A 144,179-nucleotide genomic window follows, 5' to 3' on the forward strand; every position below is an offset into this window, starting at 1 on the left:
ATCGGTTTAATGAGAACTATACGTCACTTGATGACGTACGACCAAGATCCTGCATATGGCGCTTGGAACACTAGCAAAAAATTCAGAAAAGTGGCCTAGCATGTATGGAGATTGGAACAATCAAGGCTCAGAGGTATTCTCAGAAGGTGACAAAACTGACGTGTGCTACTCGCAGGAACCGGCCTGGCCACCTGAAATATAGCGTATTCTTTCTAGACGACAATGCGAGACCACACTCAGTGGCAGCACCGTAAAATTATCTTGCTGCCCTCAGTTGAGAGCAACTTGTCAATCCGCAATACAGTTCTCGACCAATCAGGGACCGCTTCCTGGAGAACAGGTCTTTAAAATCTGGATCCAGATAAAAAAACGGTTAGTTGTGAGAAATGTGTGGTGTGGTGAGGACCCGTAGCACGTGTGGATAGGTAGAGTCCCGTATCGCATCAAGTGACTTAAATCTGACCTCGATATTCAAGAAGGCACTTCGAAACAAATAATGAAGTGGAGACAACGGTGAACAATTCTCTTCATATGCAGAAATTGTACTTTTATTTTATGCAAGAAATGTTTTTAAACCTTGTAATGCGGTATAACAAATGCATCATCGTTCTTAGTTCTTGTGCAGAAAAGTACAGTAAATATTGTTGTTTGTTTTAGAAGTATCTTATTTGTCTTGTATGAACACCTCTGTCCATGCCCTCGAAGGGAAACTTATTTTCCGAATTACTCTCGTACTTTATTGTTGGTATATTTTATATCAATTATTATTTATTTTAGCATCAATCATTTTCATAGTATTAGATGAATTATTTTAACAACAATGTAATGACACCAAACCTTTAATGATTCCTTGTAATTTAACTTAAAGAATAAATATACGATCGATCTTAAACAGTTTTCAAATGATTGAAGAGTAATATAAGAAATTACTTCATAGAAATTTAGAGCTTAGTAACTGCTGTGACCCAAACTTCTTAGTGTATCTGTGATAGTGTTTATCACTTCGTACTTCGATCGCCAGTGAATTATTATGCCAGATAATGGGCAACCACATTTATATATATATATATATATATATATATATATATATATATATATATATATATATATATATATATATATATATACGTGCGAGGTGTGAGGAAAGAGTGCGCTGAATCATTTTATTAGAAACAGAGTAATAAGCATACACAAAATATGAATCAATTCCCTTTAAAGTACTCCCCTTGTTTGCTTGCACGTATGTCAATTTTGATTGTACGATTGGGAGCACTTCTGGAAGACTTCTTTCTTTAGGGTCTTAAACTCAGCCATCTTCCTTCTAGAACAGTTTTTTTTTTTTTTTTTTTTTTTTGAACAATCACGGTGTTGTACACGAAACCACTGTTTGGGTTGTACAGTCACCAGCAAAAGTATCTCGACCGCTTAAGTCCTCTAATTCCATTACTTGGGATCAGATAATTTTCAGTTGGGAGAACTCCTGGACAGATGCAACCCAACTTAAACGTAACTTTTCTCCTATTAACAGCAGTTGGTAGCACTGAGTCAGGTCTTTATCCAAGGAAAAGTATGAGTATATGACGCAAGAAACAGTTCTCCATTCTAAGGTGAATATCTATGGTTCAGAGTGTGTTGACCAATTAAGGCCACAACAGGTTTGGAGCTGAATAATGATGACAAGCAGGGAACTGGAATATCCATCAATATCAGAATCTACCCGGTGTGTGTCAGAGAAAGCTGTTTATGTTAGGTTTTTCCCAGTGCATAAGACAATTCACCAAATTCAGCGCATAAGACAATTCACCAATACACTCTAAATTAAATTATATTGAAACTTTATATGTTTGATTTATGAGATTTCACTCTTATATCTCTCGCTAATACCCCAACTTAGATCATAGACTTAGGATCAGTCTCATGTTCAGGATAAATCTCATGAAGAAATCTAACGTATGCATACTTTTTGTGAATCAATATCTTTGAGAAACTTAAGTGACTGCCGTACTATTTGCTTCTAAAAAGTGAACTCCGGAGCTATAATTTAACAAGGAAAAGTGTAAGTATATGACACACGAAACAGTTTTCCATTCTAAGATGAATCTATATGGTTCAGAGCGTGTTGACCAACAAACACCATATATTATTCTCAATATTGTTGTGTTTGTACTGTATTATTTCGTTATATACCGTATGTTCAGTTAAATAAAAGTACTGACCACGCCTGAATCAGAAAATTCTTGAAAGTAGATGAAAATATCAAATCTAGAACCACTGTTGGAAATAAGTTTGTAAATCATTCTCTCCATTGATAGAACTTCTCCAATTTTCATAATTCCAACATCTATTCTCTTTCTAATCTAATTTTTTGCTATATTTAATTCCCTGCTTTTCCTTGATTTTAAGCACTTTTACTACCTTTTTCTTATTTTCTTTTCCTTTTTCCTCCCGGATTTTGCGTTTCCTTGCTTCGGCGCCCGGGGCACTGTGTATGTCAAGTTTTCGAAGTTTGGAATCGTAAAGGTGTGTAATTTACTGAGTTCATTGCACATCCAGTTTTCCTTCTCCAAGAACAGAGATGTTTTAGAGTAGTTGCTTACGCGTTAGTTTTACAAGAGTAGTGTTATGTAGAAAGAATAGTCCAGAGAATTCAACTTTAAATTGAAAATTAAAAAGACATACAAACACACAAGAACATGAAAGAGAAACTGGCTATTAGAGGGCTTCGAAAACTTGACATACACAGTGCCCCGGGCGCCGAAGCAAGGAAACGCAAAATCCGGGAGGAAAAAGGAAAAGAAAATAAGAAAAAGGTAATAAAAGTGCTTAAAATCAAGGAAAAGCAGGGAATTAAATATAGCAAAAAATTAGATCAGAAAGAGAATAGATGTTGGAATTATGAAAATTGGAGAAGTTCTATCAATGGAGAGAATGATTTACAAACTTATTTCCAACAGTGGTTCTAGATTTGATATTTTCATCTACTTTCAAGAATTTTCTGATTCAGGCGTGGTCAGTACTTTTATTTAACTGAACATACGGTATATAACGAAATAATACAGTACAAACACAACAATATTGAGAATAATATATGGTGTTTGTTGGTCAACACGCTCTGAACCATATAGATTCATCTTAGAATGGAAAACTGTTTCGTGTGTCATATACTTACACTTTTCCTTGTTAAATTATAGCTCCGGAGTTCACTTTTTAGAAGCAAATAGTACGGCAGTCACTTAAGTTTCTCAAAGATATTGATTCACAAAAAGTATGCATACGTTAGATTTCTTCATGAGATTTATCCTGAAACATGAGACTGATCCTAAGTCTATGATCTAAGTTGGGATATTAGCGAGAGATATAAGAGTGAAATCTCATAAATCAAACTTATAAAGTTTCAATATAATTTAATTTAGAGTGTATTGGTGAATTTGTCTTATGCGCTGAATTTGGTGAATTGTCTTATGCACTGGGAAAAACCTAACATAAACAGCTTTCTCTGACACACCGGGTAGATTCTGATATTGATGGATATTCCAGTTCCCTGCTTATCATCATTATTCAGCTCCAAACCTGTTGTGGCCTGAATTGGTGGCCGATTATCTTAGAAACGAATTAATGATGGCTAGTAATCTTTTGCTGGTCCGGCAACGATTATGCCGAATACCGTATGCTTTGGCGGTGTTAAACTTAAAAGCAATACTGTTTAAATTGAAGTCTGATAAACGAAGCGTACAGAACTTTATTTATGTCCATTATGACAACGAACATAGATCTTTCTTTTGTCGTTTATTTTCTCAGTACCACTTGACTAAACTCTCTTCAAAATTACCTAATATTTTATATCAGGATCTTGGCTGAAGTTGATAATATAAAAGCTCGTGGACGTGAAGTAAAGTCCATACAGTAATGAAACTATTCCGAGTCCTGGTTTCAGAAACTCCAGAACAAATTTCGAAATTTAGGAAATAAGAAATATGTCTGTGCCAGCTTTCTCTAATGAATTGTAATTATAAAAGTGAAGCTGTCATAAGACGAATTTCCAGACGTGATTGTATAACGGAGTTTATATCATGATTAAATTATTCGCATACAGTTGTTTATGAGTAAACTTGGTCCGTATTTTCAGGTGTTTCGTAAACTTGTACCACTAAAATGAAAATTATATTTGACTCGAAATAAAATCTAGGATTAGGACTACCACAATTCTAACGTTCATAATTTGTGAGATTATTCTCCCCAAAACTATAACGCTGATTTAAACATGGAGCAAAAATGATGGTTCATTACGTTTTAAATTTCACCTTCAAAAAACGACCTTTACAAGCACTGTTCCAAATAGATATACAAAAAATCTGGACTTTTCTCATGACATATGATGTGCAGTTGCCAAGATAAAATTATATTAATTGTTGATGTCTAGAGTCTATCAGGGTGATTAAAAAACTCATGGATTTCATTTGGCTCTGGAATTTCTAACCGAAGCCCGATTTTTATGCCGTTTGTGGCAAATGATGAAGCAAAATTGTAAAATTTATGGGACTATATTTGCTGGTTTAAATTCATCCCGGAAAATATCGGTCACGCCTCAAGAAAACAGTAAATATTCGCCAGTGTACCTTACAGTTGGAATGAGTTTTGGATTTTTTGAAAGGGAATTGCAGAATACAAATTAAATGTTACTGAAAACGTCCATAAATACCCATAAATCAGATGTTGAATAGCAATAGCCGGTTTGTTTCGACAAACGACGAAGAGATTTCTTGGATGACCTAAGGTGTCAATAACTGACATCTTCCACAACACCAACCTGCAGGGTCCGATGCTTCCCTTTCTCAGTCAAAAGCGATCCTGTTTCTCCCAATTTATTCACTATTCCTGTCTGCAGCACAGCGTGAGACAAATTTGTTTCTAAATGCCCTGTGTGTAGCAACAACAGATTCCGTTCTCCGAAAGCTTTTAACGATAAACACACGTTGCTCCAAAAGTTTACCATTCTCACTGTGTCCTGATCAAAATCACACAATAGCACACAACTGTACAGCACTACAATTCCCAATACAATGGTCCAGTTTCGCGTTGACCTTGGCGAGCTTGCCATCTAGCGGACAAAATTCAAACCTCTGCACCGCACCAGACTTCATTCCACTAGTAGGGTACACTGGCGAATATTTGCTGTTTTTCTTGAGGGGTAGCCAATATTACCCGGATGAATTTAAACAAGTAAACATAGTCTCATAAATCTGCCATCCTTCCTTGATCATTTGCCTCAAACCGCATGAAAATCGGACTTCAGTTAGAAATTCTAGATCCATATCAAATCCATGAGCTTAAAAAAAGAATCACGCTGCGTGTATATATAATAATAGATTTTTCTTCTACGTTTGTCATTTTCAACTTAATCAGATTCTTGTTCGAGCAAGTTCTTCTACTGGTGACGTTCTACCCTTTTGGTATAGCCCTAGGCCTATCTTATTCTCAGTAATGTAAAGAAATGGACATTATACTTCACAACCAACTTCAAACTAACAAGTAATTGAACAAAAAAACAAAATAGATATGTTCTTCACACGTAAACATTCGAATACAATTTGCTTATTTAATTACAAACTTTCATCCCAAATAAAAGAAAGATATCTCACACAGAAAGAACTAGATTTTTTTCTTTGTAAATACATTATTGAATACAAAGTTGTATAAACAAAAAACAAAAAATGTCGGTATCAAATGTTTGGTTGTGTCTTTGCGTGCATTCAAGAGTGGATATAAACTTGTAAATTGCTACTTGGAAACGAGGAATACAAAGACCATGATTTAAGTTGTAAACTGATTTATCGCTTGAGATACGGCGAAATTGTATCAACAGTAACTGCAATGGAACGTAAGATAACACATTTTTCAATCTTCTTAGCTATACATTCATGACAATGTCATTCTTCTTAATCTTTTCGGTTTGTTCTTTAAAATAGTTCAGATATATGTGAAAAGAATTAGTTACTGAATGCATAATGCGGGTAAGTTTCAACAGCCAATACAGTGTGCTACCTAAAAGCACTTAGTATTTCACAATATATATGTTTAAACATATCATACAAGTAATGAATTACAAAAATTATTTTTCATTAGCTACTGTTGACATTATAGTGTTAATTATGTTTCTAAAGAGTGCAGGAGGCATTAGTTTTGATGCCAAGAAATGGCTTATTGTAGCCGATAATTCACAAAGAGTTACCAAGTTATTTTCAATAGATCTTCAAGTAAGTACACTAAAATTAATCAAGTGCTAAAGAAGTACAGAAGTAATCGCATGTAGATAATATAAAATTCTTGACTAAATGAGTATTAAATAATCTCAAAGTAAGAATGAGTTTAGGGTTGTTTAAAACAGCGGTGGATCTATCCGAGGGTCGGGTGGGTCCAGGCCCCACAGTTTCTGAGTGAAAAAAATAATTTAAGATATTATTTATATGCTTTTTAAAGTGTATAGTAAACTCGTGATGTATTTATCATAGTCTGGAGTCTGGCTGTCCCCCAGTTTTTACTTTCTAGATCCGCCTCTAGTTTAGAGGCTTTTGTATGAAAATGACTCAAGTCTGCATAATACTTAGAATTTTTTTACAAAGTCTTTGGTTTTCAGATTATTTAGAGAGTTTTGTCTGTGTGTGAATATGATTCTAATGTGAAATTTTGAATTTTCTTCATAGCAGCTGTATTTAATGAGACGCGTAAAATATAGTTAACGCATAGTTTTATTACATTAACGATTTTAATAATTAATGTCAAATCATGACAAAAAATTCCGATAATGTCGGAAAGAAAAGTTGTGGTGAAGAACACAAGAGGAAAAGAGAAAGAATAAAAATAAACTCTAGCGAAGATAGTAAAACATAATGCGAAGTATTTCTACGTATGGGATCCCCATGCCGTAAGAGTCAGTGGACTGCCGATGGGAAACTAGCGACATCTCGCCAAAACTTGGTGGTCCTGCAGCGACAATCCCCCCCAGGTGGTCCCACTTCCCTTTTGAAAATTATACCACCAGCGGCAGAGACGCGACGAAACGTCAACGAACCACAAAATTACTCTCCCAAAATATATTAAATTGCTTATATGCATTGTTTGTTTACATTAAGGTGAATCTGAAAAAACAACTACGCCAGGATAAACGCGAAACACCGACCTTATGATTACTAGGCGCGTGTTCTTCCAACTTCACCACCGAAATGACGAAGAAAATCCCACTTCTCGAAAGATAAATCGTTGAGATCCTTTTAATTTGGACAATCAGAGTGTTCCTTTAATCGTGTATATTCGACGATAGCCGTTTGGAATCAGATAAAATGCATTAACCATGTAATTTTATAACAAAATGATGCACGTCTATTTATTTTCTTTCATAGTTCTCCCATATTCACTGGGCCGTTGTATTGGGAATTGTTATGCTGTACAGTTGTGTGCAATTGTGTGATTGCGATCAGGACACAGCGAAAATAATGTACCCTTTGGAGCAACGTTCCTTTATCAGGTCTCCCATATTCGGTGGCAGTTTCCATCTAAATTCATACAATTATCTCAATTTTTTTCATTTCATAATGTAGAAGCAGGGGTTACTTTTGACCCCCAGATCTAACTTTAGGAACAATTCGTCAAGAAAAAAATAATATAATAATAATAATCGTATGCACATGACTGGTGATAGTTCGTGCTGGTCCCTTCACGATTCTCCGCCACGAATCGAATGACCGTGGACCAAAATGAAGTTCTCGCTGCTACGCGGTAGTAACGTCAACACCCCGTCTCTAGATATCTGTTTCGAGTCGACAAAACCCTGCCACCAGTGGCACACTAGCGGCAATCTTTCGACGCGTCGCTATATCGATGATCGAGATTTAGTGCAAATTGTGTGATCCTAACAAATAAGTTAATTGTGTAAATTCGAACTATTAAGGAAAGGTGTTAATAGCACATAATATGCGAGGCCAATCAAGATAACAATGAATCATCAGAATTATCCACTCGTTGCAAATGACAGAAGAAAATGCAACGAATTATCAGAATTGTCAATTCAATGTAAGCGAGGAAAGAAAATGTAACTAATCGTCAGAATTACTGAATCGATGTAGATAAGAAGAAAGAAAATGTAACTAATCGTCAGAATTATTGACTCGGTGTAAGCGAGAAAAGATAACGTAACGGGTCGTCAGAATTTTAGACTCGATATAAGTGTTGAAACTTAATGTAAAAGTCAACAAGAATTTTATGAATGGTCCAGAAAATGGATAAAAAAGACTCCAATCTTGGCCAATAATTAGTTTTTAGATCAGGGGCTGCTAAATTTTTGAACGGTCCCTAAATTGAGTTTTCGTATTTTCTATGGAATAAGCACATCATACTAAGTTAAATGATAGTTTGGGTTCGGCTACACTATATGTAGTTCTCCAGATATAAGATCTACAAAAAATTTTAATTGATATTGTATCTTTTGATCCAAAAAAAAAGTGTCGATATAATTCTATATTTGAGTTTAGATAACGTTGTCATGAGAAATGACAATAATAGAAATAAATCAACACATATTTAGGGCGAAAAGTAAGCTGGATTTAACTTAAAATAATTTATTGATGAAAGTCATTAACATACTAAAACTAAGTAGCTATATGATTCAATTCTATGTCGTGTTGTATTCCTAAATCCAGTTCCTACTAAGAAGAGTCAAACTCGCACATTAACAATCACATTCACATTCTTGAGTTATTTCGATACAAAATAAAATATGTAAATAACAAACTAACGTTCAAGCAAAAGTACTTATCGTATGCAATTCTTAATGAAATGTGAGCGATTCAGTAATTTCCATTTAAATTTTCTAAATAATTTAAAGCAACAATTTCAATACAAAAATCTACAAGTACAATAGGCTCGCGATATAAATTACAGATTACATTTGTTGTAAGAGATGCTGCGCTTATCTGGACAAAACCCAAGGGACCACTCCAATTAAAGTTCTCAACCTACCGCATTGGCACAACATCGTAGCATCAAAAAGGGAGCAAAACATCTCCCAAAAAACAAACGCTGGCTTTTAAGAAAAATAGGTTTTTGCATTGTACTGTATGTATGTAAAAGTATTGTTTTCTTCTTCATAAGTTTTAGTATATTGTAGTAAATAGTTCCTGTATATAAGATGTTTTGTCATTTACAGCGCGTACTACTGTACCTAGCAACAACTAATCTCTGTATTATCGGAGTGTTTGGTTTCCGAGATAGGCTTTGTCCCAATTATTCAAATAATAGCAAGTTTGCTATATTGTTCAATAAGACTACTTTTCTTACAAAAATCTTGCAGATTTGAGCAATTTTCATAATAATAATAATAATAATAATAATAATAATAATAATAATAATAATAATAATAATAATAATAATAATAATAATAATAATAATAATCTCTAAGTAATTTTCCAACGTGAGGATTTTATTGTAGAAATTCTTGAGTAAAGTTCAAATTTCAGTTACAAAGTTTCTAACACAGTTTTTTAACTTCCACGTTTTCTCTATCAACGATTTGTTGCCTTTTCAACAAAAGTAACCTTTTTGCTTCATTAATATTTCTTTTTAAAATCAACACGTGGCTAATGATATATACTTATCTTTTAAACATATCGTTTTTGCAATAGTTGAATTACACAAAAATTGTTGAATTCTTCTTGAATGAATATTCTATAACATTTTGAAAAATATCTTTCGTAACAATAAAAATCTTTGTCATAATATCAGAGTATTTTGAATATGAAAGAAAGTATTGATCATATACAATTATAGAAAAGACTCTAAAATGTTCAATATCCTTCAGTTTTCCTACTCATTATCCAGTAAATATAGTACTCAAATCAATCCAAGTGAAATTATTCAAACAAGCAAGAAACATTCAGAGAATCTTCTTGAATAAATTTTGATTAGTATAACAAAAATATGACGAGACTCGTCAGGATTTACAAAACAGTCCATTATTTTTGTTCAAATCGATATACAGGATGTTTCAAAACAACACCGACAATGGTTGGGAGGTGATTCCTGACATCAAGATAAGACAAAAAGTATAGACCAACTTGGGTGCATAAAGGCTTCCTTTCAGAGTTATAGGCTGCCGAAAACATGAAAAATTGAACTTTGAAGGTGTATAGCTCCAACACTATGGGACCTACCGTAGTCGGGTCAAGATTTCACTTAGGAACTACTATGTGCCCTATCCAAAATCCATGCTTCAGAATCCTATGATACTTCCGCCACAATTTTTATTGAGGTAGTTTGTAAGTACTTCAAGTTGTATGCTCTTAGTCAAACTCCCTCTGCAAAAATTGCTGCGTGAGTACCTTAGGATTGTGAAACAAGTATTTTTGTATAGTGTACATATTGGTTCCTAAGTGAAATCTTGACCCGACTACGGTAGGTCCCATAGTTTTGGAGCTATGGACCTTTAAAGTTATTTTTTTCGGCAGCCTATAACTCCGAAAGGAAGCATTTGTGCACCCAGATTGTTCTATACTTTTTGTCTTATCTTGGTGTCAGGAATCAACTCCCAACCGTTGTCGGTGAAACACCCAGTATAAATATTTCAACGATATTTTCATTACTCTAAAGAAATGTATACACAAGAAATATGTACGCATATATGGATATTCTGTTCCAAACGTTTAATCTGTAAGTACTCGCGCCCTTTTTGTGACAGCACTACTCCCGTGGGGGTCCAATAGACCCCCAAAATTCATTAGTTTTTTTTACAATAAAAACTTTTTTTAAAAAAATAATTAAGACAATGTAGCAAAACTCTAGATATGTTTTTAAGAGTATTTGCTGCAATTAGATTTTCTGTACTCGTTTCGAGACATTTTGTTATATATATATATTATCAGAACGTCTGGCTAGCAACACAAAATTTACCTGTTTGAGGGTCTCTGAACAACCAGCGGGAGTACTTAAAGGTTAACAATTTTAATGACAACATTTTTGGAGCTTACATAAACATACTTGTAATAGTAGGCCTAATGTATGTTGCAAATTCCAAATTCCTGCAAATTCCAAATGGACTCTATAGTGAACAAACGAGGTGTGTAAGAGCTTCCCCGGAATCCTTCGTTTCTCTCACTTCCTTCTTTCCATCCTTTCGTTTATTACCAACGTTACTGTCTCCTTTCGTCTCGAAGTACAATCATGGGACGTTAAACTAACAAAACTGTTGAAAAACGTTGAAAGTGTAATACAAATTTTATTACGTAACCAGGGTTGCCAACCGTAACGATTCTGTGGGGACTGTACCAATTTCTGATTTATTTGTCCCGCGTCCCGACTGCACACTTATCGGGACACATATGTCCCGATTTATCGATTTTCAAAATTAATAAATATTTTACTGGGCCATTTTTACAAAGGAATAACTTATTCTCTTACACGCACAGTTTTTTGTATAGAATCAATTTAACCAATTCTATATAATTTCCCCCAAACTTTGTTTATATTAAATAAATTGCAGTTGTTTTGGCTTGAATTTCTTGCATATATGTATTGCTTATACCTAGTAATGAGCACTGACAAGGAAGGGTCTCGCAGTGGCTCCGCTGAGATCCGAACGAGACAATTGTGTTTGCATTTGAAATGTTATAACTAGATGAATCCCAAAGTTATACGTGCCACCGGGAGGAATATCGTGAGTTACAACATATTTTGTAATGTAAGAACTACAAAAAAATTACATGGCAGAATAGTTTGAACCGAGTCATTTGTTCGGAAACGGTTGGGTAAGTGGAAAACTCGGTCAACACGTATCCCATCATTTTCAACGACAAACTTTTTGGGGTAAAAAACTTTGTCCCAGGGTCCCCCGCAGGGTCCCAGGTGGGGTGCAACTAAAAGGTTTCAAATGGCAAGAGAGGTTAAGAAGCTCATCGTTTGCAAGATCTTGTTAAATGAAAGTAGATGAAGCAAGTCTTGACTTTCTACGACAACCCTGTCCAAAATTGTGGCGGGTCAAAATGTAAATAAAAGCTTAATTGAAAAATATGGCCACCTTGAATCCAAGGTGCTTAAAACCTGTCATTCATAACAGTACAAATCTAAATCTCTATTTTTCTCTATTATGTATTTAGAAATACTAGGAAGACTAAACAACAATTGAATTTCGATTCACTTCAACTATTATTTCATTCGGTAACAACATATAAATGTTTTCTTCTTAATGCACGTTCGTCACGGTTCTCTCGGCATTATTTACTTGAATATAACGAATATGCGATGAACACACAACTATGACTTCCTACTCATAATAAAAAAAAAATATTGAATACCTTCGGGTATTTTTCTAATTTTGTTCTACGTAGTTCATACAGAAAGAAGGGGAGCCACTGCACCAGTAAGTTGGGGGCTCTATTGTAACGTATTCGTGATGGTTACATTTGTATGTCATTCGTTGGTTGGATCTCAATACTTCAAACAATACCAAATAAAAAAAATCATTTGCAAGATTGGCAAGTAGTACCAAACATATGTAAGTCATTTCAGTACATCGAACTGCGTCAAACTTTATTGGCTTGGTCACAGGATTCCAAATTCCAAGGAATAACATGTTTATATACAAACTCATTTTTCACGCTGGTAGCCATATTGGATTACAGATTATACTCTTTGATATTTTGTGGACTATTAACCATAAACGTTCACTTCTCCAACACCAGTGGTGTGAGCTGGATATGCGTTCGATACATAGTGCGGCATTTTGAACTCAAGATGTCGCGTTTTTGAACATTTTGCATATTTTAGTCACTTACTAATCAACATTAATGCCAAATTTGTTTTCCTAGCTTCAGCAATTTGGTATGCTTATCCTTTCGATATAGGTTTTAAGCGGCCATCTTGGATTGTTTTCCAATTTGTTTACATTTTGACCCACCGCAATTTTGGACAGGGTTGTCGTAGAAAGTCGAGACGTGCTCCATCTTCTTTCACTTAACAAGAGCTTTCAAACGATGTCCTACCTTGCCATTTGAAATTTTTTAGTTGGACCCCACCTGGGACCATGTGGGGACCCTGGGACAAGACATTTTCACTTAAATCGTTATACTTTGAAAATAATACCACACATCCTTTTCTGTTTTCACATTTGTCTCACCATTTCCGATTTATAGGGGTGACCATGGACTTTTCAATTAAGTTTTTGTTTACACTTTGACCTGTCGCCATTTTGCACAGGGTTGTTGTAGAGAGTCGAGACCTGCTGCATTTTCTTTCATTTTACAACAGCTTTCAAATGATGTGCCACTTAACCCCCCTTGCCATTTGAAAATTTTGATAGATAGATAGATAGAATAGGAGGGATAATGGGGACGTCAGCAACGAGGCTATATGTCCCCGTCACGATAAATAGGATTGCTCAAAATTGTAAAAAAAAGAACAGGTTAAAAATAAAAGTGTTCAAGGAACCAAAGCGCTGCTAAATAAGAAAAGGAAAAGCAAAACAAAAAACGAGAATAAAAGAATAAATAAGATAAAATAGATAACAATAACAATATATAGAAAACAATAAAACGTGACAGAAATATAAAAATTTAGCAGCAATAAAATAGTAGCAACACACTAAAAGATCTCAGAGAACGTGAGCAACCCCACAAGCTTTAACAAAATCAAGTACCCGGCTAACCATATCATTGTCATCCCCCAAGGCACGGGTAAGAATACAAGGTAGTCGATAACGTTCTCTGAGATCTGAGTATTCAGGACATTCAACGAGAATATGCTGAATACTCAGAGGGACAATACACTCTTCACAGTACGGACGGTCCATACCACGCAGAAGATAACCATGCGTTAGATGAGAGTGTCCGATACGCAAGCGCGCCAGGAGCACTTCATCTCTGCGATTCAAGCGTGAAGACGTTCGCCAATTACCTAGAAGGGGCTTAACGGCGTGAAGTTTATTTTCATTTGCCTGGTCCCAAACTACTTGCCAGTGATTGAAAATTTTGAGTTGGACCCCGTCTGGGACCCTGCGGGGGGCCCCTGGGACAAAGTTTTTTACCCCAAAAAGTTTGTCGTTGAAAATTATGGGATACGTGTTGACCGAGTTTTCCACTTACCCAACCGTTTCCGAACAAATGACTCGGTTCAAACTATTCTGCCATGTAATTTTTTTGTAGTTCTTACATTACAAAATATGTTGTAACTCACGATATTCCTCTCGGTGGCACGTATAACTTTGGGATTCATCTAGTTATAGCATTTCAAATGCAAACACAATTGTCTCGTTCGGATCTCAGCGGAGCCACTGCGAGACCCTTCCTTGTGAGTGGAAAAATTAAAAAAAAAAGGAAGAAAATAAGGTACTGCATTCATTCAGGTTCGTGTTATTCCACTGATTATTTACATTGTTTTCAACGAGTCGCCGTACTTGTAGTCGTCTCCGGTGGGAGGCCCCCAACACTGATTGTCCCGTCCCGATTTTTTCTTAAGAAAAGTTGGCAACCCTGTACGTAACATCAATAGTGTTAAAAAATAAAGATGTTATCAAAATAATAGAAATGTTCATGGAGTTGGAAACACTCCAGACGTCTGAGTTGGAATCACTGGTTGGGACGACGATTGCAGTACCAGGTGTTGGAGGCAGTTTGTTTGGACGAACTCCGTACTACGTACAGTTACGAAAGAAATTAAGTCAGCCGGGCAAGAGAAGAAAATATTTCCAACCCTGTTCACGTAAGTTAACTTCTCCTAGAGATTTGCTCCTTTCTCGTGAGGTCCAGTGATGCTCATTTAGCCTGTTTTGAGCTAAGTCTAGCCTATTTGGAGAGGCATTTAGCCATACAAATTTACGAAATGCTTATAGCCTTAAATATAGCTTATTTTATGGAACTCTTTTACCATTTATGACCTTTTAATGGTCGTTAAATTAATTCTATAATTACTTTTTTCTTTCAAAATAAAGTGTATTTTTTTAATAAACCTACTTGTCATTATTATTTATCATCATTATACAATCGTATTAATTGATCTTTCTTGATGGAAGGTGTTTTATTACGCAACAAACCATTGCTTCTTCTTCTTCTTCTCTCTTACTAGCCCAATACTTGTCGACTCAGAAAGAATTTAAATGTCGCTCCCGTAACGGTCCCGTTTTCTATTTTTTAATTATTTTAATTTTCGGATTTCGTTGCAAGAATGAGAGTTTCAAAATACAAATATAGAAACTCTGAGGTTATTCAAGCTACACAGATTTTTTTAGTTTATCAAAGAAAACAAATAGGATATCTAATTACCTTGAACACACTCAATGCAATCATGACGATTCGTGTGGATGTACCGTGTACGGAGAAATAAGAAGCGTTGTAAGAATTATGACCCGCCGAAAGAAGTAGTACTGAAAATTGGGATAATGACAATCTACTCAACCATTCTACAACCAAACGATGGCGCATCCAGTTCCAGCGACTCGGCTAGTTGCGGCGTAATCAATGATATATTATTTGAATGCAGCCGATAATTATGCCTGTTGAGTTTCATAAATCAGATGAGTTGTTGATGGATTTTATTGTAATTTAAAGTCATGTATGCTGATTGTTAGTACATGTTGTTACAGTGATTAAAATTTAACATTTCAAATTGTACTATAACTCACTTATAATTCTACACACAAAAAAGGGTTTAAAATCTACAATGTGGGTTATAGATTAGCAGTTCAAAATCTAGCCATATTTGGCGTAAAATGCTTATTTCTGAAGGTCATCTAGCCTTTTTTCTTCAGAGGTTGTTGGCAACACTGGTGAGATCTGTAAGCACCTCTCCCAAACAAATCCAATGTCTCCTGTAAAGCAACGTTCTTTTCGATACTAAGCTTAGTTCTTTTAGACAGAGCATTACTAGAATTTGTTTTCGAGGAAAACAAATAATTGATACATAATAGTTTACAAGTGCCAGGTTACCTACTATAATTAATTTAGGTATCTAAATACTCGTGATCAACTCACAGGTAATTCAGGAGTGAACAATGAAAAGTGATTTCGGAAATTCAAGACAGCATTATTGGTCTAATATTATGAAATGAAATGAAATGGGAATTTTAACATCGCAGGATTATGTCCTGGAGGCTAAAGGAAACACATGATGAGTGAACAAAATGAATAATGAAAGGAAATGAGGAATGAAGTAGAAGGCAATAAAAAAACTCTTAGAGACAAGTGGACACAATCTATTCAACACAAGCTTACATAGCATAGCCTGGAATCGAGCCTATGACCTTGAAACTAAAAGTGAGCGCTCGATCGTTGAGCCACCATACTCTAATTGTGACGGAAAGGCGCTCCCGATTCCGACGTCGATTGGTTGGGTGGTGGATTGATTTGGAGTTTAGTATTCTGTTCAGCGCCGAGACAATTTAACACGTGGACCTATATCTTAATGTGGAATCTTAACCACATAAGCTCCCACAAGGAATCGATCCCGGGTCTCCAGTGATGAAGATGAGAACCCTAACTATTACCAGGGAATTCCCCACGGTCCAGTGGTGCCATTCAGCGGCTTCGCGCCGGTTCGCTAGAACCGGTTGTTGAAATATTTTCAGTTCGCAGAACCGTTTCTTAAATCCAGACAGCAGTAAATGTTACCCAGTTATACCCAAAAACAGTAAATGTTTGTTTAACTATCTTTGTTTTTCGAACCTCTTACAGTTACAGGGTTAAATATATTATCTCTCAGAACAAGGTACAACCGTTTATTTCTTAATCTCAAATATCAAGAATGAGAACTGCGATTACATCAGTATAGTTGTGAGGGTTATTTATATTCAAAACGCATACATACCATTATCAACAATTTTTGATTGATTGCTGATTCTTTCCAATATTTTTACAACCATCCTATCTAGGATAATTCGTTTCCAAGATATATATATATATATATATATATACAGAACCGTTTGTTAAGAAAATTAGAATAATACCACTGCCATGGTCACGACGTAAACTTCGTGATATTTGCTAGTGTTGTTCACGAAGAGGGTCTCTCCCGTCTCGTGAAATATGATGAGACTTCAATTTCGTTTTCAAAAAGGTTTAGCTATTTATATTAGACGGTGTCGTCTTGTGTCGTTTCCTCAGCAAGACTACTTTCTGCACACAATAACACACAATAACATTGCACAGCAAACAAGCTGATTCGACACGTGCGAATGTACCTTCTGAACAGTGTTGGGTGTTCATTTTTTCTCTTTCCTGCTGTCATTAAAAAATACATCTCCTCTGTACAATGACAGTGTATAGTGAGCTAAGCAGATAGTAGAAGGTAAAATGGACGACATCTCTTATTTCCAAATAGTGTGAATTGTTGTTGCACAGTTACATGGTGCGTAACGAGTCCTTCGTTCCACCTAGCGTTTGCATCATTGCATAAGAAACTTTTCAAATTTGTTTTTCATGATATCAATGTTATTTTGCAACTATGTCCAATTTTGGAATCAGTATCAGGGAGCATGATTTATTGTTATCCCGATGTTACTCCTACGTCTATAGCTGTTGTTACATATACCCAAGAGAAATTGTATTTCAGTGAAGAAGTTTTCCAAGTTTACCTATATTTATAACGGAATTCATGGCCGCTGCTTTTGCTACCATATGGTACTTTCCTGCTAAGACACATATACATTCGGATAACACAGCGTGTCTTCAAACTGACATTCTTTAATATATTTGCAGCGAAAACAATCAGCGAAGAAAGTGGAAATTCTATGTTGGAATGTTAAGTCAAACATTTCTTTCCGTTATGCTAAAACAGTGGTCAGTAGCATGTTAAGGAATCCCACATTCAGAGCTCATCAGATTTCCTTTGACTTGGTACTTCCTCAGAAGGCGTTTATATCTGCATTCAGCATGTAAGTATCAATTTTTGATTCTTAAGATTTAACCCTAGAACGCATGACATGAATTGTACCTTAGTTTCCATAACATGGGTCTTTCTTGACCCATACTCAATTTCGATTGTATAAGTGTATTTGGTATATTTAAGACATTCCTATTCATATTTTCTCATTAATTTAATGTTTCTTTAGTTGAGTTCTTTATTTATAATCTATTTTATTTTTTTATTTCAAGGCGTTATTACTATAACATATACTACAACATGAAAATGTGTTTTGACTATCACTAGCAAGTATTGTGTCAAGTTACAGAGAAAAAATAAATATTTTTGGCTAATGTAGTTATCAAGACGAAGTTCTTATGTCCAGCAACTTACAATTCCTAAAATATTTTTTAAACAGTTTCAAAGTACTTACATTGATGGCAATTCTTTTTAATATGTGTAATGTTTACAAACAACTAATACTACTGAATATTCACTACACACAAATTTTTCACACTTTATGCAAACTTTGGAAGACTTTGTCTTTGTTTGTTTGACATTTCTGACACCTCTTCCTCTTCTTACTTGCCGTTGTTAGTTGAGGTCCATTTTGCCATCGAAGATGACTCCAATCCTTTCCATTGCAACCAAAACATGTTTTCCAAGTGTAGGTGTATTCTATCTGATCATGACGAATAGTTTGACAAGTTCGTCACAAAAGTCTGTAAGAAATCTTCTCTGATACGTCAAGTTCTTGTAGTAGTTTGGGTGTAGTGCAGCAAATAAAATGTAGGCGTTCAGAGCTCCAAAATCTAACATATTGACCCAAATACCATAGGCCGTCTACTAGTTTATCGTTTGACAGTGTAGGTATTGACGATTTTGTCCATATTATCGACCCCTTATTTTGTCTTATTATAGTAGAGAATTATTTCGGGTTTATAGTAGAGAATTATCATTGGAAGAGTCAATCAGAGAATCATGGGGCATTGTGCTTAGTACAGTGACGCACTTGTTCTTCTTAGGTACGTAACCTGTGAGTGTAATGTTATTGTTGAATGTGAAGACAGATGACAGTACTTTTCGATCCTTGTTAGGTTTCAAAATTGGTGGTATATTTGGTTTGTTTTGGCGAAATATTCCAACAACTTAAATCCCTTATTCAACAATTCCTGTGCTAATTCAATATCTGTAAACAAATTGTCCGTTATGTTTAATCCAGAATTGGCAAACTGATTACACAAGTTGTTCACTACTTATGTTCCCACTTTCTTTTTTCTCCAGGGTTCGTGCTGTGCAGATCTATAACATAAGACGTCGCGGAATCACAAGCCCAGAATATCTCGATACTATATTTCCCTGGTTAGTTTGGCATGTATTGTAAGAACTTACAGCGGCCACGAAAAGAGACTAATTTAACTGTTCGTCCACAGTAACGCACTCATTAGAAATGAAAAGTTATCGGCAGTTCGGAATGAACTTTTCCAACACAAATCTGATAGCAGCTACTTTGTCACTCTACTCACGAGTAACTCGTGTTTGTCATCAAACCTTAACATTCTTCCAATGTCTTCAAGTTTTTTGACACCCATTGGAGCTCAATACATAGGATTTGACAGAGAATCCAGAAACAGCTCAAGAACTGCCACATCACAGCTCTGTTCCTTACCTGATAAAAGTAACTTTCCAAAAAATGCAAACAATTCTTTCGTTACTCCTTTCCATTGCCGCTTCTTTTCTTTTGCAACGCGGCGACTCTCAATGTTGGTACTTGGACGGTTTCTTGGACGATTTCGGGCGAAAAAGCAATTCGAAAGCTTCTCTTTGTGTGTTGATTTTGGCACGCGATATTGGACCCGGCTTTTTTTTCTTTCTAAAAATATTATGGGGTCTTGTTTATGACGGACTGGGTAGCACATTGCTCCGTGCAGTTTCTGTGTTGTCTGCAATCTTTACGGTTGTGAACAATATCAGAATCTTCATCTCCTGAGGTTTCTTTAGATATTACACTACTATCACAGATTCCAACACTTTCATCACTGTGGTATTCCATACCTTCTCCCGCATCATCTAACACATAACTCTCCACTGTCTAACGCACAGTAACTTTCATCAAGAATAGCTTGAATATCTTTCTCCTCTAAATAAGCCATTGCCTTACACTACAATTTGATTCGGCGACCTTGTTATTTTCACCGTTACGTCACAAGTTACAGATTTATCCACTAGATGCCGGCAAAAACAACTACACAATATATCAGTACAAATTATTCTACGTTGAGAGATGCTTATAGTTGCCAAGGGAAGAGTAAAACAAAAGGAAATACTTCATAGAACATATTTAGAATGTATTGTAGATTGTAAATATTGCGTAAAATAGCTGAAAGTTTATATTGCAATTGTAGCGAACATGCGAATAAAATGGAGTGAATTACGTTTATTTTAACAATCATGAGTATCAAGAGATTCACATTTCTTGTGTGAAGCTGTAGACATCAAGTACGATTTCAGTACAAACTGTTATTCTGGAAATAGAAACGAAGATGTCACAGTAACACACTTTCCCCAGATTAAAATTAAAAACCTATATGAGTAAACCAGGATGCTTATTCATATACAAGCCCAGAATTAGAAAGTTTACTCTTCCAGTCTTATCAATTTCACACGAGTGAATAGTGTGTCAACGCCGTCGCTCTGCGCGAGGACCCATAGGACCCGGCGCCAGTCTTCAGGGATGTAACTTCAAGAATCAGAGGTCCAGGTAGCTGATCCGGCCAGTCCGAGTGTCCAGAACCGTCTATACCCAGGACGACCTACAGGAAGGACTCCAAGGTTTCAGTCCAGATCCGCTGAAGGTAGACGCCAAAGGACAGCCGCCAGCCGAGTCGAACCCAGGACTACAAGGTTCCAAGCCGAGCAGCGAGATCAGTGAGTCTGCGAGGCTACGCCATTGAGGAAAGAAGAAGAGGATCCAATTTCCCCGGCGGGTTTGAACCAAGGACCTCGTCAACCGAAGACAAGTGTTAGTGCGTAGCTTAAACGTTCCAAAAGCAATAACAGATTCGCAATCAGCAGCCAGTTCCTTGGACAGCATCAGGAAGTGATATACGTGAGTAGACAAAACCATATTTGAATTGTTTTCTCAAAGAGGTTCATTTCAGGAAAAAGGAAGTCATCACTCTATGACTACGCATAGCCTTGTATTGGCATGTTTTAACTTTCCCGTCTCGATCTAGCCTTCAGCTAACGAGACACCCGGTCATAAACCGAGACCCTTCTGGTCAATGTGTAGACCGGTGTAATCAGAAATTTAAATTCTTCCCCTTTGTTTAAAGAACTCCGGATCTTTCAGTTTAATCATCCATCTTACCATCATCATCATCTGTTTTATAATCAAATATAAAAACCAACCTTTTAATCTTTTATTTACGTGACAGGCATCCCACTGATACATAATTAACTTTTCATAACGGCAGTCATAGCACCTAAGTACCGTTATACAATGAACAAAGGGTAATGAAACCTTTAAAATACAAACAAAATCCTTGTACTTTAGTACACAAGATTTTTGTAGACAGTTGAGAAAACTCACAAGAAGCAATTTTAACTAAGATCTATCATAAAGATTAGTCTGTTCATATATTTCTAAAAAATCCAATTCAAAGTACAAGACTAGTAGTAGTAATAATACTACAAATATAATAACATTTTAGTAAAACAAATACTAATTTGTTATAGTAAAGAACTAATCTAATACTACTATAAAGATTAGTATTAATATTATATACTAATACTAATATATAATAGTAATCTAATACAAAATATACCGCGGGTCAGAAATGACCCATGTTATGTATACTACGAATATAAATATATATAATGAAATGTAAAAAATAAATACAAAACCAAAAACTTAAATACATTATTTTTATGTAGTAAACAAACCAATAGAAGATGTCACGGAGAAAAACGACTGTGCAACAAATATTGCACACAAAAATCTATAAATAAATTACTGCTGGGTCATTTTTTACCCATGTTTTGCGTTCTAGGGTTAATTAATTCTAATAATTAGTAAGTTATAAAGTGTATGAGGGTGATGATAAATTAAGATATCTGTATTTAGGGGAAACTTGCAAATAGACCATCATAAAAATTAAATTTCAGAACAGTGTTGAAAAGCAGAAGATAATTTTTAAAAAGCGCTAATAACCAAAAATAATTTTTAAAAACCTTTAATAAGCAGAAAATAATAAAAGTTAAGCAGAAAATAATACAAAAACAAGCTTTAATAAGCAGAAAATAATAAAAAATCTCTAATAAGCAGAAAATATTTTAAAATCTCTAATAAGTACAATATAAAACTCAAATAAGCATAAAATAATACAAAAAAGCATTAAGAAGCAGAAAATAATGATACAATTCTCTAATAAACATAAAATAATTTAAAATCTCCAATACGCAGAAAATAATAACATTTAAATAAGCAGAAAATAGTACGCAAAAGATCAAACAAGCAGAAAATAATAAAACAAAGACCTCCAATAAGTAGAAAAATTAAAATCTATAATAAGCAGAAAATAATAAAACTCAGATAAGCCTAAAATAATTCAAAAAGTTTTAATAAGCAGAAAATAAAAAACCTCCAATAAGCAGAAAATAATTTAAAATCTCCAATAAGCAGAAAGTAATAAAACTCAAATAAGCAGGAAATAATACCAAAAAGTTCTGACAAACAGAAAATAATATAATAAACCTCCAATAAGCAGAAAATAATTTAAAATCTCTAATGAGCAGAAAATAATAAAGCTCAAATAAACAGAAAATAGTAAAAAAAAAAAAAAAAAAAAAGCTTTAATAAGCAGAGAATAATTAAACAAATCTCTAATAAGGTGAAAATGGTAAAAAGCTCAGAGAAACAGCAACCAATTTTGAAACAATTTAATTGTTAATATTATCAACAGAAAATTCACTTCTGTAGAAACCTGGTGAATTTAGTGGAATATATACTAATAAATGGGAAAACTACTCTGTTTCTGATAAGATAGCGGCCAAACTTAATTTGAACTTCTTTCGTAACTAACGTTCAAACAAAAGTAACTGTATGACATGAATTTTTTAATCAGCGGTAGAGCGTTCACCTCCGCTGCTTCGGGTCCCTGGTTCGATCCCAGCTCGCGTCGTGTTGACTTTTAGGTGGACAAACACCGTGCTCGTGAGTTTTCTCGGGGTTCTCCCGTTTCCTCCCACTTTCTTCATGCCACCATTTCATTGATTTCTCATAATCACCGTCTCTTTTAGCCTAACCGGCATAATCGTGGGACGTAAAACTGAAAGATTTCATTTCATTTCATGAAGTTTTAAACATGATTAGTACCTAACTCCAACCTAATTTCTATTAAGTGCATTATTAAAATCCATCAGGGCCAGTAAGAATTCAAAATTTGAAAGACCAACAGTTCATTGATTAATTAGTTATTACACTTTAATATTGTTTGTGTTTTTATTATTACAAAAAAATCTATTGTTGCACATCAAAAAATACTTTCCATTTTCTTTAACATGCAATTACTTTTCCACTTATATCACAGAATCCCAGCTAGAAAAGGAACGAACTTCAGAACGAAAACCAGACTTGCTACGTTTAACCAAAATTTCGTTTCTCTCCAGAATGTTTCGTTGGTTGTAGTGAGTTTAAGGTTCACTGTAGGTATACAATACATATGTACGGTCCAGGAATTTTTGTTGAGAGTGGTCCAAGCCTTGGGGGACTCCAAACTACAAACCTCTACGTCTATGTAGTATTGAATGGGTATTATTTTGCACTCCAAAAGACGATAAATAATTGTAAAATACTTCCACCTATACTTTCAGAAGAACAATTAAGAACTACACAGAGAAAAAATATGTCGCGTACGTAAAACGTAGGTTATATGCGTAAATCCTGTAGTTTTAGATTTAAAGTAGACTATATATGACATGCTGTATCAAACGTGTAACTGAAAACGAGTGTTTTATAATACTGTCCGTGTAAGTGTTCCTTCTATACGTACTTTCTCTATGACTGTAAATCCGTAGGTGGTAAGGATCTAATATACAGATGGACGTATATAACATATAGCTGACGTTTGTAACATACATTTCCTGTTTGATCATCTGACCCAATCGATGTGTTCTTCATAACGTTCAATAAAAGGAAGTGACAGTTTATAATTTTTTGTAACTAAATATCAATGTATCTTGTTTTCGAAGGTATGTAGAAAGTCATCGGGTAAGTTCTTTATTTCTGAAATTTGTTTCCATTCTTTGAATTTTCGACTACTAAGTGTATCTATAACTATATTTCTACAAAGCGGATTTTCAAAGTAGTTTACAATATACTCACGATTTAATTTTTGAATCATGTCTTTTATAAGCTCATCTTTATTCATAATTGTTTTATCTTGTTTACTTGGTTGTTATGAATTTGCAGCAGTTGTTGCTAAAGACTTATTTCTGTGTCCGTTCATTAAGGCTATTATTTCTGCTTTCCTAAGCTTTGAATAACCATGTATTCCGTTCTCTCTACAGTATTGTTTAAGTTGGGGGATAGTTTTCCTTTCCATAACCTCGTTTTTTATAATAAGAAGAAAATAATTATTCATTTTTGTTAAATTTTCTATATAATAAATATGGATAAGCAATATAATTTGATTCAGAATAAACTTTGGGTACTTAAACAATGAACTGAAGCTCATTGGAGCTAGGAAATTCATCTTAATGGTTTTTTTGCGCATCCAGAGAATTTACTAGTATCTATGCTCGCCGGTGATCGAAAGCATATTCGAAAACTAGCTATGCTTAAAATCCTTGACACAAGGTCGAGAATCTCAAACCAAACACCTCCTGTACGTGAGTCCTGTATTCCAGCAATACACTTTAGTGCTCAGGATTACACTGGCCTAATCAACTGGAAAGGAAAGCGATGTAACCGAGCCACCCCTGACGTGACATTTGTTGGAGAATGATCTACAGAAATGTGTAACGAAAGGTTCATCTCTCCTTCCGTCTGTTTTACATTTGCTATGTCATACCCAAGAAATCGAGAAGTGCGCTTAAAACTGTTACGGAAGCTTCTTCTGAAGTGTTTAACCTTTGTGTGAAGGGCGTTTTAGCTCGAGATGGATTTATCAGAGTAATACTTTTGGATAGGTCAATTATGCCCACATTCGAAACAAAATCTGAATATAAACCAAAAAGTTAAAGAGATAATTTCCAAAGGTAGGGTGGATGGGCGGAACTCGACATGCAGCCACCTTCTCGTGGTGAGTTCTGGGAACCAGCAAAGAGCTGCATATCAAAAATAAATTCAATGCAAAATTGTGAAATTTATATAATGTATCTTAATATTATGCTCAATGTATTTTTAGGTATTAGTGTAAAACCTCATTTTAAAACTTGTTGGAGGTAACGAAGACAAAGAAAAAATATTTTTATAATCGTCGGAATTATACTAGTCACGCACAAGGCTTGACGTCTAGCAGATATTATCTGACAGTTCTTGAAAATTGTCAGTCTTCAATGAATTTTGAGATTTACCTTATACATTCCAAAATTTTAAGGTTCTTGCAGGCAATAAGATAAAGCACGAAAATTGTTTTAATACCATGCGTGTTATAATAGCGAACACAATTCTTCCTTAAACTAGTGTGAAGTAATTTGGCGGATTCTAAAACTTTTATAATATTTTAAGTGAAATTTCGAAATTTACCATAAAAGCTGCAAAATTTTAGGCTCTTGCGGGGAATGAAGATGCAAATTATTTTAAAAATCATGAGCAATGTAGTTAATCTAGTCATTATGCAACTTTTGTCATCTAGTTCGATTTCTTGGGCAGCTTTAAAAAATTAATATTTTCAAAAATATCAAATTTTGATAAAAATTGCAAAATTTTAAGGCCTTTGCGGGGAATAAAGATGAAGCTAAAAATTATGAAAAAATCACCAATGTTATACTAGTACATACACAACTTTTGACGCCTAGTGCTATTTTGTTGGACAACTTTTCATAATCGATCCCCCATTTCGGTCCACCCTACTCTGGAGCCAGCGCTGTGGAGCCAAATGGGTCTTTCTGTTACAAGACAACGCTAAGCCCCACATGGCTAGGGTGATCCATGACACCATTCTACTCCTTGGATAGGAAACACTATTTCATCCACGATACTCCCCATACATTGCACCGTCCGATTCTCACATGTTCCATTCCTTGTACAATCACCTTAGAGGACGCCAGTTCATATCCCTAGCAGAGGTGCAAAATGTACTTCATACCTTCTTCGCTTCACGGCCCACCAAGTTCTACCGCGATGAAATCCATGGCATTTCAGAACGTTGTCAGAAGGTTGTCGATGCTGATGGGGACTGTTTTTGACCTTCCAGGTACGTCTTAAGTCACATATTGATGTTCGAAATTGATGGGTGAAAAAGCGACAGAACTTTCTTGGTTACCTTTATAGTTTCAGTAAATGAAAATTATGTTAGCCAAGATCCCTGAAAATTTCAGACGATTAATTGTATTACTGATCACGAAATGTGGTTGTTTAATTACATATTAACTGTGAGTTGTGCAACTAATACCAATCCATTCTTGAACCGAGACGAGAATGGCCAATGAAAAAGGCTTAAACAGAAGATTAGCCAATCAAGATGTGTTGCACAATTCACAGATACTCTTAAAATAGCTATTATAGCATTTTCCTATAACTAATTTACTTTCAATCTAATTTTCCTTGTAACATCAAGTTTTATTTTTCGATAAGAGATGATGCTAAAGAGTAGGCAATGTTTATTTTAGTGAATTCGTACATATTTATTTTGTTTGACCAACATTGGATTCCTGTTTTCTCCATTAAATTATTGTCTTGAACTTCTAAAAGTATGCTCCGTAGAGGTTCCTGGCTTGAATAAAACAATCGAGTCAAGATCCGGGTCCCATATTAGAGAGTAGACCTTGAAACGTATTACTGAAAATATCTATAACGTTCATAAGTTGTTGTCTGTGGTGTGTTTATAAAGAATTTTATAAGTTCAAAACTGGTGAAAGGATTCACAACACTCTCCGTAACAACATACTCGAAGTTCCCAAACTTAAAGTATTGGAGCTACTCAACTTTAGACGAGCACTCAGGCCCTTGAATCTATCTATATATATATATATACACGCCAGTATGTATATGATGTAACTTCACTAATGTAGTAAACGTCGGAAGGTGATTTTCCCCCAAGGTAAAACAAAAAGTATTTACCAACCTGGGTGTAAAAATGCCTCTGACTGTGAACTATGACCGCCCAAAACTTTTAGAGAAATGCATAAACATACTCGAGAAAAAAATGTCAGATCGAAATTTGGCAAAAGGGAATATCCATTACTTTTAGCCGTAGATTCCATTAGTGTACAAACGGATGTAGTGCAGTGGTGGTGCAAGGGTGCATCCCAAATAAACTGGAGTATTCCAAGGATGTTATAAAATAGAGGATCGACATGCCCATATGCACCTTCATCCTATTAAATCAAAGAAAGAAAAAACAACCGAACATCGGCATGTCTGATTGATTACTTTCGTTTCCGCCATCGTCGGATTGATTGCTTTCGTTTCCAGCATGATTGTTGGCTCAAAACATTCCTATCTTATTGAGCGAAATGTCAGAGTAGGGGTGACTAATGGCTGTGACGTATGGCTTCAAGATTTTGTTGCAAGGACAGATCCTCTATTTTATAACATCCTTGGAGTATTTTATCAAACGTTGAATGAGTAAAAAGAATAATAATAAAGTACAAGATTTAAACAATCAAAAGTAATAGTACTTCATTCAAGTTGAAGAACACTTCAATTTGGGAAGAGAGATACATATGTATGATTGAAGTATTTTGTCTCAATACCAAATACACTCTGGGAAGGAGAATGTAAATGAAAAGAAGTCTTTAACGTATCACTGTTATATCTTCTAGGCTAATGGTAACGGATGATAAATAAACGGCTTTCTGTCCAAGTTAAGAGTGTGTAAAACTGGAAAAAATAACTTTCATCCAGATTAGGTTAATAACAACTGTGCTTAAGACAGTCAGACGGCAAAGATCATGTATGATGAACGAGAGTACAAGGGATTCTTCACATGACAACATTGATTCCCACAAATTATATGAATACAATTTGCGCAAAAGTAAGTAGCATTTAAAGATTTCCTCCTCGTAATACGAAATTCCGTGGAATTAATTCCGAACACAGAAGTAATGAAACTCGACGAAATACAAGCTGATGGAAATACGAAATACAAAGAAATACATTTTCAAACTACCGATTTATTCTGTTTCGTACAAAGTAGAATAACTATGAAGTATTCAGAGGTGCCTTGTAGGTACAGTATTTGTGCAATGCAGTAATTGTGCATGAGACAGTTGTGAAGAATAACAGTTCACAGTCTGATAGAAAAAATATTGTCGACCGTTGACCGCATTGCAAAGATGAAATCGGCGAAGCAATGTTTTCAGCGTGCGGTCAAATACACCCGAAATTTTGGAGGTTATTGCCGCAGCTATATTAACAGAGCAACAAGTTCTTCGGCTTTCGTGACTGGTGTTGCATACAAAAGGCGTTTCATACCCACCCCAAAAAAGAAATCAAGGGACGTGAGGTAGGGTGAACAAGGTAGTCATAACAGAGGTACTTCGCTCCCAATGCAACGATCTGGTAGGCCTGCATATCCCTGTAAAAATGTGCAGGTACCTGTCATGCTGGAATCATATCTGCTGTCTTATGTTCAAGTGCACATGTTTTAACAATTTTGGGAGAAACATTACGTAAAAATTAAAGATATGTACCCCATACAGGGGAGCCGGTAATAAATAAGGTCTTACCATAAAATTGTCCACCATACCGCACTCACACACTCACACTAAATCTCTGCTGCTGATAGTTCACTAGAGTTGCATGTGGATTTTTACGCCCTATCCATGGTTACTGTTAGTTTCAGGATGGTCTCTGATCATTCAAAGTACACTGTTTTCAAATTGAACTGTCCACATGGTGCGATTTCTACCGATTTAATATCGGGGAAATTGAAGAGACCCTATCTCTCGAAGGCGAATATGGAGGCGTGGAAAAAAATACAGGGAAAGTTACTCTCCATTGAGTGCGACGGTCATGATATAAACGCCTCACCTCTGGGCTATTTCCCTTGTCTCTCCATAAATGAGGTGTATATCTGCCATTGCGTAGGTACCTGCAGATTAGATATAACACAATCAATTTTACTTAAACACCAATGTCTACACTTTTACACGACCATGATTACGTGGACACAACCCTATACCGTTGAACGCAACACTTCTCACCCTGTTATACAGCAATTCCGTACGTAACACCACAGCAGACTATGTGTATCACTCACAAGTTGCGTAGATAACTACTACAATACAGCCACTCTAATTGACGACATTCCACAACAAAACTGCAAGACAGCCTCCTACGAGCCTCTTGCAATTGGCACACAAGGGACGATAGTTCCGTAGTGTGCGACCAAAGCATCATGTCCTTAGGGAAAATACCATGAGCTGCGTACGTGCTGGTACGTGTACACAAAAGTGCATTAACTCTTTCGTCCGTGTAGGTATTCCATCCAGCTCCAAGGTACATTAGAACGTCAAAAAAAGATTTCTCCCATTTTTGGCTGAACTTTCAATTAGCATCCTTCTAAACAATTTCTCCAGCAGTAGCAAAATCAAAATGTGGGTTGGGTAGGCTATACTAGGACGCTATTTTGGTATATTCACAAGAGCAATGTAATTTGTCATAGCTCAGAGGTAAGGGGTGATTTGTAAATCCCAAGGGAGGAGAAAAGCCCCTCGAAAGTATCCCTGGAAGAAGATTCACTTAACGGATAAATCAAGTATACTATGCCAGCACATTTCTTTGTATTGTTATGCAACGTGTACAACAATTCGTGTTTCGTCCATTTTTGTTGTTTCTGTGCACAGAAGTATAATTTTCCACGGAATTACATATTACGAGAAGGTAACTCTTTGATCCAGCTTACTTTTGTCCAATATGTATTCTCAGGGGGAGAATCCATTGTACATTTGTTCATTACATATGATCTTTGCCCTTTTGGATACTACATCTTATGTTTCTTCACATGCAACCTGACTGTCCTATGCACAGTCGTTTTAAACCTAATCTGAATGAAGCTTATTTTTTCCCGTTTCACACTCTCTTAACTTGGACAGAAAGCCGCTCATTTATCATCCGTTACCATTAGCCTAGAAGATATAACAGTAATGCGTTAAAGACTTCTTTTCATTTACATTCTCCTTCCCAGAGTTTATTTTGTATTGAGACAAAATACTTCAATCACACATATGTATCTCTCTTCCCAAATTGAAGTGTTCTTCTAACTTGAATGAAGTACTATTACTTTTGATTGTTGAAATCTTGTACCTAATTGTTGTTCATTTTACTCATTCAACGTTTGATAAAATACTCGAAGGAATACTCCAGTTTCTTTGGGAGTCATCCTTGCAGCGCCACAGCTCTATATCCGATTGTACACTAACGGAATCTACGATTAAAAATAATGGATATTCCCTTTAACCCGATTTCGTTCCGACGTTGTGTTCTTGAGTTATGACTGTTCTCATATTTTTCCGACAAATTTTCGGATGACCAAGGCGCAGAAAGGAGACATTTTTACACCCAGGTTGGTGTATACTTTTCGTTTTATCTCAGTGTCAGAAATCACCTCCCGACGTTTGTTATATTAGTTAAGGTCAATCTGTTTATATATTTTATGTATTAAAACCATCATTTTTTTAGTAACGTGAATAGCTGAACTGTGAAAACGTCTATGGACAATATTGCGATTCATGAAAAATTGTTTCACTTGTTTCTACATAGTACTGAAAATTGTCTGAGACATGAAAAGTTTCAAATTCTTTAAACAATTTTTCACTTTTTAACATTTCTATACATGATTTCAATCAATTTTATGAATACTGAGGAACTGTTACTTGATCACGGACATTTGTTAAGAACGGAACATTTTCCGGAAAAATATAGAAGAAAATTTTCCACCTCACACCACTGCTAAGCAACGATGTAGGAATAAGTGGAGTATGTTTTTATGAATCAGAAAATGTTCCCCTTCAAAATTTTCCAGGAAATTTTCTTCACTGTACAGGACAGACAATTTTTCGATTCATGAAAAATTGTTTCGCTTGTTCCTACATAGTACTGAAAATTGTCTGAGCCATGAAAATTTTTAGATTGTTTAAACGATTTTTCACTTTTTACATTTCTATACATGAATTCAATCAATTTTACGGATCCTGAGGAATTGTTACTTGATCACTGATATTTGTTAAGAACGGAAATTTTTCCGGAAAAATATTGAAGAAAATTTTCCACCTCACACCATAGCTAAACAACGATGTAGGAATAAGTGGAGTATGTTTTTATGAATCGGAAAGTTTTCTGGAAAATTTTCCCATTCATAAAAACATACTCCACTTATTCCTATTTTTAGTTAAAACAAATTATTTATTTATTTATTTAGAAACTGTAGTAGCTGAAATGTAAATTCTTCGCACAGGAGAAATATATTTACGAAAATACGGTACCTGAACCCTACTTGGAATGTGCTTCTTCATGATAGCGAGAGAGAAAATAACTCAGCTTTAAGTAGCTATTATGTTGCAAAACTCATTTCAAATGGTTCAGCCATGGATCAAATGATTCAAATTGTCCTCCTGTGATGTTACCACTAACAACAGACAAATGTTTTCAATGTGAGGGAACTAATAATACAACTGCTGCCTCCCGTCTTAAAGTCAAAATGTTTGAAATCGCCGAAGTAACATTTCCTTTATTTGTAGCGAGGAGTTTATATAATTAGTTAAATCTTGGCTCCTGAGATGCAGTGTTTGATGCTTAAATTTTGAACACCTGCTACCGCCTTGACCTTACGCAATTTAATCCAAGTAATATTATAAAAACATAACTCAAAATAAGTATTAACTATGGTGCGAAATTAATTTAAAACTGCTTAGTTTTTTTCTCTGTAATGCGATCCCAATCTAGAGGCAACATCACTCGCAAAAGAAACTATACAATATGTCTCTCTGTCTCTCTCTATTTTATAATGAAAAAATTCGGAAGATCTAGAATACATTTTGACTTTTTTTTTAAATTAGGACATTATGTACCGAGTTTCAATTTCTTAACTTGACGGGCTCGTAATATAATGATTTTTTGGGTAAATTTATATGCTCCCAATCCTCCCGTAGGATACGCTTTCTGAATTGCATGAAAAAAAGCCGTTGGAGACAGAGTCACCTATTTTCCAAAATTTATTTCAAAACGAATTATATATATAATTTTGTCTGCAAATTCATTTTATATGCTGAAAACAGCTTTAAGTACATAATGAACTTCTCATCATGTATACACGACTCCAAAAGTGCATTACCACCTGCAATTCTCCTTTTCCTACAATAACAGGCAACCCACAAAGCTCGACGGTTGGATTGGTTGCCAATACGAAAGACGTTGTACCAAACCTCACTTTTGTGACAAAAGTACCAGAGTGGAAAACTGCAAATAATAGAATAAAACAAATTGTTAAGAATGACAATTTTATTGTCGTGACGGAGGTGGATGACATCAAAAGTTACAAAATGACCTTACTTAAGTACTTCAAACAAGACAAATGGGAAGCAACAGATATCAGAGGATACCATTTCTCTCCTTCATCCCCATCTCATATCTCATAAATAAGAAAAAGAGTTGACACCGGAAGGCAAAAAGAAGTGAAACGAAGTGAATAAAATTTTGCACAGTTATTTCAAACTTAAAATGAGGGAATACGGGTTTCGAATTTTCCTGGAAAAACTGTTAGGTGGGGCATGAACCCCTCCAATCTTTTGATCACGAAATATCAAAAGGATTAGTAACAGTATGTCAGATGTATGTAAAGGACCTGAAGAATTGCAACAAAGCTCTGTGTATGGGTACGGGTTTTTATTTTCTGTTTAGAAAAAGTCTCAGCGGACCAGGCCCATATCAAGGGGGGTCTCGGGGGCCGTCCCCCCTAAATGTTTGCTGGTCCCCTAAAAATTTCACGGTAGGCTTGCAAATGAACCATAATATGATGATGAACTATAATATAGTTGGACCGAGCCCCACTAACCTCTTCTGGGCCCCCCTACATTTTGGGGATGGCTACAGGCCTGCAGCGGACAAAATCTCCCACCCAAAAGTTTGAGTGACACTCAAAAGGCAAAATGAAGTGAACCGAAGTGAATGAAACTGTGCACAGATGTTGTAGATATAAAATGAGGGAATACGAGTTTCGTATTTTCCTGAAAAAAGGGTTTGGCGGGGAACGGACCCCTCGAAACCTTAGATCACGAGATATCAACAGTGCTAGTAACAGAATGTCAGATGTGTGTAAAGGACATGAAGAATTGCAACATAAGTTTGTGTATGGACAATACGCCAAAAATAAACGAATACGGTTTTTTATGTTCTGCGGTAAAACTGTTTCAGGGGGCAAAAGCCCCCATCAAATATTTTGTAAGTTGACCCCCGAAAGCCAAGAAGAACTGGACCGAAGTGAATGAAATTGTGTACAGATATTGTAGATATAATGTGAGGGAATACGGTTTTCGTATTTTCCTGGAAAAAATTGTTAGGGGGGCACGAACCTCTCCAAACGTTTGATCACGAAATATCAAAATTGCTAGCAAGAGTATGTCAGATTGTAAAGGACCTCAAAAATTGCAACGAAACTTTGTGTAAGGCAATACGCAAAATATAAACGAATACGTTTTTTTATTTTCTTCAGAAAAACGGCTTTATGAGTCAAAGCTTCACTTCGTTTTGCGTTTCGGGCGTCAGCTTCACAAAATTTTGGGTGGGAGCTTATGCCCCCTAAAACGGTTTTTCTTCGGAAATTAAAAAAACGTACTCTATTTTTTGCGTATTGACCATACAAAATGTTTCGTTACAATTTTTCGTGTCCTTTACACACATCTGACGTACTATTACTAGCACTTTTGATATTTCGTGATCAAAACTTTGGAGCGGTCCGTGCCCGAACCAACCGTTTTCTGAAGGAAAATACGTAACCCATGTTTCCTCATTTTATGTCTATATTATCTGTGGACTTTTTCATTCACTTCGGTTCACTTCTTTTTGCCTTCCGGGCGTTACACTTTCAAAATTTGGGGTGGAGGCTTTTGCTCCCTAAAACGGTATTTCTTCAGAAAATAAAAAACGTACTCCTTTATTTTTTGAGTATTGTAAATACAAAAATTTTGTTTGAATTCTTCATGTCATTTAAACACATCTGACATACTGTTACTAGCACTTTTAATTTTTCGTGATCAAAGGTTTGGAGGAGTCGGTGCCCCAACCAATCGTTTTCTGCAGGAAAATACGAAACCTCTATCCTCATTTTACGTCTGCAACATCTGTGCACAATTTTATTCACTTGAGTTCACTTCTTCTTACCTTTCGGGTGTCAACTTTCAGAATTTTTGGTGGAATCTTTTGCCCCCTAAAACTGTTTTTTCCGCAGAACGTAAATAACCCATATTCGTTTTTTTGCGTGTTGCCCATATAAAAAATTTCGTTGCAATTCTCCATGTCCTTTACACACATCTGACATACTGTAAGAAGCACTTTTGATATTTCGTGATTAAAGGTTTGGAAGGGTGTGTGCCCCACCCAACCCTTTTTTCCAAGAAAATACGAAACTCGTATCCTCATTTTACGTCTGCAATATGTTTACACAATTTCATTCAATTCGATTAACTTCTTGCCATTCGAGCGTCGACTTTCAAACTTTTGGCGTAGGTTCTTTTTCCCCCTACAACCGTTTTTTTGCAGAGCATAAAAAACCCGTAATCGTTTATTTTTTGCGCATTGTCCATACGCAAAATTATTTTGCAATTCTTCGTGTACTTTACACACATCTGTTATACTGTTAGTAGCATTTTTATTATTTCGTGATCAAAGGTTTGAAGGGGTGCGTGCCCCACCAACTGTTTTTTCCTGGAAAATACGAAACCCGTGTTCTTTCATTTTACGTTTGTTCACCTTGTTTGAACTGCTTAACTAAGATCGTTTTGTAACTTTTGATATCATCCAACTCCGTAACAATAATATAATTGTCATTCTTAAGAATTTGTTTTATTTTCTTATTTGCCACAATGATATATTTGTTACAAAATTGAGGTTTTGTCCAACACCTTTCGAATTCGCAACCAACCCAACCGCCGAACTTTTTTGGGTTGTCTGCTATTCCAGGAAAAGGAAAATTGCAGGTGGTAATGCTCTTTTGGAGTCGTGTATACAATAAACTGCTGTCCGGATAACGGATTTTCTCAATATAGATTGTTTTTATGAGAGAAAGATTACCAATGAAGTTTAAGATCAAATTTTCCTGCTGCATCAATCATTTCCCTGTTAAACAAGTATAAATTGAGAAAGTGTACAAAAGTATGTTGAGTTACTAAGTTTGGGTAGGTCCGGACCTGATGGAACTCCCTCCAGTGAGAGAGAACTTGTGCAGAAGTATAATGTAAAGAATTATGGCACATATGTAGCTAGTATAGAAGATTGCATTAACACTTTTGCACTCCGTTTTAATGGCACGGAAATGGTATAAAACTTTATTTTATTTTTATATTTTATTTTTTAAGAAACAAAACTTGACTCTTGCCACCTGTTGTGAAAAGCAAAACAACCAAGATAACAAAGCAAAGAACCAAGATAACGACCAAAGGTGCCCACTTTCAACTAACGTCACTCAAACTTATGCTCACATGTTTTCCACCCCACACTCACTCGACCCCACACTCACATCATTTCAACATCACGCTCATTCGACGTCACGCTCACAATATCTTTCAACATCACGCTCACTTCGTGTGAGAGTGAGGTCGGGTCGGGTGAGCGTTAGTTCCAAACTCATGAGCACCGATCTCATGAGTTCGAGTACGTTTGGTCACGACAGCCAACTGTCGTATTGGGTTGATGATACAGAAGTTAACCGGTAAATTTACAGGATCAACTTAGAGCTGACATAAATGCGCAAGTCAAAATATTTCCCTGAGACATGCCACGAGGTTAAGGTCACAATACGATAATATGCCTCAAGCTTGCGCAAATACGATAGTATGTACTGTACCTTTGACGTTTCAAACTTTTCCTTCTGAACTTTTTTTTATTTTTTTTATTTATTTAGGATAGCATTTGCAAACTAAAATATAAATATATATATTCGTGAGAAGTCAAGATACGAGATAAATTGTGTCTCTTGAAATGATTCTTATTCTTAGAGTTTCTCTCTCATTCTATTTTACTTGTTTTCAGATCCATAAATTCAGATGTTTATCATGCATATGTTGAAGAACAAGAGAAAGCTAAAGAAGAATATTCCCGGGCCATACGAGGAGATAAAACAGCAGCTTTTATAAAAATGAAGTAAGTAGGAAAACTCATTTTAACACATTCCGAATTAGCGACGAGCTGTGCTCCTAATGGAACTAATATCCACTAATATCCAAAACTTGTATAAAATGTTCTGTCTCTTCCTGATTTCTTGCTGTTGTTAGTTGGCCTATCTGTTAACATTGGGTACATAATCAAAGAAGGAAGGTTGGTTCTGCCTAGACATTAGTGGTACGTTCATTCTTCTTTGCCATACAATATCTCCCTTTTTTCATGCATTGACTTTGTCCGCTTCTGTCTATATTAGTCCATCAACTAGGTCAAATAGTATGTTGTTTGATCCCATCATCTGCTTCAATCAACCGAATCCATTGACTCAACCTGTCAACTTTATTGAGTGAATCCAACTATTTGTTCCACTAAGAAGGGAACATTTTATATTTATAGTAGCATTGCCCAATCAAACAATGTGCAATCGATAGAGGAGTGAAGAAAAGTGAAAACTCCAAAATTTTACCGGCCGACACCCAGAAACACAGGAGATACAGAGGAAAGAAGGATCTAGAATCATGTGAAGATTGCAATGCAAAAGTGGCACTAACACAGAAAGAACTTCAAAATGATTTAAGTAATCAAAATGACATTTACACAACAGTATAGTAAGCAAACATTGTACCCACAGACATGCTCGATAACATCATATGTAATGCAGTGCTACCAACTGAGCAAAAATGAAGTTTTGTTCAATTTCACGGAACACAAATTATATTATCTAGAAACTTCAACTATGAGTAGAGTCATATCTTGTGAAGTCTTGATATACAGTGTTGTCAACGTGGATAGGCCTTGTAAATTCCTTTGTAAATCTTGGATATAGAAGAGTACATACAGTACACGATTCTAACTAGTTAAAATCAAAATATGAGATCACAAACAAGAATTTAATCACTGAACTACGAAAATAAGGGACAAGCACAGTGTTGAAGTAGTTTTTCCTAAGTGGAAAATCAGAATAGTGTTAAACACAGCGCATAACACTGAAATGATGCATGCGCTTGGATTGACAATTGATTAGCAGGCTCACTTTTCTGATGCACGTAATATTGTATCACTGTATGTACTCTTCTACATCCGAGATTCATATAGGAATTCATATAGGCCTGTCTTAAACGTTGGCAACACTGTACATAGGACTTTACAAATATGGTTCTACTCATAATTAGATTTTCTAGATGTTATAATTTGTGTTCCATGCCATTTAACAAATCTTCATTTTGTGCTCAGTTCGCAAGACTGCACTGCATATGATGTTATTGAGCATGTCTGTGAATAGAATGTTTGCTTACTATACTGTTGTGTAAATTCCATTTCAATTACTTTAATCATTTTTAAGTTCTTTCTGTGTCAGTGTATCTTTTGCATTGCTATCTTCACATGATTCTAGATCCTTCTTTCCTCTGTATCCCCTGTGTTTTTTGGTGTCGGCCCGTAAAACTTTGAATTTCTCACTTTTCTTCTCTCCTCTATCGATTGCACATTGTTTGATTGAGCAAAGATGTTTCCTTATGAGCGAATTCGTCTTTTGATTCCTCCAAAGTTAGTCCGGTTCCTTTTAGAAGCTCGAATCTTTCATTCCACTGGAGGATTCGTACTTTTGGAAGAAATTGTTCTACAAATACGCATTGTTCTACCTGTACATTGTATGTCTTTCAGGACCGTAACTTGTGGAGGGGAAGGGGGCAACTGTCCCCGTAGAGGAGCTCCTCGACATTCGAAGGGGGCCCATTTTAAGACAAAATTTTATTACTCCATATACGATACGAACGTGAAATTATAAATGAAGCATCAAACAGGTTCACTACATTACATAAACAAAACAGCACACAAAAGGTAAAACGAGTCGTGGGCGCATTTCAGTAAAAAAAAAAAAAAAAAAAGTCTACTCATAGGGGCCCTAGAAATAATATTGATTCATATGGCTTTGAGATTTGTCAATCTTGTCCCCCTAATTAATTTGCCATTTATGGAACGGGCCCAGGAGTGTAACTAATTTCCCCGCAGACCTTGAAATGTGGAAGGACCCACAGATTCCGGGCGTCCATAAAGAGTAAGAGAAAGAAGAAAAGAGGGGGCCCAAGAATTAGAAAAACAATTTTCTCTAGGGGCCAAAAATACGCGTATTAATGATTTCACCCCCCCTCCCAGAAGAAAACTTAACAAGTTATGGCGCTGATGCCTTTCAAGACTTTTATACAAGTCCGTGTATGAGTATATACACGTAAATGTCAATGTACGCTACCGATTAGTTTTAGTCATGACCTTTCCAAGGAAATTAATGTTCAATAGTTTCTTGTTAAACATATTACTATGAAGTAATTATGTTTCCTTTCTCTGTCGTTTCAGCGCTCGAGATACAAATGACTTTAATGTTTCCATAAACATCGAACCAATGACCAACGTAAGTTTTGAATTAACTTACGAGGAACTACTGGAGCGTCGACTAGGTTATTATGAACACGTCATTACGATTACTCCTGGTCAGGTAAGTATGCATGAATTATTACTTTATTACTACAAGTGATATCCTCACATTGTATTTCAAAGTGTGAAAAATTAAAAGAATAGTTCTTTTTTTTTTTTTGCTACTTACTTCATAAATAGATTAAAGTCTGTAATTAAAATAATGTTGCTGCTAAAAGACTGGATTCATTGGATTTGCGTGATTTTTTTTATAATGATTGGGAGAAAGGAAACTAAACACCGACGTAATTAATTTTAAAAAGAAAACATGCAAATTGCCACCGCTCTTAAACTCTCCAATGTCTATAAGGTTATTGTATACGCGCAGGAGATTCGAGTTCAAAATAAGAACTCCTGTGCTTTGGATTCCATGTTAAGCTGTAGGTACACATTTTATACAGTCTTGGTCCAAAACGGGACGCTGAATTTCAACCAATTTCTCTTCATCCTTCTGTTACATTCTTCTTCATTAGATCTAGCTATTACCATAAATACTGTACATCTGACGCGAGGGGATACAGGTTCAATCCCAGGTCAAGTAAATCTATGGGACGAAAACATCGTGTCCCTTGAGTTTCTTTGAAATTTTCAGTTTCCTTTCGCCTTCTCATTCCACCGCTAAATTCATTTCTCAATTCTTGCAGAATCACTCACTCTGCTTAATTATCTGTCATTTTTGTGACACATTTGTAATCCTGGGACGTTAAACATTTATTTCATTATCAGAAATACCATTCAAGAGAGAATAAGTATTTTTTTAATTACCTAGGTATTTATATTTTAGACAGGATTTTGCTCTTCTGTTCACACATGTTTCTTTTCTATTTACAGTGTTGATAGATATGCTTATTTATATTTTTTTGCATCTATCATTATTCTTAAAATCCATTTACTAAATCATCGTCTCAAAATCATGAAATAGTCTATTTCAGATTATCACTCTGCTCTTTGCTAAAACTTCAAGGATTATACTTGTAGTATTTTTCATATCCAATCAACTCCTACACTTTTCTTAAGTTCTACCTTTTCTCTTCTTAATTTTGCTTCCGCCACTTATTTATTGTTTTAATTTATGTCTGTGGAAGACTTCACTTGGAACGAAGAACAATGTGGTACCAGTTACATTTATAGGATGAGGATATATCTCCTTTAGTTGCTTTGTAAGAAGTTTCTTTGCATTCACTTTCTGTCTTTTCCTCATTTCGCATCGTTTCGTGATATGCCTTCAACAATTTTACTGTTTTTTTCTTCATTTAGTTCCAAAAATCTCTTCTACGCATTACACAGCACTACTCTACAAGGAAAAATAAAGCGATATATATATATATATATATATATATATATATATATATATATATATATATATATATATATATATATATATATATATATATATATATACCGGTATATAATTTATAATTTTCGGGTCCTCATCCGTAGATGAGAATGGACTCTTTCCAGATGGCAGTTAAAGTCAATAAATGTTGACATTAGCAACACCTATTAGTGTAATATTCGATGTAACGCTTTGATGGATTTGTGGAACAATGAAAATGATTCCAAGTTAATCTACGACGTTGCCACATAGTGAAAGTTTTGATTACCCAAGAGGCTAAAGGAGACCCCGGAAGATATACCGTTATATAACAGTTTCGTTTATTATTATTATTATTATTATTATTATTATTATTATTATTATTATTATTGATCTGTAGCAGTGGTCGAAGTGAAACAATATGCGGTGGTATGCCATATCGTCTCTGGCTTTTCAGTGTTGAAGGCATACCATCTCTGGTTTTTCAATGATTAAAACATACCGTCACTGTAAAGCAGATGCTAAACACCTTTAATAAATCCATTTTTATACACAGTAATTGACGAATAGTTTTCCGCGTAAAAGGTTTTATTTCTTATATAGAAATAATTTCTAAGTTGACAACACAGCATTTTTTTCTCTTTTTCCTACCATTTGTTTTTAAAATGTTAAAACTGTGGTCTTCGTCGTGGTTAGAATTTTGTGAATATAACCATAACATTTACGTTTGTTTTATGCCTTGCTACAGAGTTTACGCCTTTCTCTCTCTCTCTCTCTCTCTCTCTCTCTCTCTCTCTCTCTCTCTCTCTCTCGCTCTCTCTCTCTGTCGCTCCTTCTCGCGTATCTATCCCAGCTCTGCCACGGCAAAGAACGATTTCTTCCAATACCTACATTTTTGTCGTATCCGAAGTAGAGATGCAAGGGCTCGGAAAAAAACCGGCTTTTTTGGAAAAAAACTCGGTTTTTTCTGCTTTGCTTTTTTGCTTGGGAAATTTTGGGCTTTTTTCAAAATACTGCTTTAAATTGATAAAACAGACTTTGTATCGCTTCTCTATAACACAAAAAATCATTTAATTAGTGGTTGATGCTGATAATAATATAAAACATCGAAAATAAACTATGAATTTCGAAAAAATATTTCAAACAATTTTTCTTCAACATATTTATATTATGAATTCCACAGGATTAACCAATGTATATAATAAGAATTTTTTAACCTCCTATATACAAAAGTAAGCAGAGTTGGCAAGAACCGTGGTTGTTTTTGAAAATGCCAAAAACCCGTTTTTTGGGGGATGTTTAAACCAGGCTTTTTTGATTTAGATTTTTTGCTTTATGTATTTATATTACATATTCACAGAAATAAGTTTGTTTCGCCTTGATGTTATTATGCAACAGCGGGGTTATGCCGGAAGAACTCCCATAAGCTTAAAGAACTGCGGTCAATAAATTTCTTAAGTTGAGAATCTCCCGCCCTAGCCATTGGGAAAATCCCGTCATTACTTGAAATGTAAGACAATAACGGGAAAATCCTGTTATTGCTTTGCATGTAAAATTTAAAGGTCAACGTACCATAATCAGTACGCTAAAACTGAGGTATTAAATTACAAATTTAGTACGTAGATATCATTGAAAATCCAATCCAAGCTAATGTTGGAAGCTACGTAGGCAATCGATAAATTTTGCCAATTTCTATCAATATATTTAAGCAATATTGGCTTCTTTATAAAACAACACGCATTTAGGAATGCAGAAATATACAATTTGGTTTGTTTCGTATATTTAGACTTAACATCCTTACGAAATACCGAGGTTATCAAGAAGAAGACTTTCGCTTAAACTGACATCCGAACCGCTACTTGGGTTACGCATGAAAGAAGGTTTGTGGTTCGACCGAGAATTGAACATGGGACACCTTGATTAAAAGGTGAAAGGGAAATAAAACTATTGCAGGTGGTTTGATATCTGGAAACGTCAACATGAAGTTCACAGGATTCGCATTTTTCATTCTTTTTATTTTTGTGGTTTAAACCAGTTATTAAAAAAAAAGTTGGTGTAAACCAGCCAACCCTAAAAGTAACACTTCTTTTTAAAGAATACACAAATAACTAGCAAAATAGTATGTAGTATTTTTACTTCAAAATATTCCATACCCTCTTTTTGAAACAAAATAAAATTAAAATAAAACATAAGAGAAATACTTAGATTTATATGATACACTTAAAGGCTGCACATCTAGAGCTTTTGGTTCTGTATATTCTTGAAATTCTACAGTTAAGTTTTATAGAACCACCATCACAGTTTACCCAATCCTCAAGTTTTCTGAATTTTTAACAAGAGGGATTCAACATATCATTACGGAACTCCCCCTCCCCCCCCCCCAAAAAAAAAGAAAGGATAACGGAATATATTTAAGTTAAGCTAAATACAACTGCACAACAAACATAACTGAGTGATTAGCTTTTGCGCTTCTATCGGGAAGTCCGGGATTCAACCAGCATTCGACCATTCTGACAAAGCTTTTCTTCATTCCATCTGTGAATGTAGAAATAATGCGTGTACTGTGAGTTGGGCGACTTCCTTTTTTATTGTTTTTAAATCGTTATTATTACTAATTACCAGCAGTTTTGCTAAGGTTAGAGGGGCGGTCTTTCGGACTGAAGCCCGTTCCCCAAAGTTACGAAATGTCTGCAACAAACGAAATATCTATTATTTATGCCTTTACTCATAAACTTTAAGCTCCCGTCAAATAAAAATTACGAATGTTTAAAAAAACTAAACATTAGTAAGAAACCCTTCCCAAAATACTTTTCTAAATCCGCCACTGATTCTCAGTATAAAATGATTTTTAAAGTTGTATCCGGAAGATTATTGCTAAACATATAAATCAAACGAAATATTAGTTATGCCTGTACTCATAAACTTCAAGCACTTCCCAAATAAAATTAGGACTTTTTAGGAAACGACACAATCAGAAAAACCCCTCCTAAAGTACTTTTCTAAATCCGCTACTGATTATTTGTATAAATTGGTATTCAAGGTTGTGTCCGGAAAATTATTGGTAAATCACTTCACAGCTACAGTATAACAGAAATGTGGAAGTACGGTTTGACGGATATATTGAAGAACGTACGCTTTGACGGATAAATAAAAAACGGACAAGTTTAACTTTTGCGCTAGAAGCTAGAGTACTAAAAGCTCTTAGAAATGAAACACGGATGACAAACTAGAGAAGAAAAAAGATGTCGATAACTCAAAAGTTAAAATAAAGTTAAATAGCCTCTAAAATTACCCTCAAATACTACATTCTTCATGTTAGCTTTAATTCGTAAAACATGTGCTCCATCCATCTTGATGGTGAATTTCAGAGCGAAATATCACATTCAGGTCATGGAATTCTTATCTAACTATAGAATATATTATAAGAAAGCTATTTAGATAGAAAAATCATGAAGTTGAAAAAAGCCAAAATTTCCAAAATTCTCGTTTTTTTCCCAAAAAAGCCGGCTTTTTATGTGAAAAAAACCATCGATTCAAAAAAGCCGGCTTTTTTGCATCTCTAATCCGAAGCTGTGATGACGGCAGACAAAAATGTAAGTACCGTAAAATAAAAATATGTGCAAATGACTAGACTAGGCACAAATAACGATAAATTAAAATTAACTTGAGGGTCAAATCACAAAGCCTAACTAAAGTTGTAAAGAATGTAATCAAACTTAGTTTAATTTATACTACATTGAAAATAGCATCAAAAAATTGCAAACAGACAAGTAAAACGCTTACTTCATCTCGTATTTACGGTAGCTTTTACGTAATCAAGGTGGCAACACGGTTAATAAATTTTCATTTACTCACAATAATTTTCGACCGGTCAACTCCTTCGGGAATGTCGTGGTTCTGGTGTCGAGTCTCAATTGGACACACAAGTCCACAATAGGCTTCATAAATAGGAATTTGAACTGGTCCGCGTTGATACAGTCACAGCTGCACAATAGTTACCCCAGAATTTCAGTCCTGAGGGGTCCAACTGGCGCACAGTTTCTTAACACACACGAGTGCAAGCTAGTATCCTGGTATACGAGAAATAGTATGCACAACACGACGTGTAATACTTCAGTAATCACAGCATTATCAACAAATAAAACGTTCACTCTCATGAACACTGAGTTCCCTTTTATACTTGGGAACTAATCACTTGATTCTTGATCACTAGTCTAGTTTTTGATGCTCGACCCGTTCAGGGGAGCGCATATAAAGCAACGGCGCGAATTAACTTAGAATGGCGTACCCAGCTCACATTCAAGGGTGGCCGATAGAGCGGCGACCGCAACGGGTCGTGCGTCAACAGGAGTAATAGAACCACTCGAGATTCCCTTTGCTAACTTTGGCTTTTTAGATACAATTTGCGTGGGTGGATGGTGAGAGTCCCGAAAATCAAATATAGAGAGGATCATTGTCCAATCAACTCTCAGCTACAACAGTGCGTGGGTGACGAGTGAGAGTCCCGAAAATCAGACACGAAGAAACAGTCACCAGAAATGCTGCGATCACGTGTTCAGTTCCTTTGTCGTATAACCATATAAGGCCGTAGAATCGAAGCTAGGTTTACTACCACAGACGCATAACATACCTAACTGATGAGAGAAACTTCGAGATTGTTCCTTCATATACGAGGCTTGGTTAATAAAATTCAAACTTAACACTGTCTTTTCCAATCTCTTTTAAATTCAGAAAAATGAGCTTAGAGTCGGTGACAATGTGTCTGCAAAGTGCACCTACTTTATATTTAGATGTGCAATATTGAATTGTTTCTTTGTTATGTATGTGTGTGTATGTGTGTCTTCTTGCCTTAATGCATATAAATGCCGTGTTTTGAGCATGGGCGGGTTTAGTTTTCTGCTGTGGGAGCGGACCTTCCGGGTGTTTGGAATACCCCACAATCGAGTGGGAAACCGGGAGTTTTCCCGCAGGAAATTATTAATATCCTCACTCGGTGTTTGAGCATTTTTGTGTATAATTCTCTATAATACAACATAAGGGGATTTTTTTTCAGAAAGTTGGAGGGGATCAAAGTCTCTTCATGCCCCCCTATCGCGTTACTACAGGAAAGCTCTCCAATGTTTCTCAGACATTGTGTAAATAGAATGCAATCTTAGGAAATAGCTTAGAGATGTAAATATCCTTTAGGAAACATACCCTAACTGCATTTCAACATTTAGGTAGCCGGTATGTTAAATCAAAATCATAATAAAAAAATACCGCCTCTGGTTCTTTCCCACTTCGAACACTGATCTGTAGAATAGAGCTCAACTGTCCCTGAGTGTCATTATAGAGCATATATATATATATATATATATATATATATATATATATATATATATATATAGCGCGGAAACCCATGTATAATCATTTTTATGAGAAGTGCAAACACCAAATTTCAAATCTGTGACTTTAAGCAATTTTAACTTCCATTTCTTAACTCTTTCCATGTTGTATTTCCCAAAATCCTTTTTTAACTGTACTTTATGTCACAAATTGAGGCAAAAATACCTCCCGTATTTGGAGAGGGCGTTGTGTGAGTTGTGGTGAGAATATGACGACAGAGGGGGTATCGATCGATAGAGGTATACGTACAATTTTCAGAAGTCGCAATGTTATGGAACGGTGAGCATCGTGTGCAAGGATGTTATAAAATAGAGGATCTGCCCGTATGTATCTTCATCCTATTAAATCAATGAAGCCAAAAAGACAACCGAGCATCGGCACGTCTGATTGGCTACTCTCGATTCCGCCATCGTCTGATTGTCTGCTTTCGTTTCCGGCATGATTGTTGGCTCAAAACATTGCGATCTTATTGGGCGGAGTGGGCGGAGTGGGCAGAGTAGGGGTGGCGAAACTGTGACGTATGGTTTCAAGATTTTGTTGTAAGGGCAGATCCTCTATTTATAACAACCTTGATCGTATGTTTGTTGTGGAAGAGTATATCCGTAATGGTGGTTCTGTTATTAGTACTCAGCGGGTATTCCGCATTCGGCTCGGACTTGTCCGACATGATTCTGTTCCGGACAGAAAAACTGTTCAGGCTTGGGTATCAAATTTTAGAGCAATAAGTTCTACATTAAGGAAAAAGTTACCTGGACAACCAGTTTAAGTGCTGAACGCTTTGGAACTTGCTGGATGGGAGTTCTCACACGCGCCTGAACATTTCCTGTTGGTGTTACGGTGCTCGGTCTCGATGAACCACATCATTTATCCTGTTTCCTTCGAGGTCGACACAATAAGTGGCGACAACTATCTGGACATGCTACAGATATTCCTTGTACCAGAACTTGAGAAGTTAAATATCATCAATGCAATCAATGCCACAACTTGCCTTTGTGGTTCGGCTGTTTGTTAACGGTCAATTTCGGAAGAGATGAATTAGCCCAACAAAACCCACACTTTGTCTGCAACATCACCTGATTTGATACCTTGTGATTACTGGCTTGGGGAGTATGTACAGGCAAAAGCCATCTAAGGTGGTCGACCTGAGAAACAAGATAAATGATGTGATTCTGAAAATTCCTGAAAAGTAATATTAGTACGCAACTGGCAGTTTCAGAAAATTTCAACAATATTTTGGCGTGAGTATTACACAATTCGAGGCTTGGCGATGTTGTTTTCTTTTATAAAATAAATATAGGACGTTAAAAAGAAAAAAACAATAACTTCTTTGCTGCTGCTGGCCTCTTTCCTCATATACAGTGTAAAAGATATTACCAAGTAAAGTGGTCAAATAATTACACTAGTTGTTACAGGGGAAAATTTGTTTATCTTGTTAATAGTAATACTGTTTAGAAACTTCACTATTTTTTTTCTTAACGTTAACATCTTGAAACTTGTTCTTCAGGTCGTTCCAGTTCTTAATGTCACAGTAAACATCAAAGAATCCAGAAACATAAGAAATTTTCGTATTCTTGGCTTGAAAACTGAAAAGGAAGATACAGATGAGTCTGAAGGTAAAACTTTTTTCATCTATCTTTTTCTCAAATAAAATAGTTGAATGTGTTGTAAATATTACCAATACTTGTTTGTAGTAATAATTTTAATATTGGGCTACATTTAACTTTCTGCTTACTAAACTGAAATTTCTGACGTTCTTATTGGTAGTAGTTTTGAATGTAAACGTTGATGCACAAACAATGAATGATAGTGATTCAAGATGGCGGATGAATCTCGGTATCCTTAACCATTTTCACATTTACTTTATACAGTAACATATTTTTTCACAATTCTCTTCTTTTGTCTGAGTTCGATTCCCGGCTAGGGTACGTGTGTTTTGGATCTCAGCTAAAGCTTTATATTCATGTCTTATATAGCCTCATTGCTGGAAGGTTCGCTAAACCCACAACCAAATCAAATCAAAATTTTCACCTGATTCATGCTCCTATATACGTGCTGGTAACACGTTCCAAGGCAATCACTTCTCTACACCCGCCATCGATTTGTTTTTAAGTTTGCTTGTCATCACTGAAAAACTTATCAACGCACAGGATTTTTGTCTGCTCCCTGCTTACTGATGTAATAGTAACGATATTGTCATTGGTTTTGATAAGTTGAATTTGCTTTGCAGTACTGGAACCATGTCTCACCTTTTGTGTGAATGCTCAATTTTGACTGCGCCAATTATTGCATTCTAAAAAATACGTATTTAAATTATTTAATACCTTTATTATTCAGCTGAACCCAACTACAACACAATTACTTATTTTCCATGTATTCAACAAATACACTAACAGAATTGTACATCATAATCTTGTCTTGTCTTGTCTTCTTCACTATTAAAAGTGTTTTTGGAAAAAAGGGCACCGGGAAATAACCAGCTTGTGCCATAAATGCTCAAAGAATATTGTTGTGAGTTGAATAATTTGTTTGTAAAGTTTGTATTATTTGTAAGTAATCGTGCAAATGGCGGAATCCGCCATTTGCATTTTTTGGGCCGACTAACTAGTCGTATTGCCTGTAATATGTATTATTAAGTGTATATAAGTATAAATTGTTCATAAGTTAAATTATTCGTTAGTGGAGATAAAGTATGTGTTAAAAGAACAATTAGTCAAATCCGAGTAAAAACAGAAATGTCATAATCAGGTGAGAGATCGTCAAATTCGGGAAGGAGTTCCAACGGGAAGAAGAGGGCCAGTTACCCAGATGACCGGGGTGAAAATATTGAATAAAGTGAAAAATTAATGATATGAAGACGTGTAAGTAAAATGTGATTGTGTGTAAATGTTTTCATGATCTAATGTGTTGAATGGAAATGGTATAAGATGAAAATTTTTCACTTTAAACACTTCCTCTTCGGTAGCTCACTATTCAAGATGTTTACACTATCACGATCACCGCGGAACTCCCCTACATCATAATCCGTCGAATCTTGTAGTCTCATATTCTATCTATATTTGCACACGTTAATGCTATTTGCAACGTTCATAATAGTATGTGTTCAATTCGAAAGCACTTTGTGCCAACTTCGTGCCACTGCCAGCAGTTTACTTTATCTAGGCGCGCACATTCCCACCTATGCCACTTTTGAACCTTGGTCAGAGCGTGGGGTACCCATCTTCGCGCAATGTTCTGCATGCCAAGATCTTGAGGTTAGCATGCGGAACACTGATCCGGAAGAAATGTTCAGCTCCTGCGCCAATTCACTACAAATCCAGCGTCAATCACCATCAAGCAGTGTCCGTAGTCTTGCAAAATGAATTTCGTCCGTAGTCGTTCGCATGTGCCCTCCACCGTCCATTTTGTCTGTTGACTGTCGTTCTGCCTGAATTGCTGCAACCCACCTCGCCATTGTCCGATACGATACTACAGGCCTCTACTGATCCTCTACAAATCGTCCTAGCATTTCACCCTTGTGCCACCTGGAATTTGATAAACTCTGTTCTGCACGCGTTAACATTGCGTAAGGGCGGTATTTTACACAACAATCACTTTAACAATATCTACTCACCACACCGAAATATGGGACCACATCAGCGTTGAACTGACTCGTACACATCCAAGGAAAACACTACGTTCGTCACTTGTCTCCTGCCCACGCGACACTCCATTCGTAGTAGTTGCCAGTTCGAGTTAAATGACCCTCGTAATTTCACTTTGACGATGCAGCTGCCGGCGGTGGAGGGGCAGATATTTTTTTTAAAAAAATGATCTAAAATAAACGATATTAGTGTCGAATCCATAGTTTTCGGGGTCGTTGAGATGAATAGTGACACTTCCAATGCTGTTTAAATTCAAATTCAGCACCGCAACTTGGGGGAGAAGGAAAAATGAAATGAAATCTTTTAGTTTTACATCCTACGCTTATACCGGTTAGGCTAAAGGAGACGGTGATGATGAGTAATGAATGAAATGGTGGAATGAAGAAAGTGGGAGGAAACGGGAGAACCCCGAGGAAACCCACACACACGGTGTTTGTCCACCACAAAGTTCACTTGTCGGGGGCTTGGGGGAGAAGGGGGGTAGATATATAAAAAATGATCGAAAATGGATATTAGTGTCGACTCCATAGTTTTCGGGTCGCTGACACCAACAGTGACACTTCAGATACCGTTTAAATACAAATTCAGTCTCCTCTTTCCCTTTTATGTCCAAGTTAAACGTAATCAACGTATTCTCCCCGTGAAAAGAACGGGCAACTTGCTAGTTGGTTATAAAGGAGAAATTCATGTAGTTTTACAAGTCATATAGAATTATATATATATATATATATATATATATATGTGTGTGTGTGTGTGTGTGTGTGTGTGTGTGTGTGTGTGTGTGTGTGTGTGTGTGTGTGTGTGCGTTGGTGAACCCGCCAATCTTTGTAGGTCGATCGGCTACAGAGCAGCACTCTGAGCAATTTTTGCAAAGCGAGAATTTTTTAGTGGTTGCTCGAAAAGTTTTTTACTTTTAACGCGTGCAGGACCATTATAGGGGTCCCCCCGCGAGTTCTTTTGACTCCGCTCGTTTATACGGATACAGCCGGTTTGTGTGTGAAAAGTGTGTATCCAGACTGAAAAATTTCGTTTCTCGATCGGTGTGTATTCCGACGCAGTGCCATCTACGTGTGTATTGCAAGCAGGAACTAGAGCAATTCAAACTCCCTGCAGCAACGTTCACCATTGTTGCCAATGAAGTATTTGTTGAAGTGTTAAAGAAAATTAGCAGCTATAGCAGAGGAATTATTCACAGTACGAACTAGGATATGAATATTACGTAAAAATAACCCTATGCCTAATTTTTTTCGTTTGAACTGAGGGGAGGGAGAGGTGTATATATATAAAAAATCTATATTATAAAATTGAAAGTGACTATGTTTGTGACTTAATCTCTTGAACTGCCCGACCAATTTCGATCAACTTTGCAACATAGATGCGGTTCTGGCCTGGGAGTCTTTTTAGCTGTTTACTTTGACAGTAGAACTTAGGGTTTGGGGGAGGAGGGGGGACGTATAAAAAATAAATAAAACTTAATAACTCTTGAACCAAATGACCGATCAGGATCAAATTTTCAATGTAGATGAGGTTTGGGACTGGGATGACTTTCATCATTTCATTTTGACGGAGAACGTAGGGGAGGGGGTGGAGGGGGAAATTTATGAAATCAATAAATATAAAAATAAAAGTGACCATGTTTGTGAACTAATAACTTTTGAACAACCCGATCGATCTCAATCAGATTTTCAACATATATGAAATTAAAACCGGAAAAGTTTTTTATCATTTCATTTTGACAGTAGATTGTAGGGGAGGGACAGGGGGAAGGGGAAATATATGAAAATGAATAAAACTTAACTCTTTAACCACCCTACCGATCTCGATCTAATTTTCAACAAAGATAAGGTTTGGGTGGGGATGGTTTCTTCATTTCACTTTTACAGTACAAAGAAGGGGAGGGGGAGGGGAGGGGACAGATATATAAAAATAAATAAAACTTAATAAGTCTTGAACCACTCAACCGACCTTGATCAAACTTTCAACATAGATAGGGTTCGGGCATGGGATGTTTTTATCATTTAACTTTTACGGTGCAACCTAGGGGAGGGGGAGGGAGGAGATATATAAAAAACAATTCATATAAGACTAAAAGTGACTATTTTTGTAATTTAATAACTCTTGAACTATCCGATCGATCTCAATCAAATTTTCAAGATACATGAGGTCCGGATCTGAAAACATATTTGCAATTTCACTTTAGCGCTAGATCCAAGGGGAGGGGACGTATAAATAAAAACTAATAAAACCTAATAACTTTTGAACCACCCAACCAATCTTGATCAAATTTTCAACATATATGAGGGTCGGGCCTTGAGAGTTTTTTTTATTGTTTCACTTTGATGAGCCGACGTAGCGGAGGGGAGGGGGAGATATATATGTAAAAATAATACAATAAAAACTGCATTAGTGACTTCATCAGTTTTCAACCACCCGACCGATCTCAATCAAATTTTCAACATACATGAGTTTTGGGGCAGGGATTGCTTTAGGTTATTCAGTTTCACAATGGAACGTATGAAAGGGGGGGGGGAGAAATTTCTAAATGATCCAAAATGACCGAAATTAGTGTTGAATCCATAGTTTTCGGGGTCGATGAGAGAAACAGTGAAACTTCTGATGCTGTTTCAATCCAAATTCAGCCCTGATAGTTGGGGAGGGGGAGGGTACAACGTAGTGGAGAGGAATAAACATTTATAATGATCGAAAATGACTAATATTAGTGTCGAATTCATAGTTTTAGGAGTAGCTGAGATTAACAGTGACAATTCTGATGCCGTATGTCGCAGGAAGGAGGAGGGGGGGGGGGAGCTGTATAAAATAATGATCGAAAATCACCGATATTATTAGTGTCTAATTCATAGTTTTCGAGATCATTCAGATGATTAGTAACATTTGCGATCCGGTTTAGGTCTAAAATTAGCCCCGCCACTTGGGGGAGGGGAAGAAAGAGATATATAAATGTGATAGAAAATGGCCACTATCAGTATCGAATTTATAGTTTTCTGGATCCCTTCTATGAACATTGGTACTTTCGATTCCGTTTAAATCCAAATTCAAACTCACAACTTGGGGGAGGGGGAGAATATATAAAAATCATCGAAAATAACCGATGTTAGTGCTAAATCCACATTTTTTGAGGTCGCTGAGATGAACGGTAACACTTCCGATGTCATGGCCCGCAACATGGGACTGGGGGAAATGTATATATATAAATGGTCAAAAATGACAGATACTACTAATAAATCTATAGTTCCTGCGGTAGCCGAAACGAACAGTGACACTTCTGATGCTGTTTAAGTCAATGTTCAGCCCTGACACTTGGGGGATGAGGAGGGATTACATACATTAAAATGATCCAAAATGAGCAATATCAGTGTGCATTTAAATTATTTATTTCAACGCAGCGAAACGGGTAATATATGCTAATAAATCTATATAGATAGATAGATAGATGGATAAAATTGAAGATAACTGTTTGTGACTCTAAATCTGCTGAACCGTCTGACCGATCTGGATCAAATTTGTAACATGGATGAGGTTTGAGGCTGGAGGCTGGGCTGGCTTTAGGCTATTCAGTTTAATGGTAGAACTGAGGGTTGGGGGAGGAGGAGTGGCTATAAAAATAAATAAATCTTAATAACTCTTGAACAACTCAACCGATCTTGACCAAATTTTCAACATAGATGAGGTTCAGGCCTGGAATCGTTTCTATGATTTAAATTTGACGGAGCAATGTATGGGATGAGAAGGAAGGGAGATATATAAAAAGCATTTTATATAAGAATGAAAGTGACTATTTTTGTAACTTAATAAATCTTGAACTATCCGACCGATCTCAATCAAATTTTCGAGTTACACGAGGTTCGGATGTGGAAACTTTTTTGTAATTGCACTTCAACGGTATATTCTAGAGGAGCGGGAGGGGAAGGGGACGCATGAATAAAAATTAATAAAACTAATAACTTTTGAACCACACAACCAATCTCGATCAAATTTTCAACATGTATGAAGGTCGGCCGTTGGGTGTTTTTTATCGTTTCACATTGACGAGCCAGCATAGGGGAGGGTGAGGGAGGAGAAGTATATGAAAATTAAAATAAAAAAGACTGCTTTGTGACTTCATCACTCCTGAATAGTGCTCTTAACGGGTCGGGTCGGGTCGGGTTGAAGACCAACCCGACCCGACCCGTGACCCGAATTGACTCACCCGACCCGATGACCCGACCCGACCCGACTGACCCGAACCGTGATCCGATCTGATTGACCTGACCCGATAACCCGACCCGAGCTGACCCGGTTGACCCGACCCGACAACCCGACCCGAATAACCCGACCCGACAACCCGACCCGAGCTGACCCGATTGACCCGACCCGACAACCCGACCCGAATAACCCGACCCGACAACCCGACCCGAGCTGACCCGATTGACCCGACCCGACAACCCGACCCGAATAACCCGACCCGACAACCCGACCCGATCTGACCCGACTGACCCGACCCGACAACCCGACCCGAGTAGCCTGACCCGACAACCCGACCCGACTGACCCGACCCGACAACCCGACCCGAGTTGACCCGACCCGAACTGACCCGATCCGAGTCGGGTCGGGTCGGGTCACGGGTCGGGTCGGGTCAACCCGACCCGTTTGAGAGCACTATGGTCACGACACTGGGTGAACGCCAAAATGCACTCACATTGGGAAACTAGTTTTAAAAGCATAATTTTAGAAAATAAAGCATAAAGCATAATTTAAAATATATAGCACAATTCTTGGAAAATTCTCTTTAACTGAAAGTTTAACATACTGTGTTAATATTTTTTAAAGCCAATATTTACAATGCAAAATCATTGAGAACATAACAATGCAACAATGAAAAGCTTATTTTCATTTCTGTAAATTTATCGGTAAAATCCTTTGATGTGGAGAAAAGAAAAAAGTAAAAGAAGATTTTTTTCTGCCAACAATGAATAGTATGCAAGAACTCCATACTATATTGTTACAGTGACGACGCCAGCTTTAAGTTCTTAGGGGGGCAAAGGAGGGGCAGATACATTTTCGGGGGGGGGGGGGCTATTTGCCATACCAAAAATGACATAGGCTATATGATTATAAATTAAACTTATTTCAAATAAAATTTGTAACTAACAAATAAGTAACGTCTGCACATGAAATATTTTTCAATGAAACTTTTGAAGCCTAAACATAAATTGAATTACTTTCGCGTAAGCTACAAGTAACACATTCGTCTATATGCTACGTCTCTCTCTCTCTCTCTCTCTCTATATATATATATATATATATATATATATATATATAGCCAGAGAGAGAATTTACGAGGAGCTGCTGAAAATGTCGTAGTCCAATCCAGAAGGAGTGTAGGTACTAGGTAGAAAAATGAAACCGTAGTTTAGAAAAACATATCTATGTATGTACAAATATAAATTTTCATATTAATAATGAAATTCTTATTGTTTCTCAGGCCTCTGAAGTGATTATGTGTGCCCAAACAGATAATTTCACGAACATCCAGATCCTTACTGTTATAACATTTTTGTTCCAGCAAGGAAAGTCACCGAAGTAAATTAATGAGGAAATCAGTGAAACACCACGGGACTCTCCTCCGTTATATATGGTGGTGAAGAAGTAAGTGGCTTAGTATAAACGTAGCAATTTCTCAACAAATTATTCTTTACATCCAGGATGATTAAAAGCAATGACTCTTCCTGGAATCATGGATGCAATTTGTGACATTATTCTTGAAAATTGCAGCATTTCACCCAGTGGTGGATATAGCCCGGGGCCGGAGGACATAGGCCACCCCAGTTTTTGTATGACAAAAATAATTTAAGCAAAATATATGTCAGGAGAATAAAAGGGTAACGGCATTAAGAGAAGTCTTCTTCCAATTTGACCGTAATGCTGATCAATTTCGCTGACGAATAGTAACCATAGATGAAATATGATTGTACCACTATGATCCTGAATCGGAACAACAGACAATGGAGTAGTAGCACTCATTTCTCCATCGCCCCAAGAAGTTCAAGACACAGAAGTAGGTTGAGAAACTGTTTGGAACATTCTTCTGGTATAAGTATCGAGTGGTAGACTACCTCCTCAATGGTCAGATATTTAATCCAGAATCTCTACATTACTTACAAAACTGAAAGAAAAATTCAAAGTTCAACGCTGCGGAAAATGAAAAGAAAGGAATTCTGTTCCTTCAGGAGAATACACCTGTCCATCAAGCCCCTGCGAACATAACTTACATTGCATAATCTAGGATTTCAATGTCTAGATCATCATTCTTATTCCGCAGATTTAGCTCCGTCTAACTATTACGTGTACTTATTTCCCAAACTTAAGTAACACTTGAAAGACGCCATTTTAGATCTGATAGGGGTAGTGCTACGAACAGTGGTGCGAGGAAATCTAGATTTTTTTAACTTTTCTGCAAAAGCTGGAACACTGTACAAGGTAGTATATTGACTCTCGGGGGAAAAGAAGAAGAAGTAAAACTTCACCAATCCACGTGCACTCCTTCTGGGTTGGGCTACGAATTTTTCAGCAGTTCCTAGTCAATATGGTAGACGTCACGTCAGTACTTTGAAACAAAATAAGTAAAGGAGCACTAGTATAAACCAATTACTAACTAAAGATCAGCACTCTGACAATACATTTTATTGGGAATCAATTTCTTCCATAATTTTATTATTATCATTTGCAGGAAGGGAAAACACAACTCTTTTTATCTCCTTCAAAAAATTAAGCCCTGGTAGTTGCAAACTAAGCTGTTATAAGCACATCCTCTGAATATTGGAAGCCGAGAATAATGTTTCAGAAAAAATAAGTTTTAAATAAAACAAAATATGAAACTGAAAACTTCAAACCTGGATAAATACAAACAAGTTACGTAACTGGTTTTACCTTTCTTTTGTTTCCAATCGAAGTTGATCCAATGAGAAGAAAACAAGTCGACCAAATCTACTATTGTTCGCTAGGCACAATTATTAAAAATCATAAGAAAGAAGTATAACTAAAATTTACCTCAAAAGGGGCTAAATTAGAAAACAGAAATATGCGTGTATACCCAGACGCTCAAAGAAGAAAGCTTGAGGATTAATCTGCCACATAGTAAATTCATGGAAAGTAGACTACAATTTGTCAATGAGATTGGTTATGATACTGATATAAAATACTACGTGAAGAATGTTTAAAGATTGTACGAGTCTGGAGGGGCAGTCTAGGTGGCAGTCAGGGGGGCAGAAGTAGCTACTAGGGGGGCGCTCTCCCCCCTTCTCCCCTCTGGCGTCGTCACTGTATTGTTATGTTTACTTTTTGAACTTAAGCACTTTCTGTACTTTTTGGTGGCATCTTTTACTTTCCCTTTCTGTATATATGTACCTGTAAGGCGCACACAAATGATAGAAAAAAATTATTCGAGCAAAGCACATCTCTTTACAATGAATTAAGTAGAAAGTTCATTAAATATGAGAGAAACTAGTTGCAAAAAAATATCAATAAATAGATCAAGATATTTAGAATATTTAATGTATAATAAATATACATTATACACGATTAATGTAAAATAATCATTGAAATTAACAATAAAGCATAATTTAAAAAAAAGCATAATTAAACAAGAAATAAAGCATAATGTGGGTTGCTCTAACAATTAAGTTGTATGAAGACGAGAAGAAAACGAAAGCTGATTCCTTAACGAATTTCGTTGATCTTCTTTGTGTCTACAAAAACGCATTCCTAGAAACCTACAAGCTAGGTATCATCTCTGTGATTATATCAGTTTCTAGTGCTACATGTGAAAGGTCATTCTCTTCTTTGAAAAGATTAAAGACTTGTATACGCAATTCAATGACTCATGATAGGTTGAAAAACTTACTGTTACTTTATTTTGAGAAGAAAATTGATAAATCGTTAGATCTTTAACAAGTTGTGGATATGTTTGCTGCTGCCCACACGAATAGAAAGATCCTCTTCAAGTAGAGGCATGAACCTATAAGTTATTTTCTTTACCTGTAAAAGTGTATTTGCTTCCACTTAAGTCAACCAGCTACACATATTTTAAACGCCATGATTAAATAACTATTTACTTATATTAGAAATCAATTGCATTAATGAATCCTAGTTGTTTGAGGTACTAAATTCTTATATTTTCACTGTTTTACAAAGAGTAAAATCATGAACAATAAAGATGGAAACATTCACCTTGAATACACACACACACACACACACATATATATATATATATATATATATATATATATTGGAGATGTCCCCCTCAAAATCCTCTTGGGCCCTTCATTTCCCCCCCCCCCTGAAAAAAACTCTAGCTACGCTACTGGACACCATGCACCAGAGATGAATTCTCTACCACTGAGCCACCGCGGCCCTGCTTGGGCTTGGTCGTCCATATCCAATATCTCTTTTGGCGTTGCTTAAACAACTTCTAGTTTTCTTCTAAATCCAGACTCCATATTGGCGTAGATATTAATATTACAGTCGATTGGTAAAATCAATCTTCCACATTTAAAAATTAAAGTACACACAAGTAGAAAAATAAGCATTTATCATAAAAACACTAGCTGCAAGTGTTCAAAATAGATTTATGGTTTCTATAAAATCAATTGAAAATTGCTATTTTTAATTAGGCAGCTAGTGAAAAACAGCAGCTTTCGACTCCAGCCGAGTTTAAACTCAACCTAAACTCAGTTGACCAAAGTGAACTGACCCGACTAACCCGACCCGACAACCCGACCCGATAACCCGACCCGACAACCCGACCCGATAACCCGACCCGACAACCCGACCCGATAACCCGACCCGACAACCCGACCCGAGCTGACCCGATTGACCCGACCCGACAACCCGACCCGAATAACCCGACCCGACAACCCGACCCGAGATGACCCGATTGACCCGACCCGACAACCCGACCCGAATAACCCGACCCGACAACCCGACCCGAGCTGACCCGACTGACCCGACCCGATAACCCGACCCGAGTAGCCTGACCCGGCAACCCGACCCGAGCTGACCCGACTGACCCGACCCGATAACCCGACCCGAGTTGACCTGACCCGACCCGACCCGTAACCCGACCCGTTTGAGAGCACTACTCCTGAACCACCCGACCGATCTCAATCAAATTTTCAACATACATGAGTTTTCGGGCAGGGATTGTTTTAGGCTATTGAGTTTCACGATGCAACGTAGGGGAGGGGGAGGGGGAGAAATTTAAAATGATCAAAATGACCGATATTAGTGTTGAATCCATAAATTTCGGGGTCGATGAAAGAAACAGTGACACTTCTGAGGCTTTTTCAATCCAAGTTCAACCTTGATAGTTGGGGAGGGAAAGAAAACAACGTAGGGGAGGGGAATAAACATTAAAAATGATTGGAAATGCCTAATATTAGTGTCGAATCCATAGTTTTAGGATTAGTTTAGATTTACGGTGACAATTTTGATGGCGTGTGCCGCAGCACTGTTGAGGGGGAGGGGAGCTATATATGATAATGATCGAAAATGAACAATATTTGTGTCTATTCCGTAGTTCTCGCGATCATTCAGATGAGCAGTGACATTTCCATCCAGTTTAAATCCAAAATCATCCCTCAAGTCGTAGGAGGGGGAGAAAGTTTTATATAAAAATGATCGAAAACGACCACTATCAGTATCAAATGTAAAGTTTCCTGGGTCGCTTAGATGAACAATGATACTTTTGATCCTGTTTAAATTCAAATTCGAACCTTCAACTTGGAAGAGGAAGAGATTTAAAATGATCGAAAATGACCGATATTAGTGCTGAATCCACATTTTTGGGGGTCACTGAGATGAACGGTGACACTTCCAATGACATGGGCTGCAACATGGCGGAGGGGGATATAATGGTCGAAAATGACCGATATTAGTCTTGAATTTATAGTTTTTGAGATCGCCGAGATGAACAGTGACACTTCTGATGCTGTTAAAATCCAAATTCAACCCCACATCTTGAGAGAGGGGAAGAGAAATAAATCAAAAGGATAAAAAATAAGCCATATTAGTGTCGAATTCATAGTTTCCGAGGTCGCTGAGATGACCTGTGACACATCCGATTTCCTGCCGCGCAACATAGAAGAGGGGGAGATATATAAAAATGGTCAAAATTTTTCGATATAAGTGTTTGATCCGTAGTTTTTAGGGCCGCTGAGATGAAGAATGACACTTCAGATCCCGTTTAAAACCAAATTCAGTCCGCAACTTGGGAGAGGGAGAGATAATAAAATGATCGAAAACGATTAATATTAGTGTCGAATTCATGATTTCCGGGGTAGCCGAGATGATCAGTGATCTTTCCGATGCCGTTTAATTCGATGCCATTAAAAACGAAACAGCATATTTCGTGGTGACTGAACACATGAGAGACGGGATTGTGCATTTAAATTTTCATTTTACCCAACGAAGCGGGTAAATATATGCTGGTAAAACTTCATAACTTTGGAACCACTGAATCGATCTCATTCTAATTTTCAACGTGGATATAGTTCGGAGCTTCAATGACTTTTATCATTTTAGTTTTACGGTATATATATATATATATATATATATATATATATATATATATATATATATATATATATATATATATATATATATATATAGAGAGAGAGAGAGAGAGAGAGAGAGAGAGAGAGAGAGACCACCCGGTAAAGGCATTTTTCTGTTCGAAGTGCACGTAGAAACTTCAAACAAAAAATGAATCACTGCTGACGACAAACAGGAAGTATCCCCCTTTTCCTCAACCCCAACCGAAGTTGCGCATTGTGGGTCTTCAAAGGTAGGCCTAGTATATCATCTTGGAACACGAATCAAATTTGCGGACAGATAGCCGGGTCTGTAAATGTCAGAGGGTTCAGTGAATATATATTCCGGTGCACGCTAATCTATTGAGAACAATATCCATGCGACACACGTTTCAATATGCCTCTGAAACAAGTTAAGAGCCGTAAATTAGTTAGAAATAAATAATTGCTAGCTTATTCTCAGATCGGTGTTGTGGTTGCAACGACAGTAGCAACACCATGCGGCTTAGCTGTAATGCTTTTGCCTCTACCAAAGTCGATGGTGATAAGTAACTTAAGATTAAAAGGTAAAATCTATCCCACAGCGGTCTAGGTTGGTGATTGAAAGGATATCTTTCTTACTCATCGTAGTTTCAGGAGACAGTATAGTTGTATCTCTTTGCCTTTTGCAACCTCCGCGGCAGGTAGTTATAGAAATACGGAGTTTACAAAACCTCCGTAACACAAAACGATCTCAGAAATAGTTTAGGAAGGTCACTGGATCACCACTGGGACTTATTCTTCTGTCCACTTGAGGTCCTCTTTTATGACTGTCTTCTGAAGAGGAAGTTGGTGAAGAGAGGGTTGACCATCTTCAATTTCCTTCGGAACCAACTGCGCGTCTTTATGGTATCCTTCTTCCACCGTCTGTTGGTGATTATCTTTTGAATAGAAAACACGTGCTCCTGAATGAAGCATGCTTTATGGTAGTTGCTTACACCTGAGATACTGAACCTTCCATCCCCCACATCAGGAACATAATTCACAAGATTATTTGAAAAACACAAACATTGCTTTGGAAACATCTGTTAAAAACGTTCTATCTTCATGGCAAAATCCTTGATATGTGCCAGTAAGTAGGAACATAAGCCCGTAAAACTGCAAAATTCTCTTTTGGTGGAATCTTGAACTCTATATTTTTAGCTTTCTTGCAGAGGTTTTAAAAGAATTACCTGATACTAAATATACGAGAACATTCACTCTGAGTAAAATAAATTTGTCTTAGGTGAAGCACAAAAATTTCTTAATTTTTAAAATAAAATTCCCTTAGGTATTATTGAAAAGTGTAGCCTCTCAGCACGATGTCATCGGCAAAAGATCTTATTCGTTAATCAATGTAAAATCATCCTAGTTGCAATTAAGAGAGCTTGTGTGCTAATTTATTAGGTGGTTATGTATTTTTTGCCTTTTAAAGTGTTTAACACATAATCAATTGACTGGAATGGCACCCACAGGTATTTAATGTAAGTTTCACACTGCTGTAAATTCAAAACAATTCTAAATGCGTTCGTATTTGGTTTCTTGACAATAATTTGTGGCGAGGCGAAGCTATTATCGTCTGTGGGTTGTATAATTCTAGCATTAATAAGGTCTTGAATTTGTTTGTTTTCCTGATCTCGAACATGCATTGGAACAGGGAGATTTGTTCTGGAACACTGCCGATTTATTTTATGACTGTAGCCCTATAATGTCCAATGCCGTCCGGAGTGTATAAAAACATTTTTGTATTTGTATAATAACTCGTGAATGGCATGTTTCTGCGACTGGTCTAAATTAGGATTAATATCAAAAACATCAATTTTGAAAATTTTTATCTATACTTCAAAGAATTGCCAATCTCCTATTTTATTGTACAATTTTTATTTTCTTCTATTGAGTTTGCTTTCATTATTGCAAAAGATTAATCTTGACATGCCACAAGTTCCACCACTGGCGTATTTTCCTAAAAGTTACAGGATAACTGGACTGGACATTACCAGTCATGTTGTTTACGTGTAACCTTTGCTCGATAGCTTGTATATGTCAAGGAAGTCTTGGAGAAACGATACGAAGAAAGATGTAGAATCATCAATCTGTGTTTTTGCTATCACCGGAATAAATGCGTGGAAAAGTGGAACAAATATATGTATTGTTACGGGAGAGAACACTCCCTTTTACAGTCGCCTTTCATATATGAACAAATAGTCATGTCCCATTGATGTCCGTTATTAAGAGGTTTAACTGAACTTATTATGAGATAAAAGGTTAAACAGTTTATTGGTTATAGTGAATTCTTAGCCATTATCGTTTCTGAATTGTTGCAACTGTATTGTTGAGTTGATTTGATTATTATTCATCGTATCTTTTCAGTAACAAGGCTATATGAGACATGGATCTACAATTTAAGCTGAAATCCGACCCACTGTAGTTCAACGCTCTGCCACCGGGAATCGAACCCGGGACTATCTGCACCAAATGGACGCGCGCTAGCCACTAGACCAGTTGAGAGGACTGCAACTGCATTGTGACGAGTTGTCAGTAGTCCATTATTGACGCACAGAAACGGGGAACGTAAATAGTGAGAAAGTGAATGAAAACTGTTAACCAAACGAAGCGGGGGGAGGGAGAACTTAGGCTACAAGCAGGGACGTAAGCAGGGGTGGCCCTGGGGGTCCGGATCCCGCCCCCGAAATCCGGACTTTTTTGTAAATTTAGTCTAATTTTAGGGGCAATTTTACAATTTTTAATATAATTTAGCCTGAAATTGTGTTTGGACCCCCCGAAAAGCTTTGGACCCCTCCCGAAATTAATTCCTGCTACGTCCCTGGCTACAAGGTGTCTAAATCCACTCTGATTAAAACCAGTTGCTTTTCAACCAACTAACCCTAAATCATTGTTTCTATTTAGAGTAGTTGAGCCCCCCCCCCCCCCAATGTTTTCTTCGTGTCGGCGCCTATGGGTAAAAGCACAGCGCCTACGCTTTCTGCATCTTGCGAAGTCCAGTATTTCATCTTCTGTTGTGGATTTTGTTGGAGGTTTTGTGGTGACCCCTGATTCCTGTATACTTCTCCCCGTTCTAATAGTTTTTTTTTTTTTTTTTTTTTTTTTGCTTCATCGATTATTCCCTTAATTCCCATTTCTGTTTTGGTTATGCAAACTGGTTTGTGCAACTATTAAATACGGCTCTACTATTTTATTGGCCAGGGAAGAAAAATCGTTTTAAACAAGTTTTCTCCTGCTGTGGAGATTCTACGACGTCGAGGTTAGACTTATGATCTTTCTCTAGTTGTGGTGGTGATATTGGAGTATGTAATAGCAGAGAGGATTATATTGAAAAATAGGATTTTGTATAGGTACTGCTAAATTGACATTAACTTTATCCTGTAATGATTCAAGAGACTGAGGTAGTACATTTATGTATATACAAGTATAGTGCGACAATAATATATCGATTTTTTTTTTTTTTTTTTTTTTTTTTGCAATAGAGAAATGAAAACTGCGCCGAAAGCAAATATGCTTCTTCGTTGCTAAGCGGTTATCGTGCGCGCCTTTGGAGTGGGAGACCCGGGTTCAATTCCCGGCGGGAGCTCATGTGTTTCGGATTCCACGTTAATCAGTAGTTCCCTTCTCATATAGCCTCGCTGCTAAAAGGGATGTTAAACTCAAAATCAACTCAACTGAAAGTATATGTCTATCAAGTGGCTAGCACAAATGTTAGTAGTCGAACAATAACAGTTACACATTATTATTATTATTATTATTATTATTATTATTATTATTATTATTATTATTATTATTATTATTATTATTATTGAATAGAATCTTGCAATTAGGTTTTATTCCCTGAAGATGGGAAATTCAACTACGAAATCTCATAGGTAGTTATATAATGCTCATATATTAAGCATTGTGTAGCATTTGAGCTGCGCAATATTTCGTAGGGCAGTGAGTGAGTCTTTGAAGCATGTCGGTAAGACAGAAAACCAAGAGAACAATTGTGCACATGTAGAAGCCACGGATCAAGTTTTGTTGGTGACTAATTTTGGTTTCCAATGGTCTCGCTATTCTTTCATTAAATTAACAGTTGAATCCTTTAAGAGCATATGTATGAATTTCATGAAGAGATCGAAGTAGAAAAAATTCTGTAAGAGTACTGTAAATATGTGAGACAAATGGATAAAAAAAAGTTATCAGAAAAGTGAAGGCACAGATTATTGCTAACCATTCGCATTAAAATTGACAACATTGCATATTAGCATAAGCTATGGTTTGTTTCATAGTTAGTACGGCTAAAACAGTAATTTAGATAAATTGATTCGATTAGACAAATATATTATAATATTCCAGAGAAACAAACATTTTAAGTGATACAAGATTACGACGTTCAATAGTATATTTGTGTTTTGTTGCTAAATGTTAATTGAAGTAACGTGATAATGTCTTAACCTCTTAAAATCCACCCTTTGTCACTTTTAAACTTACTGCCTTTTTCGTCTTCTTTTGCAGTATTCTTACCGTTTAGTACTTCATTTTCGACGTTATAACAAAAATATTAAATTCGGTGGTACGAATATTTCAGTTAAGTTGATTTTGAGTTTAACATCCTTTTCAGCAGCGAGGCTATATGAGACGGGAACCATAGATGTTCATTTTACTTCGACCTCACTCACCCTCGCCCTCGCAGTAGCAGTTGGCCCTCGCCCTCGTTCACCCTCGCCTTTGCGAATGATATTGTCCGTCGCCCTCGCGCGCCCTCACCCTCGCTGTTGAAACTTGTCCTCGCCCTCGCGCACCCTCGCCCTCGGGATAGGAGTTGTCCATTATCCTCGCTCGACCTCGCCTTCGTGCTCAAAACTTTTCCTCGCCCTCGCGCACCCTCACTCTCATATCATTGAGGGCGAGGGTAATTGAGGGTGAGGAGGCCTCGAGAGGGCCTCCTTCGTGAGGATCAGAGCATCAATTATTCAACCTATTTGTTGAATTATTTCCTTATCGTCAGTGGCAGATCCGGGGGGTGATCGGGGCGATCGCTTCCCCCCAGAAGAGGAAACTTCTTTATTTTATGTATACAAATAAAACGCATCCCAGAGTTTGGAGCTCTTAAAAGTAGCTCTAAGTAGCAGTATTACAACCCACCACCCCCACCAGAAGTTCGTCCTGGATCCGACCTTGCTTAACATACGTCCTAAAGAAAAGAAACTAAACATATCATCGTATAACTTACTGTGGAACACCTAAAATGGAACAACTGTTACAATAGAGATCTCGGTCGATAGTGACGTTTACATCATTTATCAACAGTATCCAATGCCTTTACTTCAAAATGTTCCTTGAACTACAATGCAAGCATAAGTATTCAGCCACACAAGGGCGGCTCTCATGAGGGTGAGGGTAAAATCAAGGTTTGATGAGTGGCGGCATAGTGACTGCCGCGGAATATCTGTTAGAATTTGACAGTCAACACGTTGGCCATCCCTGATGTATGTAGCGTAACTGTGGAATTTGAACAAATTCAAAGGGAAAGATCTAAAGAGCTTAATTTTGAAACTCCGTCAACAAACAAATAAAATACTTCAGAACACTATTGTTGAATTATCACTCGGAAATATATACCCACTCTAACCTATAACATGAATGACTTCATTGATTTGAATGTGAATCTAAGTTAATTGGTATTTTAAAATATAAACTGAAATGTGTCAATGTGCTTGTAAGGTTAATTTCGATGCTCAAATATTGTTAATATTCACCACTAATAGAGATACATTTGTCCTACCTTAACAATGTTAACATTTTTAATTATTTTCAATAATTGCCATAAATATGAAACTTTGTCTCAAGAAACTACCCTAGGGGCTAATTTGTGCACTTTATCACTTTGGTTTTGGTTCATTTTTGGCAGCTATCATTGCTGGAAAGTTTATTTTCAGTAATTCCCACAATTATGAAATGATACTTTCAAACGTTGTCTCAAGGATTCCTTACACTACAAATACGTAAAGGCAAATAAAAAATGAAATCTTTAGTTTAAGATCCCACTATTATGCAAGCTAAATGCTAAAGGAGACAGAAGTGAATGATGAAAGAAATAGTTGAATGAAAATGTGGTAGGAAACTGGAGAATCCCCAGAAAACCCACGAACACGATGTCCTCCACCACGAACTTACTTGGACGGGAATCGAACATGCGACCCTTCGAACAAAGGTAATTTCTCTATCGCTGAGCCACCGTTCCTCCCTAAATGGCACGCTCAGAGCTTTGCACCTCCAGGGGCCTTGGAAAGATTATCGAGCCTAAAATGATTTAGCACTGACTTTTATATATCCACCAATTTAACAATTAATAATGTCGTGCAAACTTTAATACGTGCAAACTTTATGATTGTAGTAATGAAAGAAAAGATGAAATATTTAGTTTAGCGCCCCAGAGTTATGTAACTGCTAAAGGAGATGGATGAAATTGCAAGTGAATGATGATGAAAGAAGTGGTGGAACGGGAAAGTAAGAGAACAAACTTTATTTTCTTTAGCACAAATAATTAAATGTGTAGATTAATTGATTTCCAGAAATTTTATTATAATTAGCAATTAAAAACTGAAAGGGCGATCACAAACTTTTCTTGCCCAGGACCTCGCAACAATTTGTTACACGCTGCCATACATCATTAAAACAGGAGTAGAGTGACTGAATTATTTTGCTCTGTGGTTGAAAAGTAATAACGCAAAACAGACAATTATTGACTTGAAGAGATAGGATAGTTTAAAAATTCTGACTGGGGAATAAAATTGTGAAGACATGTGTATTTGGACATATGGAAAAGTTTCTTATTTTGAACAAAGGGACATTTTATTTTAAAAGAGCATTTCAGTCAAAAGAATCATCATTCGTTTCAAATTAAATCACCTATCGACTTTTTTTTCTAAGTTCATTTGCCTTTGCTGTCTGTCATTCATTTCTTACGTTGTAATTTTTCAATTAATAAAATAACAGATTGCTTCCCCATCCGCATTCCTATCATCACCTCACCTTGGTTAATCTACGAGCATGCACTTTTCTCATCGAGACGCAAATCAGAGTGAATAACCGAGTATATGAACCCGGAAGGAACGCCAGACAAAAACGATTGAGAGACTATTGGAAGGGACAGTCGACATGGAGCGAGAGAAGAGTTAGAATGTAGACCGCGAGCTTAATTTTGAAATTTACGATTGATAGCTTTGCTCTGTCTTATAGAGCACCTTTATTTCGGCTAGCGCCAGATAGCCATCTACGATAATGTATTGCTTTTTGAAAAGAAGTTTCAAGTTTGACTTAAATTGCGGTCTTCGCTAAGTTGGTTTCTTTTTGGTTTCTTCATTTTTACGTCCTACGATTATCGCAGTCTTGTAGCCAACCTGGAACGAAAGAGATTCAGCCCAGTGAAGATTCTTTGTGAATATCATTTCAATGTGAATTTCGAACAAAGATCTAAGCTTACCTTCATGCTTACGTTACGTCAAACAACTAACATATAAGGTGGAAATTATTCAACTTTTTTCATAAGATGTAATCCAGCTGACTAATTAAAATTTTATAAGCTTTATATGTTATATGTTGATTGATTAAATGTTGCACCTGATAATATGTAGTCGTTACTGCTTGTTACCTAGTATTAGCGTGTGTAATAGTTGTATGGGGGAGCGGAGTATTTAAACGCTAATATTCTAAAGTGAAATATTTACATAAAAATTAGGATAATTAAACATTTTCAATAACTCCCTCTTAGACTTCGACTCTGGTTATAGGTCGATTACCGGTGATTACTGAAAGTTAATGATATTGAAATATACAAAGGAAGTTAGTATAGTGTCTAGCAAGCATGTCTGCTTTGCAGCAAGTCTCAGGTTCGATTCCCTTGAGTGAAGTTTGAACGCATTATGGTGGTTCGGATCCTACCATAAACTATAGATTCACGTACTATTTTGCATCGGCATCGGTGATGAATTATAAAGGGACATTAACTCTAATACGTCAGAATACAGACAGATCGACTGATTCCCAGATATTCATAAGTAAAACTTATATTTTCCAAAACAGCAAATTACGTTAGTAGAGTGCTTTTTTTTTCTAAATATAGATCATGAACGGTTTGAAATTATGTTTATTCTGTTGTGTGAGAACGTTTCTCTATAGTTAGAATTGAGGACATCTTCGAAAGTTCCCCTTCGGGAGGATGAACACTAAGAATCATGAAATTATAGGTGTAAACCTGAATGCAGTTTTACCCACTTATCTCAATAGTAATCTATGTAAATGTAAGGTCACTTGACAGGTCCAAATGTAAGGTCACTTGACCAAAGGCTTAGATAATGTCCCCACAACCACCACGATGCGGGGCCACCAACTCCAGGGATGTAAAATATCTAGAAAATGTTTAGAAAGTAGAGGCGAATAACTAGGGGCTGCAGCGGGCAGGGGCTGTGTTGCAATAATAGACTATCAAAAACTTCCTACTCAAGTCCTAAAATTTCACACGGCGTACACCATAGTCTTAAAATTTTCACAGAGTATACGCTAGTCTTAAAAATTTCACAGGTTATATATGCTAGTTTTGAATATAGTACTACACGCCTTGAAGCAGAAAATATGCGCAAATGACTAAGATTGAGCAATACACCTTCGTATACTCTCGACTACATCCCTGAATATATGCTTTTATTTTCTTAATTTGCTTACATACGTGTGACGAAAATCTGGGAGGAACGCGACCACCCAAGCCCCTCGTTACGACGCCCATGATTAGATGAACCATAGCCGAATACTTCAGGTAGTTTTGTTTCTTTATTTCTAAGTTTTCCTATGATTTGCTGACTAAATATCAGTTGTCAGGGAGCTTTAAAACTTGCGATATAGAACCAAATCATTCTATTTTAATATCCTATTTAGCGAAAAAAAAATAATAATAAAAACGTCGATAATGAAGGGTAACAGATCACAGAAAGAAGCCTACTGGACGCCCTAAATAGTCTCCCTTTTCAAGACTGTGCGCTGCATATTCTTACACTATATTAAAAACGCTTTCAAAGATACCAATCTTTAAAATAAATAAATAAATAAATAAAAATTAAAAAAATAAATCTTTAGTTTAACATCCAACGGTTATGCCATCGATGGCTAAAGGAGACTTATGGAATTGCAAGTGAATTATGATGAAAGAATAGGTGGAATGAGAAAACTGGAGGAAACGGGAAAATCCCAAGAAAACCCAAGTATACGCTATCGTCCTCCACGAACTCACTTGGCCTGGGATCGAACGAGTGACCCCTGAAACCAGAGATTGGCTGTAGCACTGAGCCAACGTACTCACGTCCAATAATACCAATCGTGTTAATCGTTTAATTGCAATAAATATTTTCGTTTTTAGTTTTCTATGGCCATCTATGAACCAAAGTCATTCCATCAAGTCTTTTTCCATCTGATCTACTGCATTCTGATGGTTCTCTCATTGATTGTGTTTGTTCAGATATCGGCGCTCTTGTGATTTACTGCTGAATGACGTGAGTGACTGTCTGTCTGTCTACCAACACTCTTTAAACATGACAGTGTAGTGGACACTTCTTATCTAAAACGTCTCCAGCACAGGGAGGGCCACAATGAGGCACACTTACTTCTTAATGTGGCGCTATTTCTACCTGGAAACTTTCATGGGAAAAATCAAATATTATTCTTATTTGCATTATTATTTTTAATAATTATGTATGTACACACGAGAAATTGTCTACTGCAATTAATTGAAAGAAAAAATACGATTAATGTATAACCTTGCTATGACACTAACTTTTCATCTAGGGGACATGGCAGATAATATTTTAAATTTTGCCTCTCTCCAAAAGAGGTCAAACAGCAAGCTCCAAAACAGTTTCTTTTAAGGAAGCTTGTCCTCCTCCCTCGCGTGCCCTCGTTCTCCTGAAGGAAGTTGTCTCTAGCCATCGTGCACCCTCGCTCCCGCAGTAACACTTGGCCCTCACCCTCGTTCACCCTCGCCCTCTTCGTCGAAGCTTTTCCTCGCCCTCGCGCACCCTCACCTCCGCCATCGAAGCTTATCCTCGCCCTCGCGCATCCTCACCCTCGCTGCCGAAACTTGTCCTCGCCCTCGCGCACTCTCGCCCTCTTCGTCGAAGCTTTTCCTCGCCCTCGCGCACCCTCACCCTCGCCATCGAAGCTTGCCCTCACCCTCGCGCACCCTCACCCTCTTCGTCGAAGCTTTTCCTCGCTTTCGCGCACCCTCACCCTCGCCATCGAAGCTTGTCCTCGCGCTCGCGCACCCTCGCCCTCGCGGCCAAAACTTGTCCTCGCCCTCGCGTCACTGTGGGCGAGGGAAATTTAGGGTGAGGATGCCCTCGAGAGGGCCACCCTCGCGAGGGTGAACATCTCTGACGGGAACTACTGATTAACATGGAATCCGAACCACATGAGATCCCACCGGGAATCGAACCCGGGTCTCCTACCTGGTATGAATAATGTATCTTGTCTCATGTTTCTTTAGGCATATAGTATTGTTCTCTCGCTGGCCTTATAGCTAGCACGTGCCTCTTTGGTCACATGGTCTCACGGAAGCATTAATAAAATCTGAACTATTATACTGGTTCGGATTCCACCTTAACTTATAAGTCTCTCTTACAGCCTCGGTGCTGAAAAGAAACCCTAACCTTCATCGAAAAACAAACAGATATAACCCTACTTTAGTCTCGCCATTCCATTTCAAAATGAAATTAAATCTTACAGTTTAACGTCCCACAAATATCCTTGTTAGGTTAAGGGAGGCGATGATTAAGGCAAGGGAATGATGATGGAATAATTAGTAGAATGAGAATGTGGAAGGAAATGGGAGAGTTTCGAGAAAACCCATGGAAACGATGTTGTCTACCACAAACTAACTTTTTCGGGGATTGAATCAATGCAGTATTCCATTTGAAATCAAATGAAATTTCTAGTTTTATACCCCTTGGTTATCCTCTATAGCTTATAATAGACGTGTGATTAATGAGAGTGAATGATTATGAAATAATTGGTGGAAAGGAAAATGTGGAAAGAAATTGGAGGGCCCAAAAAAGTCAACAGCATATATCCATGTGATTCATTTGCTACAAAGTTAACTAGTGTTTAAAGGAATTGCTCTAATTGCATTACTCACATTCACTCACTGAACTCGCATTTTACACATTTTACACACAATATCTTTGTTTGTTTGTTAGTGTCTTCGTTTGTTACATTTACTCGTTTTGCAAATGCCCAGTTGGTTTGGGTGCTCACTTGTACGTACCCAGTCAGGTTCGAGATACTGCATTCTGGTGCCTCTGGAAATGTAGCTTTATCGCTGGCGCAACTTTTGAGAGCGTATCAGGAAAATAGCTCCATTGGTAAAGCAGATATGAGTGCATACTCGGTTTTCCTATGGCCCAGCTTGCAGACACCTTTTGTAGGGTAGACAAACAGGGGTGTGTGTGTGTGTGTGTGTGTGTGTGTGTGTGTGTGTGTGTGTGTGTGTGTGTGTGTGTGTGTGTATGTACGAGGTGTTAATGAACTATACCGACAAACATAAGAGGCGATTCCTCACATCAAAATAAGTCAAAAAGTTCCTATGAACCTGTGAGGAAAAGTGCATATTTTCAAAGCTGGAGCTGTCCAAAATCGCGAGAAAGCCCAATTTAAAGAGGCCCTATTTCGAATTCGAGAAATCGTGGAGTGGTGGTCCTTATCAGCGTAAAGGAAGTCTAGCATACCCAATCAAAAAATGTGTATTTATTTCATTATTATTCAATGGGTGTGCAGAGTATTCCCTGCGTTGTGAAATTCCCCGACATGCCATCAATCGAATTTTGAGATATGCTCTGACTTTATGATTGCTCCAAAGTATGCAAACGATAATCCTTGGCAGCAGTGAACACGGAATCCTTTGGCGCGATGTCGGAAGTGTTAAGGATCGTCAGCAGCACGGTCTCTCGTACTCGGGAAAAGCCATGCTGCGATGTTTTCTTTCCCACTTATAAGTGGAGAAAACATGAAATATACCGTGACGAAATACATCACATCACATGTTATTCCGAACATAAAAAAACATGAGCTGCCGGTTTTTAACACTCCGAAGCACTGGATGGCGATTTTTGTCTACTTTGGATCCTCCTTGAATTCAGGATGTATCTGAAAACTCTATTTAGAGCATCTTTGAGAATTACCGGTATACACTATAGAGAATACCCTGCACACCCATTGAAAATTGATGTAATATGCATTTTGGAGTGTGTCTGCGTGACTTTCTTTACGCTGATTAGGACCACTATCCATAATTACTGGAATTCGAAATAGGGCATGTTGAAATTTAGCTTTTTTTTGCGATTTTGGACAGCCCTAGCTCTAAAACTATGCACTTTTCGCAATAGATCCATATGAACTTTTTCTCTTATTTTCATGTGAGGAATCACCTCTTAGAGTTTGTCGGTATAGTTCATTAACACTTGATATATATATATATATATATATATATATATATATATATATATATATATATATATATATATATATATATATATATATATATATATATCGTAGCATTACTTAACCATATACAGTCACTTTTTCTTAATAAAGAGTGTAAAAAATTTGAATAATAAATGTAATTAGGAATGTGTCCAAGCATGGGTAATTTCTACTAATGTAGTAATCGGAAGTTCTTTACTGCTTCAGTATGAATAAGGTCATTTGAAAGCATGTTCCTAATTCTTTTTGTGTAATTTCAGCTTCAAATCTTGTTGCAATTGTATATCGCCAATCGCCAAAGGAAATTCAGGTAGTGTTTAACCCGACCCAAAGTGAACAAATCAATCTCGCACGGGTTTATAGTTTACCATTAGGATCACTGGGTCAATTTATAATTCAGTACGATGTTGCCAGGAGCTCAGACGGAGGAGAAGCTTTAGTAAGTAGCTGGATAGCGACAGTTTTATCTTATGTTCCTTTCATGTAAAAATACAGATATATGTATATAGGGTTATTACAAATGATTGACCGATTTCATAAATTCACTGCAGATTTATTATTGTCAAAAATTTTGCAGATATATTTAAAAACTCAAAAAGCTTTTAGTGACATATCACAAATTCAATATAAGTTCTCCCTTGCAATTCTGCAAATATCAAGTCAATAATCAAGTTCTTCCACATTCGGTGCAGCATGTCCCTATCAATCCGTTGGAGAGCACTGTTGAAAAGAGCTCTCAATTGTGTTAGGTTTGTTGGTAGAGGACGAGTAAACACTGTATTTTTCACCTAACTTCATACCAAAAGGTCGCATGGGGTGAGATCCGGAGAGCGCGGAGGCCATGATACGAATTACTGATACGAATTACTGATCCCCACCATGACAGTCTGTTCAGTCACTCTTGGCTGACTACCTAATTTTTCCTTACAGAGATGTCCTGAATTGCTCATAAAACTCCAAATGACCAAAGCAGTATATTATCTTAAAATATACATACTGCTTTGGTCAGTTGAAGTTTTATCAGAAAATCTTGAATTTTCCAAAGCTGTAATGAATAATTAACAGGTATCCTGAAGCTGCAAACTCTGCATATCTTTGCCAATTGAACTTGGCACTTGGTGGATCTTTGTTTAACTTCGTTCGGAAGTGTCGTTACACTGTTAGGACAGACTGATGTAAATGAAACTTGAAGACAACATTAAGCTTTCTATGTGCCTGTAGCCATCTTGAATAAATGCTCACTGCTGCGCTCTCGTCGCATAAATCAGAAGTAAAACTATAATAAAAATAAACTTTTTGAGTTTGTCAATATGTGTGCAAAGTTTTGTGACAATAGGTTCAATATTAAAGCTCCAGTAAATTTATGAAATTGTGTTAATCATTTGTAATAATCCGAAATATATCAGTAACAATCACGTTTCGTTTTTAAAAAAAGTTGTTTCAATATGTGCAGATGAGGAGTGTATTTCCAAAATATGCTAAATCCAAAAGTGTCCGATTTTGAATTTAATATGGAAGAGTATACTTTGTATCCTCTTACGTTAAATTTTGTAATTATTTTTTTGTCAAAACACGTTATTTTCTGTGGTAAATTCTGTTTGAAATATCACTTTAGCGCCAAAACATGCTAACTACGAAAAGAATGTATTCCCTAAATATGCTATATCCAATTTCATGGCATAAAATATATGCTAGTGAGGATGACAGAAAGCAACTTATAGTTGTGTGTATGGTGCATAGAGCTAGAGCAAAGCGTTGTTTTCAAGAATTGAATCGTAGGCCAGATAACACAAGTGCCGTAAATTTCAACTTTATCCAAAATCAACCTCTTGCGTAGATCTCAATCGGACAGGTTTATTACTCACAACTGTGGTATTACATCTTCGGTGTGGTTTTGCATGATAAGGATGGCTAGCTTAAGAAAGAAAATGTGGACGTGGCTGCAATAAAATTATATTATATTTGTCACATTTTCTTAACAGAGTGTTCACTCCAATTAGTTTGGAAGGAATTACAGGTCTGCGTTTCTTCTTCAATTCGTGCACAGGTCAAAACAAGAATTACGCAATGTTACTGATTTTGATGCGCTTCTGTCATAAGAAAACCTTACAGTTTGAAAAGTACTTTCCGATGCGGAGTTATTCTTATATGTCCGTTGATAGGATATTCAGGCAAGTTGAAAAACGTTTAAGAAGTATTGAAACAATGGTGCAGCCTGCAGAATATGATTTAAAAAAATGAAATCTTTAAGTTTTACGTCCCACGGTTATGCCGGTTAGGCTAAAGGAGACGGTGATGATGAGAGATGAGTGAAACGGTGGAATGAAGAAAGTGGGAGTAAACGGGAGAACCCCGAGAAAACCCACGAGCACGGTGTTTGTCCACCACAAAGTTCACTTGGTGGGGTCTGGGATCGAACCCGGGACCCCAAGCACCAGAGGTGAACGCTCTACCACTGAGCCACCGCGCCCCCTAGAATATGATAAAGTTTTATCAGAAATTGGTACCCTTCATATTGTTGGGAAAACCGTAATGGTACAACAATGGAAAGATTGTACACATGAAGTTCTGAAGAGTAACAAGGTTTCAGCATCACAAATGCAAGAGTACTGTCGTTGGATGATCCATCACACAATGTAATAAGCTTCAAACCCTTGTATTCTATCGCAAGTACTGAACAAGTTAGGGATGTAAAAAATTTGTTACAAGAAATGGGTCTTGTGTGGGACACAATGGGTTACTACAAGGACTGTCTTAAATTTTGTAACGAGAATGCAGATGACAATGTTGATTCTATATTGAAGAGGAGTAACGCAGGGAAGTGCGGAGAATGATATCTATTCAACATCTGAAAGAAATTATTATATTACAAAACCTGTTTTAGAGTATTGTGTTACGGAGCGTTCATGTAAAGGATTTTTTTTTTAAAAATAATTCTCATTTAAATGATATGTATACCCTACATTAATATGCCACACGGGAAATAAGAATGCATACCACATTAAACAACAACAAGTTTTTGTTTCGGTATGCATTCCATACATTTTATAACTTTGTTTAAAGAATTACAGTCTTTGTGAAGTCATAGTTCAATATTTCGCCTCTTTAGTGTTAAAATATACTAAATCCTCAAATATTGTCTTCAAAACATGCTAAACGCTAAGTTTGTTACAAAAACATGCTATGCACCAACTAAACCGTTTCATTGCCCTAAATTCTAAATCTTTGACAGGTTTAAAATTTTGCCAGCATAAATCTCTTTCTAGAGTCTATAAGTGTGTTTTTTTTTTTTTTTTTCGAATCATTGAGATACTGTTTCAATGTAAAAGAATATATTTTTTGCCCTTTCTGAAAAATTCTACCAAACGGACTTAGCATGTTTTGGAAATACATTCCTAAGTTGTTTAAGCATTACAGTTTATTTTTTTCTAATATAAAAGAGTGTCAGCATAAGCAGATGATATACCGGGATAGTATGAAGATTAGGATGAATCGTGAACAAACTGAGGAATATATAAATAAGTAAGTATTGTTTTATTTTAAACAATTAAATGTTTTAATTAAACAAGATTTTGACCTATATTGAATATAAAATGAGTTATTTCAGTTTAATGTTACACGATTATGCCCTTTAGGCTAAGGGAGGAAACAGGAGAATCCCCAAGAAAACCCACGGACACGGTGTTGTCCACAACGAACTTACTTGGGTGGAGATCGAAGCAGGGTTCCCAGAGGTAAGCGTTCTGCCACTGAGACACCGCGCCACCCTTAACCTATAGTGTATATTGGGCCAAAGCCTTAAGTGCAATGACTCGTAGAGGAAGTTCGGGTATTATGGAATAATCGGCTAATATGGAATACCTCATTATCTAGCCTGTGAAGTGTTGCTTCCAAGCGGAGAGGAAAGAAACTACTACATCGCTTTCCTATGATGCTCTCCAGTCAGTCTCCTTGTGATTGTGACATTTGTTTTGTGGGTAGACTAGAAAATCTGATTTCTTATTCGTGAAAACTTTTACAGGTAAGTGTTTTACAACCTGTAGTTTCATATTGAAATGTAATAGAACAACAATTCTTTGTTTACTATGACGTTGGATATAGAGAGTGGTAGTTTGATAAGCGCCTTTATTCTATACGCTTTCAAATGCGTTTAATAGATATTTCGTGTCCAATGTGGCGTGGAGGGCAATATGGAATACCCGCAAGAAAAGCATGGTATTCCGTATTCCGTATGGTATTCCGATTACAAACATATCTATCGGCATTTTACAATTAAACATATATTTATGATGACAACAATGCTAAGTGTATTTTGTATTACAGCAAACTTTCTGATGATACTTTCTGAGGACACAATGACTGTGCCGATCCTGAAGCGGAGTATTATGTTTATAACTTTTGCAAGTCATCACATTCAGTTGTGGCTTGGCATTCAGAATTTTCATACATTGTCACTGTATTCATTGTATGTTGAACAGAAAACTCATTTCTTTTCTATATAGCATTTGTATTCCATATTATCCGGCGATTTCATATTACCCTCCAAAATGTTTTCTTTACAAATTATAAATTTTGCCCACCCCTGCAACGAAACTTCTTTATCAAGATACGCATAAATAAAGTCAAATATGTAACGCGTATACTTGTTTTACTTTTTGTTTCAATATGCAATTATTAACTGAGTTAGAAGCAAAACAAAAATGGCATTCCATAATACCCGAACTTCCTCTAATACAAATATTTTACTACGAGCCTAGTCAAGTAAGGATGTTTGGTAAAACAAACAATCGAAATAACTGGTTGCGGATTAAAGTGTAGCGCCATTAAAAATGAAACAGTGTTGAGAAACGTTTGATTAGAGGAAGGCGTTGTACCTTTGAAACAATGTACCTTTGAACACCTGTGCTTTTCTCGAATTCAGAGCTATCTAGCTGCAGTGATTAAAATTCATTTGAAAGATTAAATGAAAAAAAAACACTACAAACGCGTTGTTGCTGTTGTTTGCTGAATGTTGTGTCGAGTAATGTTCCTTTTAATTTTTTCACCCCCAAAACGAAGATTTTTTGTAGTTACCTTTTGAGTTTTGTGCTCTTCGGTTTTCGCAACTTGTAATATTTATTTGTCCAAACTTGGGGTAGAATCATTGATGAATATAGTAATATTTTTAGTTTTAACTTCTGTTCAATATTTAAGCTAGTGGAGAACATTTTTTCATAATGGTGACCCTCTTGTACCTATGAACATTAATGCATCGTGTACCTTTGAACGATAAATAATACTGTTTAAAGCTACACAATGTAAGTAGTTAAAACAATTGATATATTTTATATAGGTTAGGTTAGGATATAAAGTTTATTAATTATAATTTTAAGTAGTTTCTATATATTCGCTTATTATATAACATAATGTTGAGTTGTATATGCTCAACTTTATTGGTTACAAGTTTTTGTTAGAATTTCTCTTCAATTTTTAATTTAATTAATAAAATGTTAATTCTGGGGAGCTTTTTGTAGCTAAACCTTTTATTGCAACTTATAACTGTTAATATTTGTGGCTCCTTTTTATATTATTGCTGCAGAAACATTGTAATTATCACTGTTCAAAGGTACAAGAGGGTCTGTTCAATGGTACACGACCATAATGTACCTGTGAACAAAACGGATTTGTTCTTATTTTATCTTATAAAAGCTATTGTAATTATGTAACACGTTTAAAAGCAGCGTTACCAATGTGTGTGTAATTGCACAAAATGTGTGCAATTTTGCCCTGTTTGTGCATTTTGTGTGTAATGCCAATCTGTGTGCATTTTGTGTGTAATTTGGCACAATTAAAAATTTTGATCATTGATGATTTTTACGAAGTTCCTTTCATTCAAATATTCATTATTTCCACCATTTTTTTTTCTGAAAATTGCTGCCTTCTAAAAACTACGAGCTCCAACGCCTGACTACAGGCCAGCGCAATAAAACCACAGAGAAAACAACAAGTTATTTGTTATTATTGTTAATCTCTTATTATTTTCTCTATAGTATGATAAAACCTATCTTACTTCCTTGGTACCTCACTTATTGTTTTTCAGAGGCGGGTGTCATGACATCCCCAAGCAAAGACGCTTTGTTCAAGCAAGCAATGTGAATGAATGTTGACCCTCGATATTGGCCAAAACATGAGGCGGAGGTGGTAAGAAGTCTTGTCTCTTCTCACCACTTGTGAAGAAAATGCCATTTTGCAAACAGATGAACGGCAGAGTGGCCGATGTCCAATTAAAAACATTAAGTACGTTGAAAGCAATGGCGCAGACTTTCCAAGATTTATGTGGGTGCATATCAATGGCGGGTCATATTAGCTTATATGTTTTCAGGGAAGTCTCGATGTTTGATTGATTTACTTTTAGTTAAAATATTTTATGAACATTGTCATAAAGGCCTGAGCTGTGAAAAAGTAAAATATAGCGGTACTATAAGAATAAATTGGGGCTGCCTTAGCTCAGTCGGTAACACGACTGATTTAAACGCAAGAGAAACTGGTTCAAACCCGGGTTCAAGCTAAAAATCGTGTGGGGATCAGGTGACGGTTTTACAATAATAATAATAATAATAATAATAATAATAATAATAATAGTAAATCAAACGCTGAATCCTTGAACAATGGCTGGTCAATGTACACTCATGTTCAAAATAATTGTCGCATATCTATAACGGTCGTGTTGTGCGAATATAATTGGATAATAAACTCGCAAGGTACAGTACTTCTAGTACTGTTACTATGTGTATAATCGGGAAATGTATATTTGTGCTAAATTTCATAGAAAAAAATATAAATACGAAAATTAGAATGAGTACATCAAAATGTTGCTAATTGGACAAGAAAAGTTTTTTCGTTATATTGTTCTTATTTACAGATCTTTTGACATGAAATTTACCACATACATGTCTCTGCCGATTACGTCAAAAGACATAATATACATATACATAGTGAACAAACTCCATGGCTCTGGATAAGTAGAGTAACAAATAAAACACAGTTCTGTCCAGAGCAGAATGAAATATATTAAAAACTATACTTACAATGTGTTACAGTTTCAAGGACCTAACGTCCTCTTCATCAGACAGAAACACTGAGAAAAGACATGTGACACCAGATCTGCTGTCACCTGTCTTTTCTTAGTGTTTGTGTCTGATGAAGAGGACGTTAGGTCCTTGAAACTGTAACACATTGTAAGTATAGTTTTTAATATATTTCATTCTGCTCTGGTCAGAACTGTGTTTTATTTGTTACATATACATAGGTAGTTATGTATTGTGTAATGCTATGTGCACTGTCTTACAGCTTGTGTGTAAAATTGTGCAATTTGGACTGAAGGTGTGTGTAATTTTGCTTGCAGTGTCTGGCAACACTGTTTAAAAGTCATCCTATCTGATAGCAAAGAGATGACACTTCAAATGTACGACTAAAATTGGGGGAAAAGTGCTGAATATTAGCACCAAAATTTCGAAGACTCTAAAAGTGATCACAGGTACAACGCCTTCCCCTACACTTAGGCGTATGTGTGTGCGTTTTCGTTCTATTTTTTCTATTATTATGTTGTCTGGTAAATAAGCAACTAACAAATATAGAAATATAGCCTCTCACAGCGGTTATTTATGTCACAGATTCAAAGTTTCAATTCTAACCCTCTCCGCAGCGCTAGTCGACTTTGGTTGAACGTATTATAGTGGTTCGTGTTCCATTTAATCTGTACATCTACATCTCATTTATCCTCAGTGTTAAAAAGAGGCACTATGTAGAATTCAGTATAAACAAATATCAAATTTACTTATAGAGTAAGAGGTGAATGGTAGAATAGTCATAAGCTGCTTACTTCTGATCCAAATGACCTTTAGCTCAACTTCAAGTTATAGAAGTTTGTGAACAAATCATGTCCGGGAATTTCTTCGGTGCTCTTCAACTGTATTATTCTACAACATCCGTACTTCGTTTTGCCTAAAAGACAGAAATCTCATGGTATATTTTTCCTCTAATCTTTGGATTTTTAATCAGATGTTTCCCAGATGTATTCGGTTCCTTCCGCTCTTAATGCATTATAACAGGACTTTTTGAGAGTGCCCCATATCAGGACATATGCGTACCTAAGAACATACATAGATCATATTCCATACGTCATGCATAAAGACATTTTAAGTTCACGAATCAATTCTTCATGTAAAGGCTTTTACAACTGATGACAAACCCAAAATTCAAATACGAGTGTATTTCCAAAAGTTTCCAGTATGACAGTAAAATATTGTACCACTGGTAATGTCATTCATTGCGTAAACTAAAAGTGTAATATATCTGTTTCCAGCATGACAATAAAATATTACGCCACTAATAATAAGGCATTCATTGCATATACTAGAAGACATGATGTATCTGTTTCCACCATGACAATAAAATATTGCAGCATTAGTAATAAATAATCAATTCCTTGCATATCCTGGAACATATAATATATCTGTTTCCAGCATTACAGTGAAATATTGCGCCGTTAGTAATAAGCCTTTCATGGCATATACTTTAAGATATGATGTATCTGCTTCCAGCATGACAGTGAAATATGGCGCCACTGGTAAGAAACAATTCATGGTATATCTGGAATATATTATGTATCTGTTTCCAGCATGACAATGACATATTCCTCTACTAGTAATAAGCCATTCATGAGATATACTGGAAAATGATGTATTATTTTATAGCATGACAATGAAATATTGCGCCACTGGTAATAAGCTATTCATGGCATATATTGGAAGGTATGATGTATCTGTTTTTAACATAAGGATGAAATATTGCGCCACCGGTAATAAGCCATTTATAGCATATACTGGAACATATGATGTATCTGTTTCCAGCATGAAAATGACATATTCCTCTACTAGTAATATGCCATTCATTACATATACTGGAAAATCATGTATAAGTTTACAGCATGACAATGAAATATTGCGCCACTGGTAATAAGCTATTCATGGCCTATATTGGAAGATATGATGTATCTGTTTTTAACATGAGGATGAAATATTGCGCCACCGGTAATAAGCCATTTATGGCATATACTGAAAGATATGATGTATCTGTTACCAGCATTACAGTGAAATATTGCGCTACTGGTAATAAGCCATTCATGGTATATACAGGAAGACATAATGTATTTGTTTCCAGCATTACAGTGAAAACTTGCACCTTTGGTAATAAGCCATCCAAGTCAGATACTGAAATACATTATGTACCTGTTTCCAGCAAAAGAATGAAATATTGCGCTACTGGTAACAAACCAGTCATGGCCTATACTAACATGGTAACAAACCAGTTTGGGAAAGCCATTGCTAATCTATAGAGAAATAGATGCATAGTTATGTCAATACATTAATTCAAAATTATTAATATTACTTAACCAAATGATTGTTATTCATTTTTTAAAGAAAAAATATCTTGTGGACAAGACGCTATGAGCTGAAACTTAAAACTTCCAAATTTCTGATTTGTGTTACAGGTTGACCGAGAAAATTTTGTTCACTTCTTTTCACCACCTGGACTGAATCCGTTTAATATCCACGTAATATTTCTTGTAGATGTGAGCAAATCCATGGCTGGAAAAAGATTTATAGTTATGAAAAAGGCAATATTATATGTCTTAGGCATGTTAAGCAGAGATGACTATTTTAATATAGTTAAATTTTCAACAAATGCAGTGGTAAGTACCTATGTATTATTATATGTGGATTAACCATAAATTACGTATATAGGCTATGATTAAGCTAATAACATTTTCAGCTGAATAGGCTAGCAGCAAGGAAACTAATGAACAAGATAGCATCTCTCTTGTTACTGCTGTTATTCCGTAAAAAAAAAAAATACAAAAACTCAATTTAGTTTAGTTCAAAAAGGTTGTGGCTCCTGATCCAAAAAATTCAATATATTTCATTCAATCAAACATTTTCTTGTACGCTTCATATTTTGAGAACTAAATAAAGTGTAGCCAAACGCAAACTAGCAATTTACTCAGTATGACGTACTTATTACGTAACAATGTCAAAACTCAATTTAGAGGCTGTTCAAAAATGTTGTGGCCCCTTGTTATGTAGTCAAAAAATGGAATTGTGCCAATGAAGATTTATGATGTGTTAGGCATAACAAGCACAACTTAATTAACTATGTGAATTTATTAACCAAGTACTTACATTTTTCAACCTAACACCCCTAATCCCAAATATCAATTTATTTCATTCAATCAAACATTTTCTTGTACGCCCCATATTTTGAGAACTACATATATTATAGCAAAACCAAAACTAACAATTTATTAAGTATAATGTGCTTATTCCATTTAAAAAATACGAAAACTCAATTTAGGGGCTGTTCAAAAATGTTGTGGCCCCCGATCCAAAAAATTCAATATATTTCATTCAACCAAACATTTTCTTGTACGCCCCAATTTTTAGAACTACATATAGTGTAGCTAAACTGAAGCTATCACTTAACTCAGTGTGATCTGCTTATTCCGTAAAAAAAATATGAAAACTCGATTTAGGGGCCTTTCAAAAAATGTATGGCCCCTGATCCACAAAATTCAATATATTTCATTCAATCAAACATTTTCTTGTACGACCCATATTTTGAGAACTACATATAATGTAGCCAAACCTAAACTAACAATTTACTCGGTATAACGTGCGTATTCCGTAAAAGATGTGAAAACTCGTTTTAACACCCGTTTGAAAATTGTAGGGCCCCTGATCAAAAAAAAATATATATATGTATTCTTCAATCAAAATTTCCTTCTCGATCCACTAATTATTGGCCAAGATTTTAATCTTTTGATCCATAATTTGGATCATTCGTAAAATTCTTGGCGAAGATCGCAATCTTTTGATCCATTTCTGGTTCATTCCTAAAATTCTTGTTTATTAGACCTATTATTTGTCAATATATAACTATTGAAATTAATATGAGTGTGTAGCAAATAGACAAGTTGTTAACACTTGTAACGTATTTGGTATTATTGTTAATATGGACAATATTGAATTCGGTTTAATTTGTTACACACCCCTGTTTCATATAAGTTACTCATTTTAATCCTAAAATTACTATTTCTTGTTACACCATCTCATAACTACACCGATTGGAATTCAGTCGTAGAGAAATACAATACAAACAAAAAATGAAATTTTAAGAGGATATTTTAAAAGTTCGCTCCTAATTAGAAATGCTTTGACTGAATATATGACTCTATTTAGGTGTTACATTTTGTAACAATGCGTATAATAAACTCACAGGATCAATAGTTTGTGAGACATTTATGAAAACTGAGGTAAACTCTTGTGCAGTATATTTTCCATACGCCCATAATGGATCTTCAAAGAATTTGCAGCCATGGAGAAGGATTACCATAAACCATAAACACGAGAATACAGTATTTACTAATTAGTAGAATCTGTAATATGAACTCTTTGAGAGTAAGCCAATACTTCTCTGTTTTAGCATCTTGGCTGAACGATCTGGTTTTGAGTTAATTTACAGGTACAGATTCAGAACAGCCGTGCAAAAATAGAAATTCTACGTAAACTGTATAAAGAAAGAGTAATGTCTAAAGCTCATGGTTCTAAGGGTTCTCAACCTAATTCCTATTGTGACCCCCATTTGATCACATCCTCTTGCCAGCGACCCCGTTATCCGGTCTGTAATAAGCTTGTGTGGAATTTTTAATATACGTATTGCGGAGATCCCACGATATTCATCTATTTCTATAATAGTAGAATTCATTTCTTGTAATAGTGGATACAGTAACTTCTCTAAAAGCGAATGGATTAAAATCAAATTTGGTCAGCTCATTTATATTACAGATATCGAATCCGATCCGTCATATTGTTTCAAAATGGAGGCCGTTTGAAAATTTTAAAACTTCATAATTCCCTTAATTTTGGGTCACATATAAAAACCAAAGTGATTTATAATTTGATTTTAAAAACTTGGACAGTTGTTTAAAAAGTTACTGAGTATTTTAATTTTCGAGAGACCGCCATTTTGAGTTAACCTCATATTGTTGTGAATTTGATACATTGTTGTGTATGTGTTAAGTATCACCAAAAACTATTAAAAGCAGCTTGTTTATATTTAAAATTTAAGAAACAAATAAAATCCCACACTAAAAGCATATATTCATTGTGGCCAACTTGGCCAACTTACTGGAAAAAAGACTATTCTCTTACGTACATACGTGTACAATTCTGCAAAGAACAACAAAAGATCCTAAACAAAAGCAATCCCTTTTATTGCCACAAGATAATTTGTCCATTGTTGATTTATCAACAAATGCAACACAGCTATTTGCAACAAATGCAACACAGGTATCTCATTGGCTTTCAATTTTAATTGTATTTCAATATACAGAGTTTTTTTTTTATTCATTTGTATTTTTGTGGTATTTCAATATGCAGTTCTCATTAGTTTGATATTGTACCTCTTTCATTTAAATTGATTTTGAAACAACTCTGCACCTGTTGAAAATGTTTAGCAGATCTATTTTTGTTGTTGTTGTTTCTTAACAGTATGTATAAAATTAAAAAAATATGCTTATCAGAGCAAAATGCAAAATAATATTTAAAAATATTTTCCGGTATTAGATTCTAATTATATTTATCTCTTCCGCTTAGCTTCGCGACCCCATGAAACTATTTGCGATCCCCAGGTTGAGAAACCCTGGTCTAAATAATTTATTTATACAATCGTTAAATCTGTAACCAAGCCTCCACAAGGACGGCGCCACATGCACTATACGTACTCCGACACCTAATATGTACTCGTCCATCCTATTTTAGACTTATAGTAACTTCAATTAGCATCGAACCTGAGACTTCGGTAACTTAATCTTTTGTGTTCCTCGCGTATCATCGTTCACCCATATCCTTGCAATTTCTGTAGGTTCCGAAAGAAATTAATCGTGATAGCACACCTATCAAAATGATTACGGTGTTCCCTCACAGAATAAGTTTATTTATTAAGTAGTGTTGAAAACATATTTTAGCCCTAATACATATGGCTACACACACATATATATATAGTGCTAGACTGATATCAATTTGCAAGCTTTTAACTTTTTTGTTCAACTTTCACTTCTAATTTTAACACTCTAATGCAGGGGTAAAAGTGAATCTGAAAAGGTGGGGGGACGGATGGTAGTGGCATGATGCCACGCCATTCCCCCTGCCTATCTTTGCACATTGTATTTCTTTAGGAACTTGGGGGACGCCATACATATTTTTTCGTAGTGTGAGGACGGCGTGCCCCCGCACTTTTACCCCTGCTCTAATGTTTTTTTCTCGTTTTTTTTTTTTTTTTTTTTTTTTTTTTTTTTTTTTTTTTTTTTTTTTTTAAGATCTGTACGTAAATGGAAGAAAATGTATGCTGTTATTGGAAAAGAACGGTACGGTACAATTTACAACTCCTCCGGTAAAGTATTTACCAAGGAGGAGAAGGAAATCCGGTTTCACTACTATTGCCAATGTAACTCTGTAGATACCGCTGGAAAAGGACTATTATTTATGTCACAATTTGCTAGTTGAAGTCACGGAGGTGCATTGCCATATTCTCCCAGCGTTTGCTATTGACAGTAATGTGGTTACAACATTCGTTCTCAAAAATAAAAAGAAACACAAAAAAATCTTGCCACTGGTCAAAAACCATATTACACAGTGACTTTCTGAAGATTGAAGGACAGACACTTCATGAATTTCATGCGAATTTTCATCTGCTCAAATCAGTAAACCGAGCGTTTTGTACGCCAAATATGATAATCACACATTCTTCGCAATACACAAAACGTTTGTCAAACTGAATACTCAAATTTATAACTTTGAATACTTTGCATGCGTTGTTCAATTATACGTATATCTAGCCATGTTAGTTTCCCATACACTACTGCGGACAGCTGTTACTGTTTAATCTCGCCAACCCAGTTAGTGTTGCCAGAACACGATTTTAAATTTGTGACGTTCTTTTTGATTTCACCTTTTAATTACGAGCACATTTTAACGATATCTTTAGAATTTATTGTAAGATACAAGTATAATAAAATAAATGCATTGTGTTTTAAGTATTGGGAACCAGGTATGCAATACGTGGATTCATCCAGAGAGCCTTATCCTTGCCATAATGGAGGAAAAGAGACTGGACGGAAAATATTCTTGGCTTCGCAGCCAAATATAACAGCAGCCAAAAATTATATTGCAAGACTGCAAATAGAAGGAGAAGGTAAGAATAAAATATAAACTTTATTCGGCATCCGTCTCTGTTTTACAATCGTTTAATTTATCTGCGGAATTATTATTTATTTATTTATTTATTTATTTATTTATTTTGGGTCATGAACCAACACTTTAATGCTTTTACTTTTCTGATATCTGCTTCAAGTCTATTTTACATGTCCTGTACTTCAAGAAAATTAATTTATGTTATGTACGTACAATTTTATTATTTTGTTATCAGTGATAACTCCTGAGAAAGGTATGGCTCCACATACACAGACAAAACACGTATGTGGCGTAAAAAAGTAGCTTACATGCACAAATCCTGTAGTTTTTGAACTTAAAGTAACGTACACATAAGACATGTATTTTTATTTTTATTTTTATTTAAAAAAAAGAACTTTCTTACCTCTTGCAAAGGGAGTATTCTGTCCAAATTTCACTTTTTTATCTATAGTAGTATGACCTGGAGAGATAATTAGTCAGTCACTTCTACACCTATATACAGGGTGTCCCAAAAGTCCCCTTCCAGAGAGTAACTTTGCTGTTATCAGAATTATAACAAAATGTAAGAGGAGAGAAGTCTACAAATATGATGTTTTTCAATCTAAAGTGAAGGATTTTTTTAAAAATCTGACTAGCCGTTTGGGCTTTACAATGTTTATGCATCCGATGCTAAGTATGTGAACGAAGTTATTGTCTTTTAGGCTAACGTCTTGATGGCCAGCCCTCATTTCAAACATGCTCTCATTCACTTTATGTTGTGGGACCAGGTAAATGGCAATGTTGCATTTTCATTTATCATTTGGCGCACAAAGAGCGTACAGCCCAAAAGGCTCATCCGATTTAAAAAGTTCCTTTATTTTAGATTGAAAATATCACATTTGGAGATGGTTTCCCTTCTTACGTTTTGTAGTAACTCTGATAATAACAGAGTTACTATATGTCAGGGGACTTTTGAAACACCCTGTATATCTGTAATAGTATAGACAGATATATATATTACAAATTGTGTAAACTTACCTCATTTAAAATAAGTGACATCAATGTGGTGCCACATATACATATTTTGTACATTTTATCTTTTAGAAAGCATATTATTAAAATTTCATATTTCATCATATTTTGGACTTGATTTTTATATTTTCCTATTTTTTCTTCATACTTTGCCTCTCTCTCTATTTATACGTATTAAAATGCTTACTTTCCAAAATTATCTCATTAATTGTTATTTCGTAATTAATTAAGAAATGAAGTAAAAAGAAAGAGGAAAAGGTTATGACAAGGATGTCCAAATATTTCAACGTGACAAGAATAGAACATTTGAAAGACTCAAGAAAAATATATGTGTGTGTTTTTCATTTGTATATAATGGAATGACATGTACAGTAGCGGATTAAGGGCGGAGCCAATAGAGCCCAGGCTCCGGTGCCCCCAGGCTCAGGGTGCCCTCAAAAATCCCCCTCTTTAATACTAAAATATAGCAATCAACTTAATGTAATATTATAGGCTTCAAACGCTCGCCGTATTGCTAGAGTTAAGTCTCCTTCCACCAGCTTCTCCACAATACTTATTTTGTGAGGGAGAGAGCTATTTTGGGCCTCTATTACAAACCAAATTATTAGCTTGTAGTGATAATCCTTTAAAATATCTCTGTCATTAGTTACAGCAAATTTAGGAGGTTTTTCCAATCTCCCTAATAATAAAACGTTCCTATTCAAATCAATTTGAGCTCTCTCAGATACTTAAAAAGTAATTCCCCAACAACATGAATTGGGAAAACTTACTTACCACTCGAAAAGCATGACGAAATGTTCCCCCATTAAATTTGAAACGTACAATTTCTATCTTGTGTATCAAAAAAGAATTCTGAGCAATTCCTTTTATTCATGTGTCGATATCCAATATCTTTGTCTTAGGTGAAATTAAATCCTCTCTAATTATTGATATCTGCAAAGCAGAATCACATACAGCATCAGCATTCTCATCTACAATCAATAATGCCATTAAGATCATATTATTTCGTGTACTAATGGAGGATTTTACAACATAACCCTTATTTCCTAATAAGAAAATGTATGCGCTGGAATTATTCGTAACACAGGGCCCCCTTGAAATAGTCGGCTCCAGAGCCCCAAAAGCCTTTGTCCGACCCTGGACATGTATGAAAGGACTTTGTATTATATTGTATATATTTCCGAAACAAGTAACAGACTATTGTTCTCAGACAGACAAGAGCAATATATGTACTTCCGTACTAGGGATGCGCACGAGTCGAGTCGAGACAGAATTTTCCTGAGAAAATTCGAGCCGAGACACAGCTCTTCCAATAGAAAAATATACGTTTTTCGACTCGAGACATCACTTTTACAGCACATTTTCGAGACGAGACAGCCTCAAATCTTGTCTCGTGCGCATCCCTATTCCGTATCAATCTGCAAGAATGATAAAGGCAAAACAAAGTGCAATAGACCCTATATGACTATAAATGTACTTCTTTCTAAGATTTTGAGCGTAACTTAAAGAAACAAGTAAAACTAGTAGACAAAAACTGGTGGTCGGGTATTATGGTCCGTCTGTCCCATGAAAATACATCAAATTTTTCGTTCATTTCCTCATCGCAAAAATTGTACCGTAGCTAGAAAACTTTGCTGATGGGTACTCAATCTTTGTGCATTATTATGTGTTTTATCACAAGTGTTCGCACTGTTCGTAAAAATTATACACAAAAGTATAGATCCTCATTCTGTGAATAGATACGTCTTCTGTATAGTAAGCTACACTAAACTGAAATCAAGTTGATCTCTTCATCTACTTCTAGAATGAATCCATTATCCTCAAAGAACTTTATTTTTAAACTTTATTACTAGTTCTGCCTGGTACATGATCTGGGTTTTACTCTCAAATACTAAAATCAATTATGTAAATTTTCGGTTTTGAAAAATATTTTTTCTCTTTCTTTCTTTCTTTCTACTAATGCCACTATGATTATTAATAAAGATAGCCTAGAATTATTTCGTGTAAAATTAAGCATTAAGCATCCAAATTTGAAGCCTATTTTCATATATTTTGTCTTGAAACATTGAAATATTGAAACAAATAATTTTTAGTAGTTGCAAAATATTATATTCTAAAAGAGTCTAAAATGGTAGACAATTTGGACTGAGTATAGCGCGCTCCCCCCAGTGATTTTCAAGGAATCATAGTGATTCTAACGATTCATATTAGTTCATAATGAATCGGCATCGCACGTTATAAAGATTTAAGATGTAAATCTTGCGGTAAGGAAGATTTAGTATAAATAGTAGTAGTAGTAGTAGTAGCGTTAGTAGTAGTAGTAGTGGTAGTTAGTAGCAATAATAGTAGTAGTACTAGTAGTAGGAACGGGTTAGAAGCCCCTCAGGGGTTGGTTGGGTTCTGTTCTCGATATAAGTAGTAGTAGTAGTAGTAGTAGTAGTAGTAGTAGTAGTAGTAGTAGTGACTCTTCCAGTTCCGGTGACAAAGAACTGTGGGGGGGGGGGCTATATACAAGCCGACAATTTATATTCTAAGATACTATATTCTAATTTCAGTATGAGTTCATTATTTACCGTTACGTCCTCAGAGCGTGTAATGTCAATAATAATTAACAGGCACTGCTGAGCAACGAGAAACATCTTTAGAAAAGAACGCTGCTGGTTATTATATGTAGTTTACAGCATTTTGTAAAGCATTAGCTATGTACGTCATAAAAATTATAAGAATTAAGTTTGATTTATGCACTGGCTTGAAAAATAATATTGCAAATAAGCTGTAACGTTCAAAGATTACACTTAAATACGGTTCGTTACAATGTATCTATTGAGATATCAGTCAATCATTTACCAAAAAAAAATGGATAATCAAATTATGTCAATATAAATAAAATTTCAGACGTCAAATATTGTTTCGTAGTACTCCCTAAGTACTAGTCTAATATGAAACTTTATTATTATTATTATTATTATTATTATTATTATTATTATTATTATTATTATTATTATTATTATTATTATTATTATTATTATTGCGTTATAGCGAAATTTGTGAGAAACATTGAGTTCAGAAAGATATCTGTACGTTTCTGTTTTGAATTCATGCAACCGGACTCCACAGGATGAATATAAAACACATCGTTTAGAGAGAAGTTCTGTGGATTCGATGTTTACCTCAACTTTCTGCATAACAAAAGAAAATAAAAGTGGACTTCGTTCCGATCTAAACAGCGTGCCAAACATCTTGGCATTTGAAGGCGGAGCTCCAAGTTCCCTTTAAATGCTGCTAGCAAATGAGAGGTCAGCGGTATTGCCACGTTTACTTTGTACACATCCACGTCTATCCTCTGCCACCTGATCACGCTGTAGTTCGTTTGCTTAGCCACAGCCACACGCCCTAGCACTCGGCAACATCGCGTCAGAGCTTGTGTTTTATTCGTTTAGCTGAAATGCCAAGATGTTTGTCACATGCTTTAGTACTAAGAACGTATTCTGAACCAGAAGAGGGTAGGTATATGACAATGTACTCAAATTATGACAACATAAGTAAACATTTGGATACTAACCATTATATTTTCCAGTATTTTATTAGTGCTAGACGCAAGGATGTTATAAAATATAGGATCTGCCCTTACAACAAAATCTTGAAGCCATACATCACAGTTTCGCCACTCCTACTGTGCCCACTCCGCCCAATAAGATCGCAATGTTTTGAGCCAACAATCATGGCGAGAACAAAAGCAGCCAATCAGACGATGGCGGAATCGAGAGTAACCAATCCAACGTGCCGATGTTTTTTTTTGCTTCATTGATTTCATAGGATGAAGATACACATATGGGCAGATCCTCTATTTTATAACATCTTTGGCTAGACGGATATAAAGTTATTTTTTTTTATTGTCAAAGATATCAAGAGCATAGAATCTACAGAGATGTTCTCTATACCTTTTTGTTTTTAATATTGATATGAATTTCACGAATACATAATATTTACATGTGAACAAGAGACAAAGTGAACTTATATATTTTTTACTTCTGATTGTAGACGACAATCTTTACGAAGCCTTACAGGAAGGTTTAGAACTGAATCGGCAAGCAGTGAAATATTTTCTTGAACAAGGAATGGTGACGTTTCGACCAGAAACCTTCATTATCATCATCACATCAAAAAGCAAATTCTCGCCACACGAATCTAGTCCAGAAGAAATTATATCAGCTGTTGAGAAAGCAAATAACAAAACGAAAGCTTGTATCTTCAGTCTGGCTTTTGGGTTGGAGGCTAATTACAGCTTCTTGAGGAACCTTAGTTTAAGTAACAATGGCTTTGTATACAGACTGTATGAAGAAATTGATATTAAGTATCAAATAGAGAAAATAATCAGACAAATATATTTTCCTGTTCTCACGGAGGTAGAAGTTCTATATGCGAAAGATGAGGTAGGTGTAATAATGTAAGTACCGTTACTCATATACGAATCTATAAACAGTAGGAAGTCGAAAATTGGGACCACGGGTAGTTCGGATTTTCGAAAATGACCAAGAAAATGCCATTTAAGCTTAGATATGCATGTCCGGTATGCTATTCTATCCATACAGTGTTTATTCAGTTTATACAGTAATTATAATACCGTACGTAAGGCTACTTACATTTAATGTTTCTGAAGAACCTGGTCGTACACTAAATTACTGATCTTGTAAGTCACACTTAAACCTTATAGGCCTAATCAAAAATAAAAACATGTATGACAAACAATTACATATGAATGAACTTTTGTAAAAACACTGACTTTACACAACGTCGACGGAGACACTATTGTTTGCTTATCGGTAGCGTTAAGACAAAATGTAAAAAGCTTCTAGGGACCGTGTTCGGATTTTTGACGTTCGGATTATCGACGTCCTACTGTATATATATATATATATATATATATATATATATATATATATATATATATATAGTGGCGGATCCAGGATATGATCAAGGGAGGGGCTGAACCATAGTTTGCCGCTTCATCCAGTGTAAATCAGAATTGAAGCCCATTTTATCCAGTGTATACCTGAGCGTCAAGGCGTCAAGGGGGAAGCTATAGCCCCTAGAGCCCCCCCTTGGTTCCGCCCTTGGATATATATATATATGAATTGGTAACTGCTAAAACAGTACGAGTCTAAAAAACGCATTTTGAGATATTTGCAAAAACAACTTTTGTTTGCAAAACTCATATATATAATCATATTGGAAACTTTTTAAAACTGTATTTACCTAATTGTTTTTTAACATGTGCCAAACTTTTTAAATAAAATATTAATTATTGCTGGACATGTACTGTTATTCCACTCAATTTCACTTAATGAAATTTTCACTGTTAATAATACAACTACGACATAGATACAATATTGTATGAGAATAAATTATACATGCTTGATATTAAACAAAGCAAAGAAACGTTACTGAGTAAACAAATCAATTTCGGGGCTCTCAAACACTTGAAAAATGTGAAACATTCAATAAACAAAATCTTATAAAATTAGAGGTCTTCATCTTCCTTTGTAGTTTGCCAAGTAGATATTCCATTGTAGAATGGTAATGCTTCGTTAGACACATACTTCATCAACTTGGCGATGTCTTGAAGTTTCTTGTCGTTTATTGCAACATGTTCTGCGTAGGCTTGGTTTACCGGTAAAGTTTGGTTGGCATTGTTCTTGACTATCATGAATGTTCTAGTGTTAAAACCAACCTGGCATAGCATTTATCATCTTTGTTCATTGATTTAGTTCTTTTCTTGTAAATAGTAGGCCACTAATCCTTAAAGTTTACTATATCTTCATGCGTGTTTTCACTGTAAAAGGTTTGGTTTATTTCCTAGCAGTGATCACGTCTGCATATTCCTGAAGAAGATACACTCCTAGCGCCATCTGAAAGCCGGATTATACGTGAGAGGTACAGCAGTACTAGTCCAGGACAGATACTGCTTTTCCACTCATTCAGCTCCATGGCTAGCTGCTATTATAGCTGTAACGTTTGAGGGCTTGCAAATTGTACTGTCTTCATTGCAACGTATAGTTCTACGTTTTTAGTGTTACTTTTTGCAGTTATCTCCAAATGGCTAATTTTGGACTAGTATTGTTTTTCCACTCACCGATTCATATATATAATTTTATGAATAGCATGTAATGCGAATGAAAAATACTGTAACTTTTTTGACATTTGAGAAAATAAAACATTGATTTTGGTCGTTTCGGTACAAGGGTAAATTGAAAAATCACACAACTAATATTATCAGTGTAGCTAGAATAAGGTTAAGTTAATTTTACTAAGAAATTTTGAGTGTGAATGAACCTGGGTTTATTAGTGCACATCCATAGAATACTATCTACTATTTATGTAACATATAGTTTGCTTTGCTAGAACAGTTGTATTTTGCAAAAAGGAACTGTTTGTACTCAAAACATATTATTTTGTGTTTAAATGTTTGTTTTCATTTTTATGCATTTAGTAGCTTAAATTCCCGTTCTTCTCTCGAGAAAAATAGGATCATGATAAGTATTTGAACCGCCTTTCCTCACTTCCATTGAGTTTCGCATTTCAATGAAACTTTAATGATAAAGCCGATAACAAGTGGGTTGTTACAAAAGTTTCAAGTCTACCTATGAACAGAGCAGCAGAGTTTTCTGCATGGTGTTACTTTTCAACGTAGTTCTCTGTCAAGTCAACACATTTTGACCATCGATATTCAAGTATGTTAATGCATCAGATAAAAAATGATTTGTCGAAAGCGTGTAAACTTTCGTCTACGGCATGCATGACGTCGTCATCAGTGTCAAAATGAGTACCTTCAAAATTCTTTTTGAGCTTTGGAAAGATATGGAAATGTGAAGGTGCTGAATGAGGCGAAAAAAATGGGTAGAGGTTCAATCCGTAGCCGCAATCGTGAATTGTTGCCATTGCGATGACTGACTTGTCGCTATTGGCATTGTCTTGATGGAAAAGCACACCTGATGTCAGTTTTCCATGATGCCTTTGCCGAATATTATCACGCAGCTGTCGTGAAAGACCTGTATAGTCTCCCCAGTCTCTGTTCACTTCTTTGGAAGATAATCCACCATCACTATCTCTTTCTAATCCCAGAAAACAGTAACCATCACTTTTCCAGCTGAGAGCACTTGGCCTTCTCCGGAGGGAAGGTGAGGATGTTTCTACTACTTGGAACTTTGTTTGGACTCTAATTGGTAATGATGGACTTAGGTCTCATGTATTGTTATGAATCGAGTGCGAAAGAGATCTGGATTTGTAGGGAAGAGATGAAGATTGTCGCTTGAAATGTTGCGTCTGGTGAACTGTATCAAACGTTTGGGCACCCATCTCGCGGAAACCTTGGTTATTTCCAAATGTTGGCTGATAATTTGGCCAACGCTTACCGTAGGTAAGTCTATTATCTTAGCTGTCTGCCTGATGGTTATTCGCCGGCCATTCACAATGATTTCATGTACTTTGTCAATGTTCTCCTAAGTCAGTGCTCAAACAGGCCTTCCTGATCGACTGTCATCTTCAATGGAGGTTTTTCTTCTCCTCTTAAATTTGGCTGTTCATTTCTTCACTGTGGCATATGAAGAGGTACTCTCACCTGAAGTAGCAACCATGTCTACGTGGATCTTCTGCGGTTTTAAACCTTTCTTGTTGAGATATTCAATAACAGCTCTCGCCTTCAAATTCCCCTCATGAAATCTCTTGATGTATAAGGTAACAGCGTTGGTTTCACATTAGACAAGTTTCTTAATTTTGAATAAAGAATTAATTTAAGAATAATTCCTGAGTATATTTGACTTAAGATATAAACTTTGGACCTGCTAGTTGGTAAGAATTCCCTAGACTCAGCCGCTAGAAGTTTATTCATGCATTCTTAGTAAATAAAGAGTTATTGTTGCTTTCATGTATTTACAGAGTCAAATACTTTGGAATCGTTTAAGGTTCTCTTCTTTATCCGTGCAATATATTATTTGGAGTACACTGGTAGGACATACTATTGTATTATCCTTTCTTCTCTTTCTTTCTTTTAGCAAGAAAAAGGAACAAAAGGGAACGAGAACTAATTTAGTTAACTTAAGATAGGTTTATCTTAAATCTTATATATATTACATATTGATGGCTAGTCCTTAGAAGGAATAAAAGAAACAGTTAGTTATTATATATTTTTGTATATGTATATTGCACTGCGTAGTTATAATGCTAAAGTCAATACGGCCTATTACTTTACAACTGTCTTGATCCCGCAGTTTCGCACAGAAGTATGGCGTAGACTCTCATACAAAATGGCTCCATCAGAATAAAGCATCAAACCATACATTTCATCCACCAAATTTTGATGCATCAACGGAAGTGCGTGTCATTGTGCACAGTGCCATCTTTGTTAAGTCACATCTGCGCTGCTGAAAAAGGTTCTTAGATGCAGATGACCTCTCGAACTCTGGAAAACCTGCTATTGGGAAGTGGACTAAGCTCGACATTACTGTACTTAGCACCAACTTGCACCAGTACAAACTCCGCTGCATAACAATGGCTTGAACTCACGACCATTACCAAAAAGTCGCCATTAGTAGTGGCATGATATTTCATAAGACTTGTTCACTTTCGTAATCATAGATCAGAAACAACGTTTGTATTCTTCATCATTTCAGTTGGTTTCAGCCATTATCATTACATTACATATGTTTTAATCGTTTAAACATAGTATGTTGCTTATGAAAGAAAGAAAGAAAGAAAGGATTAATTCATAAATAAGCCCTTTTTTAAAAAAAATGTAACAAAAATATTATTATAATTCTGTGCCATGTTCTTTGAAGGTGAAATGTACAACGAAGAACCGTTTCCATGCTCTCTATAATGGATCTGAACTAGTGATAGCTGGGAAATTCAAGAAAAGTCGACGTCAAAATTTAAAAGGAAAAGTGAAGGGAATAATGTGCAATGATACCTTTGAAGCCAACATTAAGCCACCTGCTTTTGTAGAAAGGCGGCTTCAGCCCAAGCGAGAAGGAGAGTATACATTCTTGGAAAAAATTTGGGCGTTCCTCACTATTAGACAACTTTTAGATGAAGAGGTAAAATCACCCAAAACTGATGAGGAATTAAAACAACTCAAGGCAGTAATTATACACTTATCTATGGATGTAAGTATAAGAATGATATATTTTTAAAAATAAAAGATATAAGTACAGCAATATTTTTCCAAAGAGTTATGTGAAGTCGTATCTACCACTGAGGAAAAGAGTAACCATGTCAAATGGATCCTCTTGGTCATGTTTTTGTCCAAGTTCGGATCTCTTTTCTTAGATCCGGTGACCCAATAACCCGGACGTAATTGATGTATCAACTTTATAGCATTACGGCATACTTTTATAATCACGTCCAGTACATGAGCTTCAATATTTCATGTGTTCAATTCCCTGTGTGATATTTTTAATCGAGGTACTATGTCTTGTATATTTCAAATAAAATTTCTGGTTTATTCATCTTCCGATTCTGAAACACAATACGGCAGTTCCTTTAACTATATAAAAATGGTTGACAAAATACTGTTTACATTCACTCACAGCAAACACTGTTTGCATATCTCATATTCTACATGTCAAGCTTTACAGGGTGGCTCGATTAAAATTTCACGATTCGTCATAAAAGAAAAATAAACAAAATTTTTCTTTCTGTGATTTTAGCCTGTTTACACTTTGTAGTTTCAGTATCTTCTCTTTCAATTATCTTTCAGTGTAATACTTTCAGTGTAACACACATACACATAACTAAAGAGAAAGAACATTTTTGATATATTAAGACAAAATTAATACTTGTCGGACAAGATTAATACTTGTCACACTTCGGCTCAAAATTCTATGAACTAAAAAGTGCGAAAATACGTATCCACTTATCTCCATAAAAAACGGCAAAATATAACCTAAAACAGCGCAACTTCACACAACTAGAGTACTTGACTTTAGACATCTTGGAACTAGACTCAGTGATGCCAGATTCTCTGACAAAACTTCCTCTTATCAAATGCCAAATACCTCTCATACTTGAAACACAGAAAAGTGACGAGTCTTATCATGAGTACCAGAGATGATTTCAAGGTGTGGCTCATGGATAAATTCTCCCGAGGTCATCTCCGATTCTACTTAATGTGGGTCACCAATGTTTTCACGGTACTGCTTTCAATCCCGTGTATTGAAAGTCTTTTTCGAATGTGGATGGATAAATTCTGCATCTATTTTCAGCAAACTGTTTGGACTTCAGGTCTTACTGCAGGGGAGGAGATACAGATAGAGACAGAGCGAAAGACTGAGTAGGCGATTTTTTCGTTCAAAGTGGTTGATACTATGGCAGACCAAGAAGAATTACAACTCTTACTATAAAACATTCTTTAAAATCCAGTTACAAGTCAAATGTTTCTAAAGAAGGAAGTTGCAAATAAATAATTTGTTCACAACAAAGACAACTTATTTTTCTGAGCAACAAGTGAAACTCGCCTAAAATTTGACAAACAAAATATGTTTTTATTACACTTTGAACTTAAATATGACTTAAACATAAGATATAATTCAAATATTTATTTGTATGGCCAATTAAAACATTATCTTTGTGTTTACAAGAATCTGAAATGTGTTTATATGTAATTAGATATGCAAAAATATGTCAGGATAAAAAAAATTATGTCAGAAATTCAAGACAATGACGATGTTTAGATGCCTCCGCAGCATTCTAAGTCTGTCCAGGTCACTAGATCTGGTGAATCACCGATCTAAGTGCTTTCTGGTCATGTGTCACTAAAACATTGTATATACAATACATAGTTTCCCTTATTTCCAAGAATTCGCTGAACGATAAGTAGTCAGAAATATCAAGATATTTTAAAACGAATGTTTGACAGTAAATTATTCTTCGTTACCATAAGTAGCAGACTAATAATTATGAGAAACAAGTCCCAGAAAACATGTTATAAGACACCTATCTAATGCAAATCTTTGTAATCCTGTACAGAAACACGTTCCTTTCGACTGAATCAAAATCACTTCGAAGAGTTGAAAAGATAAGTATTCTATAAGCAGTGCAATTTATATTAATGCGGTTATGCTATAAGTTACCTATGATGAAGATGGTTTAGGGACATATGCAACAGGTATCGTAGTCGTAACAATAACCAGCTTTCTCTTAGAAACCTAGACATCAATAATTCGTACACCAATATTCATGAACTTTCTGTTTCGAGTGAAATGGAAAGAATTGAATTTCAGAGATTGATTTTAATACATGAAGTTACCTTTATTCGTGTCTGTGAAAATGGTCGGAGTACCGTATCATTGCTAAGTATTGACAAATATGATGTTAGTACATAACTTATCTTTACGTTATAGATAGAATTACAGATGGTCGTAGAATAGAAGTCCGGTAGACGACACACATCAGTATTCGTAACTATAACTTTAATGTTCAAATTGGATCCAAAGTTGGATACGGAGTTCTCTTATTATAGTCTAACGTCCCAATACCACGACTAAGATATGCCAGGTCGTTTTGCTTCTCGAGAAATACTGAGGTTATAAAGTTATTGAACTCGTGACCTGTGGCTCAATTATGGATAGTCATGTCACATTTTTGTCGCGATATTTTGCTTCTCCCGAAAATGTACCAATGGAATCCGAGCACCATATGTCATGCTCATGCTCTCACAGTAATTTGTAGGCATGGGCGCGAGACCAAACGAGACGAGAACTGAAACAAGTCTCGTCTCGTCTCGCAAAATCAAAAGCTGTTCTCGTCTCGCATCTCGTCTCGTCTCGCAGACCTAAGTTCTCGTCTCGCGTCTCGCAAAATTTTGGAAGTCTCGTCTCGCAGTCTCGCGCGAGACTTCTCGCGTTGGTCTCGCGGTCTCGCAAATCAATACTGGAATAATGTAGTCTTCATTCGACCCTTTTAAAATAAAGTATACTCAAAGTTTACATAGTTTTGTTTCATAGTTGCATTGTTACACAATGTTTATCCACTCATTCCGATTCACAATGCTTGATTTTACACCCCACATTCTCGGTATTAAAAAATGCCAGTTTTCTGTAGTCTCTGTCTATGTAAAGTATGAATGAAATCGGCATGTTACATTTGAGTAATTTTACTTGCAAGATAAAAGCTTTCAAATAACTTGGTAAGAACGGTAACTAAAATAGCCGTATTTATAGTAAACATGCACCGTTAGTAATATATATTTCACAACTTAAATGCACTTTCATCTCAATACAAACCGTATTTCGCAAACTGAGGAATGGAATGAAATTCACGCAACGAACCAAGCTCATCTGAAATAATATTTCAAACTGTTTGCAATCTGAAACACTAGTTTTTTCCTCAAAATCAAACAAAACCATAAAAAAGTAGTGGAGTACCGACAGCATTTTTCTCCCCCTCCTTTTCTGACGAATAAAAGCTAAGCAGATATCAGTTCTGGTTTTGGTGAGAGGATCCGTCTTGCAGCCATAAATCCATTTATCCTAAATTTATGTTTACGGAAAGAAACAACTGCTTTATTTTGACTAAAAAATTTTCCTTTTTAAACAAGCCAATAGGTCCTTTTTCTGCCTTCATAAAACAAGTTACCGTAAGAAAACAATTTGGTGGGCAGGGGGAACAAATCTCTTCTAAACCCAGAGGCTTTACATCACATTGGAACTAAACACGTGTCTTTTTCCCTCATATATATATATATATATATATATATATATATATATATATATATATATATATAATGCATCGAAAATAGGAAGAAGAAAGTCAGAGTGTCAGAGACAAACAGAAACAGAGAGAGAGAGAGAGAAGATATGGTATCCTCTTACCGACGCCTGGAATTTCTGCACTGAAGGAAAAATCAAAGCGAGCCGTATATTTTTGAACTAGGATATCTTTACCGAGGGTGCAATAACAGAAGACAGAAACCGCAGCCGCGAATATGCAATGTTACCTAAGTTCATTGTTTCCGTCTACAAAATTTTCCGAAAAGACAGCTTCCAAATATGTCCTCAATAAAAAGTTTTAAAAAGATGTATTGTACTGGTGTTTGCTATCCTGCTTTTATGATTTGTCAAGATGTTGTCTCATCATCAGGAGGAGGGTGGATACAAAGGACAAAACGTGTCGTTTTTCCCCCTATTTGCCTCCCCCTCCTCAAGAACTTTATAACCAAAGATCTTGGATCACGACCCCAAAGAGAAAATAAAGAAAACAGTGTAGATAATGGAAGAATCTATTTTATTGCATTTTGGGAAAGTAGTGACAAAGAAAAACTAACGCAATCTTTATTTCTTGAATCTTTTGTCATGAGGAAATCTCCTAAAGTAACTAGATTTTGATTAACCTTGTTAACTTAAACCTATCATGAAATCAGTAATTGTGACAACCTGACCAAACCATTTCAAGAAACCAGAACAGCTAACTAAGCAACGATCCGTGTTGCCGAAAAGTCACAACACTTACCCCGTTAACTAGATACTTTGAAACTACCAAAACAACAGTAAAACATAAAAAAAACCAATACAAATTTCATAATACAAAGGGAAATTGTATTTTTTTTATTTCCACTAGTCGACATAATTTATAGTAAATGTTCAAATAAATGCTAGCCCAAAAGTTTAGAAATAAACTATTAGTTACTGACTTGCAGTGACGACGCCAGCTGTAAGTTCCTAGGGGGGCAAAGGAGGGGCAGATACATTTTCGGGGGGGCGGCTATTTTCCACACCAAAAATGACATTTATTATGTTTGACTTACTTTGCATTGTGTATTTCGTTGTTGTTTTTATATTAGTCCTATATGATAAACTTATTTCAAGTAAAATTTGTAACTAACAAATAAGTAACGTCTGCATATGAAATATTTTTCAATGCAACTTTTGAAACGTAAATTGAATTACTTTCGCGTTTGCTACAAGTAACAAATTCGTCTAGTACTATATGCTTATATATATATATATATTTACGAGGGGCTGCTGAAAATCTCGTAATCCAAGCCAGAAGGAAAAAAAATGAAATCTTTGAATTTTACGTCCCACGGTTTTGCCGGTTAGGCTAAAGGAGACGGTGATGATGAGTAATGAATGAAATGGTGGAATGAAGAAAGTGAGAGGAAACGGGAGAACCCCGAGAAAATCCACGCACACGGTGTTTGTCCACCACAAAGTTCACTTGGCGGGGGCTGGGATCGAACCCGGGACCCCAAGCACCAGTGGTGAACACTCTACCACTGAGCCACCGCGGCCCTACCCAACCCAGAAGGAGTGTAGGCCTACGTACTAGGTAGAAAGATGAAACTGTAGTTTTGAAAAACATGTTTTCAACAAATTTTCATATTAATAATGAAAACAAATTTTCATATTAATAATGAAATTCTTATTCCTTTCTCAGGCCTCTGAAGTGATTATGTGTGTTCGAATTTCACGAACATCCAGATCACAACTGTTATAACATTTTTGTTCCACCAAGGATAGTCATCAAAGTAAATTAATGAGAAAATCAGTGAAACACTACGGGACTCTCCTCCATTATTTACAGTGGTGAAGAAGTGATAGCTTAGTTCAAACGTGGCGGTTTCTCAACAAGTTATGCTTTACATTCAGGATTACTTTACATCCAGTGACTGTTCCCGAAATCATGGATGCAATTTGAGACATTATTCTTGAAAATTGCAGCATTGCAGCCAGTGGTAGATATAACCTGGGGCCGGGGTTCCTACGCCACCCCAGTTTTTGACTGACAAAAAGAATTTAAGCTATTATTTATACACTTTTTAAAGTGTATAATAAACTCACGATATACTTATTATAGTCTGAGGTCTGGCTGCAACCCCCTTCCCCAGTTTTTACCGTCTCAGTAAAACTTGTGTCAGAGATTATGGGCATTTCTGTGGAACGCGTCGGTAGTATAATTCAGAATGGTTTGGGTATGCGCAAGTTCTTGACACAATGGGTTCCCAAAAAATCTGTCAGGAGAATAAAAGAGTGACGGCATTAAGAGAAGTCTTAGTGCATATCAATTACTAACTAATGATCAACACTCTGACAATACGTTTTATTGGGAGCTAAATAAATAATCGATTTAATTCCATACATTTATTATTATTATTTGCAGGAAGGGAAAATACAGTTTTTTTCTTCAAAAAATTAAGCCCTGGTAGTCGCAAATTAAGCTGTTATAAGCCCATCCTTCGAATATTGAAAACCGAGAATAATGTTTCAGAAAAAAGAAGTATAGAACCTTTAAATAAAACAAAATATGAAACTGAAAACTTCAAAACTGGATAAATACAAACAAGTTATGTAATTGGTTTTACCTTTCTTTTGTTTCTAATCGAAGTTGATCCAATGAGAAGAAAACAAGTCGACCAAATCTACCATTGTTCGCTAGGCACACTAATTAAAATTCATAAGAAAGAACTGTAACTAAAATTTACCGGAAAAGGCGCTAAATTAGAAAACAGAAATATGCGTGCATACCCAGACGCTCAAAGAAGAAAGCTTGAGGACTAATCTGCCACATAGTAAATGCATGGAAAGTAGACTACAATTTGACAATGAGATTGGTTATGATACTGATATAAAATACTATATGTAGAATGTTTCATGATTGTAGGAATCTGGGGGAAGGGCAGTCTAAATGGCAATCAGGGGGGCAGGAGTAGCCACCAGGGAACGCTCGCCCCCCTTGCCCCCCTCTGGCGTCGTCACTGCTGACTTGCCTTCGTCTGTGATTGTCTCTACGATTTCAGGTGATGATGTTGTGTGGAAGAAATATTTCGATGAGAACCATGCACTTCTAAGGTATCAATTTTGTAGAACATTAACATCTTTGGGGAGTTCATAATTATGACAGCATTGTTCCTTACTGCAAAGTACAGCACGAACGCACAATATTGATTTAGCTTTTCTGGACCCATTCTGTTCGACGGTTGGGGACGAGCAAGTTCAAACAAATTTTCTTTAAATTTGGCTTCACTCGAAATAAAAATATTTTATATCCACTCGAGAACTCGGTTCAAAAAATCTCCAATTCGACTCGATATTTGCTCAAGTTTCGAGTGTCGGGTCCAAACGAGTTTAATTCTATAGTATTAGTAGTTTTTATATTAACTAGTGATGCTCACGAGATGCTACAAGAGGAAAAATTAGTCTATCTTGAGATGTCGTTAATGTATTATCTCGAAACAAATGTGAACTGTTTCTTGAATATCACCAGTCCTGGTCACGAGGCGAGACAGATTTGTTTATTTCTCGCCCAGTCTCTATCTCTCGCCTCAAAAACAAGATTAAACAAAACAAAATACGGAAATTTAGCTGTTTGTTTAGGCAAATAGTAAACATTTTCACTTTCGGTATGACCAGGCCTGAATTCAATTTATTTTTAGTGTTTATTTAGCGTGCTAATGGTACAGGAGGAGTTATATAAAGAATAAACACGCGAAATCAGTGGACAATTTACTGAAGATATTTTCAGCGAAACAATTGTTGTTGTTCTCCTTCTTTTGCGAAAGCTTCATCCTCAACCATATGTGTCTACACGTTCAGCCGAATTTTTATCGAATTCATCTTCTGAACCGTCTGAATTCTTGTCAGCTTGTCAGAATTTCTCTCGAAACTGTTTTCGTATTGAAAACATGGATGATAAGTTCCGAAGGCTTTTGGCAACAACAGATCCTTTCATTTCTTCTTTGGGCAAATCATTTTATAAGAAAATGAAGAATTTGTCATCTGAAGCTGTAAACCTTTTAATTATTTCCAACACGGAAGCTGACAAAAATTTAGACGATTCAAACGAAGGTGATGAAGGGAATAACTTCCATGGAGATTCGGCTGTACATGTAGACAATACCTATAGAGTTATTCCATGTGGAAACGACAAATTATGCCAAAATGTGCGGTCGCATTCGAGATTTGAGTGTTTGTCTGAACACTTATCAATATGTGATAGGAAGGAAAATGGAATGGTTTGTAATGCACGCCATTCATGTTGAAGATACGGCCATAGTTGAATCTTAAGTTATGTTCATTTTCTTGGAGCTCTATCGAAAATGAATAAATAAATAAATAAATAAATAAATTCAAAATTGCACTATAGATATGTGAACAGTCCTTTTTTTTTACCACATAGTAGTGACGCAAATACACATTTTGGGTTACGAAACATTTAGATCTTTTTAGTCCAAGTCGATGAATTAAACCAAAATTATATTTTCGGAAGAAATATTGAAAAATTTGTTGTGTCAAAGGGAATGTAATTTTGAGAGAATAATAAGTATCATCTGTACTTTCTATAGAATAAAAAATCATCTTTTGTGTTTCTAATTCCTATTAGTGCTAGTGGTATAAAGTATATAGTGCATAGAGAACGGATGCTAAGCTATGCCCCCTCTAACTTCTGATCGGAAATGACTAAAACGCTCAAATTTGTGTTTCTGAGCCTCACTAAATTATCTGTTTTCATGTTGTCACTTTATATTGTTGTTGTTGCTCCAAAATTCAAAAAAGAAGAAGAAGAAGAAGAAGAAAGAAAGAAAGAAAGAGAGAGAGAAAGAAAGAAAGAAAAGAAAACAATACATATCAATCTCCAAAACAGATGTGACCATTACAGGGTTTTGAAGCTCCAACGCTACATCAAGATTGTTGTGTTGTCTGCATTCCAGGGTCTGAAACCGCTACAAACAAAATCAAATTTTGCAAGCAATTACAAACAATCGTGAACTGAGTCTACTGAAAGGAGTGAAAACAGAAAAACACGACCCTTGTTTGTGATTGCATTCCTTTTTACACCCGGACTTTGTTTACAAGAATGTTTTTGTGGAATTTTACAGCTGCTAAGGAGCGTGAAGCAGCAAGGAAGTGCAGCCACGTAAACACATGCCGGATCAGAAGTAAGTCGAAATACAAATCGAAATTTTCACCACTTGTGGAGGAAGCATATTTCTTGCTGGAATTAAAATATTGTTAGTATTCCACTGTGCCTTTTTGTTCCACACGGTTTAGAACTTTATATATATTTCTGGTTATTATCATTCACATAATCGACCGTCTTGCTCGATTTTTCGCTTTCAGGTGGAATGACTCTATATGGTTGAGGACTAAGCTTTCGAAAAATAAGGGGGAGAAGAACAATTGTTTAACTGAAATAAAATGACCTCATTAAGTTATATTTTAATTAATAAATGACTGGTAGATTGACTCTGTCCTAGCTATTGAAGTAGGCAAAGTATCTTTCCCTCTCGAATCTCAAACTTTTTCAGACACAGTCCGCTATATGGTTCCGCCATTTTGAATTTTTAAATGTTAATGTCAAATTAGTAAGTTTGTAATCAACAAAGTCAAATGCACCAATGTACCAAGTCCAGTTCGTCAATTTTACTTTTTCCATATTTGGTCCTCCATTTTTTTATTTGATGTCAAATTGATAATTAACAAGATCAAAAGACTCATTATAGCAATTTTTTGTCCATTTTTACTGATTTTGAATTATGACTAAGTTTCAAGCATTTGATCCATAGTTTATCGATCTCTATGCCTCGCCCTTTTGGACCGTCGCTCTCCTGGCTGTCGCTTTCTTTGTGCGTCGCCTTTTGACCCGTCGATCTCTTGGCTAACGCTCTCCTGGTCGTCGCTCTTTTGCCATCACTCTCTTTGCTGGGGCTCTACTGTCGGTACACCCATGTTTATTACAAAACTCGATCCTGACATTATTACTATCTTCTCTTCAATATGTATGATGGTACTTGCAAAAGAATACCATATCAATATCACAAATGTAAACTATGCGAGACCGCGAGAAGTCTCGCGAGACTTCTCGCGCGAGACTTCCTGAAGTCTCGTCTCGCGTTCTCGTCTCGCAAAATATATCAGGTCTCGTCTCGCGTTCTCGTCTCGCAAGATATTATAAGTCTCGTCTCGCGTTCTCGTCTCGTTTGCGAGACGAGACGAGACGAGACTTCTCGCGTTCTCGCGTCTCGCGCCCATGCCTAGTAATTTGTGACAATTAGCATCATATATGATGCTCAAGAACCTGAATAGGTTAATAATTTGTGATATCTAGCATGAGCTAATGGCCCCACATTAAAATAAGGTAAGTACCACATATGATGCTCATGGTAGTCAACCTGTTAACTTGGGAAGGTGGAAACGAATTCAAAGACAGATTTATAAAGTAGTTTTTACAGATAAAGAATTCTTAAGTTATCATAAACGAGTTCTGAACTATCCAAAGTTTCCTTTCACCATTCTTTGCGTCATTTTAAAAAGTAATGAACTAAAAGTACAATCACGGACAAAAGTATAATGTGGTCCATGACATTTAGAAATTAAGAGCGTTAATCTGTACGTTAAACCAGAGATAAAAATAAGCAAGTTTAGCATCTATAGAGCAGAAGGAATCAAGCTCAGGTGCTTTTGTCAAGTAACGTAAAAGGTTTTATAGCTTACTACGTACTGTTCCAAGAGAAGCCAATGTTTTCCTTTCTCGAAAAACTTCAGAATACAAACCATGTATCGAATAAATGAGCCGCTTAGTTTTCCCCACAAACATAGCCTTTAGATTATGTGACTTATACTTAGAGAAAGCATGAAGAAAAGTAAGAAGATATGAAAATTAAGTCCAAAATATAAAAAAATATGAAATTTTGTTAACATAACATTCAAAGATCAAGTAATTGTGTATGAATCGCCTTTCATCTATATGTATATTGTGTATGTATACATTGACTTCTTAAAAACATATTACAGTATCTGGGCGCCTCTGAGATGAAATAAAACACTGAAATTAACTTAGTGACAATTGAATGTTTATTTCTAGTAATTACATTCAAAAATGCAACTAAAACCAAATCTGGAATACAAAAGTAACTATATCAATACTTCAAGCCTAATATAGATGAGAATCATACTTTTTTAAATCTATATATATAAAAGAGAACGTACAAATCCTTTGTTAGCTCATCACGCTAATACGGCTGAACCAATTTCTTTCATTTTTGGGGGGTTATTAAGATTTGGACCCTAGATGGTTTTTATCATATCACTTTAATTTTCAATTACCAGTGTCTTGAGATAATTGACCATTCAAGTGTCCATAACGTACAAATCCTTTGTTAGCTCATCATAGCTAAATCTAACCGTATTTATATGCAACCCACATGACCGTGTCACTCGGCGGGTTAACATAAATGACAGGCGATATAATGTTAACATTTACTCCAATCTTCTATGGTTTTTATCATATCACTTGAAAGCGAAAAAGTAAAAATTATCTAAGTAACAAAGTTTATTGCGTTCCGGGGTGACCCCAGCGAAGCGGGGTGAACGCTGCTAGTGTAATATATGCATAAGACAACTTTTCTTCTGTTGTAAAGCACTTGGATTCAGACATCCAGCCACGAAGTTCAGCTTTAGCTTTCAGCATCTTACAATCTTCTTTCATCTACAAATTCAAAATGAACAATCCAAAAACACCGCACTAAATCACTACTCATCGGACCCGCTTAACTGAGTTTATGTAATGATAATTTTAGGAAGAAAAATGGAAATATAAGTGGTGGATTGGACTTTAATCAGAAACAATGATTGCTGAAACCTGCATCTTAAGCCAAATTATTATCACCAATCTGTTCTGATGAGAAAAAATCCTTTCTACATTGGGATGCAAAGTGCACGTACCTTTGAAGCTAATGTAAGATCACTAGGTTCAACGAAGTTATAAATTTAGTTTAGGAGTTCGAAACATACAAAATATGAATTAATGTGAAGTTTTTTTTACTAAATATGAAATTTTAGTCAAACTGTTGTAAAATATGATAATTCAAAGCACGCTATTTCGATTCTGCATATCACGGAATATAAAAATTCATATTCCTCTTGCCCTACGAGGCATACTTTAAAATATGAAATTTCATATTTTGTCTGTCTTACTTGTAAACAATTCGAATAATGTAAGGGCTGCGGTGGCTCAGTGGTAGAGCGTTCACCTCTGGTGCATGTCACTGGATCGATCCCAGCTCGCGCCTAGTGAACTTTGTGGTGGGCAAACACCGTGTGCGTGGGTTTCCTCGGGGGTACTCCCGTTTCCTCCCACTTTATTCATTCTACCATTTCATTCATTTCTCTTCATCACTCTCTCCTTTAGCCTAGCCGGTATAATCGTGGGGCGTAAAACTTAAAAATTTCATTTTCATTTCATGTAGACACTCTTGCAAGTGTGAAATGAATGCAGGGATTGGGATTAAACCTGCATTAAGGCTGTTGATTAGGAATTCTGCTTAAGAAGGAATATGATATTCATGGCGGCCACCATAAATACAACTTTTTTAAAAAAATGGGAAGAAAGACATACGCTTATGGGCGGAGCTATGGGGGGAATAGAGGCATTACCCCCCAACTTTTTGACAAAATACAAAAATGCCACTTATAAGATCCTTCAATTCTCATTTGTATTAACCGTGCCCCCCCAGTAGATAAAAGGTCTGTCCCCCCTCCCAGCAACCAATTCGTAACTCCGCCTATGTATACGTTATGTTGCTTGCGACTAGAAACACACCAAAAACATATCCGATAACGATTTTCACCAACTTGTATGCATGTATCCAGACTTTTGAAATTACCTTGTAAAATCTCGTGCAATAAACTCTGAAATGTAATATCAGCAATAAAAAGATGATGTGTGTAAAACGTAGCGATCACTAATAGTTTATGAATCAAAAACTCAGCAATATCAACCTCTTAAAAGCAGCATCTAGAATTCTATTTCTGTAGTTTAATTTCGATTTCTTTATTGCAAAGTATCTTTCTATTTTTTATTCCCCCCCCCCCCCCACAGAATAAGAGATTCAATAATAGCACTTGCTAAATATAGAATAATGTGCAACTCTCTAAAGGCAAGAATAATGCAGAGATCCCTCAAAACAGATTTTATATGTTCAAGTACAACGATAACATGTATTTACTTCATTTATTTTATTTAGATTCAGGACCAAAGTGCTATTTTAACTGGGACTAAGAAAAGAAAATGAGGATCTGCCCTTACAGGAGAATCTTGAAGCCATACGTCACAGTTTCACCACCCCTACTCTGCCCACTCCGCCCAATACGATCGCAATGTTTCGAGCCAACAATCATGACGAAAACGGAAGTTGCCAATCAGACGATGGCGGAGACGAGAGTAGCCAATCAGACGTGCCGATGCTCGGTTGTTTTTTGGCTTCATTGATTTAATAGGATGAAGATACATATGAGCAGATCCTCTATTTTATATGCATGTATTTGTGAATGTTTAGTTTCAGTCGCTAGATAGAAATGTTTGTTTACTCGTTCTTATGACAGTGATCCGGTTACCAAGGCAACAATTTCGTTACCACGTACTTGATTATATAATTATGATTATCAATATATAATTCAACAAGACGTGGTATAATATAGACATGTATTGCATTGCTTTAAAGCAACTAATAATTATTGCAAACTATATTGAGTTTTAAGTGATTGAAAGTAGTGATCTTCGTGAGGAGTGAAAGTAATAATCTTCGTAGTAAGTAGCAAAATTATTATATATGGTTTATACTACGAGATTTTAATTAATTCGAACTGTGGGTAACGTTGTACAGGGATAAATATTTCGTTATAATAAAAATCCATCGCATTGACGAATTTGCATAAATATTACGTTTATTTCAGTTGCTTGTTTAAATAGTTTTTAAACTATTTGAATTCGATACCATTTCTATCTCGCTTATTAATATTAGAGTAATTAGTGTGACAAGTATAATTTGATGTTACAATATGTGTAAAGAGAAAAATAACAAAATATTGCAACTTTGACTTTTAGTTAATAAAATGGATTGAGTATAGCCCGCTCCCCCCAGTGATTTTTAACGTATCATAGTGATTCTAACGATTCATATTAGTTCATAATGAATCGGAACCGCATGTTATAAATATTTAAGATGTAAATCTTGTGGTAAGGAAGCTTTAGTATAAGTAGTAGTAGTAGTAGTAGTAGTGATAGTAGCAATAGTAATAGTAGTACTAGCAGTAGTAGTACTTGTTGTTGTAGCAGTAGTAGTGGTGGTAGTTAGTAGCAATAGTAGTAGTAGTAGTAATAGTAGTAGTAGTAGGAACGGGTTAGAAGCCCCGCTGGGGTTGGTTGGGTTCTGTTCTCGATATATAAGTAGTAGTAGTAGTAGTAGTGACTCTTCCAGTTCCGAGAACAAAGAACTAGGAGGAGCGAGCTATACACGAGCCAATAAAATTGTTGTTAACTAAGTAGACAAATATGGAATCCATCTTGTAATATCTGACTTGCAAGTTCTGGAAAATATCTTAGGCTCCGAATTCTAGGGTCTTGTTTAGAGAACTTACATTTTGTTTTAAATTTTACCCAAGCTTTTATTATGCTTTTGTAATGAGAAATTTGTTGTACGTAAGCTGATCAATAAAGACTGGTCATCAGTGTTTATGTGGTGAATAGAACAGAGAGGTACAGAAAACGAAACATATCTCTGTAGTGGGAGAAGTGATGAATAGATCGAGCAAGTTTGAAGGTCATGACGGCAGGAATGTCATCTTTTCAGCAGTTCAAGCACACGTAGTTTGTTTCGCATAAGGCAACATATAAGTGAATCGCGAAGAAGAGTACACAATTCTCTTGACTATCTTGCAAAAAGCAACGTTCCACGAGTACACCATCCTCCATATAGCCCTGATTTAGCCCCTTGTGATTTCTTTCTGTTTCTAACTTCGAAGAAACACGTCCGGGGACGACATTTCGCATTTATAGGGGCAGTGGTGAAAGCTTCGGAGGTGATTTTGAAGGATCTAACCAAAAATGGTTTCAAGCATGTCTTTGATGACTGGCAAAAAAGTTGGTACAAGTGCATTGATGTAGTGGGGACTATTTTCAAAGATACCATCAACATTTGGAGGATTAGTACAGGTAATTATGTTTTATTCATTTATGATGATTCTTCATTTGATCAGCCCTCGTACTTTTGGGTTGCGCCTATCTTTATAATTCATCTATCTGTAACATCGAACTGGTTATTGGGTAGACATTATTTTTATATCACTTTCTAAATTGCTATTAATTCCCAGCTTCATTCAGTAAAGAACTTTCAAATTTGAATTTGTTTTCCAGTATTCCTTCGTGACTCCGTACACAGCATTGGCTATTATAAAACAAAAAGATGAAAAATCAAAACACAACACTGGATCTAAAGGTTGGTATATCTAAATATCTATCTACAGGGTGTTAATGAACTTTACTGACAAACTGTAAGAGGTGATTCCACACCTCAAAATTAAAAGAAAGAGTTCATATTTATTAATCTGTGGGAAACTGGGGGGTAGTTTCAGAGTTAAGGTTGTCCAAAATCATAGAGTAGGTAAATTTCAATTTTCGAATTTGAGATACCGTGGAATGGCAGCTCATATCAGCTTGAAGCAAGTCATAAATGCACACATCAAAAATGCAAATTTTGCAAAGGAATCCCTATGAGGTATAATTTCCACACATGCTCTCAACAGAATCCTTAGATATGCTCTGAATTAAAGGAAATTCCAAAGTAGAAAAATTTAAGATTTGACAACAGTGAACACGAAATGCTTCGGAAGAGAATCGGAAGTGTTCGGGACCGCCAGCAAGATGGTCTCTCGTATTCGGAATAACGCGTGCTGTGATGTTTTGTTTCACGCTTATACGTGAAAACATGTGAAATATACCGTGAAAAAGCACATTGCAACACACGTTATTCCGAAGACAAGAAACTGTGGAGCATGTTTTTCCTAATACTTCGGACGTCCCAACGAAACATTCTATTTATTGTTGTAAAGCATTTCTTGCCTTTTGCCTTAATCAGAACCACCTTGAAGTCAGAGCATATCAGAATTCTGTTGACAACTTGTCTGAGAATTATAACCTGTTGGGAATCTCCTTGCATACCCATTGAACATTGATGAAATATGCAATTTTGGATTATGTATGATTTCCTTTACGCTGATATAGACCACCACTCCATGATTTCCTGATTTCAAAATAGTGCGTGAAGTTTAGTTTCTTTACGAGTTTGGTCAACCTATATGTAGCTCTGAAAATACACACTTTTCACCACAGATCCATATGAACTTTTTCTCTTATTTTAAATGTAAGAAATCATTTTTTAAGGTCTGCCGGTATATTAATTAACACCACATATACAATATTCAACACTTGTATACTAATAAGCATTGTAATCTTACTTAATATGGTTTGATATACATAAACGTATGCGTACAATTTGTTAGAGCAAGCACCAGTTCTCAACCTGGAGTGTGCCAACCTCTTGGAAGAAGAAAATAGTTAAACAATTTTGCACATTCATTGTGTTTATTGATGTAAGTACAGTAGTTTATTAATATACAATTTATTAGGTTATAATTCATATAACTATGAAATGTATTTTTATCTTCTATTATAATTTATATTATATTTATTGAACAACTCTAAAACAAAATAAAAAATATTCTGTCTGCCTGAAAATTATCATAGATTCCCTCTCACATTACTAATGCTGTTTTAGATATAATATTTTGAGGAAGTCATGTAGTGAACACCTAGATTCTGTGGTATTCAGAAACTTTAAACTGAAAAATGCAACTTTCATAAACTACATGCAAAATAGAAAATAAATAAGAATATGAGAAACCTCTTATATAAGCTATACCATCTACAAGCGAGAGATGTCTCAATCATACTAATATTATATTCTGTGTCTCAGCGGCATCGCCTTTCTCTTTGCCTGCCTGCATTGGCACTCACGCGGAGTATTCATTACACAGCAAAAAAAATGAGGTGTTAAAACAACACAAAATGACTATCACTTTAGCGTGTTACTTGTGTGTCAATTCAACACCAACCTCTTTTTTTAAAGGCTAGCCTTCGGCTAGCAACCCATCAGAGGGCTACACCCTCTTTTAGGGAAGGAAAGTTATAGGTCTAGTAGCAGTGGGGAAGGGATGTGTTGAAAACCAAGGTTAGGTTAGGTTATCTTAAACTTAATCTACACCTTTATATTTTACATAGATATATTTGCCTAAATCACTTCCAAATGTCTGTAAGCTAATACTGTTGGACAGACTGATATTTATACTCAACTATAAAGACTATTGATTCCAATTCACTAAATCCATTTATTACCGTATTACATCCACATCATACTTGCATTTCACTATACCGTATTAATAGTATTTTCAAATAGTAAACAAATGTATCCATTACCTACATATCCACATAGTAAGGGAACATACTAGGATTCACATCAATCCATTTTTAATATATTTTCATTACATAAACTAACTGTTTACACAGTATAGACCCTATTCCCTAGCAACCTACTAATATGAGTATGTGTCATTATCTCAAAACGTTATCAGCCCGTGGCCTCATTCCATACCTACCAACATTCTCCCCCTTTGTATAAATAGCCTTTACCTTCTAGTCACCAACTGGAGATTCCATCAACATAATCCAAGTATAGGTAATCCTACTGCAGCTAATTCCAATTCCAATAACAATAGTATCACAGATAAACTCAACATAACAAAACTAACGAATCAATTTCAATTTCATAACTCTTTTCACTAAACATTCGCTTCTCTTAGTCTGTAGTCTAAATGCATATACCGTGAATCAATCTTATGTTCCAAATTCTCGATCTTCATGGAGTGTATATCTATCTGTTTCTTAATTTTAACCATATCAGCTCGCAACTGATCTAATACATCTTCACGTTTCTTTAATTCCCCAATAACCAACTGCTCTATTATTCCATTTCGTTTCTTAACTTGTTCCAACTCATCACCTCTCTTCTTTAATTCAGCTGTCAAACATTGCATCATTTCGAGTTTGTAGTTACAATTTGCATGCTCTATTTTACCTTGTTGTTTTTCTTCTTCCATTTTTTTCTTCTACTATTTCGTTTGTTCCTTTGACCACCTTTTTTACCATATTCTGCTTGTTAATATCCTCATAAGAACCAGGCTTGCTTTCAGCAACATTTTGTGTCTTTGGGTTTTCCAACAATTTCTTACTCCTCTTTCCTTTCTTTTTATTTTTCTTCTCGTACTTCATAATATCTCCATCCTTGTCTTGAACTTCTTCTTCTTCCTTAGACTCTAAGTCACCAATTACCTTTGGATTGCTATTTATTTCTTGATTTCTTCCTTTTGACTTATTACTGAACTCTCCTGTTCAAAACTTTTAACTTCATTTTGTACTTCTGTTTCCATGACAACCAAACCGTTAATAGAATGCTCCGTTGTCGCCTTTAAACCTGCACCATCCTTGTTTTCGGGCAAAGAGATTTTAGAACTATTGTCTGTAACATTTACTTGACCAGTACTGTTGTTACTCCCTTGCGCTATGTTTGTTTGAAACGGTTGTATCTGCTGTGCTCTATTTGAAATATTCTTGTGTCTACAGGCGTATGCAAAATGCTTATTTCTGTGGCATGAAAAACATTGTTTTCCATATGCAGGACAGTTACGGAAGGCATGAAATTGATTGCACCTTCTGCATGGATACTTCCTTCTTTGATTTTTATTTACTTGTGAACACCGTTGACAAACAGTTGTTACCCCCTGTTGATTATTCTGCATTTGCTTAAACGAAACTTGCGCATTAGAATGCTCCAAATCACAAGCCATTTGTACTGCTTCCTGAAACGTTAAATTGTTCTTACAAAGTAGCAAACTTCGGATTCGGTTGCTTGACAATCCAAAAATCAATTGATTACATAGTGCAAGCTCCTGATATTTTTCCAATGCACACGCGGAAACAGCATTCTGGAGCTCATTTGCATACTGCATGACATTTTGGTTGTCTTTCTGTTTCATAGAATGAAATTTAAAGCGATGCGCCCATTTGCTGTACGTGATTTCTGAGTTGCTCACCAAAACATCCTGTCTCTGATGTTGCTCTGAAGACAAAAAAGATTCCATAATATCTGATTTAGAAAGCGTTGTTCGAAATCGACTGCGCCAATGTTGAAAACCAAGACTAGGTTAGGTTCTCTTAAACTTAATCTACACCTTTATATTTTACATAGATATATTTGCCTAAATCACTTCCAAATGTCTGTAAGCTAATACTGTTGGACAGACTGATATTTATACTCAACTATAAAGACTATTGATTCCAATTCACTAAATCCATTTATTACCGTATTACATCCACATCATACTTGCATTTCACTATACCGTAGTATTTTCAAATAATAAACAAACGTATCCATTACCTACATATCCACATAGTAAGGGAACATACTAGGATTCACATCAATCCATTTTTAATATATTTTCATTACATAAACTAACTGTTTACACAGTATAGACCCTATTCCCTAGCAACCTACTAATATGAGTATGTGTCATTATCTCAAAACGTTATCAGCCCGTATCCTCATTCCATACCTACCAACAGGATGGATGGGCTATGGGCTGTTTTATTGATAACTTTATTTCATCATTTTTCATTTTGAGGTCTTTATGATCTTTGCGATCATAAACATACAGCAGAGGTAGAAGGAACTATACATTGTATAAAACTATCGAAATAACAAAATAATAATGCAGTAAATGAAAGAATACGGAACAAGAAACGTGTAATTAAAAAACTAAATCAAGAATATATAAGAGCGAAAATAATACAGTAAACGAAGGAACTTAGAACAAGTAACAATAAAGAAAAGAACTGGCGAAATTAGGGTATAACTAAGGTAGAAATTAGAAATCATAAGCACTGGTGGAGATGAGAGATGAAATGAGGTGGACTTGACGCCATAACACATCATGAAGAATGTTAGAGAGACAAATGCGCTTATCTTCAGCCTATTGGCTGCTCTAGGCTGATGAGGACGTGGTGAGCCCTGTTAGTAAATTATGGAACCACTGTGAACAAAATGATGGAAACATATGAGGGAGATGAACATGCAGGCGATATTCGTCAAGGAGTTGTCGATCGAGGTGGTCTGGTGGTACAGTGTAACAGTATAATGTAAACAGAAGGTGAAATGGGGTATAATGATATCGTGCGGGAGCAAAGTGAAGTGCAAGATGATGCATTGTGTCAAAGAGAAGAGGTTGATGATGTGTGTATCGTTGAGTGATGAACTTTAAACGGAGCGCTTCAAGATGATAGCGGAGAGTAGGAAATGAGATCAAGAAATGGAGATCACGAGTCGGACTTGGCAGAGAGATTCGGAAGGCAATACGAAAAGCATGTCGTACAAAAATGGCTAGTTTGTCATAATAGGAAGAAGAAGCGGAAATCCAAGCCGGAAGGCCATACGTAAGAACTGGTCTAAGGAAGACTTTGTAGGAATTTAATACAACATTGGCTTGAATACCTCAGTAGTACTGGTTAGGTCAACACAAACCATTTGATGAGTGGCGCATAAACATTTTGGATGTCATAATATTGTAGTGGGTCTAAGTGACTTGTCTTTATTCATTAATTATTAAATAATTCAGACATACAACCAACAGTAATATAAATCTCAGGAACTATAAATGAACAATAACAAAAAGTGATATGTGCAGTAAACCAGTATATAAGTGAAAAGAACAACAATAATATATGTACATGAAGGCTAATAAACAGAAAGAATGCAAGTAACGAATAGAAAACATAAACATAATATATAAATTGAAAAGAATGATATGATGAAATGATAATGAATGAATTGCACTAGACGCCACATCACTAGGTTTTGTTAGCAAAGCGATGCTGTTATTTTCTGTTCCTGGGGCCACAGGAACTAATGAAGACAGCGGAGGCCCATATTAGTTGGTAATCATTGTGCGTATGATGGATAAACATGAGGGACAGATGACGTGAATGATAAATGGCAAATACATCAGGGTCTCTGGCAGGATCCAACTGGAGATGATACAGTGTCATATAATGTTGCAGCGGAGAGTCCAAGTGTCGTGAGGGTGCATCGTTGTCTCGATCGTAGAGTAGGATGTCCTGTAGCATTTCATGGTGTAACTCAAAACGTGTAGTAATGTAGCGGATTCGAAGTCGTTCCAAATGTGGGAGTAAAGACGGAAAATCAATAAGGTTGTACAGCAGCCTAGTTGGACTTGGTAACCTAATGCAATATGCTAGCCGCAAGGCATGCTTCTCCATGATACACAACTTTTGATAATATTGGTCACAAGCGGAGACCCAAGCCGTATGACCATAAGTTAAGGTACTTCTCATGAAGGCTTTGTAGGTAAGGAGGACCGTAGATGGTTTTAAGCCCCAACTTGTACCAACTAGCCGTTTAAGCAAATTGAGTCTGTTCTGGGCTTGAGCGACAACTTTCTTAAGATGTGGGATCCAAGATACTTTACTGTCAAAGACGATACCAAGGTAAGTCAGACTCGAATGAACCGGAACTGGTGTATGTTCTACATGGAGGCGAAGTAAATTCGGGTTTCGGTACACTCTGGAGGTGGTAAAAATACAAGTGAATGTGTCTCCGCAGAGTTAATACTCAATCTCCATATGTTACACCAGTCAACAAATCTATCAATAGCAGGTTCCATAAGTCGATTAATCTGCTGAATAGTACAGGCTGTTGAAAGAAAAGCTGGATACTGGAAAAACTGATAGATTTGGATGTTGTCTGGTAATCTCAGATCGGCAACGTATAAGAGATAGAGGAGAGGCGACAAAGACGAACCTTGAGGAACTCCAGAGTGTAAGAAAATCGGATGAGAAAGAGCGCTTTTTATGGATATGTATGCCAGTCGTCCTGCTAAGAAGAAATTGATGAAGCGTATATAGGAAACAGGTAACATATATTGATGGAGTTTATATATAAGACCAGGATGCCAAACTTTATCAAATGCTTTCTCGAGGTCAAACGTAACTAAACAGGAAGGAAGGCCTCGGTTATGTTGGAGATGTATAATTATAGACGGCGGTTGTAAGACGAAATAGTTGATTTAAGGTGCTGGCATGAGGCCGGAAACCAGCTTGATGGATTGGCAGAAGCTTGTGACGTCGGATATGATCATGAAGTCGGCGAACAAGAATCCGTTTTAAGATTTTACAGAGGCAGCTAGTTAAATGAATTGGTCGATACGACTGAATATCCGATGGTGGTTTCTTTGGCTTGGGAAATAGTAGTACTTTGGAGTACTTCCAATCAAGTGGAAAGAAACCAGTTCGGAGGATGAAAGTATAAAGATGGCTGAGAAATAGAAGAAAAGTAGGAGACGCATGTGTGATGAGGACATATGTGACACAATCGAAACCAGGAGCAGTATTGCGTTTGTTTCGTAAAGTTGAGGTGATATCGTCTGTTGTTATAGGCTGCGTAAGCGGATTATTTAGTTCGAGTAGATGATTTTCCGACGGTTGTAAGTGAGCTGATATCGGATCAGTTTGGCGGTTGATGATGGATTGAAGTCGTTGTGGAGTGTGCCAGCCAGGTAACGAAGTGAATATATTTTGAAAAAATAATGCTAATGTATTTGCCTTCTCAGTGTCAGTAGTAAGAGCTTGATTGTTGTAAATAAGCGGATATGGCGTGCGTGAAGTTGTGCCAGTAAGTTGATGGAACTTACGCCAATATTTGCTGGGATGAGTTTCGGTAGCCAAATTATTGCATGCACGAATCCACTGTCGTTTCTTGTACGCAACTATGTAGTTATGTGTTATACGTAGGTACTGGCGATGCAGTCGAAGGGCTTCCAAATTACCGCTCAATCGGTACTCTCGATAAGCTCTATGTGACGCTGTTATTAATGAAATGTATCGTGGCAGTAATGTAGGTTTATGAAGATGTGCGGTAGTAGCAGGAATGGATCGATCAGCCGCATTTTGAACTGCTTCAGTTAGTGCAGTGGTTACTAGATCGAGATTATGTTGTGAATTAGGCACAGTGAGCTAAATGATAGCTTCGTCAAGTGCTGTACGGTATTCACCCCAATCAGCCTGATTGTAACAGTAGACTTTCTTAGCTGGTAATTGTTGTGAGGATTGTGTTGTGCAGCATAGCTCTATCTTAATAGGAACATTATCACTGTCTATAGAGTCTAGTATCAAAATGGTGATAAGCGGAGTCAGAGAAGATGAAGTAATAACATCATCAGGAGTAGTGTTACTAGCTGGCAGTGTAGGTTTAGGTAGAATATGAAATTCTCCGGTAGTGGTATTTTGAACAAAATCAAGAAAGTGCTGTTTGTCTCGCTGGGTACGACTATGGAAATTTATGTCTGGTATAATGATGTAATGCTTAGAGTGGGAGTCAATGAAGCGAAAGATATCATGGTTAAGTTGTTTTCCGGGACGAAAATAGATCGTAGCAAAGGTGACTGTACGGCCTCGAAACTAGATAGTAGTTATGTTATATTCAGGAAGAGTAATATTATGAGTTGCTGTTACGGATCGATATGGTAGGCGATTGCAGATACCTATAGCCGTGCCACCGTAAAGACGTGGTCCTGCAGGGGCATCGTGACGGAGTATGGTATATTTCGGTATGTAGCAATTCCAGTAAGGAGCTAGATATGTTTCGTTCAATGCAAAAGCTGATATTCGTTCTTCTTGTAGTAATTGCGTGAAAAGCACTTTATGGGTCAGTAATGACCGGATGTTCATAAAAAGTAAGGTGTAAGCCATAATAAATACACAGAAAAAATTAGAGATAAATTTCGCCATATTAGACATAAACTTCAAGGGGTTGGATTTGAAAGTGTACTGTGGGCCCAGAATAGGTGGCATTAAGCTGAATATTAAACAATATTTTAGCTGTGTGAATGATTTGAGTAACGTAATGTGGGTTCGAAGAAACGGATGAATATTTTGTAAAGTAATGGTTAGAAAGCGTAGTAAGTCTTCAACAGTAACTGGATGAAGTAATGAGTTGGCGAGTGGAGTCGGAGGATCAATGGAGCGGATAGGAGCAACCAGTTCCGGCTTTGAAGGTTTAGGTTGTGGTTTGGCTTTGCATTTGTAGCTGTATATCGGATGTTTTTCAGGACATGCACTACATTGTGGTGGTGCCTTTTGATTAGGGCATTCCCTAGTAGGATGTTGCATGGAACAATAGCCACATTTAACACATTCGAGTCGGAGGCCATCTTTACGTGGTTTCTCCCTCAGGACGGCGGTTTTACCATGTTTTTTGGAATTTTGTAAAAAATCTGCTACAAAGAATACAATCACAAAATATTTTATTTCTGAGTATATACAAGTAGGACTATTGAATACACAAATCTTATATCATTTGTTCATTTCTATATATCTTTATTTATTTGTTACAAATGAGCCTTTTTGCAATTATAAAAAATGTCCGACGAAGAATACAATTGAATACTGAGGTATATATAATAACTTTTACAGGCAGTTACATCATTGATAATGAAATGCAGGAACCTTACAGTGATTCGGTATCATGAAATTACTAAATATTAGTTTACACTAAGAATTTAGTGCAAGGCTGATTTGTGATGCAAATCAATCAAACCGATGAAACAAAGATATAGAAGTTATGTATGTTGATGACGTCAAATCTCTATATACCCTATTGTATGTTGATAAGGTCCATTCTGTATATAAAATTTACAATGTTTTCCTTATAACTAACAAGTAATTCGCCTTGCACTAAAATATATTCATTGCATTTACAAATACAAGCATAATTATTTATTTGGAGTGTACTTATTTTTATTCTATTAGTAATCAATCAAAACCTATACAACCTATATAAATCTGGAGATTGAAAAGATTTCACGTACAAGGCATTTATTTTCAAAGTTTTAGTAATTAGTCTTGTACTTCATTGCTACACGCATTACGTGCACAAAATTGGCAGCTTATAAACTGATGATATTTTACTTTTCATATCTGGTTCTCTGATGGTATATGTTGAAACAATCTTTCATACATAGTTACACAACATTGAGCACACTCCCTGCTTGTTTCTTTTCGTACCCTTTCACCTGTGGACACTTTGAATTTATCTGTACTGTCTTTCGTTCGCGGTAAATATATTTTTCCCCAAAATATTTTTCTAGATACGCCCACTATCTATCTAGAGAAAATGCTATAAACAGTTAGATGCAAGAATCTCTCCTATCAACGCCTGTAAACTTGAAACATTTGTTACGAAAAAATATCCGCGACTTCTATAAAATAACATTTCTAATTCAACACCCCCAAATATTTTCTAAATACGCCACTGTCTATCCGTGTGGATAGCTCCATATTTGAACACACTATCGCTGTATATTGTGAAATACTACAAAGACAGACTTTTGTCCCCATCCCAAAACTTTATTGTTTCAATTATTGCCGAGTAAATAAAAAAAGAACTTACCTCGTATATTATTATCGTGCAACTCATCGATTTCAGATCCAGAATCCAAATCCATCTGGTCTAGTATATTTCGTATCTCCTCCGCCAAAATTGCCCATTATGAGCGAAAACTCTAATAAATAGCAAGAGCAATCATTCTCAGTTGCTTCGGCTGAAACACAATTGACAAATTCTCGCGGAAACAGTCTCTCAAGGTCAACGACCTCCCTCGTTCTGGACTGGTCGGACTGCTATCTCGACTTTTTTACAAGTACTAGAGGCATCACAATGTATAACAGAAAAGTCGAAACCCAGCTACGGACATGCGTTTGCCATTGAAAGTAACGAAACCCTAGGCCCGCCGGGTAGGCGGGCTCCGTCCACTGAAGAAAGGAAAGTAGCCCGCCTACGTGGCGGTCTCCGTCTCGAATGTGTTAATGATATTAGTGCATTCCGACGTGGGATGAGAGTTATATTGCTGGCATCGCTCACAGCGCAATGGAAGAGGTGCCGGTGTACGGGATGGCTCGACCTTATAGCGTCTGCGATAGATATACTCTCCCTTAGACAGAAATTGATCAATTAATTGTGGTTGGTCTGTAAGCACTCGTACAAGATAGGTTGCTCCTAGGTTATTCTTTATTCGGATGCAACATTTTACAGGAAACCATTCTTGATGCAGTTCCACGTAGATTTTTTCTTCTGTGAGGTCCGGTTCGACTCCGCGTATATCCACCGATAACATTGGTGGACGTTTAGGAGGCGGAGGTGTTTTACGTGTGGTAGGAGTCAAGGCAGAGAGTTTTGCTTTTGGCAAAAGATTTCGAAAGTGGCCTTATTCTGGACATGCGTCGCAAAATTAGACCTGGTTGATTTTATGATAATGCCTTTACGTGTTTTGATAATTTCACGGAATCTCAGGTCGTGGTACAAATTTGACTAATTATTGAAAGACGGCACGTACTGAATCGTATTTGGTGTCAAAATCGGTTAATAAGAAATTATAGATGATGTCTTGAGTAGATGTTCAGGTATCTGATCCATTAGTGTTTGAAGCCCAATCCATGTTATTTGGTTGCTGGTTGTCGTCAGTACTAGTGCGTGGCCGTTTTGGATGATCAGAAGTAGAGTCACGCCCGTGTGGTGATCTAGAACGGGTTCGTTGGTCTCTAGGTGAGCTGTCCCCAGTATCAGTGTTGTCTCCTGTTTGTACATTATTGTTTCCCTTAGTGCCAGTAACAAGACGGAGATGAGTTTTCTGACGTCCGTTCGGTCCGATATTAAGAGGAATTTGTTGATTGAGATATAGTGGTCCGGTAGCGAACCCCTCGCATCAAGTTTCCTAACTCAGCATATATTTCAGCATTTATTTGTAAAACTGTACTTGTTTAGAAGAGAAATGATTGCTGAAGCAAACATTTAATTTTCACTTCATCTGTACTCTTTCTTTTCTTATGAAACATCCTAGTTGTATTATGGTTTTCTAATCATGTAAGTAGCAGGACTTAAGAATTACTTATCGTTCCTTCGGATGCAAAACAACGCTGGTCCAATACTACATAGACATAGTGTCTTCTAATATTAGACCCCTATTCCCAAATTTTGGACCGGTCCTAACAAAAAATTCCTAACCTCCATGTCTGTGACAACTGTGTGTTAACATTTGTTTGGTCAACAATTTTAATTCATGAATTTATTGTTTTCAAAAATAAGTGTATTCTTTTAATTTCATTTTTTAAAACTTGAAAACTCTATTAAGTGTATTAGCAGCATCACCGTGGCAAACACGTAGCTAGGATCTCCCAATGGGGGGGGGGAGAGTCCGTAACGAAATACTGTGGTTTTCACACCAGGACCTCGATCTTTCAAAATTATTTTACTGGCAACATGTATTAGTTCGTTTAGCCAGGATTTTCTAATACGGGGAAGGGGGGCCTGACATGAAATACTATGGTTACACACCAGATCAATCAATCTAAACTATTTTACTGGCATATTGGTTTGTTAGGACAATAAAATAAGAATATGTTAGTAATTATTTTAATTAAAAAACTATGAAGAAATCTTGAGTAAAGAATATTTAAAAAGTATTGAAAAAGATATAGTCTTCCGAGGTCATTCGAACTCGGTTCTTCTTGTCTTCTTTCTCTTATCTTCATTTAATGGCGTCAAGGATAGCAACGAGATCTCTTTCGGGAGTAAAGAAAACCTATAAAATGGATTAGTGTTGCCGCGAAATTCAAAATGGCTCATATTATTGGTGATTCTGAGCAGTTGTTAAGTTCTACCTGAGAGTCTATCTTATCGAACCGGTTTATCATTCGTCATTTGTAGTCCATAGGAATGGACTATGAAGATAGATGGAATTCCGAATGTTTCGTTACAATAATATCCATTTTCAACTTGACCCTCTCCCCATTTCCTCCACACAAAGTTCCCCATAAGAAAGAATAACCAACCGCTTGGTTTAGCTTTATACCTAGGTATTTTGGCAGTGATTCATCTTTTTCTCGTTTCTTTTACTTTCATCCTTCCTTAATATTTTTCAGTTTTGGGTCCGAAGGGGAGTCCGGGCAAGGGCGCCGATTTCTCTGTAAATTTGGGGGGGGGGCATTCAGATGCAGAATGTATATATATGAGGATTTTAAGACAAATTACACTCAAATTATGTCAAATATTGTATATTCATAAATACAATAGGGGGCCACATGAGCTTTGGGGGGCCGGGCTCCTCGGCTCCCCAGGATCGGCGCTCTTGGGTCCGGGCCCCCCGGACGCACCTCTTGGCTACGTGCCTGACCCTGAGCAGTTTTCTGATGAATAGTTTAGGCTTGTGCATATGTATGGTTTCAATCCGTTCAGCAGGCTGAATGCTTGAGCGGAGTTAACGAATACTAGTGTGCGATAGACTAAACTTAGAACAATTGAGAAGTTTGTTAGAAAATATACTAATCTTGAGACAACTAGGGCCTTATGGAGAGTCATTCTGATGCGTGATTAGTGCCGTACTAGAAAGTTCTACTAACATATGTTTCCTGCAGTAGTCAGGCTTTTAGTGTGACGCTAATCATACACCAAAATGACTCTGCATAAGGCCCCTAGAATATAAAACTTATATTTTGTCGGGTTGAAGTTATAACCTGAAATGTTCATGTTATTTTTATGTTCACGTCAAAAACTCAGTTCGGCGCTTATTTGAGCATTATTTTTCCAAGAACTAGAAAGTAGTGCACAATTACAACTAATACTAGTTAGTGTTGTCCACAAGACGACTTCTTACTTGACAATATATGGTCTTTTCCACGAATTCTCTGCCGATTTGATGGTAATGTAAGTCCTTTGTATTTTTTTTAACAAAATCTCGATCTGCTACTTAATAGCGTTAGGATTTTTTTCTTATTAATTCGCTGGCTTTCTCATAATTATATATGTCTCTTTGCCAATTATAACCTCTCATTTGATATTTTACTGATTCTCTGCCAGTTACATGATAATGTCTGAGGTTTTCTCTAGAAAACAGCATGTAAACGTTACAGACGTAGAATTCCTTCAATTATGGTATCGCCTTCTTTCATTTCAGGTGATCGAAGACAAAGAAGATATCAAGAACCTAGAAAAGAGCTTGCCAAGCCATACATCCTTCAAATGCTTAAAGGCCCTTTTCTTCTACTCGAGAATTCTTTCACTACTGAAACACAAACCGAAGATGTACTGCAAGACATTGAAACGGAATATTTGTTTAAACATGATCACCTAGCTTTATTCTCAAATCACAGCGTGGAGAAGGCAAATGCCAATGATGATGAAGATGGACCAACGGAGCCGATATTCCAATTTTCTCGACTACAGCTTCCACGACCTTTCATTAATGTACCGTTCGAAATACCGAATCCACAGCATTTGTTCAATTCTCTAGCTACTTTTATATCTTCGTTCACTGTAAAAACCCCTCCTACAACATGCTTGAATTACAAACAACAAGATCGTAAAATCAAGTCTTTCAAAACTCAGTTCCATGAAACGGAGGACTTCCAAATAGAAGCACAAACTGAAGTCGAGGTTGAAGCTCATTCCCAAGTCGAACTTGGCATCACGGATGATGAAAATGGTAAATATTTTGGTTTGAGTTTTTAACATATAATGTAAATTTGACATTAACTAATAAATAATTTACCAACCAAGCAAATTTTTTGCTTCCCTTCGAACCGATCTGCAAATATTCATACTGCTGCAAATATTCATATGGTGCCAGAAAATGATTTGCGGACGTATTATTATCTAAATATTATAGACCAATGTTTAAGCCATTTCTCTCCGATTTTAGGAATTACGTCGTGTACTGTCCTGTAACTTGAATTGGCGATCGTTGTATTAGTCCTATCGCCAGCTTTAAAACTTTGAGTGTTAATTCTGTAACTTTACGGAGTAGCCTACCTTTTGTAGATTGTGGCTTCCGTATTTATATGTGATTTGATTCAAAATGTATTTCAATGGTTTTGCTCCTTTATGCGAAGTTAGCAGTTTTGAAATATCCCTTGGTCTTTGTAGTTCGTAATGTCATCAATTTCGTCAATGAAGATCCTAATTAATACGTTGTTACCGCCAGGGATAGAAAACCATGTGTGCTTCTTGTTCAGAGCTGGATTTAGATTTGGTGGGGTCCTAAGCTACTGAAGATAGTGGGGCCATTTATGTGTCCAGATGAACGTAGAACTCTATATACAGAAATTAAGAAACTAGTAATATTTTAGGAAGCAGGCTAGCAGAAGTCCCATTACTTACATCATAGGGGCCTACACAAACGAAGCACTATTGTTATATGTAGATTTGATTTTATTTATTGCCTTTCTTATATTTTGGAAATATGCATTCAATTTTTTCCTTTAATTCTTGGGGCCCTAAATTATAGCTTGTTTAGCTTATACGTAAATCCGGCACTGTTCTTGTTTGACCGTGAAAATGGCGAGAAAGAGCCGGTCGGACGACTCAATACGCTTCAGTTTACAAGCAGAATTGAGAGACAGTGATGGTGATTTGTTTGAAGGGGAGTTATTGGACAATTGTGAGAATCATCCTGACTATGTAGCAACAGAAATATCAAATATGTCAAGTAAGTAACCTTAAGATAATAATTGTCAAGTTTGCATTCATTTTTCATGCACTGTGTGTTCAAGTTATTTGTGATTTGTAATTTTTTTGGTTGGAATACAGAATATTACAGAGCAGAATAAAAAACAGTCTCTAAACTTTCAAACGGTGCATGTTGTATTATTTTAGCTTTTCTAGATTTTTAGATATACTGTAGTTTTTTAAAAGGTTGCTAAAACGCGTTGTACTTTTGAACTGATGAAAGACATGTTTTTCTGTTCTCATATCTGTCTCACAGTTTCAGATATTTCGAGGTTTCAACGGACTTTATGGACACGCTTAAAGATTTTTAATACCAATGAATAAAGGGCTGCTCTCAAGCGGAATGCTTGTGATCTCCCCAATTTTGGTAACCGGGTTTGATCTTACCTTGACTCAAGCTTTCAGGAAATATATACATCACCCCCCCCCCTTCTTTGTGGGTTCAGGTTCAAGTACATCCCGGGTTAGACGTAGAAGCTAGATCAAGTGACAGTTTCATTTAACTGCCAACCAGTGTTGGTAGTTTCAAGGAAATTTCTCTAACCTAGGGAAACTTCGTAGGTAAATTTAGCAAAAAAAGGGATTTTTTCGATAAAATGAGAATATCCAGGAAAATTCTTGCGCTGGCTGATTGACCAATAGAAATGCTTAAACTTTTCCTTGTTCTTTAGGCTAGTTTTAGACGGAAGCATTTATCGTAGCATTTCTCGTAGCAAAAATCGTATCATCCATGTCCTACCGTGTAAAGTAGCAAATGCTATAGCATTTCCCATGCCATGGCATATCCTGTGGCATTTCGTGTCCATAGAACATGCTCTATTTCGTAGCATTTCGCCCAGTATTTCTGGTCCGATTGCAGCGCCGTGGTGTGTTAAAAGGAAGCGAAAGATTTTGTGTCAAATATCCATGCTCTTTGTTTTATGTGGAAAATTGAATTGTAGTAAAGAAAAATGAGTTGAAGTAGGGATGCTCTTTGCCCACATACTTCTTTGTGATTTTCGTTTTTTAATATAACCGGCGAAAACTGTTGTTACAACCACTATAGCTTTAGCTACCTCACGCTTTAGCTTCGGAACCATAATTGCGCACGTCTCCAGTGATTTGTTTGCTACGTCACGACAAGATGCTTATCAAAATGCTACAGTATGAAAGCACCATATACTTTTGATGCCATAGAATATTATATGAGATTTTTGGCAGCACATCTGCTACGATAAATGCTTCCGTCTAAAACTTGCCAACTAGAAAAAAAAACAATACAATAACAATAGTGTGTGTGTTTTCAATATAACATAATTTCCACCCACTGCTGACTGACGAAAAAAATTAATGTTGTTGACACTTCTTTTGGAATAGCTAAATTAATCGTATCACGTGATTTCTGTCAGCGGAACTCGATACTCAAGAAACTCAAAATAAATTGATAATAAAAGGGAAAATTTTGTGCCAGTCGAGGGAAATTTTCTTAAGGAAACGTGTGAACATTGCTCCCAACAGGTGGTAGTGCAAGTTCTAGTGTTAAAGAGAGCAGGTGTTTTGTTCCATAATTTTTACAGTACCTTCAGGGTTAATTTCTGGAAAAATAAAAAAAAATAACTTACCAGAGAAGGGTCCGAATGGGGTACGGAAGTTGCCGAACGACATGTATCAGATATAGTACAGTGGAATTAGGTCTGAACCCAGACATTCAAAAAAAAAAAAAAAAAAAAAAAAACAAGCCGAAAACTTTTCTAAAATGATCATGATACTCTATAACAGTAACTCAGAGAAAGTTTCAAATAATCCCACCCGTATCAGGTTTGCTCACTATGGCCGCCATATTGGATAGTCTATTTCCAACACCAAAAGTTTTCGTGGAAATCATAGCATTCACTTTAACTGATTGTAATACAGGTTGTAAACACAGTAGAGATATGAATATACTCTATTTCCAAACCTCATTGAAAACATATTTAATTAGTTGTTCTTATTGTGTAAAAATTTTTGAAATTTACATTTTCCCGAAAGGAAAAAAGGGAAATTCTACAAAATTACTCTGAACAGAATTGAAAAATTGAGTTTTTGGATTTCTATTACAACATTGTAAGGAGAAGAAATACTAAACCAACCCGGGACCTTTTGTAAAATGATCACGATACTCTATTAAGTAACTCAGAGAAAGTCCAAAAAAATCCCGCGTCCTGTTTGGTCACTATGCCCGGCATATTGGGTAGCCAATTTCCAATGCCAAAAGTTTTCGAGGAGACCTAGCATTCACTTTAACTAATTATAATACAGGTTGTAAACACAGCGAAAATAAAAACTATGCCTCATTGAAAAGATTTTTAACTAGTTGATCCTATTGTATGAAAATTGAGAAAATTTTCACTTTCTTTAGAGGGAAAAAGGGAAAGTCCACAAAGTCTCTCAAAACAAAAGTGATTTTTTTTATCATTATTTTAATACGATATTGTAGGGAGAAGAAACATAAAATATGTGCAAATTGTTGGCTAAACCTTTCTCAGTAAAACGTTAAAAATACACAACATAATTGCCTTCATAAGTTGGGATTTTAAACTCAGATTCACGTAATGCGTTGAATTACCCTCTTGTCCAAATATTGTAAAGTTTTCACCTGTGCATCCACAAGTTTTGACTGAAGTTATGAATGGATAGGCATTTGAAAAAGCTGCCACATCTTTTACAAAACCCGATGTTGACTGTTTTGGGGAAGGGAAAAAGGGAAAAGTCCCAAAATTTGAGGGATTTTTTAAAAAATGCTTTATTCTTAGCAAACCAGATTACTCGGAGGAATTTGACGTGTGTACAAAATTGTTGAAAAAAAATCATGTTTAGTAACGTATAAAAATTCGTAATGTTTGAGCTAGGAAAAGGCCTAAAAAGTAATTCTTTATTATGTAAAGGTTTCAAACTTAGATAATTTTGATTTGAAACTAACTTAGGTTTACTTGAATCCATTCCAGAGGAGGATGTTTGACATCTTGGAAGATCTCTTCTTCGATATCCTTTTCGGGAACTAGCAAATCTCCATCCATTTCCACTTCATCTTCTATGTTTCAGTTGGTACGTCCATATCATACGAGGTACATATATGTACATGATTGAGCATTTTAACATACGTCACCAGCATTCAGAACTTCATTCACAGTCGTCGGTGCAAGGAATATTAGGTAAGATGTAGTAAGTCTTCAGGAGCAGCGGACTTCGAAGTTGGTATGGGACATAGATAAATATTGACTATCTTCAAACCCTAGCGTAAAGTGTCCATGTTAACACCACGCCATTGCTGCACTTGATAAAAGACTCAGAGTGAATGATCACGAGCGGCTCCTGTTGTAGGAGGAAGCACAGCTAAGTTAAACTGCAAATGTATAGACTGTTTGGTAATTGTCTTCTCATGTGACATAAAATGTCCCGATATCCTTTGACCCACACAGTGACAGAAAGAAAGATTCACCAACTTAAGCCACAGCTTCAGCTGACACTCGAGAATTATTGAAAATACTTAGTTTCTCTCTAGATTTCTTATTACTCTAACTTTTTGTAAGCAGAGATTTTGCCTTTCTGGTAAATTGACGAAACTGAATAGCATCCTGTGAAGCCGTGTACAATTAGAAGAAAGGCATTCACATCACCTGTACCATCTTGAATAGTTCCAATATGGTGAATCTTGTCTGGGCAAATCTTCACTGGACTAACATCATCATTTTTAAAAATGTGTCTGGTGGAGCAAGGGCAACTAGAAAAACTAATAAATCTTTGTCTTCACCAATAAAACTAACTAAGGCCTTTTTTGGCCTCTGTAGTAGCCATGGTTGCAATCAGCATATCAACATCTACCTTGGCCTGGAGTACCTTGTATCCTGATTTGTGGAGATACTTTCTCCAAAGATGGCTTATCTCATTTTGTTTCTGTGATATAGGAGAAATTCAGTCCGCCCTTCAATAACAGTAATATTATCTTCTAATTCTATGTCTATGTGGCAAGTCTTTCCTGCACGCCGCAGATGCTCCTCACCTTTTGTCCTTATACCTTCGTTATTTCCATCAAAAACGACGAGACTTTTTCCGTAATGTGTAACAATGCATGCAGTATATTTCTGACATATTTCTTTGAACGTGACTGGACACTGCAATACAACACGATGCAAGAGATGCCCACCATCAACTATGTAGGATACACCCTGTTTTGCGACACCATTTGTTGTTTTCTGGGACGAAGTTCAGGACAAAACGGATATTGTCGATGATTTTGTACCTTTTCTCATTAAACCTCCTTCATAAAATAAAGAGAGAGAATACGCAGATAATTCATATTTGAAGATCTCAGACAACTGTTCTTCAGAGCAAATTGTGCATAAGCTTGTTTGGGTTTACACACATTGCTTCATTACGTACATTTACTGATCTTGTTAAGCTGCCCAAAGACTTCACACTTGACTTGCGTTTCAGATTAATTTCCCTCAATCTTCTTCATCACAGCAAGTCTAACTTCTAGTGATTTATCACAATTATATTTTCATCTGCTAGCAAATCAGTAGATATTGATGTAAGTTGGGATGATCTTTCGAATGGTTTGTGTGCTTGGGGCCAGTTGATGAAACAGAGATATCTTCGGCATCACGAGTTTGACGAGACTCTCGTAAGTCAACATGTTGTTTGGAGGAGGTGTGGGAACATCAGTGGATTCCTCTACAGCTTCCACTATTCTTGAATATGCAGGCATGGAATGAACCCATGTAGTATTAGTTGAAGCAAAATTCCTTGTCCCCACGTGAGTCTACCATTACTTTTCATAGCTCTCATCAAAGTCTGTTCAATTGTCTTGTCACTCCAAATTCCGCACCAAAACTTTTCACGTTGTCTAACTATGAAGTAGCTTTGTTTTACAAACTTCGGGAGTTCTTGTTTTAATAAAATATATTCTAGTTTTACAGGATCATTAGCTGAATTGATGATAATGATGATGTAGTGTTCTGATTGAATGCAGGTGTTTGACCCTAAGGTTCCCTGGGCAAAGTAAACGCATGGTGGTTTGCCATTGCATTCCATAGGATGATTATGACTAAGTGGGTGAATAATTTTAACCATTATTACAACCACTAGAAAAAGTCTCAACCTGGGAATTGGATTTACTTTCTGACTAAAGAAGAATTAACTAATACTTGCAGAAACATGCTAATTTCTTCCGACTATAGCTACATGCAAGAACTATATACGCATATATTAAAATTTCCCTCAAATTATCGAAAATTTCCTGTTCTTCATTACTCCAAACAAGCTAATATTTAAGTTTGTAGAGGTTATTGAAGTCTCTGCAAATACCTACCCACTGATAACTTCACTCAAAACTTGTATATACAGAGGTGAAAATCCTACAATATGGATCAAGAGATAATGCATTATATGAATCTTCAAAATCCCAGCTTTTAGGAAATAATCTAATATGTATTTTTAATATTTTATTAAGAAAGGTGTAGCCGATAATTTTGTACATATTTTATGTTTCTTCTCCCTTCCAATATTGTAATAAAAGTCTCAAAATTCAATTTTTCACTTTTGTTCTGAGAAATTTTGTAGAATTTTCCTTTTTCTTCACTTTCGGAAAAATGTCAATTTCTTCAACTTTCACACAATAAGAACTACTAATTAATTATCTTTTTAACGAGGTATGGTTTATGTGTCTACTGTGTCCACAACCTGTATTATAGTGAGTTAAAGTGTATGCTATGGTTTCACGAAAATTTTGACATTGGAAATAGGCTACCCAATAAGCCGGCCATAGTGACCAAAAACGACGTGGAATATTTTGGGATTTTCTCTGAGTTACTGTATAGAGTGTCATGATCATTTTAGAAAAGATTTTGGATTTGTTTGTTTCTTCTCCCTACAATGTTGTAATAAAAATCTCAAAACTGAATTTTCCACTTCTGTTCTGGGAAATTTGTACAATTTCCATTTTATCCGTTTTGGGAAAATGTAAATTTCAAAATTTTTCAAAAAGAACAACTAATTAAATATCTTTTCAACAAGGTATGGTTCATATCTCTGCTATGTTTACAACCGGTATTATAGTCAGTTAAAGTGAATGCTATGATTTCCACGAAAACTTTTGGCATTGGAAATAAGCTATCCAATATGGCGGCCATAGTGACCAAAGCTGACGCGGGATTTTTTGGACTTTCTCTGAGTTACTGTTATAGAGTATCATGATCATTTTAGAAAAGGTTTCGGCTTGTTTTCTTTTTTTTTTGTCCTGGTTTTGCCCTTTTTTGGTATAATTGCACTGAACTAATATGAAAGAGGGTGTGAAACTATGTACACTCATGTCCAAAATGATCGTCGCATATCTATAACTGTCTTCTAAGAATATAATTTGATAATGATTTTGCAGGGTACTTTTAATACTGATACTATGCGTATAATCGGGAAATGTATATTTGTGGTAAATTTCATGAGAAAATAATTATAAATACGAAAATTAGAACAAGTAAAACAAAATGTTACTAAATGGACATGAAAGTTTTATTTTCGTTTTATTGTTCTTATTTACTGTTCTTTTGACACGAAATTTGCCTCATACATGTCTTTGCCGATTATACACATACTAACATTATAAGAAAGATTCGGCCGAATTCGTTATCAAATTATATTCCTACAACAACATATTTATAAACACGCGACAATAATTTTGGACATAAGTGTACATAAAAATTTATACCTGAGGGCAACATGGAGAAGCATGTGAGCCGGAAGAAATACCAGAATTCTCCAAGCTCTAGCTCTTGTTACTAGCGAGACTTTCATATAGTTTTATGCGTTCTTTTTGCATGTTACTTCTAAACTCACAATAGAGTTACTACAGAATGGTTAACATAAATGTATTCCTGGTAAAATTGCAGTGCTATTTGATATTCCACATGACCCACTTTCTCTTTTACATTATGAATCCATACTGAAGATGGCCACTTTCAATATGGCGGCCATAATGTTTATATTCCCAACATATAGAAAATCTTATCATGCATCTACTACTAAACATTTGACCTTCATTTATGTTGCCAATCACTCGCGGAGCGAGTAATCCCTTAGCTTTCTGTGTTGTTGAGCCCTACGGTCGACCATATTTCTTCCGGCTCTCATGCTTTTTCATGTTGCTCTCAGCCGCCATAAATTTGCATATGTACATAGTTTCATATCTGATATATGTCGTTCAGCAACTCACGTACCCCATTCGGACCCTTCCCTGGTTAGACCACTGAAATTTTAACCCATCCATATACGCATGCTCAGGGCCGAATCCAGGATTCTCTGAGGTGGTGCACTAATAACTACCAGTACATTTGAATTAAATTTGAGTTTTTTTAAAATGCCTTTAGGCATCTGTAATGTGAAGGAGGAATTCCTTTGGAAATGCCAAGTGTCTGCTCTCGATGAATTCTTTTCCTTCAACCTTCAGAAAATCGACTTAAACTATTGATTTTGCAAAACTCACTGCTAGCTTCTTACATTAGGTGGTGTATATTTACAACGAAGAGGGATGCACGTGCACCTTTGCATCCTCCCTAAATCCGGCCCTGCGTATGCTCTAATAGAGAATCATCCCAGCTTACCCTCGCCATAGCTATGAAATAATTCTTTACAAAGTTAGACTTTCATAAGTGAATTGTTTATGATTAACTGATATTTTTCTCTACAGAGCACGAATTAATAACTCTTGACGATTTGGAGTGGATTGGTGACTACTATACAGCGCGAAGGACTATTGAATTTCCTTACGAAAATGCTGCAATGAAAGAAGCTAGGGCTGGTAGAGAATATTATATACAAAACAATGACATTGGGGTAAGTTTTCTTATTGGTTTATCAATCATATTGTATATATAAAATTCTATAGAAAAGAGGTTCGTAACTTTACCTCTTGACCTCTTGACAAAATATTCCTTCTTTGGACCAAATTCGCTCAATCTAACACTCACGCTAAAAATAATCTGACATCTAGATCGCTTTCACATCGCTCTCTCTAGATCACTAGAGAACGCTCAATCTAAATCGCTTTCACATCATTCCGAAATCACGTATACACCTTAACTTCATGCTTGCATAACTAACCGAATGTAACACTTACTGAAACTCATGCTCACTCAAACTCACACTCACATCAATCCATCACACTCACTCAACTTCACACTCACAGGACATCACTTCGACCTCACGCTCGCCTCGTAATGATTTGAAACTTACGCTTCTTCGTGAAGAATGAGTTCCGAACTCGTAGCACCGTCCGACCTCATGACTTTTGAGCATATTTGTCATTGAATTATCTTTTCTTTGGATAAGCTTGTGGACTTTTGGTATTGTCTAAAAAGTAATATAACAAACTTGTAAACAATAAGTTTTATAATTATGTTGTTTTTCTAATACTCCATAAAATTTGTCGAGAGGTTTTCTTTGAAACTTAGTTAATGAGAGCATAATGTGTGACAATTTCATTGAAAAAATGTACGGCACTCTCATGTATTTTTTTTTTTTTGAAAGTCTGAACAAATATACAGTCTTCCAAAAGTCCTGCAAAAAAGTAAAAAGTGTAACTTTGAAAGTACTACTTAAAATTTTGTATTTTGTTCGTAATGTTTAGTGGAAATGTTAAAATTTTATTTCGCAACAATGAGCGGATGTAAACGTTGACGTCATAACCGCAAATCCACTTAACAAAGATAGCGTCTACTCAAGAGAAAGCGCAGTGTGTGGCGTGGTTTTGTGAGTTAAAATCTAGTGTTTTGGTGAGAAGAAAATTCCGACAAAAATATCAGAAACAACCACCTGCAGATTCAAGTATCAAGAGATGGTACGATAAGTTTCTAGCTACCGGAAGTGTCTTGGACTTGCCTCGTAACTAAAGGCCAACAACCAGTGTTGATGTGATTCAGTCCGTGCAGGAAAGCGTGTTGCGAAGTCCAAACAAATCGTTGAAACACAGATCCTTGGAGCTGCGAGTGCCAATGACAATGCTACACAATATCGTTCGTAAGAAAATGATACAGCAGTTTACAAGCAAAAACCGAAAGATGTTCAAGACCTCCGGAAGAAGATACGTGATGTGATTAGGAGTATTACGGATAAAATGCCATTCTTGGATTCCCGAAAAGACTTCAGCAATGTTTGGACGTAAATGGTGCTCAGCTAGAGGTTTGGCGTTGCAAAAATGCTTCTAAACAAAATTTCAGACTTTCTTACAAGTCCACTAAAAGTTTGTACAAATACAATAAATGGATACAAAGTTACAGCTTTTTACTTTTTTGCAGGACTTTTAGAAGATTCTGTACTTTACAATTTTTAATGAAAAACCTCTCATTTCGAAATTTAAATATTTTGTGACAATATAGCTGCTAGTATTATTTACCGTAGCTTTGTCAATGTCTGAGATTTTTTAAAGTAAAAAATCAGTCTGAATTTAGTCTGTAAGTTAGGTAAGAAGTAGAAAGTTTATTTTGCCATTATCAGTAGTTAATTTCTTTCAGGATAAAGGGAACACTTAAGAAGATAAGATTCGATAAAAATAATTAATAATTGTTGTAATTCAGTTGCAACCTTTCAAATATGTTTTATCCAACTGGCGGCAACGTGAAATTGTTCATGAAGACACTAACAGCCACTCACCAACACGGGATACCCATGCTTTTCTGTTCGATGTCTGGCTTTTCGATCTAACACAGTCATGTGCACAAGAAGTTTGTACTTTTGATCCATAGTATGATGAGGTGTTTTGGTTCCTGCAGTAAGTCATTGTCTATTGCATTTTTGGAGCCATCGATTCCTTATTCATGTCAATGTGACTGCATTCCGTCCAACCATTTTAGATATCCTACATTTTTTTCTGTAATAAAAGGCTGAAATCTACTGGAATTTCAACGACGAAGCATTTATCGACGAACAGAAATTTCTTCCATACAACCTTCTGTTCAGAATTCGAAGCTAAATTTTGCTGTGTGAGATATGAGATCAGTAGTTCTGCAATCCTCACATCTCTTTGGATTCGATTTCTTAGTCATCGTTATCATGATCGTCGTCAGGAAGTCTTTTGGCTACTCGCCTGTTTCAAATATTTTATTGCATAGTCGAAACAATACTTTCTTGACCTTTTCTCCCTTCTTCTTAATGAATTCGATGGGTAAATTATCTATCCATGTGACCTTCCCATTTCCAATCTCGGAAATAGCTTTTTAAAATTCATCCCGAAGAATACTAAACCCGTTATCATCCTCGCCTACTTTGCTTTCTACTTCAACATCTAGGCCACATGATCTATCCCTACTCTCATATGTGAACTCAACATACTCTTTCCATCTTAAACGACTTCACTTCTCTCGCTGACTGACATCCCATTCCTGTTTTCTATTGTAATCGTAATACCTTCTTGTTTCCTGTCCCAACGACGAAGCATTTATCGACTATCCAGACATGTCATGTCACTCCAGCGTGCTTCTGATTGATTTTTTCTGGCGGTGTGACTCGTGCAGATGATGCGCCTTCGAGCTGAAATATGAATCATTTTATGTTCTTCCTGCATCTGCACATCTACTTATATGTTGCCAATTTATCTGACGTCGTATCCTTTTCTTGCTGCATTTTAAGGCGAGTACAAAGAAGAACGGATAATCACAAGATGACAGCATATGCTGTCTATCTCTCTAGAGTACTTCTAGTGTAATATCTAGAGGAAGAGATAATACTCTAAATAATGTATTCAAATTCGAAACATGCGAGAAGTGATCAGAAAGTCAGGTTACAAAGCCTGCAGTGAAGCATGTATATATTATTTCATACAACCAATACAACCAACAGACAGTACATACATTAGGTTATTCTTCGAGATAATTTTCATGTCGGTTGAGCACAATTTGTCGTATCGTGAGATGAGTTTGAAGATTCCTTCCTGGTACAAAACCTGCCCTTGTGTCTTTTGTCACGTTGCCACGAAGTATTTCATCTCCTTGTCCGCAGAATATCGTACACAATGTAAGCCGAATACATCCGTCATATACCATAAGGGGATCCTCTTGTTGTCTTGAATCAGTTCCTCCACACGAGCTGAGTTAACATCTGTTGATGCCGTTCTGGGTCGGCCACTGCGTTCCTCGTCCGTGACGTTTTCTCTACCAGATAAAACGTTCTCGATACCATTCCTCGACGTGCTGACGAGACAATATAGTCTCTCCGTATACCTCTACCAGTTTCCGGTGAGTTTCAGCCAGAGTTTCTCATTTTTCGCGCACAGAAATCGAATAACTGAGCGGACTTCTTCCCGAGGTCAGTTTTCCAAACGAGTCGCCATTTGTGTTTACCTTCAACTAGCGCCGTAGGTGGGGGATAGCTGAAACTCTCCACAGTTGTCAACTCTATGTATTACAATTACCACACACTTCTCATTCCTCTATAACAGACGTAACTCTAGAAATATTGGCCTGGTAACCGCAGTTTCCGATCCTCCCTCGTAATAGTGAATCTTTGTCCAAAGACAAATTGAATGGTGTAGTCAGTCTTTGGGAAGTAGACTTGAAAGTGCTCTACCATCAGGTATATTCTCCTAAATTAAGCTCTTGTAACAGTAAAATGTAACTATAAGGAAGAACTTGAGTCCTTTCTTTTCCAAGAAGAACGAATCACTTAGTATCATTCATCATTCCAAAAGGCAGTTTCCGAACTAGTTCATAGACTAACCAGGCAATAGACTGCTCCACTTAAACCATGAACACAGTATGAACCACCATTATCGGTATCCAATAATTTCCACGTCTCTGAGGACAGTTTGCAATCCCACAAAAATAATCTTTCCTTTATGCATCACTTGCAAATAAATAATTGCCACCATAAAAGTTTCAATATTCTCCTATTAAAATTTAGAGATAATCGAACATAAAAGTTGTATTTAAGTTCATACATATTTGAGTACTTTTATTTAAATACATTATCTTTTTTCAAATCAAGATTAATGTTAATGTACTCTTTTAGCTGAACACAGCACGTTATCCATGTACTACGAAGAAGTACAATGGCTCTTGTAGATTCCTTCAGTTCTGTGCCCTCAATGCTTTCAAGAAAAGTGTGAATGTCTACTTGGATGAGTATTTTTGCCCTATTAAAAAGTAAGTGTATTTGTATATAATTAGTACTATATTAAGTAATTTTTTGGAAGGTAGTTATGATATCTGCCACTGAAAGAATAAACCTCATATACTTCTATTTCTGTAGTATAACGCTGTGTTAACATAAAACAAGGAACATTTTAGCAGTCTAAATATTGCCTACAGTAAACGTGTGGATTAAATCAGCAACTAGCTACTGTGTTTATCACTATTAGGAATACTTATATTTCTGTTAGGAATAATTATATGTGTATCATTGTTAGGAGTATATGTGTATCACTGTTAGGAGTATATGGTGCCACTGTTAGAAGTATGTGTGTGTAATTGTTAGTAGTGTTCTCTTTTTGTAAGGAATATATATATAGGGCCGGATTGATTTTTATATTTATATATTATATTAATATATATTTAAAATCAGAACCTAGCAATGAAAATTGCAACACTTTCTGAAACTTTCTGCCATCATGTTTCCGTTTGGGGCTTGAAACAAAGCAGGGCTTTGCAAAAGCAATAGATTAAGTCGATTTTCTAAAGGTTTTCACCAAGCAAAACAATATAGCATTTGTCAAGTAGGGAAGAAAAAAATGAAATCTTTGAGTTTTACGTCCCACGGTTATGCCGGTTAGGCTAAAGGAGACGGTGATGATGAGAGATGAGTGAAATGGTGGAATGAAGAAAGTGGGAGGAAACGGGAGAACCCCGAGAAAACCCACGAGCACGGTGTTTGTCCACCACAAAGTTCACTTGGCGGGGGCAGGGAAGAAAACAGAAGCCACGAGGAGAGAAGAACAATTTTTTCTGCATAACACTTGCGATCCTCTATATATACTTCAAACAGTGAAACACATATACTCCATAAACATATATATACAGGGCCGGATCCAGGGTTATCTGAGGGGAGGTGCACCAACAACTACCAAAATAATCAATCACACTGAAACTCTTGAAAGTGACATGTAACAATGTTTTTTACTCCTGACAAAGCTGATGCATAGAACTGAAGAAAGTATTTTATTATATCACTTACATGTGTAAGTATGTTTCACTGTTAGAAGTATTATGTGTGTAACTGTTAGAAGTATGTGTGTTTCTGTTTTTAATATATGTGTGTAACTGTTAGAAGTATGTCTGTTTCTGTTATTAATATATGTATGTAACTTTTTGGGGTATATGTGTATCCTGTTAGAATTATGTCACTGATAGGAGTATATATGTATCACTGTTATAAGTATGTATATGTGTATAAGTGTTAGGAGTATGTTTTTATTAGGAATATATGTGTATAACTATTTGAAGTATATGTGTGTCCTGTTAGGAGTATGTCACTGTTAGCAGTATATGTGTGTCATTGTTAGGAGTTGTTGTAGGTTAGTGTGTCACTGTAGGAACCTCCAACTTAAGAATGCATATTTGTGTGTGTGTGTGTGTGTGTGTGTGTGTGTGTGTGTGTGTGTGTGTGTGTGTGTGTGTGTGGATAAAAAATTAAAAATAATGTATTCCAACTGCATTAGGTTGATAAATTAGGACGCTTAGTACGAATTAGGACTGCGTTAGGAACGACATAATTTACCGCCATAAACGTTCCTTTTTTCTAGAAGTACAATAGAGGATTTGCCCTGAAGATTATCATATTGTTAATATCGATGTAATCTATCAATTAAAATATGTTTGTCTTTGAACAATATAATAGTTGAACAACAATTAGAGTTTGAGTTAATAATAATTTTGGGATGCATGGGTGCTCGCAGTTTGGGGCAAGATGGAGTAGTTGTCATTCCTTGGATTTTCCCAAGAAGTTCGGTTCTTCGAAATATATATCCAAACATATTGGAAAATGAACTGAATTTTTTAGTTTTACGTCCCACGATTATGCCGGTTAGGTTAAAGGAGACGATGATGATGAGAAATGAAGGAAATAGTGGAATGAAGAAAGTGGAAGGAAACGGGAAAACCCCGAGGAAACCCACGCACACGGTATTTATCCACCACAAAGTTTGTCCCTTGGAGGGAGCAGGGTTTTAACCCGTGACCCCACGCATCAACGGTGAACGCTCTACTACTAAGCCACAGCGGCCCCCACAAAATATATTAAATTTGCTTACTTACACACTACTGTTCTTAATATACACCGTGTTTCAAAAAGAATGACCTGATTTTGGACGGTAATAATTACGATCATGGGACGTGCCGGCAAGGAAATGAGTGTTGTTTGAATGAGCGTGGCCTAGAGTTTCAGAAAATCGCAGTTTGATGTCAATCAATGCGTCTTCTCAATTTGCAGTCAGTCAGAAGTAAAATGGCATCCGCTCAACAGAAGGCGTTTTATGAGGTGCAGTTTGCAAAGACTGACTTAATGATTTCGGCCCAGTATGCTTTTCGTCGGCGTTTTGACATTGATCCGCCTTCACCCAAAACCATTCGTCGTTGGTATTGTCAATTTGAAGAGACGGGATGCTTGTGCAAAGGCAATAGTGCAGGTCGGCCTCGCTGACCTAAGTTTATGACGAATTTAGTTGTCGTTTAGTTGTTCGTGCTGCTGCTGGTGAACAAATAGAGCATTTGCAATAGTATAGATAAAAGTTGAAGATTTTGTGAGTATTTTGCAATTTAGCCCGTTTTTGTAACATGTTTTTATCAATACATATGGACTTTTAAAATCACGCCATTCTTTTTGAAACACCCTGTATTTACTGTAGTTAATAAAGTTATGCGATAAGCGTGATATAATTGTTACTTTGCCTGTAAAAAATATAATATGCATTGAAATGTGTATATTCGCGAGTTCGCTATTCCCGCCGTCCTCCCTTTCTTGCTTGAAAAAAATCCTGTGAACGTTTCTGTTCATTAGCCAAAGTTATTTCTATTGTTATTGAAACTACCAGAATTGGCTTTAATGTCCACATATTATGTAACGTGACAATGAGGAGAGGTTCGGACTTGAGTTACGAAGTGTTACAAGGGAGGAGGAGAAGGTTTACGTTCTCGTTATGTAAGGCATTTTTTTTTTTTTTTTTTTTTTTTGCTGTAATTTCTATTTTTATTCTCAGGTTTATATACAATCTTTTAAACAAATAATTTTATTCAATTCTTTTCTTTTGTTAATAAATAATTACACATTTCTATTGTTTCGGGAAATTGCAAACATATAGTCTATATGAACTGAATCATGCAGAAGAGACTCGAAGACGCTACTAGACACCTGACCTGGTGACGATCACTGCATATATTAAATACAATAAAACTTTGTTTTGTGGTTATCGCATCATTGCGTTTACGGCACACGCTTTTCTGGAGTTAGTTGTTAGTGATCATAACCAACACTTGAAAATACCCTTGTGTTCCCACTCGTATCGCTATTTCTAAGAATATTGCTTAAAACTTGTGGTTTTAATCATTATCCACTCTATGCTTCTAAGGGATTTCACATGTGAAACAGAAGAAACTCTTTTTCGTGAAATAATACTTTCCGCGACGAATGACCCACGATTTGAAGCAAAATAAGATATTAAAAACCTAATTCGTCGGATATTCATCTCGGACTGAATTCTTTTACTTTCGGATTTAAATATTTCTGGTGAAATCGAGTTTATTTGGATTCTGACACTGATTTAGGACAAGAATTTAAAAATGAGTAAACTGAAGTCCAAAGAAGATCCTCGAAAACTTGTTTACAGATATGTACGTACCTGCTCCTTCAAGTGTGCAGTCACTTCAAATCTGTGGTCGACGAGGAAGAGAATTTCTTTGCTTCGTTGACATTGGCGAACTTCAAATACAGATAGCATCCTGAATCCCGGAAAATGAGGTGGATGTCAATTATTTAGTTCGTGTATCACCTGTATTTTTCGTCAGTATTTTCTCCTTGCCAATCATCGGTGACCTAAAAGAATGGGTGTGATCTCCTTCTTGGGAAAACGACAGTATGCAATTTCGAAGAATTGAAACTGATTAATTAAACAACCTTATGGGATTAAAATATTATTACGGTACTGCCATTTTCTAATACTTTGATTTGTTGGCAAAAAGCACTACAAATATGTTCAGAATTCAAGCATTTTGTAATAAAAAGTTCTACCATTAAACATAATTTTTACTGTAATAATTCCCAAAATAAGCAAAATTGGTTAAAAAACAAAAATCAAAGTGTTACGTAACAAAGTGGGGAGGGATTCCGGCTTGCGTTACGAAGTGTGACAAGTGGGAGGGAGGGGGTAAAAAATAGGTCAAAAATAACGTTACGTGATATGTAGACGGCCTCTAAGTCCCTTGGTAAATTAATGAAAATAGAGTCGTTTAAAGCTACAGTATCCTAAAGATTTATTTCTGCGTTGTTTTAAAAGCTAAATAAAGCTCGTTCACTAGGAAATATTAAAGCAACCGCTTCGTGCACTGCCGTCCTGTTATTGACATAATGCAAACTTGATTAATATACATTTCAATACTAGTTTCACTTTATATGTGGCTTAGTTACGCAAAGCATCACCTCTTAGATTTACAACAAAAAAGTTTTCCATTATTTTCTTGTTCACTTGTATCATTTTGCTTACGCACTTCCCGAGATTTGGCAAAACCTATAGGGTTTGTTCGTAAAGTAATGAGACTGGGTCTGGTAAAAAGAAGATATTGATTCAATCGATAGATTTTGTTAAAATTCTTCAAAGTAGTCTCCTTAGGCGTCGACATCCACTGCCAACGCGATTCCCATGGTGCAAAGCTCTTTGCAAGTAACATTTTTCAGGGACTCTGACCGTAACAGTCCGTCGGATGGCAGGAAACGGCGATTTTTCAGGCTTCTCTTGAGCTGTGGAAATAGAAAAAAGTCTGGTACACTCACATCGGTAATGTACGGTGGCCACATTTTTGTCCAAGCCACTCGTTGAA

General features: G+C 36.2%; 1 protein-coding gene across 1 annotated transcript; it reads left to right on the top strand.

The window, feature by feature from the left end:
- The first annotated feature begins 14,564 nt into the window (after positions 1-14,564).
- Positions 14,565-97,975, top strand: LOC145692570 (inter-alpha-trypsin inhibitor heavy chain H4-like). Its single transcript, XM_081767880.1, has 11 exons — positions 14,565-14,739; positions 25,284-25,320; positions 36,287-36,397; positions 38,768-38,906; positions 47,089-47,197; positions 72,606-72,784; positions 81,878-82,078; positions 86,478-86,634; positions 91,686-92,077; positions 96,479-96,805; positions 97,904-97,975. Exons 1-11 carry the CDS (start codon positions 14,565-14,567, stop codon positions 97,973-97,975), a joined length of 1,899 nt encoding a protein of 632 aa, XP_081624006.1.
- Positions 97,976-144,179: the final 46,204 nt, after the last annotated feature.

This window comes from Thermobia domestica, chromosome 8 (assembly GCF_964235325.1).
Source record: "Thermobia domestica chromosome 8, izTheDome1.hap1.1, whole genome shotgun sequence".
NCBI lineage: Eukaryota > Metazoa > Arthropoda > Insecta > Zygentoma > Lepismatidae > Thermobia > Thermobia domestica.

Bases quoted from the DNA above. Each gene is read 5' to 3' on its own strand.
- LOC145692570 (XM_081767880.1), top strand. From the start codon at position 14,565: ATGTTCATGGAGTTGGAAACACTCCAGACGTCTGAGTTGGAATCACTG. The intron at 14,740-25,283 runs GTAAGTTAACTT...ATGTATTTTTAG, and splicing joins ATATTTCCAACCCTGTTCAC to GTATTAGTGTAAAACCTCAT. The intron at 96,806-97,903 runs GTAAGTATAAGA...ATCTATTTTCAG, and splicing joins TTATACACTTATCTATGGAT to CAAACTGTTTGGACTTCAGG.